At 55.5% G+C, this 138,934-nt stretch overlaps 4 protein-coding genes across 16 annotated transcripts; 1 reads left to right on the top strand and 3 right to left on the bottom strand.

The window, feature by feature from the left end:
* Window positions 1-136: 136 nt before the first annotated feature.
* Window positions 137-24,294, bottom strand: COL6A1 (collagen type VI alpha 1 chain). The gene is made up of 35 exons (XM_086615855.1): window positions 24,186-24,294; window positions 23,279-23,408; window positions 20,845-21,045; window positions 20,373-20,532; window positions 20,048-20,170; window positions 19,933-19,953; window positions 19,716-19,736; window positions 19,571-19,615; window positions 19,244-19,297; window positions 18,030-18,074; window positions 17,899-17,925; window positions 17,492-17,518; window positions 17,346-17,390; window positions 17,042-17,095; window positions 16,212-16,274; window positions 15,718-15,780; window positions 15,492-15,545; window positions 15,369-15,404; window positions 15,133-15,195; window positions 12,969-13,031; window positions 9,276-9,338; window positions 8,750-8,812; window positions 8,223-8,273; window positions 8,098-8,133; window positions 7,558-7,620; window positions 7,003-7,068; window positions 6,318-6,353; window positions 5,936-5,972; window positions 5,055-5,063; window positions 4,051-4,184; window positions 2,857-2,966; window positions 2,364-2,547; window positions 1,966-2,140; window positions 1,510-1,539; window positions 137-747 (listed from the first exon to the last, which is right to left on the bottom strand). The coding sequence occupies exons 1-35, from the start codon at window positions 24,292-24,294 to the stop codon at window positions 137-139; spliced, it is 3,072 nt and encodes a 1,023-aa protein (XP_086471981.1).
* Window positions 24,295-33,995: 9,701 nt separating this feature from the next.
* Window positions 33,996-87,495, bottom strand: PCBP3 (poly(rC) binding protein 3). 11 transcript variants are annotated; one of them, XM_086615308.1, is made up of 14 exons: window positions 87,427-87,495; window positions 68,126-68,197; window positions 67,815-67,838; window positions 66,835-66,867; window positions 66,058-66,174; window positions 65,510-65,641; window positions 65,067-65,195; window positions 62,248-62,322; window positions 55,119-55,160; window positions 50,824-50,899; window positions 50,012-50,071; window positions 47,044-47,096; window positions 43,928-44,097; window positions 33,996-34,041 (listed from the first exon to the last, which is right to left on the bottom strand). In XM_086615308.1, the coding sequence occupies exons 1-14, from the start codon at window positions 87,490-87,492 to the stop codon at window positions 33,996-33,998; spliced, it is 1,095 nt and encodes a 364-aa protein (XP_086471434.1). In that variant the 5' UTR covers window positions 87,493-87,495. The 11 variants fall into 11 exon arrangements, with proteins under 11 accessions (XP_086471434.1, XP_086471424.1, XP_086471425.1 ...); XM_086615298.1 differs by having other exon boundaries at window positions 50,824-50,902; window positions 62,179-62,322; window positions 65,046-65,195; window positions 87,427-87,492; XM_086615299.1 differs by having other exon boundaries at window positions 50,824-50,902; window positions 62,179-62,322; window positions 87,427-87,492.
* Window positions 87,496-105,686: 18,191 nt separating this feature from the next.
* SLC19A1 (solute carrier family 19 member 1) lies at window positions 105,687-108,261 on the top strand. Its single transcript, XM_086615769.1, has 5 exons — window positions 105,687-105,863; window positions 106,600-107,347; window positions 107,554-107,746; window positions 107,831-107,972; window positions 108,076-108,261. Exons 1-5 carry the CDS (start codon window positions 105,687-105,689, stop codon window positions 108,259-108,261), a joined length of 1,446 nt encoding a protein of 481 aa, XP_086471895.1.
* A 1,401-nt stretch (window positions 108,262-109,662) lies between these two features.
* Window positions 109,663-127,608, bottom strand: COL18A1 (collagen type XVIII alpha 1 chain). Of its 3 annotated transcripts, none has more exons than XM_086615499.1 (43): window positions 126,945-127,608; window positions 125,982-126,713; window positions 121,867-122,411; window positions 119,212-119,295; window positions 119,059-119,118; window positions 118,784-118,922; window positions 118,579-118,682; window positions 118,447-118,473; window positions 118,179-118,349; window positions 118,055-118,081; window positions 117,908-117,970; window positions 117,715-117,801; window positions 117,506-117,559; window positions 117,282-117,431; window positions 117,069-117,131; window positions 116,853-116,897; window positions 115,776-115,916; window positions 115,622-115,693; window positions 115,480-115,506; window positions 115,316-115,360; window positions 115,113-115,175; window positions 114,699-114,734; window positions 114,538-114,627; window positions 114,334-114,363; window positions 114,197-114,223; window positions 113,959-114,021; window positions 113,724-113,798; window positions 113,595-113,630; window positions 113,419-113,472; window positions 113,164-113,238; window positions 112,894-112,965; window positions 112,643-112,685; window positions 112,437-112,499; window positions 112,302-112,345; window positions 112,072-112,194; window positions 111,833-111,977; window positions 111,416-111,489; window positions 111,205-111,333; window positions 110,984-111,019; window positions 110,558-110,821; window positions 110,277-110,474; window positions 109,955-110,070; window positions 109,663-109,876 (listed from the first exon to the last, which is right to left on the bottom strand). In XM_086615499.1, exons 1-43 carry the CDS (start codon window positions 127,606-127,608, stop codon window positions 109,663-109,665), a joined length of 5,370 nt encoding a protein of 1,789 aa, XP_086471625.1. The 3 variants fall into 3 exon arrangements, with proteins under 3 accessions (XP_086471625.1, XP_086471624.1, XP_086471623.1); XM_086615498.1 differs by having other exon boundaries at window positions 125,982-126,977; window positions 127,176-127,608; XM_086615497.1 differs by having other exon boundaries at window positions 125,982-127,608.
* Window positions 127,609-138,934: the final 11,326 nt, after the last annotated feature.

Below are 138,934 nucleotides of genomic sequence, written 5' to 3'. Positions count from 1 at the left end.
ACTATGGCTATCTGCATAGACGCAAATCCCTCAAGTTGGTCAAGAATACTGTTAATTAAAAAAAATTGTTTTGTTGGTTTTCATTTTTAGATGAGACAGAAGCAGGCACAGCCTTAGCAGAAACCCACACAGATGCTCAGTCAACAGCTATCTTCCTAGAGACAGTTTGGTAGAAGACACCACGTAGCAGAGAGGTATAGTCAGGCACACGGAAGAGATGGCGCTCCCCATAGACCACATCGTAGTCTGCGCTCTTCCCCGTGACCAGGACACGGATGTTGGGCTCGTTGGCTTGGCTACCCACCGCCAGTACATAGATCTCAATGCCAGCTTGCTGAGCTTCCTGCACGACCCTCTCAATGGCCCTCGGGGTGATCCCTTGAGAGTTGCCATCGGAAAACACCAGCACCCTCTTCTTCGCCGCAGCACGGGAAGACCGCTGGTACAGCCCTGTGATGTACCGCAGAGCAGCATTGACATCCGTGGCATCGTTAATGAACTCCATGTTGTCAATGGCTTTGGCAATGACCGTGTAGTTGTACTGGAACTGAGCTTCCACTTTCTGCTGGTTCCTACCACTGTACTGGACCACTGAGACACGCACAAAATCATCGGCAGGCTTGCCAGCCTCCAGGAACCGCTCTGCCAGCCGCTTCACAAACTTCTTGGTGGTCTCAAAGTTCTTGCTCCCCACGCTGGTGGAGCTATCCACCAGCAGCGTGATGTCTGCCGGCTCGGTGAAGGTGACTGCAACAGGAAAGGCCCAGGGTTTGTTACATTGCATCTCTCCTCCCGACTCTTCCGTGTGAAGTCGGTGAAGTCACTGGCTGTCTCACAGGCTTCCTGCCTTGCCAAACTAGGGAAATCCCCAGTCTCTAGGTATTTTCTAGCTTGATTTCCCCTACCTCAGTGCTGTCCTACACTTGTCCTTTTACCCTGTCGTTCCTTCTTTTATTTGGTTTACGACAGGCTGAATTCCCAGATACTTATTTGATTTAGATAACCTAGTGAGACTTGTTGCTTAAATACAGAGCATGTTTTCCTTGACTTACATTGTCCTTGCATTTCATCTCTCGAGGCCGGCTTCTTTCCATGGTGAGTCTGAGGATTGTATACGCTTCTGACTTGGAGGTTTACTCACTTTTCAAGCACCTTTCTCAAATATCCCTGCCACAGTGCTGATTTTCAGTCGTGCTCTCACCACCACATAGCAGCTGATCTCATTACCTGCCTCAACTAAAGCCTGCGAGGGCTAAATCTGGAACAACCTTCTTTCTAGGTGTGCAGGGCCAAAAAAGCAACTTTCTAGGCTTTTCCCTCAGGTGCTTTGGGCTGGAGAGTGTGTGAGAGACCCCGCGAGTGTCTGGCAAGGTTTACTCCCTTTTCCAGCCCAGGAGCCTCCCTGTTCCAAGAGATCTCCAAGCTATGTATTTCCGCAAACACAGACTCCCACTTCCCCCACCGCAGCACCCACCATCCTTTCATGTGGCATGAGGAGTTAATACTCACTTGGGCAGGTGTAGTCTGGACATTTCTTCTCTGTTAAGAAAATTAAAGAGAGTAATGTCATTGCCTCACCCAGGCTAACGGCTTCTCCTACAGCACAGCTTCCCACCAAGCCAGAGCAAGGACAAACGCTCACCTTGGTCACAGCCACATTGTACAAGGCGCTGTGCAAAGGCTATAAATGTGCGTCAGAAAGTGCAGAGGTGCGTGCTTCAAAAATGCTGTGGACAGAGGTGTCCTGCAGCAGAGGAGGACTAGGACCTGGCCACCAAGTGTTCTGAAACACGAGATGTCTTTGTGCCTTATTTAACGAAGCCCTGAAAGCTGTGCTTTTCCCTCAATAGCTGCTTAAGAGCATGGCTAGGGCAAGGCAGGGAGGGCAGCCTGCATCCCTCACCGTTTGGCTGAGGCAATCTTCACCACATTCTTTATTGCCTCCAACCACAACCTTTCACCCACCTTGGCAGACATATGAGGTGATGTTCTGCAAGAAGGTGTCATCCAGGAGCTCGGCATAGTTGTCCCTTTGAATGGACAATCCTGGCCTGGTTGGTCTGCTTAAACAAGCAATGTCATTCAGGTGATCTGGATTCGGAGGGTTCCGGAAAATGTCACCTATCCCAAGGGAAACCACCTGCAGGGGAGTTAAGAGTCCATCACCTGATGTATTCATCATCTTATGCATTCATAAACTTGAGTACCTGTCACTTTGTGAGAGTGCTTCCAGTGACACGTGTCCTCACTGCCCTAGCACTGGGTAGCAAAGACATGGCTGTCCCAGAGACCCAGCACTACTCTGATGCATGGCTGCTGTGCGGTGGTTCCCCGCAGGCAGGGTGCTTCCCCCATGCCCTTACCGGGGTGACATCGCACAGAGAACTGAGCGGAGTAGGGTCCCGCAGCGTGTCGGAGCGTCCGTCCGTGATGACAATGGCAACGCGCTTGTCAGAGGTGAATCTCCTCAGCAGGTTGTCCTTGGTGAACTGCAGGGCTTCTCCAGTGTAGGTGCCCCCAGCTATCCATTTCAGGTTCTTGACTGCCCTGAAAGCACAGAGACCAGTGAGCCTGCAAGCCCTGTCCCATGCATACTGAAGGAGCTCCTGAGAACACATCTCTCTCTGACATGCATGCGAGGCAGGGTAACATCCCTGCACGGGTCTTTAGGTGGAAAACCAGCAAGCTCCTTGGCCTCAGCACCACCTACAATGCCATTAACCACTACTTTCCACTAAAGAACATTTAGCATCCTTGCAGTTGCAGGAGCTGCTGGCCTGGAGAGGAAGGATAGGAGGTGTGTAGGTGTCCCTGGCTCAGGTCTCTGCATGATGCTCCGAGATCCCATAGACTCACTGTTTGAGTGCCCCGATGTTGTCTATGTTGGCATCCCCCATGGCCACCAGCTCCTGAGTGTTGTCATGGCTGTACTGCACAACGCCCACACGGGACTCCCCAGCTTCAAACTGATGGGAAAAACAGAAGCCAGTTAGGGTCAGATAAGTCAGGGAGCTCTGGAGAGCTCAGAAATCCTGCTAGTGGTTTGTATTGAATGTTTTCACAGCAGGCTCTGCTGCCTCTCCTCTGCCTTATTCCAGGCAAAAGGAGCCACAACAGGAGTGGATGCACATAGGGACCAATTCATTGAGCCAGTCAAACAAGACTCAAACCCAGGTTACCCAGCTCAGTGGTCTCAACACAAGCCATTGGCCATGGTGGGTGGCTAGGAATAGATGTTTTTTCAAAACTTCTGTTTTTCTTCCAACACAGTAGCTTTGCTGCACAGCCCTAGCCTTTCTGCTTGTTACTGGCTCTTTGCCAGCCAAAGAGACCCATGCATGACCATGTAAGTGTCCAACGGCAGGTCATTGGGGCTTTACAGCTCATGTGCTACAGATGTGTCTGGTTATGCCTTAAGGAAAAACTGGATCCCAAACATCCCTTCCAAATCACAGAGGTAAACGAAACTTCCCGTGCACAGTGGGTTACCAGGGAAGGGTTAGGAGAGTAAGCATTTGTGTCCCTCTTCAGACTGAAAGACTCACTACTGGGATAATATTGCTGCAAAGGTCCTTTTTAGTAGTGTGCTTAACTGGTAACCTAAACCCAGTCTTGGGGGCAGACAAGGGTGCCTGGGGGCTGGCCATCAGGGAGCTAAGGGAAGTTGCAACACACCTCATGTTATCTACTCCAGCCACCTGAAACGCTCATCAGGACAAGGAAGAGACTGAGAGACTGACTGATCAGATGAATACTTTATGAGCCATCTGCTCTAGGACATGGAGGAAGAGTTCACAGCCACAGCAGGCAGAGTTTCTTTGCCCAGAAAGAGTGAAATATCTGTATTTTGGGATAACAAACTGCTGTTTCATCTCCATTACTTTATGAATCTGGGAGGAATCAAGACCGACCCCACTTACACACTTGAAGCTAAGCCTTGTGGAGGCTCTTTGGAGTGAAGGCATCTCTCTGTCTTTAAGCTTGCAGTGAAAAATAAATGAGTGCAATAATAATAAAGAAGTGTATCCTGGCACTAAGTGGAAATCTCACCTTCACACGCTCATCCTTGCTCAGGCGGTCGATGACCTTGATGATGAAGTCCTTGGCAATCTGGAAGTTCTGCAGGCCGATGCTCTCCGAGCTGTCCAACACGAAGAGGAGGTCGACAGGACCACAGGTGCACTCTGCAGCAAGGCACAGGAGTGGAGGGGCTTGTGTTTTCTACCTGAGCCATGTGCTCAGAGCAGGGCGTTTTGCAGGGAGGCATATCAAAGCGAGCAGCTGGTGTCTGCTGTCAGCCCTGGCCAGGTGGGTGCCTGTGCCATATCTACCCACAAAGCACAGTGTAAAATAAAGTGGCAAACGAGCTACGTAGGAAACCTAAGAGGCAGCTTACTAATTCTTCCGTTTGCGTTTTCCTCAGCACTGCTTATAAGACACGTAGCACTTCTGAGCTGTGAGTACCCTTAAAACACCCAGTAATTATCCCAAAACCCATTTCCTCATAAGCCTTCTCACTTCTTCCATTCACCCAGCCCAGGAGAACAGAGGTGACACTGGTGGGCTGGAGGAGGCTGACTCAGCCTGCTCCCCTCTTTCCCATGGCTGAAGGACATCATGTGCCCTTGGCTCTTCCTTCAGGACTGCAGACCCACGCCATCAGGACAGCATTAGAGAAAAAAAAAAAAACCAGCACATTTCTCTGCAGACCAGCACAGGATTTGGGAGGAGGAGGACAGAGCTGGATCTACAGCATGCCCTGAACTGATATCCCTTTCAACTGCAAATAGGGTGGAGAAAATCCTGCTGCAGCTTTGCTGGCACAGGGCAAGTTGACAACAGTTTTCCGGTTGTAGGACCCAGCCACAGCAGCCTCCAAATCCGTGCAGCACCCTCAGGGAGAGCTCGCTGCTCTCCCTTGCCTGCTCGGTCTTCCCTCCTGGGCTCTCACAATGTCTCCGTAGCAGAAGGCAAGGAGAAGGGAAAGGGATGGGTGCATGCAAGGAGAAGGGCTAGCTAAAGCTTGCAGAGCAACTTTGCCAAGTAACACTCACCGCAGCAAGCTAGAGAAGAAGGGAGAGAAAGAGAGAATGTTAAAAAGCCGGACAGGAATGTTTTTCACACACTAAAAAAGGCTGCAGATCTGTATTTCTGCAAATCCAAAGACACCTGGTCCATCCAGACAATTCAAGCTCATGGAGGTTTCCCTCCTGTTTGAAATATCCAGATCTATCTACTGCTTCAGGTTGTGATGCCCCAATCCAGAGCACTGCATGCAGCAGAGCTGTTTCTGCACACGCTGATGCATTCTTATTTAAATCAAAATAAAAGCTAATCCCGGACGGATTAAATAAATCACCAGAATATGGAGCTCAAACTCAGTTCCCTAAGTACCCTGTGTCCTTCCAGCACTTCGTTACTGGCTGTGGGCCAGAAGCCCTTTGCAGCACATGCACGCTGCTGCTGCCCATGGCAGGACACCCCAGAACAGACCTCCCTTTCCCAAGGGGGAACGTCATGTCCTGCTATTTAAGAAAAAAAAAAAACGGTCCGCACAAAGATTTTACACAGATTTGCTCATAATATCCTTGAAGAGTAACTGTGCACGCACAGAGCTGCAGACACAGCACATTGGTTGGCAGGACGCTCACGTGAAACATGACCTACTCTAGAGATTGAACTGGGAGTCCCTGGGACAGCAAGACACAGAAGATTTGCCTCGTTTTGGTTGCTGTCTCAGCTGCAGGAAGGACCTCCCACCCCTCTCCCATCTCACTGATATAATTGCAACTTGTGGAAGGGGAGTGATGCCCATGGCATCCCTCTGCATGCTGCCCGGGGACAGCCCTGCTCCCCAGGGACCAGCGAAAAAGCAGCCATGTCACACTCTGCAAGGAGCCGAGGAGGGCAGGAGGAATGGTACAGGGATACTCACAGCACATCTTCATGATGATGTCCAAGATCTCACATTCCTGAAGACAGAGGTAAAGAAAAGTTTGAAGAGCAGTGAAGGCAGCTGCCTGGCTCCCAGATGCTGCCCACCACCCCCGCAGCTCCTTTGCACCCTCAAAGCAGATACTGATCTGGAAATGAGTGACGTGCAACTGGGGCACGCTATGGAGGGCACTGGCTGGGATGGACTGGCATGAAGGAAATCTGGCCAGTGGGACTCACTAGGACAGTCATGGGGGCCAGCCACCACTCCACCCGGGACCACATGGCTCCCCCAGCAGCAACCCCCTCCCAGGAGCCATCCTGAGGGGCAGGGGAAGCACAAACCAAGCAAGCAAGCAGCACCCCAGTTCTGTCCCACTCACATCTGGCCCTGGAGGCCCCACGGGTCCTGGTGGTCCCTGTCAAACAGAAGCATGGAGAGAGCAGTTACAAGAGCAGACGAACCCCTACTCTGCCAATACCTTTCTAAGCAATGCAGAGTCTGGAAAAGTCTCTTGGCTTCCCAGTTTTTGCCTTTTTTACCTTCGAGAGGGTATATCTGCTTGCTTGCACAATGCCCTGGTGCCCCATGGGAGCGGGGGGCAGAAGACCCACTTCCACGCATGCCATGCCCACCAAGGTGTGAAGGTGAGCTCTCACTGCAGGCAGTGAGCACAAGCACTGCGTGTGACATGGCTTGTCATTGCCGTCACAGCATCCAGGTTATGGATAGATGGATGCAATTTGCCTGGGAGATGCCTCTCCTGTAGCCTCCACGCCAACGAAAGGCCGCGCAAGCAAGCGGCGATTCAACATGAACTGAAACGTTCTCAGGCTTGCTCCAAAGGGCTGCTTGCCCTTACCGACCTTGGCCATACAAGAATGCTTGTGAAAAAGCACAAGCACCTGCTTTTTCTGCCCTGATTTGGGATGGACGTGATGTCAGAGACGTGTGTCCCAGACTGCAGCCGTGGGTTTTCAAACTGCAGCAGCACACTGCTGTCGGGAGATCCATCAGCCCGGCACGCTGTGCTCATCGGTGCAAACCCTATCAGGATCCTCACTTACCGGGCGGCCTTCAGGTCCTCTGTGGCCCTTTGCTCCTTTGATGCCCTGAGGGCCAGGGGTCAGATTCTGGGATGAAAACAAAACAAAAAAATCCACGAATCTGTGTGTGTTGGGGTGCAGCAATTTCCCCCTTCCAGGTGTCTGCTGAGCCCTACTTAACTACAAAAACGTTGAGATTGCTGTACGCAACCAAACGAGTCAGTACTTGGAGAGGGGTCAGGATAGATACTAGGAAAATCTCCCTCCATGGGACAATGGTGCTGCAGAGGGGCAGACATTGGTGCTATCTGGAAGCATACAAAACCCTGCAGAAACGATACCTAACTTGATCTAATGGATCTGGAGGTTTGCCAGCCCTAAACTGTGGGACACAAAACAAACATCTGGAGAGAGCTCCCCTTGCCATCAGACACCGCTCAGCAGCAAAGGGCACCTGCAGACTCACAAAACCTGATGGGCTCTGACCCGCAGGTGAGGCAGTGTTAGAGACCCAGCCCACAGCTCCTACACCATGCTCAAAGAGAAATATGATTCAGCTTTGTACAGATTACTCACATCGTTGCCAGGGTCTCCAGCTTCTCCTTCATCACCTTTAGGACCGACATAGCCTTTTGTTCCCTGAAAAAGAGTACAGAAGAGACTCCTGCATGGTCAGCTGTGGTGAGATCAGTGCTGGCATGCAGTGACTTTGTGAGAGCTGGCTTGGGAGGGAGGCAAAGAGCAGTGTACAGGCTCCCCAGCACCAGATTGCAGTGCTATTGAGCAACACAGCTTCTTAGGTGGCTTCCACTGGTATAGCACCATCCAGCTCCCCCTGGGTGGTACTCCCAAACACAAAGTCTGGCTCCAGGGATGCATCCGAGAGCACTCAGCCCAGGCTGCCATCCTTGGGTGTTTCTATCAGTGCATCAAGGCAGGACACTTGCACCAGAAGCATCCAGTGCAGGGAGAGGTGCGCAGAACGAAAAGAGGGCTTTGGAAGAGGAGGCTGCTTCAGGGAGCCCGTTTCACCATGCAGCTGATGGAGAGGCTCTAGGAGCCAAATCACCGGCCAGGAAAATTTCTGTGGGGTGTATGAGGAGGCAGCGCGCTTACGTTAATGCCAGGGTCACCTCTGTCTCCTGGTTGCCCCTGGGGATGAAGGAAAAGCAGCATGTTAGGTTGGACACGCAGAAATAACGGCCTTACCGTTTCAAAGCAGCACACAAAAAAATAATTACCGGGGCACCTGTGAATCCAATTGTGCCATTCCCAGGAGGGCCATCCTCCCCCTGGAAAGGAAGGGAGAAATATGTGAGACAGTGAAAAGCAGATCCCTTAGGTAGCATGGCAACAGGATCCTGCCCTCCTTGGACAGTTTATCTCCACATATATGGGCAAAAAATATGCGACTGGTGGGTTGCACACTGCTGCAGGCTGGTAAAAAGGACATCTTGCTTGTGTGTGACCTGCACAGCCACCAAGAGAAGGGTGACACTGTCCCGATTGGGGATATGGCCACAGGCTGGGAACACACTAGGAGGTATCAGGTCTCTGTTGCTAGAAAGTGCATCCCAAGATACATCTCTCTGAGCCTGCAGATAGGATGTATATTCAAAAGTAGGCTGCTTGCAAAATTTCCCAGCATTTCTCAGCCGTATGAGAGTGTAATTCCTTTTCTCCCTGACGTGGGTTATGCTGCGTGGAACCAGCCTGTTGTACATCCTTTCCATATCGCACGCAATCCTCCCAAACAAATATCACTCACCCTTTCTCCCATCAGGCCAGGGTCTCCTGGCAGCCCGGGTGCTCCAGGCAATCCTTTTGGGCCCTGGAAGGAGCAGAAGGTCAAGCATTGTATACTGTTCTTCTTTCTGGGAAAATGATGCCTTCTGAGGCAACCAGATACCATCATGGGAGGTGCTTTGCTTATACAAGAGCAATGTAAAGCCCACAGCTAGGCCTGGGATTCAGATTGCTTGCTGCTCTGGGTGTCAGATCTGCTGGCAGATTCAGGTGGCTACCCTTGGAGAGCAGCTGCCCCAGCTTCTATGATGGGAAGTTTTACCCTCTCCATGGAATGGCCTCTGGGAGGTGGGGAAAAAGGCAGCCACAGCCTTACCCTAAGGACCCATGGAAAACACCTCAATGTGTCTGCCAGGAACACCTGAGTTTGTACCTACAACAGGTTTCCAAGATCCGAGGGAATCTGGGGACAGCCCTAAGGGGCAGCATCTCCTGATCTGCCCTTCATTCCCTCTGCCCAGAAGATGCAGTGATGGAGCAGAACTGACCTCGTTGCCGCGGGGGCCGTCATCTCCCCTGTAGCCCTTGGGTCCTGGGGGTCCAACCGGGCCCTAGGGAAACACAAAGAGCTCTCACAACAAGGATTTTCTCTCGATGCAGCTCCTGCCCTGGAGGGCTGGTCTCTTCATTTCATGATGGGGTGGGTGGGGTCACCCCATGGGTGAGTCACATTCGCCTTATCAAGCCTCACAAGAAAGGACTTATTGACGGTGGGGGATAACACAGGTGGTGAGATGCTTCAGGAGCTCCCCTGTGCCCCCCTGCCTGCACAGGCGGCAGCTCCCCATGCTTCCCTGTGCTCTGCTTTCTCTGCAAAGCCCCATCAGAGGTGGCCCTGGCCAGATCCCTGCTGCATGCAAGCCAAAACGAGAAGCTTTCCAGGCCAAGACATGACACTGCAGGCATGGGTTGAACACCATGTGCTCTCAGTGGCAGCCGGGCTGCGGAAGGGAGCAGCCTCCCAGCAGAGTTCCCAGGGCCCTGAAAGCCGTCCGTCTCCTTCACACCTCGGTCTGGTGACAGAGGACCTGGTGGGGAAAGGAACCAGGGAGGCAGGGATGATGCTTTCCAGCAGCAAAGCACTGCTGGGTTGCACAGTGGTATCTCATCGTCTGTGACAGAGGTGCCTCAGGGGCAGAGAAAGGTCTTCAGTGGAGCACATCACCCTGAAGGTGACACAGATCTCCCTCCACAGAGTCCCTCCCCACGACCTGAGACTCGGACACGTCTGGTGAAGGCCCTTTCACAGCTCCAGGGAGTATCTGTCCTCAGGAGGCTGCAGAGCCCTGGAAGTGTGTGCTGGAATGGACCAGAGCTGTCACTCTGCCACATCCCATCTGGGCAGCAGCCACTTGGTTCATCAGCTGCAGGGCTGGCTGGAGACAGCCAAGGACAAGAGGAGAGGTGGGAGGAGTTTTTTTTCTCCAAGAGCTCCAACAGCTGTCCAAGGGAACCCCTCCACCTTCTGCTGGGTGCCAATAGCCTTTCACAGGCTTTACTTGCTAGGAGGTTGGTAACAATGGTGGGTAACGATTGGGTAACGATGCTCTCGCCCACAGCTCCAAATGCCTGAACAAGGCATCATCTCATGTGGAGTCGGGTGTGCAGCTGGTCCTCAGGTGGTGGGGATGACAGAGGTGGGCAGAGGGAAGGCAGAGAGCAAGCTGTGGTGGGTGCAAGCAATGGCTCAGCAATCGGCCCCACCAGTGTCGCTGCTGTAGGCAGCGGTCACGCCAGTTCCAGACTCCCAACCTCCGAAACGTTTCCTGCGATGACTCACGCGACTGCAGTCTCCTGGCAGACAGAAGGCAGCACTTGCTCAACGATACCTGGGCTTCAGCACAGCAGCGGCACGTGCCCAAGAGTTTCCTCTGTATTTTTGGTGCACCATCAGCAACTCTGAGCTTTTCGGGAGCTGCCTCCGCGTGGCGGCTCAGCCCAGCCCGTTTTGCAGCTAAAAAGTGCAAATAAGTGGAGGAAGGAAGTTTTCTCCTCCTTTCCAGCTGTTGTCTCTGCTCCTCTTCGCACGACAGTGGCTGGGAGAAGTTGGTACCAAACATCCATGTGCTGTGCACACACCCTTCTTCCCAGGAAAGGTGTGCTGGTGGGTGCAGAGGACTTAAAATTACACAGTGCGGAGCAGAGCACTAAACTGCTCAAAGGCATGTGACCTTACTTCTGCATGAAAGCACGGAAGAGAGAAAGCTGGAAAGGAGGACAGAAACTCATGATTGTTCACGTCAGCCAAAGCTGGATCCACGGCACCCTTGGCTCGTGCGGGCCGGACACGGCCTCTCCGCAGCATGCAGCCCAAATCCCTCACGGCCCTGGAGAAGTTTATGAAGATGCAGGATTTGGGATTGGGAAATCTTTAGCAGCTCCCTGTCCATCACCTTTCTGTGTGTCACAAGAACCACAGCAGGGACCAGCATCTTGGCAAGGAAGAGAGAGGGACCACCAAACCTGCCCTTGAGAATCAGGGAAAGAGCATGCTGACCTTTAACTTCTCTCAGATAGAAAGAGGATGGAAGGGAGTCACAGGTTAGCAGGAGCCCTTTTCCCTGGCCAAGAGAAACACGCTCAAAGAGCCAGAGCTTGCAGATAACACGGCTTGAAAAACACTTCTGTTTGCCAAAGTCCTACTCTTGCCCAAGCCCAATTACGCATTTATTTTTAATTTGGCCAAGCAAAAGCGTTTTTCCTTAGCTTATGGAAAAAACTTCCTCGCTTTGCAACTGCTTTTGAAATCTCCCTGGAGTGGTGGAGATGCTGGAGCAGTCTCTGGTCTGGGGAGGCATCAGAGCTGCTTCTGTAATGCTTCCCTCTCTGACAGGGGTTTGACTCAGACTTAGTGACAGCAGGGAAAGCATTCTTTCTCCTCCTCCTCCCCACCAGTGAAGGCTGGCTGGAGGCAGGATTTATCCCAGCCTGCTTGCACAGCTTCGGCTCCCAGGCTTGCATCAAATCTCCACCTTAACTCTTGTCTTCTTCTGTCTTGAACCTGGAATGACCCTCTGCCACGCAGAGAGCAGCTCCAGTCCTTCCTCCTTTGCTGTTGTCAGCCTGCAGCACTGGTCCATTACATGCACACATCCAAAGAGCTGCCTTCCTACCAGGGCCAACTCCTGAAATGACAGCTCTTGCCGCAGAAGTGCCCAATAAGCTGTATGCTGCCAGAAACTCTTTGGCTGCACTCCAGATCTTTGGGGCTCTTCAACACTTGGTCAACCATAAAGGAGTTCAAAAGCTGTCTGCTCTTCTTCCACACGCTGGTCTCCATGTTTCGTCCATTGGAGAAGTCCTGGTCCACCAGTGTGGGAATGTTTATCTTGATGCTTCCTTGTATCTCAGGCTCTGTCAAAACTCTGATGGTATGGATAGGAGGGGAGTTATCCCATAGAGCTCTATCCACTGACAACGTCAAAGCATGCTTGCTCAGGTGAAAAGACCTGTCGGCCATTGCAATCAGTGCTATTGCCATGGAGGATTAACCCAGCAACACCTCCAGATCCAGAGTTATTGACTGGGAGCTGGGTATGTCTTTGGGAAGAAAGAGCCTTAATTGTGCAGAAGACAGAAGCCTTCCTCAGGCTGGAGGTAGCCAGCTTTGCTCTCCAGAAAGCCCTTGGCATCTGAGAATGTTCCTTGAGGCACAGGAGGACAAGCAGACCCCAGAGCAGGAGGGCCGGACCTCGCAGCAAGCAGACTTGAGGAAGGCTGGCTTTGGGACAGACTGTCTCTGCATATGCCAAGGGTGTCAGGGGCACTGCTGAGGCCCCATCAGGCCATCCTTGCTGACACAAGATGTCTCATCGACTCCCTTGACCGAGGCGTGCAGCGTCTGGCCCCAGGCCTGAATGTTTTGTGCATTGCTGCAGCTCGCACTTGCCAGTTTCCAAATCGGTCAGACGTGTCGACATCTGTTTCCATGGGATTGGGAAATGGTGTGGACGTTGCTCTGTCCCCAGCCCAGCAGCCAAGTCTCCATTTTTTTTAGCCCTGTTCATATTCTAGGTTATTCTAGAAATTCATGCCTCTCTTCACCAGCTTTGCTAACTGATCTGGAAGATGTTGAGAACTTGCCCCAAGATGCTGTGGCAACAGTTAAGCCCCCTACCCCACTCTCCCCTCTGCCCTAGCCACTTCCACATGAGATCCAGAAGGTTAAACCAAGCTGTTACCTGGTCGCCAGGTGGTCCGAGGGGTCCTTCCCGCCCTTGGTCACCGGGTGGTCCAGGCTCTCCCTGAAAACGCATACAGAGGGCATGAGAAACTCAAAGAGGGACAGGCACAGAGCGCAAAGAGCCCTGCATTCGACAGGGATCAGGGATGCAGCACCAATAGCACATGCTAGATAGAAACGCGGTCACCCAAACAGGAAGGCTTTCAAGGAGTTGGGTAAGAAACTATCAGAGATATGGGGAGAGAGAGATGGGCTAGCGTGGCCACCTTCAAGCCAACAGAAAGACCTTCTGAGCTAGCAGCTTCCTTCCTCTACCCTTCTTCCTCCATCTGGCTGTCCCTGTGCAGGTAAGGGGATTTACAAACAGAATGAGTAGATGGGGGAAGGACGTCCTCACTTCTCATTGCTGATCCTCTCCCCTCTCCTTTGCTAGCGCTCAGCACCCTGAGCCAGGTTAGGGCTGTTTGCAGAGAGCTGACAGCCCAGGAGAGACAGGAAAACTTGAGTCTAGGTGGTTTTGCACCCCAGCAGCCCCAACAGAAGTAAATGACGAAGGGTTGGACATAGCTTAGCTTCACTTTCACTTAACCATTGTAGACGGGGACAGCCTTCCACCAGTTCAGCAGAGCTGTGTCCCAACAGGGCAGCATGCCTGCCAGACCCAGGCTGGCTCTGGGACACCCTCCCTATCTATACCCATGGTCAGGAGCGAGCAAGCCAGGGAGGCACAAAGGAGAGTGAGGAGGCGCAGCTCCCCATTCCTGCAGTCCAAGGGCTTGCTGCAAGTTCCTGGCAATTCCGGAGAAAACTTCCCCCCACTGCAAAGCAGAGCGTTACCCCTTGCAGGGCTGGGTGACAGCTAAGCACAGAGCTTTGCACCTTGCAGCCAAGCCACCCCCGAGATCAGCCAGCGCCACGCACTGCAAGATGGGCACCTTTGCACAAGGTGCTGCTCTGCCTGCAGCCCTGGGATGTGGGGCCAGGCAGACTCCAGCCCACAGGGAAGGGAGGCATTCAGGAACTTCCCATGACAGTCACACTTGACTTCAAACTTTGAGGAAAGTGGCTGAAAGCTCATCAACCTAGAGCTGCTGTTTGCAGGCTTGAAGCTTGCGGATGCCTAAGCCAAACAGTAAATATAAAATGCAACTTCCAAAGTGCCCTGAGCGCCAGTGGTGACGTTTCTGGCGAGGTTACGCAGCCTCGTGCTTGGACTAAAACTTGGAAGGATGCATCCCATCGTCTGCTGAACAATTTAACTCCAGGACACTGGCGTGCCTTCACCTCCTGTGCACATCTGCCCCGCACACCACGTGCAGCAGCGCTGCTGCTCTCCGGCAGTAAACAGGAAAGGAGAGAGGCTGCCAGCATCCCCCCTCCAGAGCCACCCCCTCCCCAGGGCGGACCTCTGCCTCCCCTCCTCCGAGGTGGTGATGGGTACTGGGTGTCCTTACTGCAGGAACAGGGGAAAAGCGGTGCGGTGGCGGCCACTCAGCAGTGCTGAGACACGGCTGGCCACCAGTTGGGATGCTGCTGCTGGACGCCCTGGCTCCTGCCACCTCCTCCCTGCGCAGCAGCATCCCTCGTCCCTCCCCGGCATGCGTGGCACCTCTGCTGCTTGCCACATGTTTGTCCTGGCCTGCTGAGGGCTCTTGCCTGTCCCTTTCACCCTCACGCTCAGTGATTCACTCCCAGCAGGCAGGAAAAATACTTTCCTAGTGACTCCCACCCAAAAGGGGAGGGAAGGGTGTTCCCCGTCCCCTTCACACCCTCGCGTGCTGCCATGCCACTAATGGTACCTGTGCCCTGGTACCCCACACAGCCCCTGAGGACCCAGAGGAGGACACCTTGCCTCTTTGCTCTCCATCAACCGGTTTTGCAGACACAAGGCAGAGGCTGACCACCCTACGCCTGCTCTTGGCTTGCTGGGCACATTCTCCTCCAGGTTTTGGTTGTTTGGTGATTAGCTGACAGCATAAAGGGGCGATTGCTGGGGGACAACAGCAGGTTGCCTCCGGGCTGGCAGGTAAAGGCACTGAGCTTGCCTGCTGGCCCGCAGACTGGTGCAGTCAGCCACTTGGGCACCTATTTCCAGCCCCTGGCTGCCAAGCATGAACCCGATTGCAAGCAGCCACTGAAAGCTACCCCGTGGGCACAGTTACCGGCTCTCCTCTTGGCCCGCGGTCGCCTGGTGAGCCTGGGGGGCCTCTTTCTCCATTGCTGCCCTGCAAGGAGATGGTGAGAACACAAAATCAGGACCTGCTCCCAGCAGGAGCAAAACCCTCCCTGGTTGCCCACTTCCAAGAGGGCTCACCCCCAGCCCTTCTGCCCCTCTGCAGGGTAGCAGCCGCTGCTGTGCCCTGCTGAAGCGGAGCCTAGCAGTGGTTCCCTCACTTACCCGTTCTCCAGGAGGACCATCCGCACCAGGAGCACCCTGCAGAGAAACAACAGGGGTGGTCAGGCAGTGGGGATGGCTGGCAAGCACACACAGAGGCACTGCGGGCATGGGCAAAGGGCTCACCTCATCACCCGTCTCTCCTGTCGGTCCAGGCTCACCCCGGTTTCCAGGTGCGCCCTGAGTGAGTAAGACACAGGGGTGCAAATGAGACAAGTCAGGAGGTTTCAGAGCCAAGCCCTGCATGCTTACAGAGCCTTGGGCAAGCTCTGCTTCAAAGCCAAGGCTGACGCAGGGGACCTCTGCCTCTCACAGAGGGCAGGGGATGCTCACACACAGGCATTTCACCCACCTTCTCTCCAGGGCTGCCAGGAATCCCCTGTCGGCCAGGTTTTCCATCGTCCCCAGGCTCCCCCTTCACAAGGGCACAAGGCACTTTTCAAGACTGCGTCCATCGCCCAGCAGTGGATTTTGGCTCCCGTGGTGCAGAGGCCGTCAGGAGCCCTGGTGCACCCCAAGCCCCTTTCTGGGCTGTGATCCCTCCCCAAGATGCTCCCCATCCCTAGTAGATCCACCTCCCCCTTCACCTGCCCTGTGCAAGGCACCTTTTCACAGCAGCCCCCCAATATGCCAGGGATGCTTGTGCCAGGCTTGTGGGCACATGCTAGCCTTGGGCATGCTGAGAGTCACACCAGCCAGATCTTACTGTGGGTGACGGGCAGCGTCCTGGGCTTGCCCTCAAGCAGCACAAAGAGGCCAGCGATGGGCCAGTGGCCACCTCTCCCTCTTGCAGGAGAGGGGTCCCAGCACCCCTCCTTCCCTGTGGGGCTGGGCAGAGTGGCTCACCTTTCCTCCCTTGAGTCCGTAAGCACCAGGATCTCCCTTCGGTCCAGGCGGGCCTTGAGCTCCCTGTTGAAAATAAAGGAAGCATCACTGAAAACCAACCCGGTATCACTATCTGTGGGAAACAGGGCATGGACCGAGCATCCCATCAGCCTGGCCCACAGCTCCCCAGCAGGACGGACAGGAGGGACATGCGCTCAGGGATGGCATAGTACGCTTGCACCATGGAGCCGTGCAAGCAACGCTGCAGCCATATTGCTGAAACGCTGCAAAACTGAGTGTGCTTCTGCAGCTCAGGGGAAAATGGCAGAAAAGGTGGTTGTTGGGCTGCTGTGGCTGGTCTGCAGCGATACTGGTACCACCACAATGTGTCATCCTGGGAGCACAGAAACAAGCAGGGAAACCAGAGAAATGCAATGTCAGAATAATGTTTTCCTGAGTCCTCCAAAATCTCCAACATTTTATGGGTGATGGGTCACAGCAGTCTGAAATTGGTTAATCCTGGGTTTTCCTGTCTGGCACTGAGCTCTTCTTTGCCGAGTTCCCTGTGCTGAACAGCCTCCAGCCAAATGGTCCCCCAGCATGTGGCTTCCTGTGCAGCGCCATGCAATGGGGGACAGCTTCCAGGCAAGGACAAGGCAGATTGCCCCGGGGACACCCCTGAGGTGCCCTGCTGGGATGAGCATCACATGTCTAAAGGAGTATTTTCAAGTACAGCAACTCCCTGCTCCCACAGCTCCCCTTCTTGAGGGGCTCCCCGTTTCCACGCGCCATCATGGCAGACCGGCTGCGCTGGTTTGTTCGCGTGCGAGGGGCACCCACAAGGTACGTACGTCGAATCCGGGTGAGCCTTTGCAGCCAGGTAACCCAGGGTATCCAGCTTCACCCTGTCAAACAGACAAAGCAGGAGTCCCCATGAGCGATGCCTGTGGGAAGACCCCATCCATCATCACCCCAGCGCCCTGAAAGGGACATCCCAGCCTTGTCCCTGGCTGGCAGGTGGACAGGGATCTGCAGGGAGGAAGACCAACTGTCCCACATGGGACACTGAGTTTGTTCTGGGACCCCAAAATGATTTTGGAGGGGCAAAAGTCAGGATTGTCAGGCTAAGTAAGGTGTCCTGGAGCAGATACTTACCTTCATGCCGTCAATGCCATCAATTCCACGCCTGCCCTTCTCACCCTGAAACGGAGAAGAGGGACCATGAAGAAATAATTTCCAAAGACCCTTCTCCCCACAGGTATCAACCAGAAAGAATAAATGGTGCAAAAGCAGAGACTGACCTTGGCTCCTTTGGCTCCTCTTGAGCCCTGCAAAGGGAAGGAGAGAGATGCTAGGCCCCTGCACAGAGCAGCTCCATGCCCCCCACCACGCTGTGGTCCTCACACTAGCTCGGTCTGAGGGTGCAGGCATTCACCGTGCCCCTGCACACCACCAGTCTCTCCCGTTCTGCCTGGCTGTGCCCACTGCTCGGTGCTTGCCTGGTCCCCAAGGCTGCATCAGCTGGAAATGGGCATCTCCCGTCGGATCCCCGCTCCCAGCACTGGAGATGCCACCAGGAGGGATGGAGACAGCGGCATGGGCATGTACTAGACCCCAACACTGCGCAGGTGCAGGGGTAGCCCAGGCTAACTAAGCAGGGGGACACAGAGAAGCCTTCCCCCTCCTGTCATGTCCTTGCTATCCTCACCTTTTCTCCTCGACTTCCTTTGTCGCCCTAGATATGGAAGGAGAGAGAAAAATGGGAGAATGAAAACACTTGCAGCACAAAGCCTCTAGCCCATCTAGGAAGCATGCCTGTGACCCTGCAGCCCCACGTACCTTCATTCCTTGGTAGCCGACAGGTCCCATGTCCCCTGGCCTGCCCTAGAGGACAGGAAAATGGTGTTATGGAGGAAAATACTGGCACTAGCCACCAAGGGGGCAGTTTACCCCAGACTCTTTATGTGGGGCTCAGCCCCCAACCACCATACCCGCTAGCAGGAGCCTCTCCCCTAACCACACTCCTTGTTTGCCTGATCTGAGAGCACGGGATCATTGCTGGAGAGGAAATCACTGCTACAAGAAAGCTGGAAAGGGACTTTTTACAAAGGTATGTAGTGACAGGACAAGGGGCAATGGCTTTAAACTGAAAGAGGGGAGATTTCCATTAGATCTAAGGAAGAAATTTTTTACATTGAGGGTGGTGAGGCACTGGGACAGGTTGCCCAGAGAAGTTGTGGCTGCCCCATCCCTGGAAGTGTTCAAGGCCAGGTTGGATGAGGCTTTGAGCAACCTGGTGTAGCGGCGGGTGTCCCTGCCCATGGCAGGGGGGTTGGAACTAGATGATCTTTGAGATCCCTTCCAACCCAAACCATTCTATGATTCTATGATTCTATGATTGTGGAGGGCAGAGTGGACCTGCCTTCACCTCCACCATCTCCAGGCCTTCGTGGGGATGAGGGAAACTGGACACTTGAGGACAAGTCATCTGGGATGAAAGGGAGGGGCAGAAAACTCTTCAGAAGGAAAGATCCGCGTGTGCATGACACAGGGTTTCCAAATTGAGAACACACAAGCTGAGTAACTGCACACTCACGTGTGTGGGAGAAATGCACCTCCCCAAAATAAGCGTACCTAGCAAAAAAAAAGGGAGGAGGAGGGAAATAGTTTCCTCATGTTATTAGCTTATTATTTACCAAAGGTTTCCCTGTAACACTGCTGTGCTTGTCATGTCAGAGGATGCGGGAGAGAGTCCACCCCTGGGCTGGCATACATGAGTCAGAGACATGTCCTCCAGGAGGAGTGGCTATTTTGGGTGAGGAACAAGGAAGCCTTGTAGCAACAGAGGAGGGGGCCATCCTGCTGCCTGGCAGGAGCCACTGCTCGGCAGGGTGGCTGCGGAGGTGGACAGCTGGCCACAACCCCACTGACTACCCCACGGAAACGGGGTGATGCAGGGGCGAGGGCTGCTGAGGATGCGCCTGAGAGGTCTGGCCAGAAGTGGCCAAAAAACAGCTCCTGTGCAGAGTCGCCAGGGCTGGTCCTTTACTTACTGGAGCTCCAGCCTCTCCTTTCTGGCCGGGAAGACCTGGCTTGCCTCTTTCTCCCTGCAATACAGAACATAAATAAAGTTAGCTTGTCATCCCCAGAAACAGAACAACCTGTTGAAAGGAAAGGAGAGAGGATGGTAGCAGGAATGCTCCAGGGATTTGTGGAACAGATGATGTCTGCTGCATGGGAGCATGGTGTGGGTCCTCATCCACCCCTCCATGGGGCAGTGGCAGGGTGCTGAGGACCTGTGCCCCACCAATCTCTGAGCATCCCCGGTGAGCCCGTCCCACCACCCCAATCCCACAGCACGGCCGCAGCTGGCCCCTCACCTCATTGCCCGCGTCGCCAGGAGGTCCGGGAGGCCCTCGAGGAGGCTGTGGGAGAGAGGTGTGGGTCAGACCAGCCAGCGAGGCACAGCCTGGGGCCGTGGGGTTGCAAGGGGAGGGGATGGGGGGCCTCAAACGCCCAACTCACCTGGCACTCAAAGGAGCAGCACTGCTCAGAGAGAAGGAGAAAACAGCATTAGAGGCAGCGGGCAGCACCAGGGCCAGGCTGCACCCTGCTCGGGGGCAGCTCCCCAGGCTGGCAGGGGCAGGGCTGTGCCACCAAGCCCCTGCTTGGCCGATGGTGACCCACAGGGGACGGGCTCAGGCACAGGGTCGGGGGGAGCTGGGCTCTGGAGGACACTCACCGATTGCTCTGTGTTGGCTTTCTGCAAGACAAGAAAGCAAAGAGAGGGGGTTTGAGAGGGATAGGTGAGCCCGGAGGGGAGGGGGCAGGCTGAGCAGAGGTTGGGCGATGCTCACAATCATGTCGATGATGGTGTCGATGGTTTCCTCCACGTCGAGCTCCCGGGTCGGCTTCAGGCTGGTGGCGGTGAAGTTGCGGCGGTAGGCATGGTCTGTGGCAATGATGTTGAGCCGCTGGTCCTAGGGTTGGGAGAGTGAGGAGAGCAGAGTGTGACCTGTGGGCACCTGTGCAAGACCCATCTCCAGAGACCACCCTGGGGCCCTGCATCCTCCCTCCAAGGAGGGGCTCTAGGGGGCACTCAGAGCCTCCTTTGCCAGGCCGAGGATCCTGTGGTCCCACTTGGAAACCCTGCAGGAGGCATCCCTGCTGCCTGGTCCCTACCAGGTGGTTGGGGGAGATGGCGACAGAGAACACTTTGATCCCCAAATGTTTGGCTTCATTGGCAGCATCGTCCAGGCCTCCACAGGGCTCCTTGTAGCCTTCCAAAGGGTGTCCATCAGTCACCACGATTAGGTATTTATTCTCCTTGTGATGGGAGCCACTGCAAGGGTTTAAACACAGGATTTAACGTCGCAAGGATTTAAAAGATTTATCTGGCTTGGGCACCTCTGGACACTCACCCCAGGCAGTGCCCCAACCTATAGTCAGGGCATGCCTCATCCCTGCAAAGCCAGAGCACTACCAATCTGCCACCCCCATGACTATTTCGTGCCTAAGTGACCTCCTCTCCCACCCTGGGGACTGCTCTGCACAATGCACAAGGATGTCCTACCCCAGAAGCTCCCAGCATCCATCCACCATGGCCATGCCACCAGCATCGCCCCCTCTGCCCACCCCAGCCCCACTACCTTACCTGATGAGCAGCTCCTCGATGCCCCGCTTTATCGCACAGTCAGTGTAGGTGCCCTTCCCGATGTAGTTCACCGACGAGACACTGTTCTTCAGCTCGTTCCGGCCTCTGGGCATCGAGGTGAGGCTCTTGATGAGCACGACCTCATCGCTGTAGTGCAGTGCCCCGGCATTCCACACCAGGTTGCGGTCGCAGCGGTAATACCTGCAAGGACAAAGCGGAACATGCACTTTCAGCACCTTTGTCCACACCCCCCCACCACCTCCACTTTGCTCGCATCAGCCCACCACGCAAAATGCAGATCCCCTGCCAAAAGTTGCAGGGATTTCCTAGGGCTCCCAGCTCTCCTGCAAGGCTGGGACGTGCTTCACTTGCAAAGCCAGCCATGGGAGCAGAACAGTCTGTTCAGCAGGTGGAAGAGCAAAGATGTGCAGCTGGTGGGCGTCCACAAGGGTCAGACGGTTCGGCAGAGAGGCTTCTGTTGCAGTTGGCCAGTTTATCCCTCAGTCCTATGTCTAAGTTCAAATCATAAGGGGAGTTGTGGACCCTTTGTCCTGGTTATGTTACCCCTTAGCCTGTTGTATGAATATATATACATTCATTTTATTATTATCATTATCATTATTATCATAATCATTATTATCATTATCATTATTGCTTTTCATTTTATATTATTTTTATTATTAAATTGTCCTTATCTCAACCCATGAGACTCCTTCCCTTTTCCCTCTCAATTCTCTTCCTCGTTCTCAGGGGCGGGGGAAGGTGAGCGAGGGGCTGCGTGGCGTTTCATTGCCGGCTGGGTTAAACCATGACAGCTTCCCAAAGAGGTACCAGGCTGCAGTGGGTGGAGCTGAACCGGAGATGCTGAGCCAGACAGACAGGTGCACACATGCGGGGCAGGTTACTGCCGAAACACCTCACCCAGGACTGCAGTGCATTTTCCACTGTTGAACATGTTAAATTCAAAGAGGGATGCCTACTTCCAAAGGGTGCTCTGACTTGGAGACAGGTGAGTGTGTGTATTGAAGCCCTGTCCTGTGTGCTGACACAGCATGTGCCCACCACTCTCTGGGACAGAGGCATCGCGGCTCCTCATGCTATACCCAGTGCCTCAAAAAGGATCTTTTCAGGATGCTAAGGCCAATCCCAAAGGGATGGGGTTGCACAGATCCCTCACTGCTCCTGTCTTCTCTTTGTCCAGCAGGACCCTTTCCAAAGCCACCTGAGCATTGCCCACTGCTGTCCCCTCCATCCCACCGCTGCCAGCTGCCTCGCTATCACCCATGCTGACCACACACTGGGTGTCTGACAGCACGGGGTGCACAGTGGTGGCTTCCAGGGAGATGTCTCTGGAGCAGATGGAATTCCAAGGCAGCCAAAGGGGTGTTTGGGATGGGCTCAGGAGGTCCAGCCATCTGTCTACACATAGCAGGGGCTCTGAACAAGGTCCAGTGCCTTGCTTGGGACACAGTCATGTTGTGTTGATGGAGGTCTGGCAGGTTGTTCGCAAGCACAAGGCTCTTGGTCACTTGATGCTTTGTAGGGTAGCTCTCCTGCCTGGGCAATTGCAGGTGATCTGCTGGCCCCCTTCCACCTGTCTTGAGATGGGGACCTTGCCCCTGCAGCTCGTGCAGCACTGGGACATCCCCATGGTGCTCCTCTGGGCACCAGCACACATCTGCTGTCCCAAGGGGTTCTCCAGGACCCACGTGCCTCCAGGACTCATGGTGCACCTGTGCATGCTTGGATCTCCTGCCTGCAGTCAAGCCATGGCCGTTGCCTGCAGCCGTTCCCAGCATTGCACCCATTTGGGATCTGGGAGCTTTGGTGCCCCTGGGTGCCCTCACCCTGAGAAAGTCAGGGTCAGACCTGGGTTGGTGGCTGCAAGGGTGAGTGAAGAGGACGTAGATAAAGAGCTGAGCAGTAGGGTGGATAAGGGGCCCCCAAAGTTGGGTTCAATGTCACAAGGTGGCCTGGGAGGTGCCAGTTACAAGGGGGGTTTACTCTGCAGGACACCCTTGAGTGCTGGGTTTAATGTCAGAGGTGCCCTGGTGCCACCCAAGCAGCTGGGTTGTCCCAGGTCTGAGCAGCCGGTGGCATGGGAATCGGCATTGCTTTGGCCTTACAGAACAACCACCCGGCAAGACAAGCCAGCCGGAGGCGGTGGGGCTGAAGTGCCGTGTCTACCGCTCCAGGAAGCCCTTGCTTTCTGGGGGGCGGCCCTGCTAAAGGCACGCTGCTGCCCTCTGCATGGAGGGACCAGAAACGGGGTGGCTGCGGACCGGAAGAGGGAGGAGACACTCCCACCCCCCTCCCTGGCATCCTGACTTTCCTCAGTTCCCTCCGTGGCTGGGCACACAGGAAGGTCTCAGCATCCCGCCCGGCCCCAGGCTCCATCCCTAAAGCATCCTGGACGAACGCCCGGCAGATGTACCTGTTTGTCAGCTTATCAATGAACCGGTTGGTGAAATCTTTCACTTGGGCAACCAGGTCCCCAAAGGGCTTCACCCTCAGGGCGACGCTCTCTGAGGTGTCCAGGACAAAGAACAGGTCCACGGGGCAGTCTGGGAGGAAGCGGAGAGGCAGGAGTCAGCAGGTGGCCCCACTGCATCGCCCCAAAACCCCAGGCTCCCCCCACAACACAAGCGCCTGCAGCCTGGCTCCCCTCCCAGCAGGCTCCCAGGACCCGCGCTGGGGGAACCGCTTTCACGTCCTAGCCCCACGCGAGACACGCAGGCACACACGCACGGGTGAGGTCGCCCGTTTCTGTTTCGGCATGAAGGGTAAGCCTGACCAAACGCATATTCAGAAAGCAATGCTTTGTGGCATTTCACAGCCATGCATTTTTTTTTCCCATTTAGATTCGAAGGATGACTTTGCCAGACCAACATCAGTTGTTATACAATATAATGTGCAGCCACAGCAACCACGTGAAAAAGGAAAACCAAGACATGATAGAAATTAGTAACAGAATAAAAAACTAATGGTTTTCTGTCGCGCCCTGGCACAAATATCGTTCCAGAGGAGAGCAAAGGCACCTTAACAGCCAGTTTCAAAATAAAAATCTTTTAGAAAGCTAAACTGGTATCAGCTGTTATCCCCCACTCCTGCATCCCGGTGCTACTGATAACACCTGACAAGACAGAGCTGAGGAGAAAGAGCCAGAAAAACATCAAAAGTGGGTATATGTCTTGCAGATCCTCTCTAATCCCAAATCACTCTCCTCGGCAAACAAAACTCTCCTCCCAAACGTCCCAACAAAGCTGTGGCCGTGAGCAGCAGCTGGACTTCTCTGCTGATCCCAGGGAGGAAAAAGACCCTGGGAAGCAGCCCGTGCTTACCTTCTGCATTGGCGACCCTGGTGGTGATATCTTGACGCTGAGCCCACGCGCCCCTCCCCAGGAAGCTGGCCTGGAGCAGCACAGTGAGCAGAAAGTCTCGCAGCCTCATTGTACGTGGTTCAGATTACCATTGAGCTGGATCAGAGAAAAAGCAGGGAAGGAGAACCCGGCAGCTGAGAAAGGCCGCGGTTTGGAGGCAGGAGTCGCTGAAGAGATTTTTTTACGGCTTTTCCCTTGGTTCCAGTGGGAGGAAGCACAGGCAGGAGGGTAAGGGTGAGGAGGAGACTTCTCCAGCCTGAGGAGGAGGGAGGGAGGGATCAGGGGCTGTCAGCTGTGAGTCAGAAACGAATGAGGAATTTCTCCTTACTCTTCTTCTGGATGTCGTTGAACCTGCCATGGCACCCTGGCTACTGGTGCCTAGGATCTCCATGAGCCTCATGGCGCGAGCCCCGGCATGGTCAGTGCTCAATAGCAGCATTCCCCTTAGGGGGTCAGCCTGCTCCGTGGGGCAGGGGGGCTCAGGGCACCTGCCAGACCTGCCAGACTGCTCCCCCCCAGCTCCTGGGCCAAGAAAGCTGGGGCAGGGAGACAGGCATTCCCATGACATCTCCACCTGCATAAGAGCTGGCCTGCCTTGTCCTGTTAACCAGCGGAGTCCCCACCACACGGCAGAGCTGGTGCTGTCCCATGGCCACCCAGGGATGGAGGCATTGTAGAGGTACCACATTTTTAGAGAAGCACCTTCCTCTGACTTTCAGGGCTTTCTAATCAACCCAGTCAGGAACTTGAGGAGCAAGCTCAAAAAAAACCCAGAGGGACCCCACAGACTGGGAACAACACCCCCAGGCTGTGCTCAGGGCAGGGAGTGTGGATAGATCAAAGCTGTCAAGCCCAGAAGATAGAATTGGGACCCCAGCCCTTAGGGATGTCTGGAAATGAGCATCTTTGAGCAACCTTGTGTAGTGGAGGGTGTCCCTGCTCATGGCAGGGGGGTTGGAACTAGATGATCTTTGAGGTCGCTTCCAACCCAAACCCTTCTATGATTCTGTGATCTTCCCATCCTATAGGATGGCAGCAGAGCCTAAGGACCTGCAGCAGTGGGGAGCTGGACCCTCCCAGCAAGGTGCTCCCAAGGCCTTGCAGATCATCTGCTCTCCATGGCCAGCACTGGAGATGAGTCCCATGCTGCTTAAGTCAGACCCAGAAGCAGGTACTGCCAACCCCTCGTCACAGTGAGAGTGTTAATTGTCACCAGGGAGAACGGCGAAATACCCGAGAGCTGATCCTGCTTGAGCTGCAACCTGCTCCCACAAGCACACAAGGAGACCAAAGGTTGTCATTAAATAGCAAACTGATGGGCTGCCCAGGCCAAAGAGGCACCTTGCCTTTGAAAGATGAAATGAAACCCAGAGAGGGGCTTGATGTGGGCCAGGCAGAGCATCCTGCGGGAGCGCACAGGACCAGGACGGCTCCAAGGGGCAGAGCCGACAGCGTGAACTCGGCCAGCACAAGTGGTTCACGCACAAGTTGGTTGCACAAAGGCAGCAGGAGACCTGCCACGCTGCTTTGTGGGGACAGGCAGGGCTGGCTGCTGCCTCCATCACCCTGCCATTCACGCACAACCACTCTGGCAGCTTCTTTATGCGAATGATCAGGACAAAACATGGTAGGTTTGGCTGTAGGAAGTTGTCTCAAGTTGAGATTTTTTAGTTAGCACTAGGAAAAAAAAAAGCTGTAGCTCCACTGATTACAAATTACATCAGTGGACGAGCCTGACCACATCATCGAGGCAGATGCATCAAATGACGACTCTTTGGATAAACAACATCCAAAGTCAGTGGAAAACAAATGTAGACTGTGCTAAACTGAAGCCTCGTCAACCCAACAGCACAACGGTTGCTGCTTTTCATGCCAACATGAATTTAGGTGCATCTGCGGAAGCTGATGTTAAAACAAGGGAAAGAGGAGAAACTGGTGGTCTCAAGGAGAGTCAGGACTGCTGCTGGGCACCCCTGCAGCTTCTCTAGGTCTTTGAGGAGCCTTGGGCTGCCACATGCTTTGGTTGAAGGGCAGCCAGACCAGCAGGACTGCTACTTGGAGGAAGGCTGGGCAGGATGAGAAGGTGACACCAAAATGTGAGACAAAACTCTGTGTGTGTTGGGGAGGAGGAGAGAACAGGGAGGGACACCCCAACCTCAAAAGAGCCAGGCTTCTGTTGTGCTGAAGAAAGTATTTTTCGTCCAGCTGTAAAGCTTTAGCATCAGTGAGAATCTTACTGGTGTAAATAACCACCTGGGCACAGTGAGCTTTGCAGAGCTGTGCAGGTGGCACCAGGAGGTGAGGACACCGAAAGGCAGATTTTCAAGGTATCTCAAACCTACTGAAGACGGTCTCCTAGTGAGCAACCGTGACCAGGGACAAATCCTGCTGCATTTCACGGGGATCAGACCTGATTTGGCTCTCCAGCACACCTCCTGGGGGCTCCCACGAGGGAGCTCACCTAGCATTTTGAAAACCAGCTAGAGGGTCCCAGGAAGTGAGATAGATACTGCAAAAGGATCTATCTTCATGGATCAGCTCAGCTGAGACAGCCTGCGACCCCGTACACCAGGGAAATTTCCTCTTTGCTTTATCTCTTCCTCTCTCTCCTTCCCTCCTAGGGAATTATCGCGAACAGCAGAAGAGCCGATCCTCCACCTCCCTGCAGGAAGGGAAAAGCACATCCATCCTGGGAACAGCCCAGCTGCCCCGCAGCGCCTCGCCTCGGGAGCTGGAGGCCAGTCAGTTGCGCCAGCAAAGACTTAATGATAATGGTATGGCCTGTGCGAGGCGCCTGCTGACCGTATATGGCCCCACGCCGCTGCAGCCCGTCAGACCCCACGCACCCTGGCAGGGGGGCCAGGCAAGGCAGGGCTTCCCCCACCCTGCTGGGGTTCCCGCTCCCCGTCCGGCACCCAGCCGCCAGCCCCAGGGGCTGTTATCAGGCGCGACGTCCCAGGTGCATCCTCTCTGCCCTCTGACTGGACCATGGGCTTGGATATGTGTCCAGCTTCAAAAGCATTTTAAAGGTTTATCTTTTCCAGGTCGGCGGTGCTAAACCTGGGCCAGCAGCCAGCAGCGATCCCAAGGCGCACTGAACGGCTGTTTCTTTAGAAAAGCGCAGGCTGGTTTTGCAGAAATTCAGCTGATAGCTGGGTAGCAGTCTGCAGGCTGAGCCCAGGGGTGTCGCAATCATTGGGCCTAGCAGCATGCCATCGTGTCCCGAAATCTAGGGGAGCATGCCTGCGAAGGATGTCATCTTTCCCTTCTTCAGACGAGGTGAGGGAAGCTGAGCCCTACGGCTCTGCCACACCAGGTCCCCCAGGAGCAGGGAACACCCTCCACCTACCTTGGTGGGGCCAGCATCGCTCCGGTGTCACCCAGATGGGCAGGAGGAGCCCCTCCATGGTGCCTGCATGCCCCAGGGGGGACAAGCGCTCCCCGTCTCAAGTCCCAGCCCACAGCACTGTGTTGCACAGCAAGCAATAAACTTTTAGTCTAATTACAGACCAAACTGGGTGCAGAAAAAAGTGCACTTGAGATGGAATTTTTGCTTTTTCTACTCCCAGAGATTGAGAGAAGAATGAGTTTGCTCCATTTTTCTGCTATTAACTCTTTCACACAACCTTTCCTTCCCTTTAATCAAGTCCGCTTAGAAATGGAAAACACCCTTTCCATAAGAAATACAGAAATGAGCTGAAATGAAATCCCCTGGGAAAAGCCAGGATCGAACCCGCCAGCACACTCATAACCAAAGGGTGCTTTGGAAATCAGGGAAGGACTGAGTGCCAGGTTTCTGGCTCTGTCCTCTGCAGCTGGAGCTAGTTTGTCCCCTCACACGGTCCCAGGAGATGCCATGATTAATGAGTACTGAAATTTCCCTGGTTGCAACCACATGAAGCACACTGGTGTCCTGGCAGCGGGCTGCATCACCTTCCCCCCAATCCTGGGCACCGAAGCACCCATGACTTGCAAAGCGTTTGGGATGGCGAAGGCGTTTGCTAGGAGAGGTTTCCCTGTGCTCTGGTTACCACAGTCTGTGTCTCCCTGGGCTGGCTGTAGGACCATGGCCCACCAAGACAGATGGGTTCGGCCACATTCCCTCTGTCCGCCCTGTCTCTGCGCTCAGTCCTGCGTGACAGCAGCAGTGGCGGTCCGAGCCAAGCGCTGTGCCAACCACAAACCCTGCTGGAAAGAGCGCGGCTTGAAGCATTTCTGCACATGATAATTTAGCTTCTTGCAGTGGATCCCTGCAGGAGGCAGGGGCAGAGAAACCCCTCTGAGCCATGAAAGCATTACGTCTCCCAGCACAGCAGCAGCTGCTCTGCCTAGGCAGATGCCCCGCGAGCATCCTACCGCGGGCACAGAGTGGGCTCAGCGGCACTGGAGGAGGGTCTCGCGCTCATCCGCCGCACCCACCAAAAGGCCCTGCAGAAGAGCCCACCCGTGCCACGCACCATCTACCTTGACATCCCTACTCTAGCCTTGCTGCCTAACGCTTGCACAGACCCTGCAAGAGGCAGGACAGCCAGGACGCGGCGCTTCTCCTCCACTGGCATCGCTGACGCGTCTGACCCGGCGCGAACTTCTCCTCCGCACGGTTTGCCAGCTGCGTTTTGCTCCTACCAGATAGATTCCAGACACTCCGGGGGGACCCTTCCCTCCCTCTCTCCCTCCCTCCCAGCACCATTTGGGGACAGACCCTTCCCAAATGGGGAGCCTCCATCAAAGCCTTCCCAGGCCACCCCACAGGGCCACTACCAGTCTATCGGGGGGTTTCCAGCCACCCTGCCGATCTGGCACACAAGGGGTGCGAGAGCACCCCACCACCCCGCTCTGCAGACCCCTTGTGTGCCAGTCCAGCCGAGACACAGCACAGCTCTGCCAGCAAAGCCGTTATCCCCACGCCCAGACTGGTGTGGGGTGGGTTAATATTTTTCCCATTACCTCACGCTGGCCTCTGGTCCTATGGAAAAAACAAACCATCTGGTAATAATATTTCTCTAATAGCTGTCTGGGTCTGTGGGAATGCTTGGCTCGGCTTCTTAGGAGAGATGGGAGGGTTGAGCGAGAGGGGAGGTTGCAGATGCAGCGTGGGAGCTGGAAGAGAGGAGATAACGTTTTTTGGGCTCCTTTTTCTGGCCCCCTCAGCACTCCTGGGGATCCTCTCCTCACAGGGGTGCCGCGGGATGCCAGGACATCACACATCCAGGATATCAGGAAGGGCCTCCCTGCACTCTCCTGGTGACGGAGTCGTGCCCTCTTCCCCTGCCCCACCATGGAGGCTCGAAGGTGCTCAAAGCAAAACTCACTTTTAGGGCTCTTCTTTTGCCTTTTCTCCAGGGAAAACGTACACTTTACACTCAGAAAATGGAAACAGGCCAAAGTGTAGGCTGTTTGGTGTTGGGAGCATCGTGGATAAAACCAGCCCAAACCAGAGAGATCAGCAACACCTGCACTTTTCTTCTGTTCTCAGAAAAAACAAAACCAGGAGCAGGAGGGGGGTCTGGTTTTCTGGTAAAGCTAGAGAAGAAGCAATGGGAGGTGCTGATGCCCCACTGTCATTACTCACTAGCTGCCGGCCAAGCCCTTGGCAGGCAACCGTGCTTACCCCAGCCCGCCTGCACGGAATCAGCAGCACCCCGGGACACAGCACCCCCAGCCCTGGGGGCACTGCTGCTGGGACAGGGACAGAGCACCCGCCTCTGGTGGAGCACATCCAGCAGGCACCGCGTGCAAACCGGGTGGAAAAACACGCGCTAATCCCTCCAGCAGTTGGGCGGAGAATATTTTCCATTTCTTGGCAATAAAACACATTGCTTGGGCAATTCCCGGGGAGTGGAACGTGCTCGCCGGGCTGGGTAGGGCACATCTTTTTCCGGAAGGGAGGCAATGGGTGCTCGAGGAACAGCCAAGCAGCCGCCAGACACAGCCCTGACTCCAGCTGAGGGGACTGGAAGCGCTGGCTCCCACCCAGCCCCACGCACAGGGCTCCCCTGCCCCGTGGTTTGCAGATGCCAGGCCAGCCTGCGTCACCAAACTGTGAAGAGACGAGCTACCCTGGTAGAAAACCTGGTTTTCTCCTGCCACGGATTGCAGCACCACATCTAAGCCGCCCTCTCCGTGTCTATGCAGGTGCTTGCCAGGGTGGAAGGAGTGGCACGGGACTGGCAGAAATCCCTGTCCTCTCCTGAGCTCCCCATGCCCAAGGAGTATAGTGCTTCTCCTTCCACCCCTCGCCCATTTTCCACCAGCTCGTTGTGTCTTTGAAGACGCAGTGGTGCCATAGCACAGCTCATCACTCACAGAGCCAAAAGACCTCCCTTACTTGCTTTCATTTCATTTCTTCCTGCTCTCAAGTGCCCTCCACTCCTCTAAACATGCTTTCATTTTCCCCCAGCATTGGCCGCAAGCCCAAAGCCCAAGGAAGCACACAGGTCTATCCAACTTGTTGGATACCCTCCAGATAACGTACCTCGGCTGGCTGCACGGAACAGCGCAGAGCCAGCCCAGTGACCCCTTTCCTGCTTTTCCAGGGGGATGATCCAGCCCTACTCTGGAGTTTGCATGTCAAACTCCCCGAGGTCCCTGTCAGCCCACGCCCAGGCTGTTTCTGCTCCCAGTTTTTTCAGTATGCATTGTTTATACTGGTTATTTTTGTCACTCCGGCAGCCATCACAGCTTCTGGGGTGGCTGTGCCCTTGGAGAGCAGTCCTAGGACGCAGCAAGGCTTGCAGCTGAGCTCTCTGTGCAACCAGAGCCAGATCCAGCCTGCAGCCTTTTCCTGGAAGTATCAAACACGTCAGCTACCCCTTCTGGCAAGGACGCCTTCCCAGCCCGCTCTGAGCAGTGCCAAGCATCCTCCTCTGCACTTCTGCAGACAACGAAGAGCAAATGTAAACCTTCCAGCCATTTTGCTGTCCTCGAGCCTATTTGCCCTGCTCTGTGCTGAGCTGTGGCTGAGACAGCAGTGATGATGGTGAGCTGGAGGAGAAGCAGAGAGGACAGCTGTCTCCCAGGGGTACCACTGAGGAGCGGCAGTACTCTTTGGGGGACAGCCCTTGGTCCCGTGGACATGCACCCTGCTTGGGAGAGCTCCAGCACAGCCCCCTTGTAAAGGGACAGGAGCAGCCACCTTTCAAAAGATACTAGGCCACCGAACTGGCCAGAGGCACAGGGCACACAAGGAGAGGCTGAGCTGCTCCATCCTGGAGCAGAAGCAAGGGTTACAGAGGAGACAGCCGACCAGAGGTCCCCAGCTGCAGCACGGGGAAATCCCAGCAGGTCATAAAGATAAGCATCTCTCCTTCACGACTTTTTTTTTTTTTTTTAGAGGAACAGCCAAAGGTAAACAGCCTGTTTCAGATCTCCAAACACTCGCCCTCTCGGGAGGAGGCCACCGAGCACCACAGCCAGCTGCCCTGCAGCGGAGGGCTGGAGGCAACAGGGAGAGGCATGGGGCATCTGCATCCCTTAGTGCCTTCTCAGGGGCACAGGTGCTTTGTGTTTCAGCTGACACACCCTGCAGAGGAAAAGCCAGTGTATGAGTATATGCAGGTGAAGGACGTGGGCAGTGAACATCCCTTCGCATCCCACCTCTCCAGCCTGGGCAAGGATTAAAGCCCTGTGGGTGGGCAGCAGTATCTGGGGCTGAGCCCCAGGTGCCTGCACTCAGCTGCTCCTTCCCTGGGGCTGTTCCTACCGCAGGCTGCCTCTGTCTCTGGCTGTGTCTCCCAGCGCTGTGTAAGGGCACACAGCCACTCAAGGTGCTCGTGGATGGCCTAGGGCTTGTGGGGAGGTGGGAAAGGGGTCCTGAGCCAGGCTGGCCCATGTTTCCTGAAGCACTGGTCTGAGTTCACGACCCTCTGCTTTGGGAGGGTCCCCACGGTGCCACTGCTCCAATAAATGGGACAGGAGTGGGGACAGGAGTTTTTCTCTAAGCCAAAGCATATGACCCGCTGCTGGGGCACAAGAAACCCAGAAAACCTGGTTTTAGGGGAAAAGTGGGTGCCAGGCCTGGAGCTGCACTTTGCGGGTGGCTTTGTGGCTCTCCTGAGCCAAGCACCGAGCCGAGCTGGCTGCTGGCACCCGAGCATCAACACACTGCAGGAGCCAGCACGGCTAGCAGCATGCATCTTTGGTCCCCAGCAAGTGTTGCCTTTGCTGTGTCACCTCATCCAAAATAAAGAGATTTGTGAAGGAGAGCAGGAGTAAAACCCTTTTCTCTAGGCAAATTCCCATCTCAGGCAAGGTAATGCCATGATTTTAAGGATGACACCAGCTGACTTTTTGCCATGGAAGCTCCCCAGCTTTCTGCAAGCAGGCAAGAGTGGCTTTTCCTCCTGGGGTTACTCTGAGGTTGCTCTGCTGGGATGGGGTAGGGATGAGCAGCTGTACGTGAGCAGGGCTGAACAGGAGCGGGGATGATGTGCGCCATGGAAAATACAACTCCAAATGGAGGAAAAGGTTGAAATGGGCATTTTTGCCTTCATTTCTACAGGAGGAAGAGGTCTGGGCAGGCAATGCTGGCTTCTCCCGGCTGCCTGGCTGAAGTTCATCCCCGGGGCTGGACCGCCTGGGGATGGAGACCCCCCATCTGCATCGGAGTGCTAGGCAGAGGTGAAGGCTGAGCTGGCAGCTCCATTTTTGATCATCACAGAGCAATACTCCCTGCTCAGGGCTGGCTTTACCCAAGGACAGGGGCATGGGGGGGCAGTGGGGGGCACTGCGGGGGCTGGTGGCGTGGCAGGGAGGGGCAACCCTCTGGAATCGTTTCTGGAGAAAGAAACGAAGCATCCTGGAGAAAGAACATGCCCTGACGTGGCCCAAAATAGCACTGGGTCTGCTCCAAGGTTCAGGGCTGGTGCGTGGCGGCCCAGGGGTCTAGCTTCAGAGCTGCCATTGTGTGGGGCTGGATGGGCAGCCCATACCCCATCCGAATTGCTGGCGGCCCCTGCTGTGGGTTGCTCCCATCCGAGGGCCCAGCGGTGACTCACGCTTGCTATAAACATGTCTCCTGACGGATAGTGAATCCCGGCTGTTGCTGCCTTCGGGGAAAGCTCTGGATTTTCTTCAAAGTGCTCCCCCCGTCCTGTTTCCCCTCCTCTCCTGGCAGCCCCACTCCCGCGCGGGATCATTTCCTGATGCTGAGCGGAGCCAGGGCTCTGAGGCCCTTTTTCCAGCTGGTTGTGGTTTGCTTCTCAGGCTGGCTGCGTGGGCTGAGTTTCCCCATTAACCCTTCTGGGAGGACGGAGGCTTCGGCACTGCCGGGCCACCCCGCAGCATCCCACCACCCTCCCTGTGGATGCCCCGCTGCCCAAGGCGCTGCTGTGCCGCCTGAGTGGGTGCACCCGCTGGGGATCCCCTGTCTGGTCTTGCCCCAACCTCCTCCCGCTAACCACGGAGGGTGCCTCGAGCAACAAAAGCTTTATTGCATTTACACAAATAAGCCACGGAATACATTGCAAAGCAGCAAGGGAGTGGAGAGTGATGAAGAAGCGCAGAGAGGGGCAACGGGGAAACGCTTGCTTGCAGAAGCGTGTGCTGCTGCACTCGGGCTGCAAGCTGCCATCCTCCCTCGAGCCGCTGCTCGAGCCCCCCGGCCCTGCTGCTGAGGGACCAGGGTCTGTGCAGCCACGGGCAGGGGGCTTCGGGCAGCCGGCCTGAAGGGTGCCACGGAGGGGAGGGAGAAGCTCACGGGAAGACAGCGGCATCTTCTGGGGTGGGGCTCAAGCATCAGCCACTGGCCCCACGTCCACTGCGGCGCTCCGGTCAAGCGGTGAAGGTGTTCCTCCCGTGGGGATCAGGGTCTGGAGAGCTGGGGGGGTCAATGAAGAGAGATGGTCAGGTCTCAGCCGAGGCTCCATAACCGGTATCTCTCCCTCCCAGCCCCAGCCATTCCTCTGGCTGAAATCAGCACACCCCGAAGGCCAAGCCCGGGTGAGCTGTGCCCAGGCTGAGCTCCGCTGCACCAACACAAACCTCCCTTTGCTGCTGGAGCTCGCACCCAAACACATCCTACATCAGCACCCTGGGCTGCCGGGCGAGCCAAGTCGCCCGGCATGCTGTGGATTTGCCTTGTGGGCTCTCACCGGATGCTGAGAGCAGCTCTTTAGGAGTTCCAGAAGAGCCATCCAAAAGTGCTGGGGCCACAGGCTTTGTGCAGGGAAAACGCCTCAACCCCACGCTGTGCGCTGCGGGCTAAGCATTGCCCCTGCCTGCCTGCCTTTCTCTGCCCTGCAAACACAGCTACGAGGATGGTGAACGAGGATAGCTGGTGCTCCTGGCCCCCATCAGCCCCGGCAGCGAGGTCTGGGGGTGGTGGGCAGGAGCAAGCAGTCAGGAGAGGAGCACTGGGGAAGAGCACACAGCCTTGCCCAACTTCTGCTGGTGGACAGCAGAAAGCCTCTGAATAGGTATCGTGCTTGATGTCATGCTAAGGGGAAAAAAACACATCCTGTCCATGCTCTGGCCATCAAGGAGCCATGGTCATGCAGCCCCAGGCTGCCCCAGCAAAGAAGGGATCGGAATGGGAGGCTGAATCTTTCATCCCAGGTACACAAGCACAGGCACGTGAGCAAATGCTTTTTTCAGTCCCAACTCCAGCCCGAGCGCTGCTGCATTTAAAGATGTGCTGCGCTGTCCTGCACATCTTGAAATCACTGCATTTCAGCCTGAAGTGTCTGGAGAGGAAATCTACTTGAGACAAGAAAAGAAATATAGTATGCAACTGAAAATCCATTTTAAACACAGAGACGGCGGTTTCTCTGGGGTGTCAGCTTTGCATCTTTCGCTGGCTTTGTATAGGTGGTGAGAAGAAGCACACCGTTCCTGTGCAGCGCTTCCATAGGAGATTTGGGAGCACAACTATGTACTGAGTAGCACAGAACAACGTCCCTCGGGAAAACCACAGCACCGGCTGCAGCAGTACCCTCAGGATACAGCATTGCAATGTCTGGGTGGGAGCTCTTCTGTGAAGGACCCCATGAAAAAACCTCACACCACTAAATGAAAACTTTTGGGTGAGCACGTCATGAAGCTGCCTTGCTCTCCTTTGCACTGGGAAATCCAGTTGGATTTCCATTGCAGTTCGACCCTAAGCCATGCACGCAACCCCGAATTCAGGAGTAATGCTGCTCCATCCCTCCATCCTGCTCTTCCCAAGCTCTTCGTGCTCAGTCATGCTGCCAGTTGGCTGGTGGCCCACCACTGCTGCATCGCCATGCCCGCGCTTCCCCGGAGCATCCCGCGCCCCAGAGTCTCATCTGAGGCATCAAAACCCAGAGAGGCTCCAGAGCCAAGCGTCGCTCATCCCCTTTTTAGTCCAGACACAAATGCCCTTAGACACAGGCTTTCCTCCAGGAATAAATAATGCTGCTGAGATGTTGCCCACAGGGAACCAGAATACAGCACTCCAGGAGTGCTTCAAATACTCGAGTCCTCATGCACATCCCAGCTTTCCCTTTCGGGATCAAAGCAGTTCCTTCTAGAAGCAGCACGGGTGTTTTAAATCAGCAACAGGCCACAGTTCAGCATGGGGCTCGGCAACGCCGCCTCCTCCATTTTCCTCTCACTCATCTCCTAGCTGAGTTTTTTCCCCATGTGCGGAGCTGATGCGAGCGCTGTTTCTGGGAAGAGACATCCCTGTGGTTAAACTGCCTCTACGCGAGTGTGGGAATCCAGAGCCAGTCTGGTTTCGCAATTGGATAGGTTTAGTCTGCGGGATGCTTGCTGATGTCTCTTGTTCCTCTTTGCAGGACAACCCTGCTGAGGTGGAGGTGGCGGGGGGAGCTGCACATCTGGAGTCGAAAGAGTTACACATCTGGTACATTCAGTACTTCCTAAAAGTCACTGCCACGTTACCCTTTGGATGGAGGCCGGGGGCTCGATGCATAGCACAGCAGACTAAGATCCACAGCTGCATTTTTTTCAAAGGGAAAGCAAAAACAACCCTCTCGGCAGATCCCCAGCACCCCGTGATATTCAACATGGGAGCAGGGGAATTTCTCCAAGACCATGACCTTTCTGCAAGTCATTCCACCCTGAGCTCAACACTCACACCAGCTGCAGACACTCGTGCCGCGAACGGAGGCACAGCGCTCCCCGCCTGTGCCCACTGACCTTCCCAGGGACAGCAAGGGCTGGAGACCCTCAGGCCCTCTCCAGCGAAACCTTGTCCTTCTGTTGTGAATCCTGGGCTGGCGAGACCGAATGGGCTTGGGCCAACGTAAGCTGGGGGCTTGTGCCACCAACCTTGTTCCTTGGTGCAACCAAGAGAGCATGGGGACACCCATGGCCAAGGATGCTGCTAGCCACGCGTGCTTGCCCAGATTGTCTAGGATGTTCCCATGAAGGTCCCAGCTCTGACGGGACCTTTTCCGCAGTGGGACAGCGTCAACCTCCTGCTAGGTGGATGTCACTGCTGGTCACCGGTGCGGGGAACACCTGCTCCTTCCTCACCTCCAGCAGCATGGCATGCCCTCTGCAAGCGGATGGAGCAGAGGCTGGAGCACCCGACATCCAAACGCTGCCCACGCCCCGGCTGCAGCAGGATGTGCGCGAAAAGCTGGTCAAGGGGGACACCTAGTGACCAGCTTTGGGGGGCCCAAGACCGAGGGCCGGGGGACCACCCTGGGACTGGGGGCTACGGCCCCGCAGGGTTAGAGGAAACAGGCTGCTGGGCTCTCGTCTTCTGCAAACGGAGTCGGAAAGGGTTTGTGCCAAGCCCACGCCCTGCTCCCACCACTGTGGCCAAGGAGAAAATGAGATTAAGGATTCATCCCTCCCGTGGCACGGCGCAATCCCCCAGAAACCCTTACCTCTGCCGGCACTGGAGGGAGGAAATTACCCTTGCTAATGGACCATAAGCTTGAAATTAGCATAATTAAAAGTGACTAGCATGAATACATAAAAAAATCTGAATTACAACTAAAAGAGAGTATTAAATTTAAAGAGTCTCCCTGGTGAAAGTCACTTTCCCTTAGGGGAAACAAATCTATTTTTTTCAATCCTGTTATGTACTAGATTTGCAAATATAGTCTAGGAAAAAAAACCCGCACATAACAATACTCCAAACACTTAATTTTGGAGAATGACCTGGAAAGGATATGAGGGGGAGAGGAGACCTTCAGCTGAAGCCCAAGGGGCAGAGCACGGTCCTCAGCTGGCCTCTCTGATGGAGAGTCACCGCGCTCCGGGGGCAGACAGAGGCATCGGACCAATACTTTCCTGCCAAAGTAACAATTTCCCACGAAACAATGCATTCCCAAAGAGTTTGATTATTACTGATATGGTTACTTCCAGAAATGTTGAATTATTCTGTCTGGATAAAATACATTGCTTTGAGAGAGAAAAGCAATGCATTAAAGCTATTCTGTTGATTAACTGGGACATTCACCTTATATTGACTATTCACTCCAATATTAGAGATGAGCATATAATTTTTCCAGTGGCATGGCTGTGGATGCATCACTGGAGCATTTTAAGTTCCTGTAAAATGCAAACCCAATACATATCTCAAGTGCAAGCAAAACATTGAGGTTCATTCCAAAGAACACAGCGTTATCTCCTTTTGAGCCATACCAAAGAAACCAAAGCCAAGTTTGACACATTCCTTGTGATTTTGTTGTTATCCTTGTTGTCACCAACATGTTCTCAGGAGATGCTGCAATTGTTTAAACATCTCTTTCTCCAGGCCTCGCTCAAGCCCAGATAATGATGGATAAGATGCTAGATTCCCACATAACACTGGACTTCCGCTTCTTTTTTGCTTTCTTTGCAAAATAACCTGACCCCAAAGAGAAGTCGCAAAGTCAAAGGCTCGGGTAATGCCAGAAGGAGGGATGCATCAGCCATGCCGGCACAACCACATCTTTCACCGCGCCCTCTCCGCAGGATCCCACCCAAGGCTTTCCACAGGATCCCCACTCTCCAGCCCTACAGCGAAGGGCTCAGATCCTTCCTCCTCCCTCTGAAACATAAATGCACAGCAGGGAGAGGCAGCTGTATCCCTCCCTCTGCTGAGGATGAGAGTCCTGAGCAATGAGGAGGCAAATAAGCATTTGCTCTGTAGGGGTCCAGCATGGATTTATCATTTTCTGCACACCCCATTTGAGAAACTCCCAGTTTTGTTTGCAGGAGGGCTGGCATTTCCCAGCTAGAGTCGCTCAAGTGGCTTTTTCTATTATAAATGGTCTCCAGATAGCTAAACTGAAAAAGCACCCCGTATCAGAGCAAAAAGCAGAATTGTGAGCGGTTTGGCACATGGAGGCTCCTTTGCCTTGGAAACACCTCGAGATTTAACGATCAAGCGAGCAGACCTCATTTGGACAAAGCGAGCTGAAACGCCACCGGGAAAAGGCAAAACCCAGCCCCGTTCTCTGACCTCCCCAGTGGCACATTTCAGCAACAGACCTTAAAAACCACGGTCCGAGCAGCGTTACTTTTTACCTAGGTGCTGGAAGATTAGTGAGACTGTCCCACGGCTCCATGCAGAGCCAAGGCTGCCAGGAGCCCGTGCTCCTGGAAGGTGGCTGCTAAGGCTGGGACTGTCCCTTGTCCCCCCACGGCCCTGTGCACTGTTCCCCAGCGTGCTCCCAAGAACCCAGGTCCTGCTGTGGTGCGTGGCCTGACACGGCGGCTCAGATACCCGCCTGATGCCAGAGCCATGCTCATATCTCACCTCCCTCCCTCTACCATCCGTGTCTGCGGCGGCTTTACCAGCAGGCACGGTCTTGCCGGGTGACGGACATATCGTGGTGGGCTGGGATGGGGATGGTACCCAAAGGGGGATGTTATCCATAGGTTCACTGGCATGGAGATGGGTACAGAGGTATCACTGCAGTCTGATCCTCCTCCCCAGTAGCCTCTGAGCTCGGTTGCATCTGGCAGACCCAATCTGGCATTTGCTATTTTGGGCAGCGCTGTCTCAGTGGAGGTGGGGAACAGCACTGGGAGCCACGTACGCACAGAGCAAAGAAATTCAGGGCAGCCACGATCTGCAAAAAACACGGGTCCTCGTGCAAAGCCGTTTCTACCTTCACTGCAATTAGCATGCCATTACAGTCCCCTGCCTTCCTCCGGGCACAAGCGCCCGGCAGATGTACGAACCCCAGAAACGTGTCCACTCGTGATGGATTTCCCTGTCTTGGTTGACATGCTGCTGATGATTTCTGACTGCGCCCTGTGTGCCAGAGCTTTGAAGTGCTCCTATGTGCCAGGAACGCAGCACGAGAAGAGGCAGGCTGCTCCTGCCATGCACCTCGGTTGCTCTCTGTGTGCCTCCATCACCCACAGGGTCTGCTCATCCTCCTCTTTGTCCTACACCCCACAGGAGAGCCGAGCCACAGCAGGATGGGCTGGCTCCCTCCACGTGCTGTCCCTCTCCAAGGAGGTCATCACCCCAGGCCCCTGGCTGCCATCGCTCCACTTGCAGGGGGTGGCAGCGGGATGTGAAGCTTCTGCTGGCTGGCACGTTCCCCAGCTCACTGCTCAGGCCACTGTGGTAGCTCTGGCACACTGATGAGTGATTATTTTCATGCTGGGTCTCACACACAGGTTTTCTGTTCTTTCACTAGGAAAAATACTTGGGCTAGACCAGAGTGAGGAACAGGAGAGGATGAGAAGTGCCAGTTGCCCACAGCTGACCTACCACCTTGGCAGGTGGTTCTGGGCTTGCTCTGGCCAGTCTGCAACTTGAGAGAGGCAACATTTGGTGCTTGGGCTCCCTATTGCCTCCAGCATCAGCACAAATACAAGGGAGGCTGCTTCCCCTCCCACGGGGAGGTTACCGGCTCCACCTGGGCCCCTGCAGCACTGCCCAGAGCACCTGTGCTCACCCGGACAGGGAATAAGAGGATGCTCTTGAGGACGTTCGGATGTTGGACCACATGAAAGGCACAGCTGAATCCAAATTGCCGCAGAGCAGAGCAAGGGGTTGGGAATGGGAAGTAAAGAACCTTATGAAGGAGCTGGAAGCACCTTTAAATGCAGAGGTTTGAAATGCTCCAGAGAGCTGAGTAGACATGGATCTTACGGCACCTAGGATGAGCAAGTCATGGATGCTCAGCAGCTACCTCCACCTTTGTGGAGTTTCGCCAGCAGTGGGCTCCTGGGCTGGAGAAAAGGACCTCTAAGGAGTAGTGATGATGCTGCCCGATGCATGCAAGCCCGTAAGCCCCAGCCTGTCCCTGGCTCCACTGATGCGGTGGCACGTGCCAGTCAGCACAAGCAGCAGGAGGAGAAGTGGTCCAGCATCCTGGCAGGACAAGGGAGGGGAGCTGCCAGTGGTGCCTGCCAGCCCTATGGGAGGAGGAGAGTGAAAAGCCACGAGGTCTTGGGGCTCACCTGGAAAAACAATATATTTCCCATGTGGTACAGTGCAAAAATGTGTTATGTGGCTGCTTTAGTTGTCTGGGGATGTGATGTATCACGATCCCCTTGTTTGCAAAACAGGAAAAACATGTACTACACTTTTTATACAGTAGGAAACTGATGGAAAATATATTTGTTTTCCCACTTGAGTTAGGAGAGAGAAGTAAAGCCTGGAAACAGAAGGCAGGGCTGGGTCCAGAGGGTCCTGGGGAAGGATGTGGGGCACTGACATGGCAGATCTGTCCAGACAAGGGGGCAGTGACATGTTTGTTGTCATACAGTAATATGTAAATTCACCTTAGGGAAAGCCAAAGCATTGTGTAAGCCAAGCACCCTCTCCTTCAAAAAAAAAAGAACGCCTAGAATCACTCAGAAAGTGCACCGCTCATGGGGATGTTGTCTAAATCAAATAAAAGATGATGATGATGCTAATAATAATAATAACAATAATAATAATGATGATGATGAAGGTTTTGCAGACAACCCCCACCTTTCCTTCAAGCAGCTAAAAAGGTGCAGAAGGATGCAGAGGGAAGGATGGGGCTGGAGATGGCAGGGTGACCCAGGAGAAGAACAGTCGGAGCCCATCGGTAGCAGAGCTGCACAGACATTTATTGAACACAAACAACGACAAACACAGCTGGCTCACAGAGCTTCCTGAGCTATCGTCCAAAGGTTTTGCTCATGGGGATTGTCAAAAGAGTGCTTTCAAAGGCCGCTGGGGGTGTGAATCCCATACAGCTGAACTCTTCCCACTTCCAGTTGCTCATTAGTTAAAAAAGAGGACCATTTGTGTATGTGTGTGTGAGAGATTCCCTTTGTTTAGTATTAAAAATGGCTTGTCTGGACCCTGCCATGTTGCAACCAGAGAAGTCTGCGGGTGAACCCATGCGTGCACATCGGCTTGGCTCCCGCAAGTTCTGCTTCCCAAATAACACGGAGTGAAAACTATGGGTTACCCTGAGGGCAAGGATGCAAGGTCTCAAAGGTGAGCCAGGACAAGCAAAGCGAACGGAGAGGGAGCATCGAAGGAAGAAGGGTGAGAAAAGTAAGGACTCTGAAGCACACTCAGCTCTGGGTGGCATCACACGTCCATAGGCTACAGCAAGTACCGCCAATGTCAACTCAAACGTTTAAGTAGCTACACTAGACTGACACTAGAGACCCTGTCATCTTCTGATGGCTCGCCAGCGGAGAAAAAAACAACCCTCCCCGCCCCCCCAAAAAGTAGATGAAGTAATAACACCATACACCGAAAACAAGGACCATAACCAAAGAGTTTAGGAGCAGCCTCAGGAGCACAGTAAGGAGCTCGTAAAGAAACGTTCCAGTGTGTGCATATGTGTGTGTGTTTTTATATATATATATATATTCGTTAGTAAAGAAAAGAGTATCTGTGGAGGCAAAGGGAAGACAGTAAATGTACAGGCAGTACAGGCTGGGTGGAGTGCCAGTGGCTGGAGAGGGTCGGGTGGTGCGGAGTGGAGGATGGTGGGTGGAAATTAGAGTGCGCCCATTCCAGTGACCTCAGACGTCAGCCTAGAATAGACAGGGGCAGAGAGAGGGGTAGGGGGGAGACAAAAACAAGCGCTTAATATCTGGAGCAGAAAAGAAAACGAAGACCCTGTGGGGCAGCGCTCCTCCTCTCGCCTACGCCCTGCTGGGATGGGGGGCAGAGCATCACCGGGTGGCTTGAGCGCACAGGGCTTGGGGGTCCTGGTGGAGGGCACGGGGTGCTGGAGCACAGAGCCAGCTCAGTGGCCAGCTGCCTTCCCCTCTCCTTGCTGCTGCCAGGTAATGTCTGTCCCCGGCACTGTGCTGCTGTGCCAGCGGTGCCACAGGGATGCCGGCAGGAGACATCCCAGTACGCAGCTTCACTTCTACCAGCATTCCCTCCCCATGGAGGATGGGCAGCAGTACCAGCTCCCCTGGCTTCTTCGTTTTGCTCTGGTTTTCAAAACCATGGGAGAGGCTGAGCTCTGCCCCATCCTGCCCCCACACCAGGTCATCTCTGCCTCCACCACAGCACAGGCTGCAGCTCAGCCAGCCCTTCCCAGTAGTGAAGAGCCACTCGTTTTTCTTTTCTTTCCCTCTTGTCTCAAGAGGTGGGGGAGATTGGCAAGGAGCTGCAGGGAAAGACGCTTGGCCGTGCCCGCAGGTGCGGGGCCAGCCCCGTCCCTCTCCTGAGCAGCTGGAGAGGTGCCATGGGTGCGGGCAGCGGGACAGCAGGGCAGGACGGGATGGTGGAAGTCTGTTGCAGGTCGGGGCTAAGGTGGGTTGGGTGCAAGGAGGAGAAAGCACGTACAGACCTCACCGGTGCTCCCAGCCCACATCCCAAGGAACATCAGAGTCGCCACCAACAGCCCCTCGTCCTCGGGACTCTGCCAGCAGCCTCCCACAGATGAGCACATCCTGGGCTGGCAGCGGGTTGGCACAGCACCAACTTTGCCCGCAGCAGAGGGCACGGACGGGCGGACGGCCTTGGTTTGCGCAGCTACGCCAGGCGGGTGTGAAGCCTGCAAAAGGCTCTCGTCTCCCCTTAAGTTCCCCATCCACAAGTCTATAGACACAGGCAAGCAGGTCTGCATGAGCACCCCAGACATGGCTCTCCGCCAGCACGGAGCTGGTCCCCGACCCCTCTTCCAGCTATGCCTCCCCTGCACACTCCCCTCGCAGTCCCTTGCCGGACCCCCCGTCTTCCACAGCACAGGCAGCACCACCCCCCCAGCTGGAGGTGGCATCAGAAACCTTCAGCTTCTGCGAAGTCCTACTGTGCCAAGTTTTTTAGCATGAAAAGGAAGCAATCAGGCCATTCCCATGTCTTGCATTTATTGGACCGATTATTTTCACTGGATGGAGGAAAGCCTTTGGGAGGCCTGGAAGCACGTGGAAAAGGCTCTGATGAGGCAGTAAGCGATGCTGGGATCCCAGCGAGCAGGTCGCAAGTGATGCCTCCCCACCACCGGCTCAGCTCCGTCCCCGTCCCCATCCCCTGCCTCATCCGCAGGGAAAGACGGCGGCGATTTTGCCCACCCATGAGCAAAATCCTCGAGCGAGGGTGGCGGGTGGGCAGGTGACCGGCGCAACCCGCGGCTGCTCTGCCCGCAGCGAAGCGGCTCCTGGTCCCCAGCCAAAGCACCAGCAGGGTGAGAGGTCCCGCTGGTGACGTCTGGTCCCCGCTCAGAGGTCTCAGCAAGCCACCATCTGTCCCAGCCAGCCTCAGGAAGCCCCTCCTGGCCCGCGGTGCCAGGAGCGAGCGCTGCTCCCGCTACGTCAGCAGGACGGGTTCAGCCGTGGTGGGAGGTGGCGGAGGTCGGCGGGGGGGGTCTCACCTGGCGTTGATGAGGTACTGCGCAAGGCTGATGTTTGCAGGGGTTCCTGTGATGGTAATTTGGCGCTCCGATGACCCTTCCGTGGCGTTGGCGATTTTGATCTGCGCTCCCGACATCTGCCGAATTTCATTGATTTTGGTCCCTTGGCGTCCGATTATGCAGCCTATTAGCTAGAAAAAAAGCACGGAGGGAACGTCTGAGAAGCGGCAGCTCTGGCAGTCACCGGCGGGACACGAGCACAACCGCGTGGCGCTGGCCAGAAGCCTTCCTCCCCTGCCCTGAGGCACGAGTGACCTTAATGCTCATGAAAAACAGGAGAGGGACAGCCGAGGGGTGAATCCCACCTGTACGCGAGCACAGTCCTCCCAGGACATGTCCAGCAGCCTTCCCTGCTCCACTCCTCGGGTGGCAAATTTCAATTATCCGCACACACTGCCCGGCGTCTCAGGGGGCTTCAGGAAGAGCGAGCCGTTACACCAGGCTCATTTAAGTAATAATAATTCTCATGGTCTAATAATTGGTCCATGTTTTGCAAGGGTTTAAGGATGGGAATGAGTCATGTTTCAGTCTGTGCTCCACACCTGTCCCCTCACCAACCACAGCAAGCCTGAAGGTGCTCATACAGGACGTGTTACTAGAAGAAAACAAGCACACTACCTTCCCCAGGGACAGCCCAACCCCAAGTGCCCTCTTATCCGCCGGTGCAGCCACACACCACAGATAGCTTCACATTGCTGATCCCATCCCATCCTTCTTCTACCCTGCTGGGACACCCTCGCTGCCTTTTTTACCGCCTTCAGCTCTTTCGGTGCAAGGCAAGAGCTCACCAGCGTGCATGCCATTGACAAGAGAGCACCATGTGGCTGTAGTGCCAGCAGAAGAGGAGATTTCTGCTTAAAAATGTGTCTTTCAGCCTCTGGTGAAAAAATTAGAGCCAGTTGGAGCCTTGAATTTCCTCAACGGTCTTCATCTTTGCTCTTGCTCACTTGTGCATTAAACTATGGTTCCCCCAAGCACTTCCACAAGTTGGTGATGCTTATCGAGATGTCCAACTTCTCCAGCACAGGCATGAGAAGTTTCCGCATGCCCTGCTTGGCCATCAGCATTTGAGCTCTTTTCCAAGGTTGCACTTGGGAATTTTGTACATGGGACATTCATCTTGGCAGCTCCTGGACTTCTGTCACTGTCTGTAGAAGTGGAGACAACTATTACTCCACGAGTTCGCTGGTCCTGTTGACAGATCATGGGACTACCTTAGTGTCCCATATGGACCTGAATATGTGCCCCACTGCAGTGCTGGAAGGGTATCAACTATCTCAGGGGCTGTTCAGCCCAACAGCCACCCATCCTGGTCTTCAAAGTGCAGAAGGAACTAAGAGGTGCTTCAGCAAATGAAAATCCCTTACAGCTGGGAACCTGCTGGGGAGACCTGAGGATCCAAATCTATTTAGAGAAATGTTCAGCAATATTGAAGCTGAACAGCATTCAAGTTCCTCCTGAGAGTCAGAGGAGTGACAAGATGGATTTAATCATCAGATTTCCTTGACCTCTCCTCTCTCTGCAGTGCAACGACAAGCTGATCTACACCACCAGCACACGCCTGTAGACTTTTTGCTTTAAGAAATTCAAATTTGTCCTCTGATTCCCAGGAAAGTGGCAATGGGAATTCAAGAGCCTTCAAAACAGCAGGAGGCAGAGCTAAGGAGGCATTTTTCAGCAGGCAGAAAGACACAGGTGATGACATTTAACGCCGTGCAAGTTCGACAAGAGACAGGCTTTTAGTGAGCGAATGCTCTGAGTGTTCCTGGGTCCTGTGGCAGGTCCTTCAGCATGTTAAAGGAGAGGAAAGGCCCCTTTGCAAGGGGTCACTTGATATTCCTGAAGATGCCCTCTTTGCTCATCCCTCACGCTTGACAGACGTGGCAGTCAAAACCTTGGCGCTGCTTGCAGAACTCCCCACGGCCTCCCAGCGCGGGCTCCTCACTGGATGGACAGAAGCAGACCTGGGATCAGCCCTGCCACCATCTCCCACGGCCTCCTCTGCAGAGGCCTCCCGTGGCAGCTGGCCTTGGGGTGAAGCATCTCTGAGGGTTTCAGCCACGAGATGCTCAGAAGCTGTTTAACTGCCGCTTCTCTCGGGTGGAAGGAGGCCTGGACATGCATCCCAGAGGGTGGAGGTGCCTGGCAGCTGCAGCCAGGCTCACTGCCCTTCCCCTGTGCTGCCGTGCGTTGGTGAACAGCAGGAAGAAGTGGCAACGGCTGCCAGACCCGATCCAGAAACTCCTGATGAGGATGGGCTGAAGGTGTTCTTAGGTGATGGGAATGGGGACAGATTGGAAGTCATCCCCCAGCTTTCCCTGATCCTGATTTGAGTGCAGGCTGGTTATCAATCCATGGAAACCAGTGGGGCAGTCCAGAAGCACGTGAGACCCTTGAATACAGGTGCCAGCTGTGTTGAGCCTTCCATCTCACCTTGTCCCACCTGAGCATCCCCAAGCAATCTGCTGGCACTGCTCAGTGCCCAGTGTGACTCCAGCCTCCTCCCAGTGAATATCCCAGTCTAACATCCACTTTACCACAATGCCTCCATCTATAAGACTCAGAAGCTGCTTGCCACCAGTACGAAGATGAGACGCATCGTCCTTCAGAAGCTTGTGTGGCACCTTGTGGCGTCAGAAACATTAAGTAAGTAATACCTCCTCTTCAACCACCCCCAGTAACTACACTTGAGCTGAAACATCATCTCAGATCTGTCAGTGCTAATTTAAGCAATTATGGTTTAATCAGGGCTGGCTTGGGAGCTCAGTCCCCTTCCCAGTGCTGTCAACTGGGCATTGTTTCATGAGCGCTGAGTTCACTTGGAAAGGAAAAACGGGCATTAAGAGGGTTCGTACCCAGGAAGCTACCAATGGGGTAAAGTCTAACAGATGCTTTACGCTGCAGGCTGATCCCCAACAGACTGCACATGGCATGGGTGAACCTGGTGAAGGGGCATCTCTAAATATATTTTAAAAAATCTTATATCTGCAGCTTATATATATATATATACACACACACACATATATATATGTGTATACACAGACACACATGCCGATGAAGCACTTGGGTTTACTTACATCATTGGGAATGGTGAGTTCATGAGTACTGGCCGGGGGACTGGCATCCAAACCTGGGCATATGCAAGGGAAAATGGTTATAGCTCGCCGAGGCAGCACGGTGGAGCTCCGTTGGTTTCCTGCAACAGTCAATACTGCAAAGGCTGTGTCCTGCTCCGGGGCCGGGAAGGGAAGGGGATCACACACTCTGGTACAAGGAGGAGAAAGATGGTTGCTACCTGGCTCTCCTGGGGCTGGGTGCCACCTTCTCCTGCATCCCTCAAGCTGGCCTCGCAGTTGCTGCCTCATGAGCTGCCTCACTTCCCACCCTCCATCCTCCCCCTGGGAACGGCTTCAGAGGAGGGTGCATCACAGCACAAGGTCGCGGCATCGCTGAGGAGGGTCTGACTGAGGTGGGAAAAGCACCTTCCCAGCTCCACGTGGCAGCAGACAGCCTGCTGGCTGGGAAAACCAACCCCGGAGGCAGAGGGTCTGCCAGCCGGAGGGTTGTCCACGCACCCTCCAGCCCTCTCTGGCATAGCAGAACAGAGCTGCTTGGTAACAATAGCAGCTTGGTGCCCCAAAACCAGTTTCCCCAGGGGATCCAGCAGTGCCAGCACAGGGCCACCTGCAAAGTACTCTGCAAGTTGGAGCCCCACAGACTTGCACGCTGAATTTAGGCCAGGCTGCTAAGACATGCACGCCAGATGGACCTGGGACTGGTGGTCCCTTCTACTCCCCAAGGGAAAGCACAGCAAACAGTACGTAGCCACTAGGCTACCCTGCGTGTGCAGCTCCAGAGGCAAGAGGACAGCATGCCGCAACGCTCCTAGGCCAGGCTGAAGCTTGCCTCTCCCACAGGTTTCCATATTAAATCACCTCAATGCCAAAGCAAGGATGTCCTATTGCAAACCTGCAAGAGAGCAGCTGTCTAGTGGCTAACAGGAATTTGCAGTAACCTCGAAAAAAAAACGTATCCATATGATACAAACTACTGAGGAAGGTTTTAAGAGCAATGCGTGCAAGAGTCCAAGACACTTGTGCAGAGTAAGGGAGCGCAGAGAAAAGGACACTGGCAGTGCTGGGCTGCTACAACACAAGACAGCAGCAGCACCCAATTTCTGGTCACCCAATCCAGCATGGCGCTATCCTGCTGCCTTAACCACACCGAGCAACTCCCCCGAGCAATGGCCAAGTTTTGCCGGTCTGCATTTCCACCAAGGCCCTCTGCACTGTGGTCGAGGAGCTCCTGACCAGTTTTGCCAGCAGCAGCCACACAGGTTTTAAAACCCGGCAGGTCTGAAGTGATGTCTGCCTGGATACCAGCATTGTCAAAGCAAAATCTCTAAAATACTAAAATGAAGCCTTAGGTTGCAATCCCATTTGAGCATCACCCCTAGAAAGGAGAATATCAGGTATCCTCGACTCACCCTTGCATGATTCCCATGCTTTCCCACGGGCACCTCCCTTGCAGAGACACGATGCCTAGGTACATCGCCCAGGTGCCCGCTTGCAGGAGGTCTCTCTACCACGTTTTTGACTTGAGAGAAGACAGAAAGGCAGGGAATGGGGATGTAAATCCTCCACTCAGCAGCCCTACGTCCTCCTTCACCTCTGCTGGGTGCACTAATGCCAAAGCTTGCACAAAACAGCACCTGCCCAGGTTTTACACAGTGGGTGATGCTTAACACTGACTTTATAGCACACTGCACTAGAAAGAGACATTTCACCAGCCCTGCACTGCCTTTCAGGCCAAGCGTCCTCGCAGTCTGGGGCAAGATGGACTGCACCTAACACGAAGACATGTCCTCCAGGGTGCAGGTGTCCCCGTTTCTTAGCCATGCATTACAAGGATCAGCTTAGTAGCAGCCTGAGTATGGCAGAAAATGTCTTCTGAAGGGAGCACAGCACTGGGAGTGGGCTCAGAGCAGCCCTGAAGCACCCAGCGGTCTTTGGAAATGCAGGCTGGGCTCCTCAGACTCAGAGACTGAGCCCCCACCCCACACTCAGATGCCATGGGTGCTGCTGGAAGCCCTTGGAGCATGCAGTGCCATGGCACGACACCACTCCTGCATCGCAATGGCCATCGAGGGATGGCCACGTCCTCTCCATCACCTGGAGATTGCTTATTTCAGCATACCAGATGGCCCCTCTCTGATAGGCACATGCAGTCCCCGTGGCTGTTACGGGAGGGGGTCAGGGCAGGACTGATTGCCTCAGGTGGTTGCAAAGGGCAAAGCAGGGCACAGAGAAAACAAGGCTGTGCAGGTTGGTGTCATGAAATCTATTTTTACTGTAGTCTTGAGGGGTCTGTTTGCTTGGGCTACGTTTGTTTCGTGGTTCGGTGATGTCCCCAGGCTCTTTCGAGGCACACGTGTGACGCACCATGGCTGGCCGCAGAGCACGCACGTGCCCTGGGTGTGCCCAGGGGAGGTCTGGCTCACACCGTCTGCGACCCATCAGGTCGCCGGATAACTCCTCTAAGCAATGGGAGGTTATAAAAGTTAAGCACATTCACCACATATGGATGAATGTGCGGGACAAGCGACATCAAGATTTCTCCAAGATTATGGCCATGATTTGGCTCCTCAGGGTCCTGTCCCACTAAAAATGCAGCTCACCCTGAATGGCTAAAACTGTGTCTTGTTTCTGTTCCCACAGGCATTTTTCTACTGTTTCTGAGCAAAGTTTATGCAAAATTAAATGAAAGAATAAGGGATGACTCTGATGTCTTTCCGTTACATGGATGGCAGTTATACACAAACATCATAAAACTAGGCAATAAACTCCAGGCACTTTTCTTTTGACATGCTGTACAAAGGAGAATGGCAGGCCCAGCGCTGCCTGGTCTCTCCCTGCCCACCAAGAAAACCTGCCATCTTCTCCACAAATACCACCGTTTATCTGGGAGCACAACAATGGCACAGTCCTATTTTAGACATATATTTCAACAGAAGCCTGCTTATTTCCCTGTAGCTTTGTGTTTTACCTGATGATTGGCCCATCAGATTTTGAGCTTCTTCGGAGGAATGTAAGGGCAGCTTTTCTCCTGAAGAGCAAAGAAGAAACAGGTTTAAGGCTTTTGCCTTCGAGGAGATAAGCAATGTCACTTCATCTAGGAAGCTCAAAATATGATGAACATACTGTCAGAAAAAGCATTTCCAACTGGCACTTTGACCACGGAGTAAACAAAGGTACTTTAAGTATCTCCATTTCCTGCGCTCTATCTGCGTCCCAGGTCACCATGAACATGCCAGCCTTGAGGACGAGGCTGCTGTGCCACGCCACAACTGGCTGTCCTCCCGTCAACACAGCTCCCTATGGCCATGGCTCCTTCCCATCGCTCTCCCCGTTGTGGAGGTGCCACCTTGCGTGGGTCAGCACCGCTCCCCGCAGACACCAGGGCAGCATCCCCAGCCGGCACTGAACCATTCCCCTCAGGAAAGCGGGGATGTCCCACCGGGGTCCAGATCAGCACACGGTGGAGGATGCTACCTCCTCTGGGACTGGCACTCATTGCTTCTGCTGGGAAGGCCAGCAAAGCTGGGAGCAAGGTTAAGCGTAGCTTTGCAGGAGCAGTCCAGGTGTGCATGGTTAACGGCTGAGAGCTCGCCCATGAGGACCGTGACCCCCAGACATCCATCCTGTCTCCCTGTTAGCTCCCTGTCCCTTTTCCCATGGGCACTGTAACTTCAGTTTTACTTGCCCTGCTTGTTTCCATTAAATAACATGAGTTTAGAAAGAGAAAGAAACTACAGGTAAGAAGAGAAGGATATCTAGAAAGGGCGTGTGGGTACGTACCAGGGAAAGCGGGGGTGGTCTGTCCAAGGGGAGTAAAGGGGGTTTGCTGCATAGCCAACTGGTGGAGCTTGGTCAACTGCTGAGGGGTAGGAGGGACATTAGAGCTAAGAAGGTTATTGTCATAGAGTACAACAAGTCACACCGAAAATCAAGGACAAAATTATAATGGAAGAAAAAAAAAAAAAAGGAAAGAAAACAACAAAAAAAAACAAACCAGGAAGCCATGGTGAGACATGGCAAAAACATTAGCAGAAGGACTTGGCCTGGGTAAAATGCAATAAAGCCCAAATCTTTTCCAGAAGTGCTTGGCCAGGGTCTGAAGTACAATACCAGCAAGAAGCCCATTATTAGTTTCCACCCCTCCTCAAACGGTTCAGCTCCTCCGCCACGAGCGAGCGGCCACCTCGGCGCGCAGCCGGCTGCTGCGGCAGCAGCAAGGTTGGTGCCCATGGTGCTTCCAGTTGCTGCCTTTCCCTCCTGGGCTTCACAACCTGCAACCAGAGGCTGCTGCTCGCTTCAGGATAGCTTTAGAGCAGAGGACCCACCTTGAAGGCACTGCCAGGCTGGTGGCCATCACACGCCAGCAGCCAGAAGACCCTCTTTGTACTGCTGGAGCTGTGTTGTGACCGCTTGTCCTCACAGCAAATGCCCTCATGCTGCGCCTCCGATGGGAAATGCCTCTGGGAGACGGACAAACTGTGGATCTTAACATCAGCTCATTAGGAGTGCAGGCCCCTTAGCAGTACGGGGAAATATGGGCTTCAGCCATGACCAGTAGGTATTTCAGATCCTTGTATCCCTTGTTGTGCCAGGTAGGTTTTCCTGCCCCATTAGGAAGCAGTTGCATAGAGGAGTTTGTTTGGAATACATTTTGTGCTCTGTTTTACTGCTTCAAATAAAAAAAAAAAACAACAATAAACCAAAAAACAAACAAAACAATAAACCAAAAGAAAACAAATCAAACTGGGCTGAAGCCTAGCAGTGAGCAGGAGGGAGCGTCTTTATCACCTCCCATTTGGTGATTTCAGAGGTGCTCAGAGGGTTGCCAGGATCACGCCATCCTCCAAACCCAAACTCCTTGTGGCAGGAGTTACAATTTCCACGTTTTGGGGGAAACAATACTCAAAAACCTCCTTGCTCCTGCAGTGTGGCTGGGGAGGGAGTTCGGGGAGGTCTGGCCGGCAGCGGTGAGGGGGAAGCACTGGAGAGAGCAGACCCAGAGGGCTCAGCACACCAGGGGAGAGACTGGAGGGAGGCAGCGGGGAGGGGAAACGCCTGCAAGTCCCCAAAGGGTTACTCGAGGGAGCCCTGCCCAGCTGAGGTGTCAGGATTTCCAGCCTCCTCCGGCTCAAGGAAGAGGTCTCACCACCCTGTGAGAAAAGGCACGCGTCTCTGTCCATGGCAGGGGGGTTGGAACTAGATGATCTTTAAGGTCCCTTCCAACCCAAACCCTTCTATGATTCTACACATATCTCGCCCTGCACAGCACGGAAAATAAGCTCCAGATACAACCGAGCAGCCACCGCTCCTGCAGGTAGCAGGGACATCAGCATCTGCTGCTTTTTAATTTCAGAACTATCCTGTTTTCTGCCAAATCAAACTCAGGTATGCCCTGTTTGCAGAGCTCCTCGTTACAACCAGTGCCATCGGTGGGACTCCAGATGAAACCTCCTGCCTCTTTGCCAGCACTTGCCAAGGAGCACTGGGGAGGCAGAGCCGCTCAGGCTCCAACTGTGCCCTGGGGTAGGGGTCTCGCTTCGCCTGATGGAGGAAACATCAAAATCCTGTCTAATACTGATCTGGAATATTTTTAAGACATAGTTTGGATAGCAGTATTTAGCAAAGACACGTAGGAACAGCAACGAAAAACACCTGTAAGAGGAGAGCGTGGCTACGCTGAGGCGTTACAGCAAAAGCTGCTACGTGAACGCATGCGGTGCATGAAACACCTCCTCTCCCGTCTCCTGGAAAAAGCTGGAAGCAAAAACCTGAGAGCATTTCTTCAACCTCTGGTTTTACCCACAGAGGAGTTCTCCCCGGCACTGCTGGGAGGGACAGGACAGGAGCACTGAGACCAACATACAGCCATGCCGAGCATCGCTGGGCACCCACAGCAACATCTCATCGGCTGCCAGCCCAGCACGTACCCAGGAGCAATGCCATGGTTTGGGAGATTTCCTGCATTTGACATTTATTTCGGTCCCAAATGCCTGCGACTCTGGGCTGCCATGGCCATCCCTTACCGCAACGTTCGGGAAAGCAGGTAGCTACGCGTTACTTCCTGAATGGCTTATGAGTACCTGGGCAACACTGAAGCCAAAACTCTCACTGCCCTGGGGGTTTTTCCCAGCAGGTAAAATCAAGGCAGCAGCTCATATTTTAGCTTTGGCATTTGAAATTCTGCCCACTCTGCAGCCATGGGTCTGCAAAAGGCATCCACTAAGCACGAACACGTGCGAGAGCAAGGGCAATGACCTAAAATGATGTTGAAGACTAGTTTCTGCACCGAGCAGTGTTTAAAACAACTGATACTTGCGAGAGAGCTAAGGAGTAAGGATGGAGTGTGTGGCCTCTGCGCAAACAACGTTTTCCAGGTCTCAGCAAATCTCCTGGGAGTAGGGCAGAGTGCAGCCAGCAAATATATTAAACGTATTTTACTCCTGTCAATCAGAGGAGTATAATAACAAGGAAAACACTAAACTGTTGCCACCGCTTGCAAAGGAAAACTGCAAGTGGCAAAGAATATATTCATCTACCCTTTGCTAAATACACAGGAGTGTTTATTTACATTCCACTTAAGGAGTTAAAGTGAGGCACATATCATTAAGAATATTTCCGAGCAACCATCACAGCAGGCTATTCAAAGTACATGCATACTGGTGACGCATGGAAAACCAAAGCCTGGCCTCCACTAAACAGGGTGAAATCACTGCTTCCAAGATCAAAATCCAGCCCGCAACTCCTAACCGTTCCCTCAGGGAGTGTGCATTCCTGGGATGGAACCACCTTGCCTTGTTCTCAGTCACCCAAAAAGTAACCCCGTGATTTAATACCCAATGCGCCCATCAGAAAGAGGAAGACCAAGCTGCATCATACTCTTCCCATGCATGGGATGGCTGGAGAAGGCTTTCCACCCAGACCACACCACTTAATTTTAAGCTGCATCCCCAGCCCCAACTGCAGACCCCTGACTCACAGGCGTGCCAGCAAGGAGAGGCCGCTGCAGAGCAACTTGCCGGCTGTTTTATCCCCTCTGAAACACATTTAGAAAATCCTACCTTTTTCCAAGAGCTCCCCAACACACGTCATCCATGACAACCCCAGAAGCCGAGCAACTGTCTGCTGCCAGCAAGGAGCCGCTGGCATTGCAGTGCTTCGCTGTTGCTTTTCATAGAGAAATCCTTTAAAATAGGCTTGTTTTCTATTTCTGTTGGTATTTCTATGCACAGACATGCCAGCAGTTGTTCCCTACGCATCCCCCCACAAATGCGCTGTGGCCCCCTGATCCACTCCAGGCACAGAAGCCCGGCACGAGCAAGGGGATCCAACCATCAGCAAAACCCGTCTGCGCTGCGAGAGCAAGATGAAGCGGGGACCGCGCCCGCGATGCCCGTTCTGGGTGACAGATGGCCAAACCCAGAAAGACAGTGGTCAAACCCAGGGAGATCACGCGGGTCTGGGGTCCAGCTCTTGCAGGGAGGCACAGGGCTATCAGCAAGGTGAGACCCAGCAGCGTGGAGGGTGGCCGTCCTCTCCATTCCTCTGGGGGACAGGGGTGGCATTTTGCCCAGCCTCAGCCTCTGCTTCTGAGTCACCCGCAGGAGGACCCTCCAAAAAGGCACGCCCACCTGCCCAGGCTTCAAGCAAGAAACCACACACCGCTGGAGCTCTGTCTTCTCCCCCTCCCATCAAGGCACTCAGCACCTAAATAAGTCCTTGGCTTCCCAATATTTTAAAAATACAGGGGGAAATAGAGGGGAAAGTAATTTTTTTTTTCCCTTTCTTTGAGTGTTTCAATCATTTTGAGGCACAAAATGCATACAGTATGGTTTGTCCCAGAACAAAGGGATAGCACTAACAATGCAAACAATTTAGTATCAGGCCAAGTCCTCAGAATTAAGAAAGTTTAGCGCTAACAGGTTAAAAGGCTATTCGAGGCATTATAGACACTACACACGCCAGTTACTTTGAAAATATGCTATTAATATTATTGTCTAATATTAATATTATGTGAATTAATAGTAGCATGCAGGTGACATAAAAGGTTATATAAGAAAAATTAGAGTAAAACTCACATCCGGGTGTGGAATCGCGTATTGTCCCTGAATTGTATAGGCCTGCAAAAGGAAAAAAAACAGGAGTTATTAGCGCTGGTAGGAGGCAGTGGCAAAGCCCCGTGCCTCCGCAGGGACTGCTGTCCCCCGGCTTTGCTCCTGTCTGCCTGATGTGGGGTAAATGCTGTGAATGCAGGAGCTAGAGAGTAGCCCCCCTGCTCCGCCTGGGAGCCCGTGCCACCCCCAAATAACAGAGCTCGGGAAGCTGAGCCCCGTGACTCCCCTTGCTCTGCTGTTGGTGAAAGTGGAGTGCAGGATGTTGAATTTTTACTTAACTGGCTTAATTTTGAGGCTAGGGGGGACAAAGTAAGCACTTTCTGTGCAACAAGGAGTTTCCCTGCACACCCGCCTGGCCAGCCCAGGGGAAGAGCCCTCCTGTGCTGCATTAAATTTGCCAGGGCAGCGAGTCCTTGGGGTGGGAGGGAGACATACCCCTCCAATCAAAGCTGAAGCATGCTGAGCTACCTAACTTGAAGAGCTTGGTCTCGGTTTGACTTTTCCAAAAAGAAGGAAACAGCTCTTTAACGGGGTCAGAATTGCACAGAGCAGGAAGACTCGGCTTCACCAAACCAGAATTTTCTGTGTAGCGGATGCGTGGTAACATCACCGCTGCCCTTTGCACGTAAACGTCTTCCTAGAAAGCAAGCCAGTGCAGTAAGTCCCTCCATATTTTCAGGTGCACGGCTCCCAATACGCTTTACATCTACCCAATATATTCCAGTGCTCTGCTGGGAGGGAATAGCATTGCCGTGCAGAAAGCCTGCCGGTGCTGACGTCCCACCAAGCACAGGGGGGGCTCAGGGACAGGCTGCCTTTCACCAGCAAATGTTGGACAAATGTCTACTGGGCGAATTGTTTAGTGTTTTTCCCATTGTTTTTAGTAATCCTTTCTCTTTTGTAAAAAACCTGAAGATAAGCACCGCTGTGGATAAAGAACCAGACACTAGAGAGCCCAGTATTTCGGACTTCACTAGCTAGCAAAACGTATCTCACTGGTTGACACATTGTTCAGATGATTCTGAAAGAAATGGCAAAAGAGATGGATAACACTTTAAAAAGGGAGAGTAAAGATAGCCAAGAAAAAGAAAAAAAAAAAAAACCAAACCCAAAAACAAACGCTCTGAACCTCCTGCAAATTTGCCGCATCGTTTGCAAACAGCAAAGTGCTTTGTGTGAGGAAAACCCTCAAAATCCTGGAGGAGGAAGGAGGCGAAGTCCCGGCACAGAACCAGCAGTCCCAGTGCCTGCCAGCATCCCAGCATGATGGGGACTGGCGTGACCATGAGGACGTGGCAGAGGCTGCTCTAAAAAGTTCCCTCTCTCCTGGTGGATTAATTTGGTCATTGTTTGTTTTTTTTAGAAAAAGCTAATCAAAGGCAAGAAGGTGTCTTGGACAGACGCAACCCAACTCTGACAGCGCTTGCCTTTGTGACCCCCAGCTTTGTGCAGAGGCTGACATGGTTGAGCTCCTGCGGGTTCAACCCACCCCAAGCACCTTGCGGCGTCTCAGATGGTCACCTGCTGTCCTCTGCCCACTCGCCTCGTGCCAAGAGCCACGGGGCTTGCCAGTGCTCCCTTGGGTTGCTGCTTCTTCTGTGCAAGACACCGACCGTTCCCCAGCAGGAGAAACGCTACCTCCATCTTACTCTCCCTTTTGAGAAGATAAGTTCACCAAGCAGTTGGACTCAAAGCTCTTTTCCAGGACAGCTGCTCAGACCAAACAACACGCTCCTTCTGATGCTGGCAATGACTAAGAGATGCTAATTCAGCACGCTGCCTGAAATAGCCTGTGCTTTGGGCTTTGCTCCTAGCCTTAGTTTGCCCTTCTGCTATTTATTACGGTTGAGGAGAAAATAAATAACTTGTGTGCTGCTGCTCTGGATGGCATTAGCTGTAGCTTTGTGGTGCTGGCTCTACCCAGGTGCTGGAGCTCCTGGGAAAGGACCTCTCCTGCTAGATACCGGTGCACCACAACGTGATGGCATCTACAGGCAGATCCTCGGTCACCCGGTGAGGTGCATAGATGAGGTGGAAAAAGCAAAGGTTCAAATCCGCTCTTTAGAAACAGCTGCCTGCTCAACTGCTCTTGTTTCATAAACCACATGCTATGGGAGCTGATTTTTGGTTGCAGAATAACTGCCAGCTCCAGTGGCACGTGCGTGTCACAGTTATCCTGCAAAGACAAAATCCACCATCGCTTCCGAAGGGTTGCTGGAAATACCACGGCATGATTGCAAACCTGCAGATTGAGCACTGCGCAACGTCACTGAAGGCAACACAATGCAGGCTCTCCTGCGGGCAGAGCTGAGACCCAGCTTTGCAGAATTTTTGGGGGAAGCAGCATCCCAAACAAGCTGAACACTACTGACAAGGATGACCTTTTCATGGAGGCTGCCCTGAACAGAGGATCAGCACGGTCCTGGAGTGGCTGGGATGAGCCCTTTCTATCTCGGCTCAATTACAACTATGTAAAGTTATTTTTAATTGGACTAGAGATGCCATAAAATAAACACTTGCAGCCACTGTGAGAGTATGGTCATGGCCTCTTGTTCAACGAGGCTTTTCTCATTTTCGCCTTCACATTGGGAACTGTTGGCAAACACTGAATTTGGGCTTGGAACAGGTTGCCCAGAGAAGCTGTGGCTGCCCCATCCCTGGAGGTGTTCAAGGCCAGGCTGAATGAGGCTTTGAGCAACCTGGGGTAGTGGAGGGTGTCCCTGCCCTTGGCAGGGGGGTTGGAATGAGATGATTGCCAAAGGAGCTGCGCCGGAGCAGGACCGCCCCGCGGCAGAGCGGCACATCTCGACACACACACGGGCTTTTCTCGAAAAGTCGGGAGACGCCGACGGAGTGAAGGGACCGCCCCCCAGGAGCCGGCAGCTCTCGCGGGAGACGCTGACGTGTCCTGGGCGTTGCCAGGACAACGGCGGTCCCGCCCACCCCTATAAAAACCCGCCCAGGGAGCGCGAGCGGCAGCCAGGGCGTGGCGCGGCAGTTTGTGCGGCAGGGCTCGAGGGAAGGGCGCCGTCAGTCAGGCTGCGGCTCGAGAGGGCGGTTTAGTTGTCAGCTGTCACCTTCTCAGAAAAATTCAGCCATGGTGACCACCCGGTGGAAGGCGAAGACCTCCACACCTGGCAAGAGGGATGTGGGAGCACAGACAGAGCTCCCACGGAGGGATGTGGCTGTCCAGGTCTTGGGCTGTAGGGAGTGCCTGAGCCTCTCCATGGTAAGTGGTGAGAACAGCTGTGTGAGGTGTGACCAGGTGGAAGATCTGCTTATCATGGTTGCAGAGCTGCGGGAGGAAGTAGAAAGGTTGAGAAGTATCAAGGAGCCTGAGAAAAAGATGGGAGGTGTCGGGCACTGCCTGACCTGAAGCAAGAACATAAACAGGAAGACCCAGAAAAGGCAACCCAAAACAAAGGGCATTCTGAATCCGCATCCCACATGGCAGAAGACAGTAAGTCAAAGGTGAGCCACGAATGGAAAGAAGTCTGTGCTTGGGGCAACAGGTGACCCCCCTGCTCCTTGCCTACTTCAGCTCCCCAGGTGCCCCTGAACAACAGATATGAGGCTCTGGAGGTGGAAGGCCCGTCGATGGATGGTGAAGCTGAGGGACCATCTGCACTGGAGGTGTCACCAGGGTCAGAGAGGACTACCTGTTGTATCAAGACTGCCTCCACAGGGAAGAAAAGAAGGGTAGTAGTTATAGGTGACTCCCATCTGAAGGGGACAGAAGGTCCAATATGTCGGGCTGACCCTGCTCTGAGAGAAGTCTGCTGCCTCCCTGGAGCCCGGGTTAAAGACGTCGCTAGGAAACTTCCTAGCCTGGTACGGCCCACGGACTACTATCCTTTACTAGTCTTCCATGTGGGTGGAGACGAAACCGAAACACAGAGTCCATGGTTGATCAAGAGGGATTTCAGGACCCTGGGACAGCTGGTAAGAAGATCTGGGGCACAGGTGATCTTTTCATCCATCCTTCCAGTTGCAAGCAATGACACTGGAAGAAGCAAGTCCATTCAATCAATTAATAAGTGGCTCCGTGGCTGGTGCCATCGCCACAATTTTGGCTTCTTTGACAATGGCATGGGTCACATGGCACCAGGCCTACTGGCACCAGATAGAACTTGTCTTTCTCAGAGGGGAACGAGGGTCTTAGCGCAAAAGCTAGCAGGGCTCATTGACAGGGCTTTAAACTAGATTTGAAGGGGGAGGGGGGTAATATCAAGAATGATAAAGATATGCTGGAAGTACTTGTAGAACAGAAGAAAGGAATTCCAGCTGCTCCAGCCAGGAAGTCAGATTCATCTGGGGCTCAACTTAAATGCCTTTATGTCCATTTGCGCAGCATGGGGAATAAGCAAGAGGAGTTAGAAGTGTGTGCACGCCTGTTGAGATATGATCTTATTGGCATCACAGAGACGTGGTGGGATGAATCCTATGACTGGAGTGTCAGAATAGAAGGGTACAGGCTCTTTAGGAAGGATAGGCAGGGGAGAAGAGGAGGAGGAGTTGCCCTCTATGTCAAGGACCAGCTAGAGTGCATGGAGCTGCACCTGAGGACGAATGAGGTCCCGACTGAGAGCTTATGGGTTAGGATTAAAGGCAGAGCAGGAACAGAGGACGTAGTAGTAGGGGTCTGCTACAGACCACCTGACCAGGAGGACAGGGTGGATGAGGCCCTCTACAGACAGATAGGAGCTGCCTCACGTTCACGAGCCCTGGTCCTCATGGGGGACTTCAACCACACCGGTATCTGTTGGAAGGACAACACAGCAGGGCATAGGCAATCCAGGAGGTTCCTGGAATGCATGGATGATAACTTCCTTCTCCAAGTGGTAGAGGAACCAACAAGGAGAGGTGCTTTGCTGGACCTTGTTCTCACCAACAATGAAGGCCTGGTAGGGAACGTGACACTCAAGGACAGCCTTGGCTGCAGTGATCATGAAATGGTAGAATTCAAGATACTTAGAGAAGCAAGGAGGGTGCGTAGCAGGCTCACTACCCTGAAGGAAGCGGGGGACCTGGCTCCCCGGGATATGGAGAAGGCTGAGGTTCTCAATGACTTCTTTGCCTCAGTCTTCACTGGCAAGAGCTCCAGTGGCACAGCCCAAGTCACAGAAGGCAAAGGCAGGGACTGGGAGAATGAAGAACCGCCCACTGTAGAAGAAGATCAAGTCCGAGACCATCTTAAGAACCTGAAGGTGGACAAGTCCATGGGACCAGACGAGGTGCATCTGCGGGTCATGAGGGAACTGGCAGATGAAGTTGCTAAGCCACTATCCATCATATTTCAGAAGTCATGGAAATCTGGTGAAGTTCCCACTGACTGGAAAAGGGGAAACATAGCCCCCATCTTTAAAAAGGGGAAAAATGAAGACCCAGGGAACTACAGGCCAGTCAGTCTCACCTCTGTGCCTGGCAAGATCATGGAGCAGATCCTCCTGGCGACTATGCTAAGGCACATAGAAAATAAGGAGGTGATTGGTGACAGCCAACATGGCTTCACTAAGGGCAAATCCTGCCTGACTAATTTGGTGGCCTTCTATGATGAGGTTACAGCATTGATGGATAGGGGAAAAGCAACTGACATCATCTACCTGGACTTATCCAAAGCATTTCATACTGTCCCGCACGACATCCTTGTCTCTAAACAGCAAAGACATGGTTTTGATGGATGGACCACTCGGTGGATAAGGAATTGGCTGCATGGTCGCACTCAAAGAGTTGTGGTCAACGGTTCAATGTCCAAGTGGAGGCCAGCAACGAGTGGTGTTCCTCAGGGGTCAGTACTGGGGCCAGTGCTATTTAACATCTTTGTTGGAGACATGAACAGTGGGATTGAGCGCACACTCAGCAAGTTTGCAGATGACACCAAGTTGTGTGGTGTTGTGGACATGCTGGAGGAAAGGGATGCCATCCAGAGGGACCTTGACAGGCTGGAGAGGTGGGCCTGTGAGAACCTCATGAAGTTCAACAAGGCCAAGTGCAAGGTCCTGCACGTGAGTCGGGGCAATCCCATGCACAAGTACAGGCTGGGCGGAGAATGGATTGAGAGCAGCCCTGAGGAAAAAGACTTGGGAGTGCTGGTGGATGAGGAGCTCACCATGAGCCGGCAATGTGCACTGGCAGCCCAGAAAGCAAATCGTATCCTGGGCTGCATCAAAAGAAGCGAGGCCGGCAGGTCAAGGGAGGGGATTCTGCCCATCTACTCTGTTTTCGGGAGGCCCCACCTAGAATACTGTGTTCAGCTCTGGAGTCCCCAACATAAGAAGGACATGGAGCTACTGGAGTGAGTCCAGAGGAGGGCCACGAAGATGATCCGAGGGCTGGAGCACCTCTGCTATGAAGACAGGCTGAGAGAGTTGGGGCTGTTCAGCCTGGAGAAGAGAAGGCTCCAGGGTGATCTTATAGCAGCTTCCCAGTACCTAAAGGGGACCTACAGGAAAGCTGGAGAGGGACTTTTTACAAGGGCATGTAGTGATAAGACAAGGGGCAATGGATTTAAACTGAAAGAGGGCAGATTTCGATTAGATATAAGGAAGAAATTTTTTACACTGAGGGTGGTGAGGCACTGGAACAGGTTGCCCAGAGAAGTTGTGGCTGCCCCATCCCTGGAAGTGTTCAAGGCCAGGTTAGATGAGGCTTTGGGCAACCTGATGTAGTGGAGGATTTCTCTGCCCATGGCAGGGGGTTTGGAACAAGATGATCTTTAAGGTCCCTTCGAACCCTAACCATTCTATGATCTTTGAGGTCCCTTCCAACCCAAACCATTCTATGATTCTAATGAAGCAAACTCCAGCCTTTTCTTGGTGCGCGAGTGCCTGGCAGATCTAACACCCTGTTTCCCTGGGCTGGCCCTCTTCTTATCCTCCAGCAGCCATCACAGGAGCTAAGCCGTCTGCCTGAGCTTGCAAACTGCCATCGGTTCTGCAAAGAGCTTTCAGTCCACCTGCCGTGGCACACAACAAATGGGATGACACCATGCAAGTCAGAAGGCAAGAAACCTGAGTGCACTAACGGGCAGCGGCTGGTGCTGCAGTAAAAGGCTGAGGTTGGCAGTGGAGGCTGCAAGCGGGTCGGCTCTTACCTGACCACCTGCAAAAATGACAGGGGTGGAGGCGGGCTTTGGGCGGTAGGGAATGGTGGCACCTTTTGGTGGGGACTAGGAAAAGGGACAAGGAGAGGGAGAGAGAACATTAGAACAGCTTTCCTGAAACGGCGGCAAAAAGAGTGTTAGAAAGCACCCGACGGAGCACGGCCCCCGGGGCCGCTGCCAGCAACACCCGCACCAGGCAAACCGCGTTTCTGGACAGGAGGACACAGGGGAAAACCAGTGTTTAATGGACAACGAGGACAACCTGGGGTACAGGAGATCCCCTGCCAAGGCACGGGCCCCTAAATCGCTTCCCGTACCTCTGCTGCCTGCCTTGCCTTCCTTCTGCTCACTGCAAACTGCATTGCCTGATCTAGACTCAAGCCTGATGGTAGAACACAGTGCCCTCCTCAAAACACTCCCAAGGAGACCCTCAAGGTGCAGCAAGATGGGGAGGTACACCCACAGAACAGGCTTTTCATCCCTGGATGCCACAAGCCTCCTTGTGCAGTGGTTTTCCTTGCAGACTGAGAGCTCTTGCATGTCGGCAGCCCACCCTGGAGTCATCGCAGCCCGCCACACACCGGGAGCTGCGGCATGGCATTGTGAGCACAGGCACTGGAAGGAATGAGCAGCCCTTCTGAGCCACCCAGCATGATGCTTAAGCTCTTTGACCTCTCTCATCTTCCTCACTGCTGGAACAGGGTCATCTTCAGGACTTGGTCTAGGCTATCGCCATCCAAGCTGGGACATGAGTGGCCATGCAGCGGATGCTGCAAGGTCCTGTTGTTGCAGTCAAGACCTCCCATGCTCTGGTGGGACAAGTGGCAGTGATTGCTTTGGCCAGGGTGCTGAGCTCTGGAGGAGCCACAGGCTGCAAACCCCTCTCAGATGGCAACACCAGCATTTCCAGAGATCTTATCCTAGAGCTGGATAGTGGTAGCATGACGTGTGAGCAGCCAGACAGATGCCAGCAGCAGAGGCACTGATCTTTACGTGCTCCCAGCCCTCCTCCTGCAGCAGCATGACCCGGGACAGCCCCACTCCAGCTGGCCGGGACATCTCGCTCCTCCTTGCTGTGGCCTGGCTGGTACCTGGGTAGGTCCGAGCAGAAGCTGTAGTGGTGCACATCAAGCTGTATCAATGCATCCCACTGTGCAGTGCACGGGATCTTCTCACCCAAGTTATGTCTGTTGGTTTTCTCTCAAACATAACTAACAGGCCACAAAGGAAATTTTGCAGGTTTCTAGGGATTGGGAGAGATTTCAGATAAAAGCCTCCTGGTTCTACCCAAAGTTATATGACCCAGTTACTGCTATGTAAAGACAGGCAATATAAACTCCACTATCTCATGGAAAATTCCTAATTTTTTCTGTACGTTCTTCCAGACACCCACTTGTAGCCAAGTGGCATATCCAAATCCTCCTGCTAAGCATAGGCCTGCAGGAAAGCCGTAAGATCAAAGCACAGCCTCCATAATCACAAACCTGGTTTTTATTTTACTGCGCTACAGATCTTGAAGGGGATGAGCAAGGATTTCTGTGGTAAGATAACTTAAGACTGAAAGGTTATAAGGAGCATCTCTGTGAACTGTTAAAGTCAGGAGACTTCTCAGGTTTCAGAATGCAAGCAAACCCATGGGTTTTTCTCTTTCCCATTGCCCAGCCATCCAGAGGAGCAGCAGCCCTTGCTTTGGTTGGTTAGAACTGCAGCCACTGAAGACTTTGCAACACACCTGCAAGCATCACCTGGGGCCCACCTCTGCCACAGTCCAGAGCATAATCTGGAGTCGCTGAGCACCCCTCTGGCAGCAGTGTACTCCCCTGAGCATCACTACCAGCCAGCAATGGGTAATGTGGCATGTGGCAACTCCTCCTCAGCCATGCTGCTGCCAACCTGAAGTTGCTTAGTTGCTGAAGGTTCTGCTTCACCTCTGCTGAGCCTCAGCATCCTCATGTGAAGCTCTTGCAGCAGCAAACGTGCTCCTCCCCGTCGTGAAAGGGCAGCGGTGTGCGGGCCGTGCAGCAAGCCAGAGGGCCCAATCCACAGCTGGGAGGCACCAGGAGCGGAGGGTGTCACTGTCTCATTATCTCTCCTGGAGCTTCTTCCATCTGAGATGGCAGATGTGGACGTGGGGCATGTGGCTGTCGTCATCCCTGGCAGTAAGCCACTGGTACAGCAGCATCTATCTGTCCATGGCAGAGATGTTCAAGCTCTGCTCGTCAGCATTTGTCCCAGAAAACAGCACCCTAGGCATGTGTCCACGCACCCTATGGCCTCAGCTCTCCACCAGTCTTCCTCAATACCTTCCCCGCTGTGCCTTGCTGGAGCCCAAGTCTGTGCTCCCAGACCCAGCGCTTCCAGTGCAGGGGATGCGCTGGCCTCCCCCTCCCAGCCGTGGTTCTCAAGGGGCACCGTGAGCCCCATGCGGAGGCAGCCAGGCACTCAGCTGAGTGTCCCTGTCCCCTTCCCATGGCACCCTCGGCACTGCCGGGACACAAGGCTATGGCCGTCCCAGCCCACTTGGCCTCTTCCGGCACCCCTCTCTCCTGAAGCCACCCTGTGCCACGACACAAACCATCTCCTTTGGGGCACCCAACCAGGTGGGTTTCCAGTGTGGAACTCTAGAAACAACATATGAGTATGGCGGGGAAAACACACTGGGTGGGTTTCAAACGGAAGTACCAGGAAATGAGTGGTCCAACAACGCGTGGTGAAGGGTATGAGAGACACACTCCACAGCTCCCAGCGCCGCTGCGGTGCCAGCTGGGTTTTTTTCCTATGTACTTTACCCCCTTTGTTACAGACTGTACCTCCAGCATCACCACACAGATCTGTTTGACACACTGGATAATTGCGTCGGGTGTCCCCGAGATTGTCACCGCCCGCTCCGTGGAGTTGGGCAGCATGTCCCCCGCCACTTGAACCTGAGCACCTGTTGACTGAAGACAGAAAGAGAGAGGAGAAGAAATCCCACAGCTGAATGCCTTTCCTTGCAGCCAGCTCCAGCTCTGATGCCACGTGCCTCCCAAGAGCTGCACCGCCCCGCGCCTGCTCAGACACAGCGCCCTGCCTGCATCTGCAGGAGCATGCTGGCAAGGTCCCACGAGATGCTGCTCCTATGTCAACAGGACCGTCCTGGGAAGCAACATGATGCATGATGCTCGCAGCATAAGGATCCCCCTTTCCGAGGCAGCTCCCGCTCCCCTTGCCGGAGCTGCGACTATGTGCAATAACAAAACCAGGTCTGCCTTACCTCCCTGATTTCCTTGATCTTGGAGCCTCCTTTGCCAATCAGCGAGCCGCACTGACTAGCTGGCACGACCAGTCTCAGCGTCACCGGAGGTTTGCTGGTAGCAGTGCTGTTGCTCATTGAGTTGGTTATGTCCTTGGGAAGGAAGAATGCAACGCATCAGCCTTTCCAACCCAGCCAGATGCCTGTCATCCAGGCCAACCCAAATACCCTGGGCCAGAGAAGAGGGGTCACGTCCCTCAGACCCCAGCTGGTCTGCAGCTCCATCACTGTGCATCTCTGCAGTTAATTAACTGTGAGACCTCTGGGACGCTTCACTGAAGCTCAGTTCTTGCCTAGTTAGAGATGTCTGGAAGGTTTCGTGCTGAGGTTGTGTATCAGCCAAGCAAGGCCAACCAGGCACGCATGGGTTGGAGGTACCCAGGTCTATCTGCACTGCTGGCCCCAACAGTGAGCACACCAGAGCTCTACTTGGCTGGTGGGCCGCTCAAGGGTCTGGATGTAGACCATTTCACTCTGCCCTCCTGGGGCAAAGGGCTCACGTTGCTCACCTCCTCAAATTTGTAGGCAATCATGGCAAAAGCCTTGAAGATGGCATCAGTGGGGCCGGTGATGGTCACAATTCGCTCAGGGCAGTTCCCTTCTGAGATGTTGATCCTTGCCCCACTCTGGAAAGAGAAGTGCAGTCCTGGAATAACCATGGCCAAGCAACCAACAGGGATGTGCTGGAGGTGCAGCCCTTCCTCCTGGTTGGATCCTGTCCCAGCCTGGGAAGGTTTAGTATCCAACAGCAGAAGCTCAGATTGCCCCAGGAGACCGGCAAGTACATCGCTCACTTGGTCCCTGGTCATCACCTCTGCTGGACTCTTGACATCCCATCTAACCTTAAAAACCTCTCATCCTTTCCTCCTGCGGCACTTCCAGTGCTGCCTTACCCCGACCCTCAGAAAGGGTTTCCAAGCATCCACCTTGGGTCTTTTATTGCAGGGAAAACCCACGCAATCAGGCAAGACCAACTCATGGGGTCATTGCTTGTAAAAAGAAGAGTGTTTCTTATTGATCTGATAACTCCTTGGTAGCTGAAGGCACAAAGACCCTGGGCAAACTCAAGCATCTCAGAAGTGACTTCAATTCCCTGTTTCATTAAGAGCAAATTCTTGGCTCTGGAAAATTCCCATTTAATGTGATAGGAGTTTGTTTAAGTACGGAGTGAGAAAACTGGACCAAAGAGGTCTGAGCACAGATGGCTTGTGTGTCTTGACCCTGATGGCCCTTCCCAATCCTCTCCCCTCCACCTACAAATCATTTTAAAGAGCAGGGCTGCTCACCTCCTCACGCATCTTCTTCACAGTCTCTCCTTTCTGAAATAAGAATCAGAAACATAGGCTATTGTAAAAAAAAATCAAAACTTCTACCTTCTAAAAAACTCTTCCAAACACATCTCTCTAATATATGGCATAGGCAAACATTTGGGCAGCTCTGAGCTGTCTGGTCCTCCATCCCCATGTGCTCCCCACATCTATAAGACGCAACAAACAAACCAGCTATCCAACTGCAGCTTCCACCTCCATTTCTACACTTCCTATTAGGAGGAAAACCACATGGAAAAAGCTCAGAAACTGATGAGATGTTGAGAAAAGCTGGCACTTCAGAGTGCCCTTGAAGGGCAGTCATCTAGTACCTATAGAGAGATCTGATATCTTTATATCTAGATATAAAGCAGGCACAACTGTGGATCTTTCCAGAGCTGGACAGGCTGATGGAAAAATGAAGTGCAAGCATACAGGACAAGGTGTTTGTGCTGCAAATCTTTGCTGCCACAAACCTGCCTTTTAAAAACACCAAAAAAACAATCCCGTGTAGCCAGGACTTTCTAAACCACCGTGGCAAGCACCAGGCAGCAGAGCACCTCATAAAGCTTTTCTGCATAAGCTAAATGGCATCATGCATCCTCAGGGGGAAGCGCTGCAGAATTTAGGTGGGTTTGCAGGACATTTCCTAATCTCTCTTAAGGAATCTATTTAATTAACGTGTCAGGGCAACATGATCAAAAACATCTATTTGCTATCACAGTGAAGCAGCTGGAAATGACACTAGATAGGTTTGGTGGCTGTTTTTTTTCAGAGGAATGGTCTTTGATCTCTATGTGGGTCTGCCATCATTTCTATCTCACAAACCGAGCAACACACTCACGCACACTGAACATTTAAGGGACATTACAGGGAAGAGGTGACTGGCATCTACCACATGGCAGGCAGCGAATGGTGCAGGCAATAGCATTTAAAACACATTTAAAAGATGTCATTACCTTTCCAATGATGCTTCCAACTTCCTGCCAAAAAAAAGCCAAACACAAAGGAAAAGACATTAGAAGACATGAAGACAATTCAGCCCAACCCCATAATGAAGCAAAGACCTGGTGCACGCTGTCCCCAGCAGAAGGACAGCGCGAGGGGCAGGCATGAGAAGGGCCAGAAGCACCATGTCACCATCCCCATCAGTAGGAGGAAACCTGCTCCTTGCCACCCAGGGCTGCAGAGGCTGGCTGGACTCGGGCGCAGCCAGAGTGGAGGTGGGAGAGGGAGCCGTGAGGAAACCCCCTCGCCAGGAGCCCCTTACCTTGCCGTGCATCAGCAGCCGGATGGTGAGGGTGACGTTCAGGCCGCCTTCAGAGACCTTCGACTCCATTTCCTACCAGGGGACAGGAGACGTGCGTTAGCTGGGAGGGCAGCCCTGGCGCAGAAGGAGACAGCACCACGGCCGTATCACCTGGAGACAGAGAGGGGGAAAGGTTTTCTCTTAAAATGGGCAGGTTCCTCAACATGGGATGGACCCTGCAGAGCAGCAGGGCATAGGAAAGCCACGGCTGGAGGAGCTGCCATGGGCTACTGGAGGAGATGTCGTGGCCTGAGCCACCTTAGTAGGTGCAGATCAGGCCGGCTGCTCAAGGCAGGGACCACACCAGGCGCAAGCCCGGGAACAGCCCGCACCTCTGCTGCGGCTTTGCCACCGGTTTGATGCAAAAGCCATTGTAGGAGCAAAGACTCAAATGTCCAAGGTGGCACAGCCAGAGGGCTGGCCCACACCTGCACGAGCCAAAAAGCAGTTGCGCCCAGCTGAGCACGTGGATGCAGGAGCAGGGAGTTGGCAGAGCAGCCTGGCCAAGGACCGACAGCTGAACTGGGACTTTAAAAGGTCCAGGGCACCTATCTAGCAAACCAAAATTCACCGTTTCAAGTGTGAATGGGCACTCAGAAAATCAAAAGCCAGTTTTTCAGTAACCAGGAGATACTCATCTGACCCCAGGAGCACAGAGCAGGAAGGATGGAGCTGGTGTCCCAATTACTACACATCTGTGTTTTCACCTCGACCTGTGAGCAGCCCCAGCGGAGCGCTGCGTCTCAGGACCACACCATCTCCAGCCACTCATGCTTTGCATGTATCTAACAAAACCTCTGCGAGTTTTCCCGGTGCTGTCGTGTTCCTTTCCCTTCCCATTCTCTCTCTTTCCTCCTCTGCCCTCTGGAGGAAAAACGCCTCTGATGTTTTGGAGGCACAGGAAGAAAAATCACAGAAAGGCAACAAATTCTCCATTTTCTTTCCTGACGCCTCCTTAGTAGCATCTCTGTGCGAGGACCTGGCATATGAAATGTCTCTGCAGCCTATGGCACAGGGAGACCGACCTGGACTCAGAGGGAGGTGCCAGCATCCTTCTACATGCAATGCCATGAGATTTGCAGCAGTTCTCCCTCATGTTATTTAATCCCTCAGTATATATCAGATGGGAGATTTTTCATCCTAGTCATGAGCATCTGGCATTTTCCTTTGCTCAGACAGGGACTTATGTGACCAAAAAATGGGGGGTAAACCAGTTCTCGAGTATTACTTTAATGCAAAGAGGCAGTCGGGATGAAGAAACACACAGCAACGCACAAATCATGGGTGGGAGAGGAGCTTGATGTAAAACCTCCTCCAAGAGGTTATTATGAGACCCAAAATGGATAAAACCTGTGTGGTTAGGAGGGAAATGATGTTCCCACTGAGCTAACAGGAGACCAGCTCACTGGGAATGAGGTTGCTTATAACCTACTTGCAAACACTGATCTTGAGGCCGACGGATGTTACAATAGAAAAAAAAGTAAAATCCTCACAAGAAGGATAAGGAATGAAACGTTGAAGATGTCAAGCCAAAAGGCACTGTTCATGGTGGGGAGGAGGAGAGTATTTCAGAGGAAGTGTGTGATGATGTCGGAGACCAGAGTAATAGGAACGGGATGACACATGATAGCACAACATCCGAGATCAGGAACTTTCTTTTTCAAGACCGAGCCCACTGCAGGCAAACAATAAAGGAAAACAAATAACTGGTTGTCTTGGTTAACCCCGTGCTGATTTCTGCACGTGGGAAGCAACGCTGAAAAAGATGAACGTGCTGATTTGTGGAGACCAGTGCTGCTGCATGCTTCACATGGAAGAGAAACGATGTGCCAGGAGACAAAGCGCACGCACAGAAGATGTGCCTCCACTGCAGAGAGGGACAGCCATCCCCAGGGATGTCCTGCCCCAGGAGCAACCTAGCCCTGCCGCAGGGAAAGAAACAAAGCCGTGACACCACCACAGCCACCCACGAGGCTGGTGCATGCCAACGCAGAGGTGCAACTCCCCTTCCCAGCCCTGGCAGCAGAGCCAGAGGAAGGTAGGGGCTGTTCAGAGCTGATGGTAAAGGCGTATCCTCAGGAAGCAGCTTTCGTAACTCGCAGAGGCAGTACCCACAAAGCCATCCTGCCTCGCACACCACCCAGAGGGCTTTTCTTTGCAGGTTGCCCAATCACAGTGGCCCAGGGCAGCCGCAGCCCAGAGTGGCAGCCCCACAGGCGAGGGTGGGACCCTGGAGCAGTCTGGGCTTTGCCGCTGGGCTGGTGGACCCCAAAGCCCAGCCGGGTGGCCAAGGTGCTCTAAACCCAGACACGTCTTTGTGGCAGCAGGAGAGCTGGCAGTCCCAATGAGGCAGGTCACGACTCACCCACTAAGGATCGGCCAAATTCACCGGTCTGCTTTCATCGAACATCCTATGGCAGCAGCACTTACTGCGGGAGTGCCTGCCATCCCCGGCTCCGCATCCCTCACCGGAGGAACCCTGCGTCAGGCCGTTATGTAAATGTTTCCAATTGATTGAAAAAGTGGGTCATGTGTTAGCCAAATGCTCCTGGCTTTAAGATTTATCAGCGTTATTAAATTAAGCACGCTTCATGCTCCAGTGAGCGGGAAAGCTACATTGGCCTTTTCTTAATCATACTGGTGAAAGGTAAGTCTTTCATAGGGGGGTTCATAAGCTCAATGGAAATGATGGGAACAATAGAGCCGAGGCATTTACCTTGGGCATGTGCCTCCCCCCACAACCCTCATTCTTCATGGACAAAGGGCTGGGAAAAATTATCCCCAGAACGCCATTTTGAGCATTTCGGAGTATTCCGTGCCTGGAGAGAGACTCATCTCGGACCGTTTCTCCTCACCGTCATACTCTGCCTGGTTCATAGCAGCTTTGAAATGGCTGCTTTGTCCATCTACTTGAAAGCCCTGAGGACATCATTACATCCAGTCCAACGGATAGAGTAGATCCAGAGCCCAACTCCAAGCCAGTGCAAAGCAGGTGCAGCCCTGCAGAGGTCAAAGATGCAGCATTAGGAGACAGAAGTGACGAGTTTGGCCCTGAAATGGAAGATGTACAGCGAGCCAAGCAAGGCTCTGCCGAGCATCGTGCCTGGGCAACCGCGGGCGGAGGACCGGAGCAGCATCCTCTCATGCACGGCCATCACGAGGAGCAGCCAGATGTCTTTGCACCACAGTGAGAGGAGCTCTGCAAGGTGAGGAGGACAGTGCCCGGCACCAGTCTGCCCCAAAACAGCTGGGTAACATCTTTTCAAAGGATAATCCCGTTGCAGAGCAAATAGACCTTTTAAACGCAGCTGCCTTTTGGGAAAGTGCTCAGAGAAGACATCATCAGTACTCAGAGCAATTCAGTTCTTCACTCTCCCTTGGTTTTGAGATCAAATATATTAAATTCTGGGAAATTTCCTTAATCTATCAGCAATTCCCTGTGTTTGAAAATGCAGCTCAGGCATCAGTGACCAAGGAGAAGAAGGAGAAAAGGAATGAAAATGAAAACCCAGAGTAGCAGAATGTCCCCTGTGCCCCGTGTGCAAACATACACACTGATTTTTCTTCTTTCCAGTTTTTTGGATATATGAGGAACTGCCTAAGCTGGCACTCTTGTCTTTATGCTTGTTGGTACCTCACAAATACTGACACTCTCCTAAAATTCGAGCAAAACCTCCTAATGAGGGGAATGGTGAACACCATGTATTAAATTAATTTAATAACATGATCATCTCCCAGACAGGAGATGGCATGTGAACCTGAACGGGGGGAGGGAGACCAAGCTCCGGGCTGGACTTTGTCTTCCAGCCTGGTTTCCAAACAGGGGCTGGAAAAGCAGATGCTGGAAGCCCTGCAGCCCCTTCCCGATGGGTGATAGCAGGGGGCTTGGCTGAACTCAAGCAGGGCCAGTGTCCCTGCAGGGGCCAGGAGACATTGCTGGCTCTGTGCTTGCTGATGCCAGCCCTCCTTCTCCTCCTCCTCCTCCTCCTCCTTTTCCTCCTCCCATGCACCCACTTGGGCTCCCCGGGCACTCTGGCCACGCACGAGCAAGTGCTGTGGCGCAGCTCCAGCAAATGCTGCCTACACCTCCTCTGCAAACGCCCAGCGGAGAGCCAAGGCGTCTGCTGCTGATACTGGGGGGCAGCTCCCTCAAGACAGCCCCGCCACCCCGGGGCATGGCATCAGCAGCCTGCATTTTGGAGAAGGTGGTTGAGGCTCTCATAAACGAGCTCCATCAGAAAACTGTTCTTCTTGTCTTGGCACTAGCATTGCAGACCCCAACTCCAAAGAGAGGATCTCTCTGATCTGCTCTAAACTCACCCTAGTGCCTCTGGGACAGATGGTCCTTTCAGAAGACAGATAAAAAAGGTAGAGTTAATTTGGTAGAGCTTGTCATGGAATATTCTCATCAGTGTTATGGAGGTCAAATTTCATTGCTTTATCTAGGTATTTGTTTGGGGGGCAGCAATGCTTTGTTCAAGCTGTCCAAAAACAAACAGAAAGGACAACTTAGTGCAAAAACATCCCACAGGCATAACCCACCCCCTCCCTGAAAGGTTTGGATAGAAATTTCACAGGCACTGCCAAGCAAACTCAATAAAGAAGGTCCCCATCACCTCCCTCGACCATCACATAGCCTCCAGAAAATCACATGTTCTTGACACATTTGGTCAGCGCAGGCTGATAAACTCCAAGACCTTGGAGCCCTGTTGACCAAGAGCCCTTGCCAACCCACGCAGGTAAAGCGTAGGGTGGTGGAGGCACCAGTCTGTACAGGGATGCTGTGCCACCTGCCCAGAAGACCACTCCTGAGACCCTACCCTGGAGCATCTGGGCAGTTGCTCAATGGCAGTGCCACCCTGAAAGACATCCAACGTGCTTCCTGAGCTCTTTGGTGCTTCAGGAGCCCCACCAGCAGAAAGCCAAGTGTTAAAGACGACCACAAAGCTTCAGTGTCCTTCAGCACATCACAATAGGCTACAGCATGGCCCAGATTTCTAATGTGGTTGGCAGACTTTCATGTCGGGGATTAATATCTTGGCCAGAAAGTCCATCACTCAAGACAACGTTTTCCACTGCGACAGAGGAAATGTTTAAACAGCTCTGACCCCCCCGTACAAAACTCAGGCCAGCATTTTCTGACCCTTGGAAAAGGAAAGATGTGCTAAACGTAGAGAAAAGGAGGGGAAGCCAGGAAAAAAGCTGCTTTTCCGACATGTGCTTTCCAGCTTGCTTTCCAGAGGAGCGCTGCCTGTCCACCTGCGTAAGCAGGAGCTTTCTCCCCACTCATCTCCCGGCGGCTTGATCCTGCCATTAAGACCTAATCCGGTGATTTTCAGCATTGCGTTTTAGCGGCTGGGAAGCACCACGAAGCTGCCAGCTCAGGATTATGACGACAACACAGTCTGGCCAGGTCAGGACAGGGGTGGAAGGAGGAAAAACGCTACAGCAGGGAACCAAAGTCAAGCATTCCCTTAAACCCAGGCTCCAAATGGAAACGCATCAGCCGCCAGCAGGCTTTGGCTGTCAGAAGATGAAGTCGTGGGAGGACAGTAGCACCATCTATGTGAGTGACACCAAATGCTATTCTGCAATAAAGCTGCATTTCCAGCTGCTGCCATTTTTCACTGACGGTAGTCATTTTGGTTGACGTTTCCTCCGCTTACTCTTCAGCTTCAGTGGAAATATTTTAGATATCTTTAACCAAAAACTATAAAAAGACATCCCATGCTACCTTGGCACATCAGGCAGCAGTCTATCCCTGCTTCTCACCTGCCCTTGATCTTTCCAAGCATCACAGGAGATAAATGTCCCGGCCCGTGCCCTCACAGCAAGCATCTCTGGAGGCTTCACTCTTGGTCATCTGCTCCCCTTTCCTCATTCTCTGGATGCGATGTCTCTGCTTATGGCCCAGGATGTCACTCATTGGCTGCTGACGAGCAATTATAACCTGCCTTCCTCTCCTCACTCATGTGCACCACGGGGCATTTTCAGTATCACCCACCTCTACACCAATTACCCCAATTACCATTGCAGGGATGCAAATACACCTTCGTCTGGAACCTCTGCTCCCTTCATTCCCTCTCTGCTCTGCCAGCTCCTCTGCCAACAAATTCAGTCACAAGGCCATCAAAACAACCTCTCCAGCTGTCTCGTTTGCTACCTCCATGATCTTCTAACTCCTTCTTCTCCCACCAACCTCCTTGCTGGCTGCAACTCTTGGGAGCTCTCCTCTATTTCTAAACAATCATTTCCTACCACCCTTCGCATCAGCATGGCTTTCTCCCCAGATCCTTTGCCCTCTAGAGAGCAGGGATGATATTTTGCACTGAGTGGCCCTCCAGGGAGACATATTGGCTCTAGATATTGGTATTAGCTAGAGTTCAGGAGCAACTGGTATGATGACCCATAACTCCAGCCCTGTCACACCACAATGGGCTCGGCCACATCCCAACCAAACACACACCTCTGCTCTCAGACCAGCCCAAAGCCGGGCTAAGCCTGCTCTCCCCTCCAGGAAATTCCCTGCTGCTTTCCTGGGTTTCTACTTAATCTGGCACACCCACAAGCCAATATCAGACTCTGCATCCTGCTTTGGATGTCGACTGCACCAGCCTCATTTGCCTCTTCTGAACCCACCTTCCCTTTGTAGGTTTTCAGTGGGGTTTCACACATTTCAGAGCAATTTCTGACCTGATGGATAAACCAAGAGGAACAGAAATGCAGCATCACATACCTCCAGCACAGACCTGTCTCAGAGAACAACGAAGAGCAGAACAAACCCCTGACTCCAGTCTGTGGACACTGGAGGCCTAGGGAAGGATGTCCATAAGAGTCCCTGCTCATCCACTGAGCACCGCGTGGTTCATCGCAGCCTACGGTACCCCAACAGTTAACCAAGACCAGCAGCAGCAGCCCACAGAAGTGCAACCCTGGCACGGCTGGTGCACGGATGCGCAATCACGCATGAAATCAGAATCGGGCCCTGCATGTCAGATGGTGTTAGTCTCCATCGCCTCTACAGCAAGCCCGATCCGAGGAGAACGACTGGTTTTGTCGCAGTGGCGGTGCTGTTATTGCAGTCTTTTGTGTGAAGGTTGCCGAACGGAGCTGCAGCTTTTCCCTACCAACCACCCCAGGATAGAGGTCTTGCACGCAATAACTTTATCGCACGCCACGGGCCAGCAGTGCGATGGCCCTGATACATCTGCAGAAGACATAAAACCTGGAGGCTTATGTTAGTTACCAGGTTTAGGGAAAATTTAGGTAGTGGTACCCAAGATGTATATCTGCAGAGATCTATAGGATGCAGAATTTCCATTCATTCAGGTGAGCTGCTGCTGTGTTGCAAGCAGAGGCTGGACATCCAATAATGAGGGAAATTAATTTTAGCAGGAGCAGGCTATTAGATGCCCTTGTGCAACCAAGAAAACCCTATCTGGGCTGGCTTCAGGGCTCCCTGATTGTGGGGCCCTGAGCAAAATCAGTGACTTGAACCTATTAAACCATCATCTTGACAAGCTGAGAATTGCTTGAAATAAAAATGGGTCTCCAGTTGGATTTGTTTAATTTTCTAACAAATTAAAACTGCTTTCAGAAGGCCAGGGCAAGTAGGTAGGTGGTAACAACACACTTTAATTCAGCCACTTCCAATTCACCCTGTTAGTTACTTTTGGAACAATTTGTCAGTAAAAATAGTATTTTCAGTGAACGTCAAACTGCTTAAGTACATCCGAGATTTCAACTTGTTAGGTGATGAGAGCCAACGCTCTCTGCACTACTCAGATGAGTCCATTACAACTCAGTGACCAAGAGCATCCTCAGATGCCTGTGAGCCTTTAGCAAGTGCAAGGTGGACTCAAGACCCTGTGCACTGAGAAAATAACATTTCCTGGGAAAAGGAAGATCACTCTGTCTCCTCCATCACAGCTGTTTGGTCTTCCAGCAGATTAAAGAACAGATAAAAAAGATCCATTACAGGTTTTTCCTGAAACACTGGCTGTTCAGCCATGCCCAAGCCAACTTTTTGGAGAGGCTGGGAGTGAGGGCCCCAGAGGAGCAGCTGATGCACCAGTGAGGACCAGGGCAGGTGCCCTGGTTGTCTCTGGGAGGCAGAGCCAGCAGCACTGCATTGCACCCCCAGCCCGGACCCTGCCGCAGGGCTCAGCACTGCGGAGCAGGGTGAATTCTGCAGCAGCAACCAAGAGACAGAAAAAAAACCCAGAGCCTTCCTGAATTAGCTGGAACAGCACTGCCTTGCACTGTGGAGGCCAGGAAGATGACTACTTCAGTGCCACGCTCCACATTTGCACCCCTGAACATGCGGTGGGACACGGGGAAACACCATGAGCAGTGCCGCAGAGGGCAGCTGGACTGAGCTACTGGAGAACGGAGAAACTCGTGTGATGTGAAGGGAGCCAGGGCAGCTCATCCAGCATTTCTGCAAGCACCTGCAACAAACACCCCCTGAGATGAGTCTTCATAGAGGGGTGATATATGCCCTACCTGGTAGTACAAGGCTGCTCGTACTGTCCTACGTGGCATTGTCCTGAAAGAGCCAGGGAAGCCTGTGACAGAGAAAACCATTTGAAGATGGCTGGGAAATGCTCTAAACACCCCCAAAACATTTATCAGTGGCACTCCTGTTAAACAGCCAGGTGACTATCCAAGTGGGGAAGCCAATATATTGGAGGGCAGAGCAAGAAGCCACAGTGAGTTTGGCAAAGGGGAGAAAATAAGTCACAGTTCAGCAAGGCAAAGCGCTGAGCTTGGCTGTGTGCAAGTAAGTGCGCAGAAACAAAGGAAGAGCTCCCCATCCACCTGACAAAGGCTGGGAGCAACAACTCAACTTGCAAGCTGAGGATCGGCAGAAGGAAACCAAGAATGGTAAGGTGGGTCTTCACAGGAGATCCAGCCAGCAGAGAGCAACCCCAGACCCCTGGGGCCAGCAAACATGGCCCATTGGGAAGGGCTGGAGGAACCAAGGCTCTGCAGGAAGGGGAGGGTCAGGGGAAGACAGGGCAACAGTCTTGACTGAGGGGCTTAAACTGCAGCGAAGAAGGTCCAGATCAGGTACTGGAAAAAGGCTTCCCCACAGCCATGTGCTGTTGGTGACAATGTCATTCTGCCAGTCATCATTGTTTAAATCTTACAAACAATTGTATGTTTGCAACTAAAGCTCATCTCTGTTGGTCAACTGCCCTTAAAACCTTGACACTAAGCCGTGCCCAGGGTCAGTCATGCTTCAGAGATGCACCCAATTTAGCCTTTTTTGCCCTAGTCGGAGGCTAAGGAACAGGAGCCAGGAGACACCACCTCACACTGGGAGATGCCTCCACAGACGCCCCAGGGATGCTCTGCCGAGACCATGAGCCAGCTCTGAAGGACTCACATCTTGCCCAAAGGATGCCAGCACAGCCAATGTTGGAAATGCACACCTCCAGAGGTCCAGGGGTGAGACAACCAGGTAGAAGGTCCCCTATGTGCCAGTTTTTACGTGCCATTTTTCAGGGGAAGGCCAAAGGACACACACGAAAAAGGATGTTCATGGCCATAGGTCCATGTCTGCTGCTCATAAAGGAGGAGAGACCATGGGGAACTGTGTGGACCTCAGGGGACAAGTGGCTTGTCCTCCAGCAGCCTGGAAATGAGAGGGCACAGCTCTGCAAAGAGCTCCAGGCACACTCCTGGCACTCCTTTAACTGGGGGTGCAGCTGAGAGGAAAGCTGGGGTCCTGGGAAAGCAGAAAGCAATGGGCATGTTTATCCCATTGCTGTGCCAGAGACTGCACAGCCTTAACCATAACCTCAAGGAGGTAACTCAATCCTCACCTAAAAGGGCTGAATGGACTTAACCAGCACAAGACTTTTGCCTGTCCTGTTTCTACACTGCTGCTGCATGGATGCGTGCGTGGCCGCACCGCCTGCAGAGCAAGCACCAAAGCCCCACCACCACTGTGTTTCTTGATCCACCCACCAGGGACGTGGCCTCCTGTCTCCATATCCCTCTCTCCACCTTGGTCCATCACACTGCATGCCCTTGCAGGCATCCTGGAGAGCTGGGGTCGAGGGGCATCTGCTTCCAGTGCGTCCTCCAGAACAGCTGATGAAGCAACCAGGAGCATCTTCCCACAGCTCGGAGCAGTAGGCGTCCCACGGCCCCCCCATCCATGACCCTCTCATTCCCCTCCTCCAGAGCCTGCTGGCTGCCTCGGCTTTAATCCTACAGGCAGCATCATCCCAATAATTTCCCTCCGTTTTCAATCTACTGATCTGGGGGGCTGTCCACAAATCCCTTCATCCCGAGAGCGAAGCAATCTACTGCCTCATCTCATCCCATCTCTATTTTTCTCTCTCTAATCCCTGGAAACAGGGACAATGTGCGCAGTGCATGGGCTGCCCTGGAGGGGTCTGTTGGCACCAGTGGGCAGACAGACAGACTGACCTGGAGCATATGAGGGCAAGCACAAGCTGCCAGGCCAAGACGGGCAAGAACCATGTTATTTTGACCACGTTCAATCTCTACAAAAAAAACCCAACTGATTTAGTTGCTGATTTATTTTAAAAAAAGAAAAAAAAAAAGTAGATGGCAGCCCAATGTCAGGCTGTGCAGGATGAAAGATAAGGGGTTGGGGGCTACTCTGGTGATTGCCACCGAATTTCTCAAAGCAGCTGGGGTAGGTCCTAGCCTCTTCTGGTCCAGAGATGGGGGAACAGGCAGGTCTTCGCAGGTCTTCCCTTTCCCTGCCTCTAGACTGGGGACATCAGGAACAGACTGGGTACACCATCATTCTGCTGGTCCCCTCTACACTTAGGAAAATGTGTGGGGATCAAGTGAGACTGACAGTGGAGCCGCAACCAGCCTGGCCACATAAATCCCAGCTCCTCCAGGCTCAGGGACAGATCCAGTGCTCTGCCTGTGCCATTTATCCACAAGCCTAAAACTGTGACTTTCACCACAGCCAGATATGCTCTTTGGGAATGGGAGACATGGGAAGGGAGACCCTCAAGGTCTCTCCCTGTCCTGGAGAAGCAACCCAGCATCGCTCAGTCAGAACCAAGCGGATTGGTCAGGATGCAGCAAGAACCCCGTCCTTCCTTTTTCAAGCATCCATTTTCACAGAGCTGGAGAAGGCAGGGGATGAGTCCACGCTCCATGGGCACCGCGAGGCCATGTCCTGCCTGACGCTGCCCCCAGCTGAAAGCACCGCGAGGAAGGAGGATGCAGGGGTGGCATGTGACAAAGCTGGCCGGCAGCCGTGCCGCTGGTGGAGCCAGGCTGCACGGCCCCCGTCCCGCGCTTGTTGGTGGTGGCTCTCCCCGGGTTCGGCCAGTGAGGAGGAGGACGGGGGCCCTCGGCGGCTGGGGGTGGATTGCTGCCGCGCTGCACTCCGACCCTGACAGCAGGCTCCAAAACTGTCACTCCCGATCTGTTTTCACTTCAGCTAAACCTCAACCCCGATTAAAATCAAGGAGAGCTGCATTCTCCTCTCTCCTTCTCCCCATGGTAGGTCCTCTGTAACCTCAGGTCTAAACACTAAGCAAAACGCACCAGCAAGGGAATCCATGAATTTGCTTGGCTGGGAATTGGGGCTTCTGGGGAAGGAGCCATGACCACCCCTGTCCCCAAACCTGTCCCTGGCTGCAAGGGTATGGCTGCTGCAGCAGTCCCCATCCCGGCGCGGCTGCGGGTCTCTGCCGAAATCCAGGGTGAGATGTGCCACCAACACCCTGACCTGCCTCTGTCACAGGTGGTACCGCAGCAGCTCCAGCCGATGGTGCATCTGTGGGGTGGAGGAGGTCTGGAGTCGGTGGGGTGCCCTGTGCTGGCACCCACTGCCCTCTACATTTATCAAAGCCTGAATAAAATACAGAAACTAAACCAGATGTGTGTGTCTGTGTCTACACTATTCGCAGCACCAGGACCAGTGAGAAGCTGAAAGAAACTCGCCGTATGGATGCGACAGCCATCGGGGTAGCGTTTAAATTCACTCTCCGTTTCAGCTGGCCAAAAAGCAGCTGCAGAGGCCTGGCAAACTCAAGGCATGCGGGCTGCCCCCCATCCTTGCGCAGCAGGAACGGGGGGTCCATGCCAGACGTGCCACCCCACACAGCATGTCCTGGGGCCGGGAAAGCATCCTCCGCTTTGCCAAAAACAGACCCATCGCTTCGCTACAGATCGGAGCCAGGGCTCCAGGTGCTCTGTAGCCAGCCGGATCGGGCTCATCCTGGTGCACTGGGCATGAGCCCCCCTGCCACAGGGAGCCACGCTGACCCGCAGCCTGCCACCAGCAAGGTGCCCGCTCCCCTTGCCACACAGCAAACACTCGTTCCCCAAGTGACCATGCCACTTGCAACGCCCGAGAAAAGCAGTCCTGGGACCACCGAACCACAGAGGGGAAAAGCATCGTCGGCAGCTATCCCAAAGAGCATCCCACAAGGCGGCCAGCGTCTCCCCGTGCAGGCACCCAGGACCCCTCCACTTCCACCTCAAATCAGCGCTGGCCACCACGGAGGTGGTTTGCTGGGTCCGCTCTGCACAACCCGTGCCACCGACCCTGACAGCACTCGTATTTTCTGATCCCAGGCACTAAAACCCCACAGCTTCTCTAATGCATTTTGAAGGCAGAATTTGCACCTCTTGCAAAATGAACATTAAAATAGCGTTGAAACCACTTAAAGAGATTTACTTTTTCCCCTCATCAGTAGTCTTTTTTGCCCCACTCCAAAATGATTGGTTTTCTTCAGAAAGAATTGTCCTCTTAATTCAGCAAGATTAAAAGAACATTTTTTACAGTTATTTCTCAGGAAGAAGGGATTTCAATTTTGCTTTTATATCTGAGAATACCAAATATGTTTATACAAATTAATCCATAAAAGAGGAGGAAAGTCTGAGATTAAGAGCTTCAGAAATATTACTGAATTATTCTGGAATTCTGTATTAAAAGCAAAACCACAGATATTAGGAAAAACTGCCGTTTTTCAGGGTTTGTTTTCTGTATCAAAATGCAGGCTAGCATCTGTCTTTGCATCTGTCAAAACAAAGGTCAATCATTTTATGGAAACTTAAACACAATGCCCTTGATCCACTGTTTCTGGTTTATTTTTAAGCCAGACGTGACTTCCGACTAATAAAATAAGATTTTCTAATATGGTTCACATTAAAATTACATTATCCCATAAAACTCAGATTACAAGAAAAATACATCCGGGAACATTTTCCCTTCATAATAAGGAGATAATATTTTGTGATTGATTTCAACAGCATTTAAGTCCTCTACAACCTTTTCGACTAATATTTCACTTTTCTGCTTATAAAGCAATGGTGTAACCAAAGAAAATGCAACAGAAACACGACAGTATCAGAAAGAATTTACCCTGATTAAAATGGTTATCTGAAGGAAAACCGAAAAGAAAACAAAGCGAGCCTCATAAGAAAAGGTATTCCTCTTTCCAAATCAAATTTCCTCGGCATAAGGAAAAGAATTAATGGAAAAGAACCAAAAGGTAAAAATTAAATCAAATAGGGTTGGGGGTTTTACTGTGTTGCCAGACTAAGACATGATTAACATCTATGTTATCTTAGTATCAATTTCTTTAAGACAATTTGATTTGTGCTATTCCCACTCTGAGCGCATACATAAACAACAAAACGTCCAAAGCCTGCGCTGACCACACAAATCAGGAATGGCTGAATATTCTGGTTAACGCAGAGACGGATGCCCCCCTACCCATGGATACGGTCTTTGGCACTAGCCGCAAAAGACACGTAAACCTGAATTTTATCAAAATAAACCAAACACCATGACAGAGACCAACAATTTTGCAAAAGATTTCTGCAAAAATATTTTGCAAAACAATCTGCAAAAATATTTTTGCAAATATTTTATAGGAGAGCCTTGAGGAGCAGCTGTTAACTGAAGCTAACTCCCTTGCTCGCGCACCTATTTCTCTCATAATCCCACCTCCCTCCAACACAGACTTAAATTTCCTCCACAAGAGATTCACTTAAAACAGCTCTTAAGTGTTCAAAGCTCTTTTAACCCATCCTGGAGCCCCAGACCTGACTCATTTCGTGATTCTTCCCTGATTTTCATCCATAGGAGAAGTTGCGCGCAGCAGGTGGTCTTCCACCAACACAACCTTTTAAATCTTCTTACCTTCCCCAAAGAGCCGCTTTAGTGCCGATTTGGTGTGAGGGGGGTCCGGACAGATGGTCAGTCTTTTCACGTTTGGAAAGGATGAAAAATGCTACGGGGGAAAAAAATCCCAGTGATTTTTTTCGCTGTACGGCGCAGAAGGCTCCAAACCTCATTGGCCGTGGGAGAGCCACCACGTGGCACGGGATGAAGAGCATGTGACCCATTTTCTCCCAAATCCCTCGGTTTGCTGCAAAGGGGGATGCACCCACTGCTGATGTTCTTGTCATTTCAGTGGGCTTTGATTTTTTTTATTTTTTTATTTTTTTAAAGGCCACTGAGCAAATCGGGTTGCCTTGAGGCGATGAGGGTGAACCAGCCGACGCTTTCAACAATGAAGGAGAAAGGAGCTCGGATACGAGACGAGCACCAGGGTGCTGCCCGTGTGCATGGGGAAATTTGGAGATGCTTTACCAGGATACTGGCAGAGCGGTGCTTGCCCACCCACCCTGGGGACCGAGCTTCTGAGAGGGAGAGGAGGGCATACAGCAACACAAATTTGGCTGCTGGTGATGGGCTGTGCTAAACCCTTCCATCTCAGAGGCAGGCAGCTCTGGAGGGAAGGACCAGGCTGAAGCCCAGGCTGCAGACCTCAGAGCTCAGCTGGCTCCCTGAGCCTCGGAGGAAGGGAACGTGTTACAACTGCTCCATCGCTAAAAAAAGATTATCTCATGCTTCCGCACTGCTCCTGACCCACCCCGGGCTGATCCCATCCTCCACTGCCCTCCTGGCTAATGCACAGTGGTTGCACCAACGCACTGCTCCAAGAGATGACAAGTCTGAGGAGGATAGAGGAGGCAGAGGATCTGCTGAAACAGCTTTCTTGGAAGAAGGACCAAGCACAGCAGAGGGAGCGTGGCAGACTCTGGGTGGGCATCTCCTGCTCCCACCACTGCACGGCCACACCAGGCTCAAAGGGCATTTCAAAGTGTCTCCCTACAGACACTTGCCAAACCTACAAGGCAGCACAACTCTGGGGATGCTCTGCCCCAGAAGGGTCTCCAAGGATCCACAGCTCCCAGCATCTGACTTTTCTGACTTTGACTGATGCTGGGGGTCCCCCCTTGCCCCAGGCCTGTATTGCCCAGGGGATGGCAGCTCTGAGCCACCACATCACAGCCAGCCATGGTCCACAGGCCAAGCAGTTCCTGGCCTTCCCTCGATAAACACAGGTACCAGCCCATTGGAGTCAGGACACTCAGTCTGGGGAGGTGAAAAGGCATTTTTGGAGCCCAAGACAACCTCTTGTTTTTTGCATCAAAACTCAAGCCCATAGGTCACAGCAGTCAGAAACTGCATTTTTTCTGGCAGTCTGAGTCTCCACCTGGCAAATCCCTCGCCTGTGCCATCTTCTTGTGCCAGCGATATGCCTGTTCATCACACCTGCCAATGGAAAGCCCCAAGGGAATCTACCTCTGGCATCTGCCCTTGAATTTCAGTAATGTTACTTCTGCAAAGCAGCTGTCCCCAGTCATCCCATCATCCAAAGGCTTGAGCCCTTCTTATCTAAGGGTTCCTCAAAGAACCCGCTGAGCTCAGGCTTTGGTGAGAAAGTGCAGCTCTGGTGACCTCCATGCCTTCTTGGCACCACCACACATCCTGACTCGGCACTCAATTCAGATGCCGGTTCTCCATCATGGCTGTTCCCAGGCACACGGCTCCGCATGGGAACAGAAGGTGTCAGGAGTACAGCCCCTGTTTCCAGGTCCTTCCCAAGGCCAGACTGCCTCACCACGCTGCTGTTACAGACAGAAGTAGAGCCATAAAATGCTCCAAACGCTGTGGAGAAGTGCAGGGTTTCACCTGAGATCCTCTCTGGATGGGAGGGTCACACTTCCCCAGCCACCAGCCAGACGATGGGGCGTTTTATTCCAACAAATACAAGCCAAGGGAGAAACTTGCCACACTCAGGTGCGAACTACAGACACAGCCAAAAGTGCTCAGCTCACTGCTTTCCTTTTCTGCATTTTGCTATGGCCAATGTGCACAGGGAAAGAAGAAACCCCTCCGCCTTCCAGCCCTGCAGCTCCCCATTCACTGCCCCTCATCCTTCCCCAGTGATGCCCAGCTAAATCTGGCTCCCGAGTAATCTTCCGAATAATTATATAATAGAGAGGCAGGCGGAGAAATAATTTTAGGCCACTCTATCGATAGAAAGCAAGCTGGATTAAAAGATCAGAACAAAAAATACTTAGATTAAAATGGTTTGTTATTTTCGGCTGCGGAAAATCTGTGGCTAAAGCACAGAAGATGTGGAGGGAAAGCGCATCATCTTTCTTTCCCCAAAAAAGAGCTTTCTACATACTAGTCAAGGCAAGTTCTAGGTATGCAACCTACCCTCAGGTTTCCCAACGGCTCAGAGAAATACAATTTACCAGTTCGTATGGCATTTTATCTAAAGACTTAAGAGCAGTGCGGAGATGTTTCAAGTTACATTCTGCTCTGCGAGCCGAGTTCGAATGAAACGACATCAACGCAGCGCTGCTTGTTAAGACCTCAGACCCCTTGGGTCAGGAAAATCAGCATGTGGCTCAGCAGACAACTTCATTACCGATGAGAAATGTGCCTCCTGGCACGCAGCATGGGTTTTTTATCGGTACCAACACCTTTGCCTATAGCATGTGCCTCCCCACACCCCTGAGCTGATGGCAAGCAGACGCCAGGCTTAACCAGTGGCGGAGAGGTGGCCACGGCTGGGAGAAGCCTATCAGACAGCGGGACAGTTCTCTGCAGGCACCTATATGCCATCCCCCTGCCCCCCAGCAAGGTCGGTGGCATGGGGTGCCACGCCGGGCCCCGCACTGACTGATGGCTTTGGAAAGGCGTGAAGGGGAGGCAGGAAAAAAAACAGTGAGAAAGGGACCGGACACTGGGGGCCGAGCTCTCCGCAGGGCACGGTGCTCATCAGCCGCATCCCGGATCGATGTCATTAGCTTTGCTCATTCACCTTCAAGTTCAGATTAAGCAGAAGGGTCAAACTGGGAAATCGTTTGCCGCTGGCAGGCATGTCCCCACCACCACCCTGTAGCTTCATGTCACACTGTGGCCAGCTTTTCCCCTTGCCAGCATGGACACTTCCCACTCGAGCACCTTGCTCACCCCACAGCATCTCCAGCCCCCAGCATCAGCAGTGACCGCTCGTCGCATTGCCTGGATGTGAGACGGAGCAGCAGCAGTTTCCCAGTGTCAAGTGGTCTCCAAAAACGGAGTCCTCTTCCAGGTATCCATTGCACCTGTAGTTTTTCTATAAAATAGTCATGGTACTACACGCACAGGATCCACCCTGAGTTCAAAGGATGAAATCCCATGGGGCAGAAGGTCCAAGACACAGCCTTGAAGAGGGCTTAGCATTTAAAACAAAAACCACACCTTGCTTTGCATTTTGAGACAGAAGCTGCTGGCTTGCACAGAGCCGGGCACCAGCCTCCTCTCCTGCCTGCTGATGTGGGAGAGGAGCCAAGGCACAGGGCTGGGAGAACGGATGGCATGTTGGACAGGGAGCATGGGAATGCAGAAAAATGAGGTTGGAAACCTTCCTGGAGGGAGGTGGGAGCTGTGGGATGTCATGAGGTTCATCTAAATGATGCTTTAATAAGAACTTATTGCAGAAAAGTGTCTTCACTAAAGCCAGAGAATAGAACACACTTGCTGAACAGACTGGGGTTATGAGCACTTGAGAGATGAGAGTTTGGGGACTTGGTCCCAGGCTGGACACTCAGTTCCTCCAGCAAGGGCATGTCCCAGTTTTCCCAGGGTCAGCTATGGGGAGCCCTTCCCCATTACCGGCTGTGCTCAGGGGGATGCCAGCAGGTGAGGAAGAGGCAGAACCCTCCCAGGATGCACTCTCAAGTGCATCCTTTCTTCAGCTCCTGCCCTCCAAGTCACCAGCAGGAAAGCCAAAGCCACCCTCTGCCCTTCCAAAAACCCTCTACAGATGGACGTGTTCGTAAGAGGCCAACCATAGCACACAGGAGCCGGAGACGGTGATGGCAGAGACCTCAGACGAGGCACGCTCAAGGCCAGGCAAAACTGGTAACCACCATGACACCAGTGATCTTGGACAAGCAGGTTTTTGGGCAAGTTCTACCCTTGCTGCCCCTTATTGGGTCACCGGTAGCTCCTCTGAGAAACTCTCCATCCCCTTATCCAAAACGCACCATCTTGTTGCAGGTACAGGGTGTGGCTCTAGCTGGTCTCTCCCGTGGTTTTGAGTGAAGAGAAGAGGGTTTAAAAGGAAAGGGAGAGAAGAGAGGTGGGTTTATCGGACACTTAGAATCATAGAATCATAGAATGGTTAGAGCTGGAAGGGACATCAAAGATCACCTAGTTCCAACCCCCCTGCCATGGGCAGGGACATCTTCCACTACACCAGGTTGCCCAAAGCCTCATCCAACCTGGCCTTGAACACTTCCATGGATAGGGCATCTACAACTTCTCTGGGCAACCTGTTCCAGTGCCTCACCACCCTCTGAGTGAAAAATCACTTCAACATTTCTGGTTTATGGAGCTGTCTTCTCACTCGGAGACGTATGTCCTCCTCTTTGCTAATGGAAAATGTTGCCCCACCATCCATTTGCAATAGTCAATGGCTGGGACAGCACGATGGCCCCAGGCCAAAGCAGATCTATTTTAGTAACAAAAGCAGAGTGGCTGATGAAAATGACTCTGTCAATGCACTTCCCAGCTTAGCTCTTTAGCTGGTTTTAATGGACCCCTGTGACCAACGTGGTGGAAAGCGGGCAGCTGAGCGCAACGGGAGCAGAGGCAGCAGGATGGGAGACCCGCATGGATGCTGGACCGACCAGTCCCTTCACAGAGAGAGGTCCCAGCAGCAAAACACACCTCCCATAGAAGCCCTGTTAGCAGAACTGCACCGAGCAGGGAGCAAAACTCCCTTCCATTTTTCATCCACGCTGAGCCAGGTCCCTGCGGTGCAGCAGTACCTCCCTGTGCAGAGCCCAACCACGTCCTCCCTGGAGGCATTTTACAGCCTAAGGGAGACCACAGCACAGCTGCAAAGACCCCCCCCCGGATTTGGAAAGGGACTGAGCTCGCCTTACCTTACCCTGCAGGCTGGCCTCGAGCTCCAGAGCGATTCCTCAGAGGGTCCGGCTGCACCAGAAAAGGGCATGCTGAGCACAGGGTGGAAACCAGGGGTCTGCGACACGAACCTGTAGGCGAGGACACAGCAGAGGTTAGGCATAGCGTGGAAGAAGGACACCTGATGGCTGCTTACCACCCGGGAAAAGCGAATTTCAGAGAGAAATAGAACATGGTTTGGGTTGGGGGACACAAATCAATGAGGAGCGTCACCTTTGGGTTGTTTACAGGGCAGGCAGCAAAGCCCTGTCTATACTTTTCTCTATATTCAGAGTAGGTTTGGGCAGATCCTGCCCCAGCATCCATCAACCAAAGGAAGTCATCCCAAGAACCAGGCTGTGGAGGTGGAGGTCCCCGGGACACAATCCCAGCAAGACCCCTCAGATGACCACCACCCATCAGTCCAGCTGTGGGAACGGCCCCCAACTGGGGGAGCACGAGCCTGGGGTCTCCTTCATCCAGATTTCAAATCGCAATGGAAATAATGCAGCACGTTTCAGTGACATGGGCGCCGGGTTATTTTTATTGCTTTATTTTTGCTGCTGCTCCCAATAAGTTAACTGGGGCATGCATTACCCGTCAATAAAATCAATCGAGCAGCCTGAGCACTTAATAAGCAGAGTGCCAGAGGGCAGAAAAACCTCTCCACTGCCCAAAATATTCTTGGGGCAGCGAGATGGACGAGCTGCAGGTCTCACTGGTCACTTGGACTCGGTGCTGCTCTTGATGTGTCAGGGCAGCTTGTGTGTCATAAGGGGAAACCTTCCTCTTCCTGGTGACTCAGCAGCCACCACGCTGATCCCTGGCGACCCAGGCGTGAGAGGCTGATGCTGCTGCCATGGGAAGGAGCTTGTCAGTGGGAAGAGAGCCCATGGGACCCCCGAGGTCAATCTTTGGTCCCGCCTGCTGCTCACAGCAGCATCAGCACTAAGATCAGACCAGGTTGTCCAGGGCTTTATCCCTTTAGGGCTTGAAAACCTCCCAGGATGGAAACCATACAGCTTCTCGCAGTGACCAACTGTCCTCAGAATCAGTATTTTTTCCCTACCATGCATTGAATGTCTCTCTGAACAGCAGCCATATCCTCCAAGCTAGCGACTGCATCCCCAGCTGGCATCACCGGCAAACAGGACAGGTCCCAAACAAATTTCCAAAAATAATTGGAAAGGATGGAAAATCCAAACTGTGACTCACTGTTGGAGGAGCAGCAGGGGCAGGTCAGGGATCCCGTGGGGCAGAGGGCTGGGGGTCAGCAGCAGAGGCAGCAGGGAAGGACCTGGAAGACAGCATGACATCTCAGCACCCTGGGGTGCCCAGCCAGCCCGGCCCCTCCGGAACCCACAAAAGCATCCTCCTAGCACTGTCACCGTGGCCATGGGCAACCAGGGGACAGGGAAGCACATGGGTAAAACAGCCCTGAGCAGAGGAATCCTTGGTACTTTTTTGTGCTGATTAGCACAAACCTCTGGTCACAGATTCCAGTATTGAGAAAAAGAAGGAAAAATCCCAACCACGGTACCAGCTTCATCCAAATACGTGCAAACAAGGAGGCTCAGACAAAGGCTAGGGATGCTGGAAGGACAAGGGGTTGCAAGGAAACCCTCGTCCTGCTCCCTAGCACCAGTGCAGACGCAATCCTCTCCATCCCAGCCCCATGGGCACATCCTGCATCCCTGCTGCCCACGCAGGCTCAGAGCAGTGACCCACAGCAACAGCCTGCAAAGTCACGAGGAAAGAAACTTTTATTTAGTCTTTCAGGTCAGAGGTTTGATTTTATCCCAAGATAAGGCTTAGCATTCAGGAAATGCGTCATTAAAGAATTTGTCAGCAGTTTTCTTAATCAAACATCGGTCCGTCTCCCAGCAGCTCTGCTTCTTGTTATGTTAAAGCCTTTCTGCCCTTACACTAACATGCTGCAAGGTTAAGTTCTCAACCACAGCCCCATGGTCTTGCACTGTGCACCATGTGCACACCCACGCACAGAAACTCTGGCTTCCAGTACAGCTTTTTCCTCTAAAGGTTTGGTGCAAATAAAATGGTAAGCTAGGCTCAAAATCTGCTATTTCTATGTCTTGCAGCCCCCCGAGATACACAGGAGCAGGTCAGTCGAACTGCACACATGTCTAGCCATCGAACTCGTGTTCTCTGAGATTGAGGTGCAGGTCACCTCCAGGTATGGACATACCTGTGCATCCCAGAGGACTGGTGCCATGCTGGGGGCAAACCTCCGTTCTAACACAAGTAGGAGTGCACCTCAAGTAATCCAAAAGCTGCCTCCAAGCAGAAATCTCAGCACTGCAAAGCACGTCTTGACCACGGCTGCTTCAAGCACCCCTCAACACCTCCTGCAGGGCTGCTTCCAGAGGACCTCTGCCAGGTGCAGCCGTCCAGAGGCATCACCATGGCCCAAGAGGCACTGGCTGTGGCAGCTGCCTGTGCCCCCACATCACACAACAGCAGTATCTTGCTCAGCAGTGACAAACGCAAGGCCGTCAGGAGTTGTTTTAAAAGGCAAGCATCACAAGCTGATGGATAAGCAATGTTTCGGTGTGCTGGTAGACTACTGTCCTTGCCATCATCTCCCAAATCCTCTCTCCAGCACAGCTAAAGCCCCTGCACTTTGTGTCTGCTCTGGCAGTACAAGCAGAGGAGTCAATTAATTTTTTCCCTGGTTGTTTCTCTCCAGTAAAACATGCATTGGTGCCATAAGAAAGACACCAGCAAGCTTATCACGCCAAAAGCTTTCTGTCTCCTGACCCATGGCAGTGGAGAGCACAGCTCCATCACTGCATGGCCAGCTCACTCGTGAGCTCTCATGGACTAGGTCCCACTAGCAAATTTGGTCAGCAGTGTTCATGAGGGGTCACCCAGGATGCCCAAGGAGTCACTTGTGAACAGCAGAGCGGTAGAGGTGCCCAGATCCCAGCAAAATCATACCTATTGCTCCCAGATAAAAGCACCCAAGGATGCAATTAATTCCAATGCACTGATGTGGCCAGTCCCCCAAAAACTCAGCCTTTGTAGACTATGATGTTTCAACACCCTTGACTCATCCCAGAGAGGCATCAAGCCCACCGAGAAGCAGGGACTTCATGCAGGGCAGCACTCTCCAGGGGCTCGACAGCACTCTCAGCTTGACACCATCCATTCATGCTGGGGCACTCGGCCACCTTAATCCAGCAGGCTTGAAATTTCATGGGGTTTTTTTGAGTGGGGAAGAAGGAGTCACAGGGATGTGGCGAAACGTTCTCTGAAGAAGGTTTGACCATGTGGCATCAATGGGATGCAAAGGTGAATGAACTGTATGCGGCTCCCCACGCTTGTCCAGCCTCGGAGGTGAGCTGATGGGTACCGCCACATGTGAGCTGGTCCTGTGCCCCATCCCGTGAGGCTGTGACAACTTCCCTGCTTTTGCTCAAGCTGAGCAAGCTGGTGAGTACTGCTTCTGAGGACATCTGCAGGCACCCAAAGTGACACCTAGGCATGGGAGCTGCCCCTGGCACTGCCTTGGTGATTGTCCAGAGCACCCCAGCTCACACACTGCCCTGCTGCCCAGCCCGACCCAGCAGATCACACCAGGAACCATTTTTAAGGGGATTTCAAAGCAAAATGTGCTCAGAAAAGAAGCAGATTTTCAGCAGCCTGCCCAGAGTCTCTCCAACTCTGCACCTACTCTGGGCTAGAGATGCAGAAGCAACTCCCTCAGGACTCTGGCACACTGCCCTATCCCACCATCTCAACTACTACTAGGTCCCCCGTATCTCCTACTAAATGTCACACCCCTTCAAAGGAAAACAAAGCCTACTCCACCACTCAGCCTGCCTCTCCTGCAGACCCAGCCAGCCAAGCTGGACCTCAGCTTCCCGTCACCTGCAAGTAGGTAGCTGTTTGTGCCCACAGGGCATCTCGCTTGGCCCTGTTTGGGACCATGGGGCATCTGCATGGGGCCAGCGGTCTGCAGAAATCATGGAGAGCTTGCAGATGTCCTCTTGTTTTGCTGCAACCCCCCCAGGGAAAACTCAAGCTCTTTGGGAAAACACTAAATCCCTGAGCTATAGCACGCCTTATGGATGGAATGTCAGTAAGCCAGCTCTGTCCGTGTTGTCACCCCCGAGGCTGCCGTGTTGGAGGGGACCCCGCTTCCACGCAGACGGGGTGCAGCAGCCCCCCGCGCCGCTGCGATCCGCTTTGTTCTGCCGCTCGGGGTTTTCAGCGCCGCCGCTCACCGCGCATGGGGAGAGAACGATCCTCCTCTGACCTGTGTTCCCATCATCCGCCTTGCTGGGTGTTTTACGCAGACAGAGGCAATGATTTTAATGTCCCAGTGAACAAGCTGTCGGGACGCATCATCCTCAAAGCACAGGCTTCGGCGATGGCTTCTCCTCCCAGGCACTGCCCGGGCAAGGAAAACCAATTCCAGCTCTGCGCACACACACACACACACACGCTATGTGTGTGCCACCGGTGCCCGTTATTTTCCAGCCTTTTAACAAAACATCCTTCAAAACCCCAGTCCTCAAGAGGGGGAGGTGGGGAGTCCAAGGTGGGGGGGTCCATAGGTGCCACCGTCACCGGGATGGCACGGCCAGCGGGCAGGCAGAGCAGGCAGCCCTGCGAGCAGGAACCAACGTGACGTGATGGGACCTGAGCGCTCCGAAGCCGTCAAGAGTCTGGGCAAAGATGAGCTGGGAAAAGCCATGAGCAGAGCTGACATCTACCCCCTGGGCGGGTACCTAATGAGCGGAGACATTGTCCATTTGGGGAGATGAGGTAAAGTTAAAAGATTTCCGAGCTGACACCTGGCAGCCTCCATCGGTATTCCTGCCGAAACTGCAAGGGAAGGAGAACGGAGACAGGGGGACGAAACCAGTCCCCCCCACCCAGGCCCTGCAGCTGTGAGCGGGATGGGGATGGTGTCGGCATCCCAGCGTCTCATCTCCACTGCCCGGAGCTCCCCTCTTTGTGATTTTCCGCCACCTTAGAAGAGAAAACGGTGCTTTCTGAGAGCTGCCTCACTGGGAGCATCCCGGGGGATGGTGTTCAGTGGGATCCGACATGGCCCCATGCCTGCCAAAAAGGCAGCAGCATGGGGGAAGCATGTTCCTGGGTCCAGCAGCATGCCAGACCCGCTCTCGGCCAGGATCCGGGTGTGGGCAGGCTCCCATGTCCCACGGTACCCACAGCCTGGGAGCAGGATGGCACTTGGTGAAGCCCCGGCCCCCGGCATCACCCAGCAGCCCCCCCCGCCGCTTCCACAAACCTAGTTCAGTCAGACTCTATAAATCCAGCCTCTGTAAGCCCGTTTGTCATCAGCTCTTCCCTAACTTACCTCCAGCCTCTTTGCTACCCACCACCTTGAAACAGCACCTGGCGATGACAGGAGCGATGGAGCAGGAGAGGGGAGAGTCCCGGATTGCCCCTATCACCTCCCCCTCCGGAAAACCTGGCTCTGAAAATTCTCAAGAGCCAGCAAACCTCCCCCAGTTTATCCTCAAAGCCCCGGCAGGAACATCGTGGGTCCACCTGGGAAGGCCTGCACCAAGATGCGTTCCTCCCACCCACCCTCTTGCTTTCCCAAAGGCCAAGGGCATTTTACAGGGCAATCATCTCCTTGGGACCGTCTGGGTGGAAGGGGAGGTCCTTGAGCATCCTCAAGGCTTTCTACCAGCCATGAACAGCTTCAAAAAAATGGCCGTTGCTCTGCACGGTTTTCACCAGCTCCATCGACAAACACCCTCAGGTCTAAACCACATCACAAGCAGGATTTTTACCCGCACAGCTGCGGGTTTTTTGCTCCTTTCCGACAGATACAGCCAGAAATGTCCAACCCGGAGCGCAAACCCAGGGATTGCTTCGCCCAGGACGCCCAGGAGCAGGGACAGCAGCTGGGCTCCGGCCGCTCCTCCCAGGCACCCGCTGACCTGCCGGGCTCGAGCAGATGGAACGGCCACAAATCCCCCCGTAAGCCAGTGAAGGGAACTAATCTCCTAAAGGACAAATTGGTTGGGGGGGGGGGGAAGCTCAACATTTTGCCTTTTCTTCTCTCTTCCGATAAGCGCCAGTAGCATCCAGCATGGCCGGAGGGAACCCGGCATCCCCGAGGACAGAGGAGGCAGCACCGGGGGCTTGGGTAGCCAGTAGAGAGCTGGTTTTGGGACAAGCAGACATTTCATTTAGGTCACAGCAAGCTAAGCCATACGTGCCCCACGCAGGGAGACACAGCAGCTGGTGTCTCCTTGGGGAAAACCACATCCGATGAGTTTTTAAAACTTCCAGAGTACTCCTCAGCCATGAAGGGCTGAGGTTTTGCTGCACACTAGAAGTCTTTAGTGGATTTAGGGAGCACTAGGAGCAGCCACTGGGATGAGATGGACCGTCTGCAGTGGAATCCCTGGTCCTTTCTTGCTTTCAGGGAAGGATGGAGATTAGGTCCATTGTAATGGGATAGTCTGGGTTCTCAGGATGGGATTTGCAGGGCCTGCACATGGGTCGGGGCAATCCCAAGCACAAGTGCAGGCTGGGTGGAGAACGGATCAAGAGCAGCCCTGAGGAGAACGACTTGGGGGTGCTGGTGAATGAGAAGCTCAACATGAGCCGGCAATGTGTGCTGGCAGCCCAGAAAGCCAACCGTATTCTGGGCTGCATCCAAAGCAGCGTGGGCAGCAGGTTGAGGGAGGGGATTCTGCGCCTCTACTCTGCTCTTGTGAGACCCCACCTGGAATACTGTGTTCAGCTCTGGAGTCCCCAACACAAGAAGGACATGGAACTGCTGGAGCGGGTCCAGAGGAGGCCACGAAGATGATCCGAGGGCTGGAGAACTTCTGCTACGAAGACAGGCTGAGAGAGTTGGGGTTGTTCAGCCTGGAGAAGAGAAGGCTCTGGGGTGATCTTATTGCAGCCTTCCAGTACCTGAAGGGCCTACAAGAAAGCTGGAGAGGGGCTTTTTACAAGGGTGCGTAGTGACAGGACAAGGGGCAATGGCTTTAAACTGAAAGAGGGGCGATTTAGATTAGATCTAAAGAAGAAATTTTTCACTCAGAGGGTGGTGAGGCACTGGGACAGGTTGCCCAGAGAAGCTGTGGCTGCTCCATCCCTGGAAGAGTTGAAGGCCAGGTTGGATGAGGCTTTGAGCAACTTGGTGTAGTGGAGGGTGTCCCTGACCATGGCAGGGGGGTTGGAACTGGATGATTGTCAAGGTCCCTTCCAACCCAAACGATTCTACGATTCTGTGATTTGAAGAGCCAAACATGGTGATGCTCCAAAACCAAGCTGGAGCCAAGCCCCAGCAGCAGATGCCACCATCAGCTCCCCAGGACATCACCCATGGCCAGATCCACCCCACCATTTCAGGAGCGTGTTTCTGCCGAAAAGACTCAGAGTAGAGGTCAGCCCAAAGAGACCCCAGGGTCTGAACAGCCCAGTCCTGCTCCTGGGACTGTTTGCAAGCTGCCAACACCCCCTTCAGGTTCATTTTCCTTCTGCTCCAGAGGCAACTGAGGGCAAGGAGGTCAGCAAATTCGGTGCCACCCTCCGCTGTTTTGGGGCTTTTTTTCCTTCCATTCTTTCTTTATCATTGCCTCTCCTCCCTCGCTTAAGGGCTGGCAAAACTACTCCTGAGTGCTTGCAGGGGAGAAATGTCTCACCAGATATTGTCAGCTCCTCCTGCAAAACTCTGGGGTTTTCTAGCCACGGCAGGGAGAGCTGTCGACAACAGGAACATTAGCTCTCATAAACCCTTGAAAGGAGGAGGCTGCAACCCACGGCAAGGACAGAGACCGTACAGGCTGGGATGCGTGGTATCTGGGCACGGTTTGCACCTTGGTCATCTGATGGAGGAGCATGGATGGCCAGCAGAGCCCGGTGAAGCCCTGGCTGAGGTGTTACGCCCATCAGCAGCATTGCTTCTGCCAGTCACCTGGGGAGCCAGACCCCCGGTGCAGAGCCCACATGCAAGGACACGTCCCGAGAGAGAGGGTGAGCTATCGGTGTGCCCTTGGGGACCACGGCCACCCGAGCTGTGCAGTAAAAACAGGCAACTGCAGGTCCCTCACTCATCTATCCCCTGCCACGCACTGGTGTCCAAAATCCCCTGGAGGGGTGACACGTTTTCCAGGTGGGGAAAATGAGCCACAGATGTGTCCAGACCGGCGAGGTGCCTGAAGAGGTCCCCATCGGTGGGTTTTTCAGCAGACACTAAAACTCCAACGATGCTACAGGGCTGCTTCCCTGCACCTCGTCATGCACTCACCATATCCTTCCCATCACAGCCTCGGGTGTCCTGCAAGATGCCTCACCCTGCACAAGCTCCAGGAGCCCACTCTGGGCATCCGCAAGGCATCCATCTCCCCTGACGCAAAGCATCCAACATGGCCAGATAGGGAAAATCTCCCCCAAAGCTATAAGATGTCAGAGATTTTGCCCGCTGGCTTTGGGATTTGCAGGTTCCCAAGCTTCCTGAGGTGCATTTCATGGAGTGGCCATGCACAACCACAGTGGAGAGGCTCACCTGCCCCGTGGAGCCGCACCATCACAGGGAACATTCCACAGACACCCTGTGGTCTCCTCTCTACAGCTCCCCAAAACATTGCCTTCACGTTACCAGGCAAATAAAAGCCTTTAAATAGTGAATCATTTCCATGTTTGAAGGAAGGCCCAGAGCGAATTGGGCTGTGAGCATCTCTGGAGGTCTCTGGTGCAGCTCCCGCCCTGAGCAGGGTCACTGCAGAGCCAGATCAGGCTGCCTGGCATGGAACAATTTCACCCTGAAACCTCAAAACTTTTACCAAGCCCTCTGTTTTTTGCCTGCACACAGGGAAGGGCTCTCCTGTGGGCTTTCTCAAAACACACAAAAGGGAGGAGAGGTTCGCTCCACATGCCCTCATCCGCTGCCATCACCAAAACTCCTCATTTTTTCTCATTTCAGGAGCACAATGGGCTGAGCAGGCTCTGCACTGTCTTCGGGCTGGCTGGGCTTGAAACCCAGTGGTGGCCTGCATCCCCCAGTAAGAGGAGACACAGCAGCCTCACCACCAGCTCTGGGATGGGACATGCCACTGTCACACCCGGAGTCCCGTGGGCAGCCCTGGACTTGCAGCGGGGCCGTTCCTGCCTCCTTACCCCTGGGGCCAGTCCTCTGCGCGGCGCGACTCGCAGGCACATCTGGTGGCGCTGGGAAGGTGACGGTGCAGCCGGCCAGGCGGCTCTCGCTCTGGGGACAAAAGGGACGAGAGTCAGGCTGTGCCAAGGCGAAAGCATCCTCCAAACAACAAGCCCCAAAGCAACGCAAGGCACTCTGCTACCCAGCAGCAACTCCCTCAAAATCCTCGCGAGGGCGACGGAGCGAAGATGTCACAACCAGAGGCGTGCAACCATGTCATGGGGGGATTTGAGGGCAGAGCCCACGTCGCGGTGTGTTTGCACAAGCGGGAAAGTTTCAAGGTTTCAAGGTAGAGACCCTGGCAGCACCCCCCAGCCTCACGCTGGCTGTGGTTCGGTGTTTCCACGAGTCCCGCTTTCACACAACGTTCACTAGGAACATGTTGGGGGAAGCTCCAAACCACGGAGCAAAGCCTAAGCTGCACGTTGTGGATGAGAAACCCCTCCACGAGCAGCAGCTCAGCCGCTAACGCAGGGAATAAGCAGAGCATTTGCTGCCTCCGCGCGCAGCAGCGCATCGCTGACGTTTCCAAGTGCATCGCTTAAGTGATTAGCGTTCGGTGGCTTTTAAGCAAAGACCCTGCTCCCTTCCCACCCCAGCCCCAGCACGGGCAGGCTGTGCTGGCGCTAGTCGCTCACCCTACACCCACCGCAACAGGTCCCCATCACACGGAAACCCACACAGGTGCTTCTGCATCACCCAGCACCCATGGCGGAGATGCCACCACCCCAATTCCCTAAGAACAAGCAGGTCCTGGCACTGCTGGGAAGCAGCATCTCCCAAATCCTGGGCCAGCAGACCAGGACCCTCCAGGGCACTCGGATTTTCAGGAAACCATCACCTTGTGCTGGGAAAGTCTGGACAAGAGGGTTTACTCCTTGGTGGCAGGGATGTATGAGTCATCCTCCAGTCACTGCCCTTGAATTCGAGCCAAAAAAGCTTTTACCTAAAGCAGCCAGCAATAAGATACCAGATCTGGAGCTCCAGGATTAACCCCTTTCTGGGAGATACTGGCTGGTTGCCCTTGCATGCAGACCCTCTTTCTCCTCCTCTGCTCGATGCTGGGTTTCCCCATCATGTGCGCCCACCAGGCTGGTGGACACGATGCCAATGCTCCCCTGGCAAGGCTAGGGGGGCACACGCCATGAGACCCTGGTTATGGGCTGCTGCTGGACCAAAGAGGGCTGGAAACACATTCCCCTCAGTTGAGGAATGGCATTTCTCTTCTGTGTGTCTCATCACAAAGCCTGCCCAGCAAATAGGCCAGCGTTTGGGGTTCAGCAAAGGGAAGAAGCAACTGAAAAAATAAGGTGGAAAAATCAAAGTGCTTCATTTTGCCATTTTTGGAGGAAAGCGTTTGGTTTTTTGCACTCCTGAGTGCTTGCTTCGTTTAGGAAGTCACCCACCGTCTGTAGCTCCTGTAAAGGGCTCCCCATCAATCAGAGTCCCGAGTCTCGATGGGCTTTCCCCAAAACTGGGGGCACCTGCCTGCTGGAAAATCCCATATTCCCTCCTCAACAGAAAACAGCCCCCTGGAGACACTCAAAGGAGTAACTTTCTGTGTTAAAAAGAGATTTCCTTCTTTCTGCTTTCCCTGCAGAGAATCAGAGAGGTGCCAGCACCACTTTGCCTGCCAAACTGATGAAAAGAGGACTTATTCCTGCAGCGTGGAAAGGTGAGAGCCTCAACTTGCAGCCGGCCGTGCACTGGGATGGGGTGCGAAGATAAAGGATACCCCTGTGCCTGCCCCATGCGTCACCGCCCCAAAGCTGGGAGTGAAGGGTCCACCCTGGGTACACAAACACTGTCCTCCAGCCTGGCACATCTCCGGTGTACCCGCAGCCTCTGTGCAGAGGACAGCTGACGGGTGCCATGAGGGACGCCAGGCGCATCTCAGTGCCATTAATTCACCTCCCCAGTTAGCAGGACGAAGAAGCGGAGCTCCTGGCAGAGTGCCCAGGCCGAGTGGAAACGCTGCCACTAGCGCTGCTGGCAGCTGCCCGAAACGTGCCCCATTGCTGTGGGGCTGGAGACCGGCACTGCGGCAGCCAGGGAGGGTCTGGGGACATTTGTTCCCCCTGCCCAGGCTCTGCCCTGTGGGAGGGACCCCAAGCACACAGAGGTGGCTGCAGCACCCCAGCCTCGCTGCGCAGGCATGTCCATCGGCTGGGTAGGAGCCAGCTCCAGTCCCGAAACAAGCCCCCGCTCTCCTGGGGGGTATTGCAAAGAGAAGGGAAAGGAGCCAGGGGTTATGTTTGTAGGCACTAAGCTGGGCTGGAGCCTCCCGCTGCAGCCCCATGGACCCAGGGCTCAGGCAGCAAAGGGGCTGAGCATCGCTCGACCCACCCCAGCAGCGTCTGGCAGCTGTTTCGGCACCTGCACGGGCTTGCCCTGAACTTCAGGCCAGAGCTACACCTTGTTGGCCATCATTTAAAGCAAGCTCAGACAGGAGTTTCCCTCTCACAACCTCCCAGAGGCTGCCATGGAAATGCTCCTAGAAAGCACGGAACAGGTCACGGAGATTTTGAGTGTCTTTTTTACCTCCCACAGGGCTCTCCATCCGTCCCCAGGCTGCTTGCTTACAGACAAAGTCAGTCTGTACTAGGTGCTGCTATCCATCCCCTCCACCTTTGGGGACCCCTGTCCACCTCCTAGTCTCCCCAAGACCCTGGCACAGAGTAGTGTCTGGTGCATCTCCCACAAGGACTACCCGCTCCCTTGCTATTGCATCCCTCAGGATACCCAGACACTCTCTCCTATCGCACGGATGGGGAGCGTGCCCCATCCATGGCTGCAGGCCGGGAAAGCCTGGGACACCTGCACCATACTGTGTGGCCACAGCGCCTGGCTTCACCCCACACCCCCAGTGCCATGGGAGCCCGATGGCCCCGAGCAGCCCCATCTGCCCCGGGCTCGCCATGCTGCGAGCTGGAGGAGGACACAGGGCTCTGCGCCATTCCCGGGGGGCCATGCAGCATCCGCACCAGGGTGGGGATGCTCTGCAGCACGGCGGCCACCGGAAGAGGCTGCAAAGGGCTGGGCTGCTGCAAAGAGGGTGGCATGTGTCTCCCCCTTCCTTGGACGGGTCAGCAAGGCCTCACCCAGGTCCCAGCAGGGGGACTCACTGTGGGGAGCTGTGCAATAAATGCTGCCCACTGCCCTGGGCGCAATATGCAACTAAACCTATCCTCTCAACCCAGCCCCATTAGATGGGGGGTGATGCCTCCATTGGGGAGGGGAAACAACCCCAGTGCAGGGCACCCTGTGCTTCCTTGGGACACGTGCTGACAAACCAGTCCAATTTTGGAGGAAGGACAGAAAGGTCCTGGCTGGGGAAACAGGCTCCCAGGAGACGATTTGCCCAACTGTGGGGGAAGCTTAGAGGCACGCTCCAGAAACAAGGCCTGGACCCCTTGCTCCCCACCGGGCACTGATGCTGGGGCTGCATCTGCCCTCACTGAGTGCCCTGCTGAGCTGCTTAGGGGTGCTTGGTGGCTGGCACACCCGGAGCCGGGGCTCACTAACGACCACCAGACAGCCAGCAGCAGGACCCCATGGGATGCTCGCACCCGAAAGTCACCACTTGAAAGCCAGCGGGCAGGGGGCTTGGCAAATCGCCTCCCTTGGGGACCCCCACTTGCGGCCCAGGGCCACCGGGACAGCGCTTCGGGGCTTGTTTCGGCAGAAATCAGCCCTCGTCGAGTCAAGCAGCGTCCCGGGCCAGGAGTCAGGGACAGAAAACTCTCAACAGCCTCGCAAAGACACACACCCAGGGAAGTGGAAGGGCATGGGGGGAGCTCCTGGGGATGGGGACACGGAGAACCTACCACTCTGCGGAGCCACCCCGGGTTCCCGGAGTGATGCCGCACTGGGAGCCGCCTTCTCGTCCCCCCGCCACCACCCACCCACCCCTCCGGGTCCCCGTGTGTGCGATCCGCACCCCCCCCCCACCCCCTCCGCCCGAGGGACGGACCCGGCCGGAGCGCGGCGAGGGCAGCGGCAGCCTCTCCGTCCCCGGTGCCCCGTCCCGAGCCCGCCCCCGCCCAGCAAACAACGCCCCGGGGAAGGCGAACCCCTACCTGCCCCGGACGGAGCGGCGGAGGGACGGGCTGTGCGGAGCGGGGAGGGATCGGGCAGGGGCAGGCAGGGCTGGGCAGGACGAGAGGAGCGCCGGAGTTGAGGGCCGGGAGGGCGCGGCGGGGCTCGCTCCGAGGGAGGCGGCAGCCGGAGCCGAGCGGGTGCGCCCTGCCCGGCCCTCAGCCCTGCCCGCCCCCCCGGCTCTGCCCGGCTCTGCCCGGCCCACCCGCCGCCCCGCCCCGCCCCGCCCCGCAGCCCCGTGCCAGCCCTACCCGCTCCCTGCTCCGGTTCCTGTCCCTGCCCAAGCTCCTGCCCCTACCCCAGCCCCTTTTACCTTACTCTATCCCAGACCCTGCCCCAGCCGCTGCTCTCTGCCCCCTCCTAGCTCGTGTTCCTGCCTTGCACCTGCCCCTGCCCCAGCCCCTAAACCCTACCCCGGCTCCTCACCCTGCCCCTGCACCTGGCACTGCCCCTACCTAAACCCTTGCCCCTGTCCCTTTCCCAGCCCCCGACCTGCCCCTCTCCCTGCCCTGCCCGGGTCCTGCCCCTGCCCCACCTTCTGCCCCTACCCTGCCCTTGCCCCTGCCCCTGCTCAAGCCTGTACCCGTGTCCCAGACCCTGCTCAAGCCCCTGCCCTTCCCCCAGCCCCAGCCCTTGACACTGGCCCTGCCCCAGCCCCTGACCCTGATCCTCACCCTAAACCTGCTCTGCCCCTGCCCCAGCCCCATCCTTCATGCTGAAGGCGAGTCCCGGCCCCAGCCTCAAGCCCCAGCAGCCTGGCACCTGGGGATGCCAGCCCTCAGGCCTGGAGGGGTTGCACCACTGCATGAGCTGTGCCCTGGGAGGCTGGGATGCCCTGTGCTGCCAGCACCCTGCCTTCTGCACAAATGCATCTGCCAGCCCGGCCTGTGCACCCCGGGTGTCATCCCAGGATTGGGGGAGTACAGTCAGTGACTGGGGCTGGTAGTGGCAGCACGACTTTGCTAAGATACGTGCACTGGAGTGAGTGGGTGGGAGTCCTGGGTGACATTGCTCAAGGTCATTAAGGCCCACCAGTGCCCCGAGGGTGCTGGCATTGCCCAGGTAAACAACATCACCCTGGACCTATGCTCTGGGTGCTCCTGTGCCCAGGTCCTGCTGCACAAGAGGAAGGGACCCAATCCTGCCACCACCCTGGCAATAGGTGGATGGTGAGACAGGTCCCATGAAGGGCTGTGCCCCTGCCTAGGGGAGATACATGGTGGGCACAGGGAGCCTGTGGACATGCCTGCTGTGCTCTTGCCATCCTCCCGAGGACGAGCGCTTGCTGGGAGGGGACATGAGCCAGCTCCTCATGCAGTACCAAAGCCATCCTGGTGTCCTGGTTTCCTCACCAGGGAGGAAACTACTTTGGGGAGCAAACATGCAATCGTTTGAGAAAGAACTTGGAATGTCCTCCACCTAAATAACGCACTCTGGCTCTACTCGTTTGGCTGAGAAAAGGAGGAGAAAAACTCAAGCGAAATAAACTCTAGTCCAGCCCCTGCCACGGTGGGTTGGCGCTGAGCATCTTCACATGGGTGTTGGGGGACCCGAAGGGACAGGAGGCCCCTGGGTGGGAAGACCTCAGGCTGGGCTGTGGCTGCCTGGACCCCTCACAGCCCTGGGCAGGGGGGTGTGACGATCCCCACCCAGGACATCTGGGATCCTGCTGCCGCACTTCCAGGCGGGAACATATAAATATTTCAGTGGAGTAGCCGAGCCCTGTCAGGTTGCATTTTCTTCTGGCAGGGTGAGTGCTGGCAGAGGGGGAGGAAAGGCAGGGAGAGAAGTTGTTCTCAGAAGGTGCATCATCCCCTGGGAAATGGGGGCACCAGCCCCGGGGCCCGATCCTTCAAGGGTCTCCACCTCTGCTTGGTTTCTCTCTATGGATGCTCTCGGCTCCGGGAGCCGTGCAGGGCCGCGGTGCAGCCCCCGTTGTCCTGCCGGCCAGGTCTCACCCGTAAGCGCATCCTGGGGGGGCTGCTGCCGGGCTGTGCCGGGGAAGAGGGGTCCGGGGAAGAGGGGTCCGGCAGTTTTGTTCTGACTGTAACAAATCTCAAGCACTTCTTCACGCTTCCCCCGCCCCCCCCCCTATAAAAAACGGGGGTCAGAAATAAATCCAAGCAGCTGCGGGCAGCGGGAAGGGGCAAGGCAGGCATTAAATCACTGGGGTTGGGGGTGCGGAGCCAAGGCGGTGGGCAGCGCCTTCCCGGAGCCAGCCCCGCAGCCCAGAGACCACGGTAGATGGGCGGCGAGCTGACCCCGGTGGGGAGAAGCCAGACAAGGGGTGTCTGTGTCCCGCCCCCCCCCCCCAGGACGAGGACACGCTTTAGGACAGGGGGATTCCGCTCCCCCCGTCTCCAACACACAACCCGAGACTCCGGGCGGCACTCGAGCTCCTCCTCCTTTTCCTCTGCTTCCTCCTCCCCTTCCTCTTGTCCGCTGCACTGTGGGGCTTGTAGTCCCTCCGCCGCCCCGCACATGGGGCACGACTACATTTCCCGAGGGCCCCCCACGTTCTCCTCCTCCTCCTCCTCCTCCTGGGCCTGGTGCGAACCGGGCGCCGGCGGCTGCGGGGAGCCCCGAGATCCCCCCCATTCCCCACCGCGCCCGGGCGGGTACGGCCTGCTGCCCACATGCCCGCCGACCCCCAGGTATGGCCCGGGCTGCGGGGTGCTGGTGTGCCAGGGGTACGTGGGGTACCGGGAATGTGGGGTGCCCCGAGGTGCCGGGGGTACCTGGGCTGCCGCGGATGTGGGTGTCCCCCGAGTGCCCGGGATGCTGAGGATGTGGGGTGCCCCCAGGGTACGCAGGAGAGCATCCTCCTCCGACCCCCCCCGGGGCTGTCCCGTCCCCCCGCACCGCGGGGGCCGTGGCTCCCCGCGGGGCCGTGCCCGGGTCCAGCCGCCCGCACAGCCCCCGGCCGCGGGTTGGCGACCACGGAGCAGAGCGAGGATTCCTCGTCTCAAGGTCACGCCGCGATGATTCGGTGATAACCGGGTTCACACGGTGTTAACCCACCCGTGCTCTGCTCCCTCTCCTCTGCCTGGTTTGCACCGGGGCAGGGGGATGACAGCCCCGAGGAGCATCCCTTGGGATTCGTGCCTGCTTACGTAGTCTGGAGAGGTGGAGCTGGGTCTGGCCGGATGGTTCGGGGCTGGAGTCCCTGCAAGTGTGGGGACACACATGCCAGGAGTTAGGATCGGGGACAGTGGCGCTGGGACAGGAGCACAAAGCTGCATCCAAGATTCAATGTGGATGGTTTCGTTTGGGCCAGGGACGAGCACGTGTATCCGTCCTGGGTGGATATGAAAGGAAACGGAGAGCATGTGCTTGCTGTACAAGTTTGGAACAAAGGGTGAAAAATGCCTGTCGGGCTCTCGGCCACGGGGGGCTGCCCCACGGAGAGCAGCTGCTGGAGGTGCCGATTGCTGCCAGCCGCAGCCTGGCTTGGAGATAAGCGGGTGATGGGGCATAGTCCAGGCGGCTCCGGCTGGCAGGGGCCCCATGCGGGCATGGCATGGCGTGGTGCTGGGGAGGGTGTTCGGGGGGGGTTTAGCTCCTGCTCCTTGCCCTTCCGAGCGCGGCGGCGGGGCTGCAGTGCTCCATCCAGCACCCTGGCCAGTGGGAAGCGAGTGGTGAAGCCCTGTCCCGCTCTCCAGGGACCTATTTAAGAGGTGGGGGGTTGTTTGCCCAGCTGTGAGCTCCAGGACGCATGTGTTTTGGCGATGCTCAGGCTCTGGTGCTGAAATCCCACAGGAATGCCGCTGGACTGGTGAGTCCTCGCTGGGGCAAACGGGCACCCCACTTCCTGCTGCCATTTTTGGTTCCGATCGCGACTGGCTTTTCCCCTGCCGTCACTGGATCATTTCCCTGTTAGCCGCATGCGTTATGAAGGGGGGGTGCTGCTCAGAGGTGAGCCACGTGGGATTGCAGCAGGGGGCCGCGGGCTGAGACCGTGGACTTACTTTTTAACAAGCATGATTAGTTGTTCTGCAATTAGCAGGATAATCGGGTTTCTAGACCTTGCTCCTTCATTGTAGATTCTCACACGTGGATTTTTATGGCTCAAAAAGTGCCGGTGGTGACTTGTGGGAGTGGGGAGCACTGGGAGGATGCCGAGGCCAGGCTTTTTCCCTTCCCTGCCTCCATCCTGTGACTGCTAATCGCGCTTCCCCAGCGCTGCCAGCTTTCCAGCGGCTAAACCTCAGGATCTGAGCATTTAATCCCCCTCCAGACCATGAACCTCAGGGCGTTTTGCGTTCACCCCAGGCCAGGCAAGGCTGCCCAAGCGTCGCATCCCGCTGGGGTGGAGGAGAGCCGAGGGGCAGCCGCCAGCCTGCAGCTCGGCTAAAGTCCCGCTGAGTGCCCAGCTAATGTATAACACGGGCAGCCCAGTGCCCGGTGTGCACATTAACTCGCTTTCACAACCAGCGTGGTCCCCGGCACCGTCTCCTGCTGGAACACGCACAGGATGTCTGCGTCCCTTTGCCTCTGGGTCTGCAGCAGAGCAACTTGGCTCAGAGGGAAGCATCGCTTTGGGAGGGGTGTAAAACCCCACTGACTCTTAAGAGGGAGAAGAAAGATGTGATGAGAGCCGAGGATGCCCTGCTGCAGAGCCGGGTGTTCTGTGCATCTAAACTCTTTTCTACGGGATTTACAAATGCTGTCTGAAATGCGCAGGGCTCCCCCGCCCCTCCCCGGCTTTTTGCACAGCAAGACTTGCGGCTGCTTTTCTTCTTGCAGGAACATCTCCTGTGGAGAAGGTAGCGGTATTTATTTGCCTTGCGATTATGGAGGAATTTGAGCCCGTGCCAAATGCTGCTTTCTCCTCAGAAACTGCAGCGACGTGGCTTTCCATGTGTCGGAGTGCACTTGTGGCCAGAGAGGGGCTGCCTGGCCTGGCAAAGCCTATCTAGCTGACGGTTCCTGGGATAACGCCGCCGTCCCGCTGCAGAGCCAGCGGAGCCATGCCCAAGAAGGATGACGACACCAAAAAGCCGGCATCGGAGACGGTGCCAGACCAGCACTGGAAACTACAGGTCTTCTACCTCTGCTTCTACGGCTTCATGACGCAGATCCGGCCCGGGGAGAGCTTCATCACCCCGTATCTCCTGGGGGCCGACAAGAACTTCACCCAGGCAGAGGTGAGCCGTGGGCAGCACGTCTCGTGTCCCCCTTTCCGTCACGCCGGGTACCCTGGGGCTGGCTGGAGCATCCTCCCGTGGTGCTGGGGTGCAGGTGTGCTGCATCCCGGGCAAAGTGGCAATTAGTGATGTGTGGTGGTGCTTTTTGAGGGGAGGAGAAGGTGGTGTTGCATGGGTCTGTCCAGCAGCATGTTTCTCTCTTGCTGAGCTACCAGGTCACCCTGGCCCCTAAGTCCCAGACTTAACTTAGCCCGGTGTAAGACCTTGTGCCTAGGCTGGCAACTGATTCGGGCCGGCAATGCCTGACCCCTGCCTGCCTGGGCAGCTGGTGGGAAGGCAGAGGTGTGCCGGGCTGGGAGAAGCCCTGTCCCATCCCACCAGGGAGACTTTCCTATGCCAGTATGGCACATGGTTTGGGGCACAGGGCTGGGCACCGCCAGATTGCTGGCAACGATGGGGTTAGACGAGGAGGGGTTGCGTGTCGTTGTCTCGCAACCAAGGGATGCTGGCCCCAGTCCCAACAGGCTGCCGAGTCCGTGGGAACGCTGCGTTCTCGGCACGGGAGGGGGTTGAGACTCAGCCAAGCCCCCAGCTGAGCGTGCTGCAGGTCACATTCTGCCTCGAGGAGGTGCCACAATGGGAATCAGCAGCCAGTGCCCACCCAAACCGCACTCCTCTGGGCTCGGGGCATCCCCCAGGGATGTGTCCCGTGCTCAGCCTCTTGCACGCATGGCAGGTGACCAACGTGATCACGCCGGTGCTGACCTACTCCTACATGGCCGTGCTGGTTCCCATCTTCCTGCTGACGGACTACCTGCGCTACAAGCCGGTGCTGGTGCTGCAGAGCTTGAGCCACATCTCCATCTGGCTGCTGCTGGTGTTTGGCACCTCTGTCCTTGCCATGCAGCTGATGGAGTTCTTCTACGGCGTCACCATGGCCGCCCGCATTGCCTACTCCTCCTACATCTTCTCCCTCGTTGCCCCGTCCCGCTACCAGCGTATGGCCAGCTACTCCCGCTCCGCCGTCCTCCTGGGTGTCTTCACCAGCTCAGTGCTGGGCCAGCTCTGTGTGACCTTGGGTGGCGTCTCCTTCCTCACCCTCAACTATGTCTCCTTGGGCTTCGTCAGCTTTGGCTTCATCCTCACCCTCTTCCTCGAGCGGCCCCAGCGCAGCCTTTTCTTCAACAGGCCCGAGGGGGCTGGTGACGAGACTGCACCCACCGAGCTGGACAAGATGGCCGGGGGGGACAGCGGTGGGGGGAAAGGGGGCTGGCGTGAGGTGGTGCTGTGCCGGATGCTGCGGGAGGTGGGAGCGTTGGCTGGGCAACCCCAGCTCCGGCTCTGGTCCTTGTGGTGGGTATTCAACTCGGCCGGTTACTACCTGATACTGTACTACGTGCAGATCCTCTGGAACGAGATCTACCCCACCATGGACAAGCGGCGGGTGTACAACGGAGGGGTGGACGCCGCCTCCACACTGCTGGGTATGGTCACCTGGGCTGGGGACACCAGGGATGCAGGGGGACATCCCCATCCCCCTGCGTCCCTGAGAATGGCAGTCCTTAATGGCATTTTTGGGGATGCGGGGAGTGGTTTGGCAGTGGTGGTGAGATGAGCATCACTAGGCTGGGGAAGGCAAGGTGGTCCCGTGCTGGTGAGGAGTTCACAGCGTGCTTCATCCCCTCCCCAGGGGCTGGGGCCTCCTTCGCTGCTGGCTACATGAAGATTCGCTGGACGCTGTGGTCAGAGCTGGTGATCGGAGTGGTGACGGCTTTCCAGGCGGGGCTGCTCCTGCTTATGAACACCACCAGCAACATCTGGCTGTGCTACGCTGCCTACGTCCTCTTCCGTGGCTCTTACCAGTTCCTGGTGCCCATCGCCATGTGCGTGGTACCCCTGGGGACCTGCTCCCACCCCGGCAGCTGGGCTAGTACCAGGGGTTCACTGGTGCCCCCCTTCTTTCCCAGTTTCCAGATCGCTACCTCCCTCTCCAAAGAGCTCTGCGCACTGGTCTTTGGGGTCAACACCTTCTTTGCCACCGTGCTGAAGACCATCATCACCATCATCGTGGCTGAAAAGAGAGGCTTGGGCTTGTCCGTGCATCCTCAGGTAGGGATGGGTGGGGGGGCACCTAGGATGGAGGGTGATCCCTGAATGGCATGGGATGAAGTGGGGGGCTGCAAGCATCGCTCTCTCCTCACCTCTCTTGCAGTTTTACGTGTATTTCAGCTACTTCACGCTGCTGGCGGTGATCTACCTGCTGGCAGCCGTTGGCGTGGGCATCCGGCACAGCCGCCGCAAGCAGCCTGCGGAGCTGGCCTTGGCCAAGGAGCCATGCCCACTCCCTGCTGAGGTACCGGCACAGAAGAGCCCGGAGGCAGGTGCCGTGCAAGCCTGAGTGCTGGCACCACGACCGCCGTGGCTGGGTCTCGGCTCGATAAGTGAGCGTCACTGTCACCGCGTGCTCCGTCTCCCATCCCTCCGCGGTCCTCGGCGCCGGCCTGTTGAGGACATACCCTATAGGACCTGTTTCCTGCTCCGTGGGGGTAGGGGCTGTGCCCCCCCGCCACAAACACAACCAGGGGCAGGATGCCCACGGCTGCCCGCAGCTGGGTGCCACGGGTGGGTTCGGGGGTCTCCCAGCCACCGGCTCCCCGTCACTGTGCGGAGCCAGGCTACAAGAGGATAACGTTTCTTTATTCAGTGCCTTTAGAAAATGGTTTATAGGACACAACGGACAAAAAAATAAAAATAAAGATCCACAGGCTTTAAATTGCATTAATTACACAAAATACAGTAGACTGTAAGAAACAGAGACTGTGTGACTCGCACAGCTTTTATGGTAATAATTTCCATACAATAATAAAAAGCTAGTTACAGATTTATCTTTTTTTCTGTCTTTTTTTTTTTCTTTGTAGCACCTTGGATTTGCCCACACCAATTCAAACCAGCTTTGCTGCGCCTTGGCCCTTACAGCGCAGCAAAGGTGGCACAGGGAGGGGGGGGACACACGATGGCAGTGCCTGCCCTCAGTACCACGCATTTTCAACACGCACGCACACATAAACACATGCCAAGGGCGCGCCTGGCCCTGCATCGGGGCCACCCCATCGCCTGGGTCCCTGCGGCTGTACCCGGGGTGGGGGGCACCCCCATGGGACTTGTGAGCTGCTGGCTGGGGGCGGGGTGGAGGTGAGGATGATGATGGGGGGAGCTGGGGGGATAGTCCTTACCTGGTGAAGATGGAGACCATCTGCGGGGACCCTCGGCACCGCCACAGACGGTCTGTTGCTTGGGAGGGTGCCAGTGTTTGGGCTGGAGAAGACCCTGTGGCCCCAGCAGCAGGGATTTGGGTCTGGCTCCAAGCGCCTGGCGAAGGGCAGTGTGAGGTTGTGCGAGGGTCAGAGAATCCCCCTTCCTCCCACTCCAAGGCTTTCCCAGGAGGGCACACCACATGGCAGCCCTGAAATCGCCTTGCTGAGCACCCTCCCGCCCAGCCACCCAGAACAGAGCACCCGAGCGGGTGTGGGTGCGAGCTGAAGTGGTTAAATATTAGTGCTTCGAAGTGGAGCAAGAGGAGGAGGAAGGCAGCCAGCCCACAGCGCCCTGCCCCGGGTGGGCCGCGAGCCCCTGCCGAGCCAGGGCAGGGGCAATGGTGAATCTCTTTGGCTTTGGATCTGCGGAAGAAGAAAACCCTGCGGGGCGAAGGCAGGAGACGGAGGGGCCGAGGAGCACGAGGGTGCCGGGTGCGGGCTGGCCCGACCCTCCCTGGTGAGCTGCGGGGCACCCGGGGGGACGGTCACTTTTTGGCGGCAGTCATAAAGCTGTTCTCGATGCAGAGGACGACGAAGGCGTGCTGGCAGCTGCTGGCCACCTGCTCCAGCAGCTTGCCGGAGCCCAGTGAGGAAGCCTGGCCGGTGGCACCCCGCTCCTCCGTCCGCCATGTCTCGCAGTAGCTCTCGGGCAGGCGTCTCCCTTTGGCATCTGAGCCGTGCCAGACGCTCTTCTGCGGCCTGGAAAGGAGAAAAGTGGGGGGGCTGCCACTGCCTTCACCACACTCCAGCACCTCCCCTCCTTCCCCATGTGCTCACCATCCCGCATCCCGCAGGACATCCCGGCCGTCGAAGGAGAGGATGCGGGCACCGGCTCGGAGCGGGGCCCCGCTGCCCGTGAAAAGGGCTTCCCAGTTATTGAAGAGCACTTCATCCTGGTGTGGGGGGTTGGAAAAAGAGGGGAGTCAGCCCTGCCTGCACCCTGAGAGCATCACAGGAGCTCCGTGCCCCAGCAGCCCAGGGGGAGGGGATGCGCTGCGGTCACTGCCGTGTGGATGGGATGTTTGAGGGGCTTTGGGATGCTCCGCATCCCTCGTTGCTCACAGGGTGTTGGGAAGGGGATGGGGCCATACGCACGTACCTGGAGGTTGACGATGGGCACGGAAGCACGGTCAGCCCTGCGCACGATGCTGTAGAGGTCCTGCAGGCGGGAGGACAGGAAGGCGCGGAAGGTACCGGCCAGCCCGACCTGCCGGGCCTGCTGGAAGCATTGGAAATCGGCACCCCGGATGCCACGCATGCCACCGCTCAGCGGGGTGTTCAGGGCCACCAGGTGAAGCTGCCAAGAGGAGACAACAGAGCTTGAGGGACATGGCTTTGGCCACCACCATCACCTCCCCTGGGCCAGAATATGGCACTCACGGCAGGCTGGAAGTCCTGGTGCGTGTGGGCAGCCACGGGGGCTGGCTCCGGCCGGCGGTGGATGTAGTAGCTGTTGAGGAGCTCGTGTTGGTGGTGGTGGAGCAGGGGTTGGTCTGGCAGGCGGTGCTGGTTGGCCACCACCTCATCCCCGCGCCAGGGCCGGGCAGTGGGTGGGGGACTGTGGTTGCGAAGAGGGTGCAGGGGTCCGTGGGGCTGGGGGCCGGCGTACTGCACGTTGGGAGGCTTGTCATACACCTCGTTGTCCTGGGGAGGGAGGGAGAGACAGGCTAAGGGTTGGTGCTGCCCTGCACAGAGACGGGGATGGGGATGGACGGAGATGGGAATGGGTAAGGATGGATGGAGATGGGGATGGATGGAGATGGGGATGGATGGAGATGAGGACAGGACAGGGGACAGGGGACTCACCAGAGCTGAGCTGGGAATCAGAGTGTGCTCCTCCAGCTGCAAGTATATGGCATATCAAATCCCAGCCACCTCCCTCTCCTCTTCCTCGTGCAAGGGTAGGGGGGGGGATGCCTGAGCATCTCCAAAAGATGCCACTGAAAGCCCAGGGTGATGCTGCCTGCATCCCCTCTGAGCTGGGCAGGGCAATCCAAGACCGGGTGCCCCCTCTGCTCCCCACTCACCAGCACCCGGCGGAAGCCCCCACGCAGGCGGACGTAGAGCTCTTGCCGGGCAGTAAGGAAGACAAGGCCACCCTCGGGCAGCTCATGCGCGGCGCTCAGCATCGCCTGGTACGTTGGCAGGGTGCGCAGCTGTGGGCACAGCCCAGAGAGTGGCTCAGGGCTTGGCTGGCAAGCTCGTGGGCAACCCCCGCTCCCAGAGCTCCAAACTCACCCCCAAGGATATCCCACTGGTGCCTGGTGGTCCGGGGGGTCCCGGTGGTCCAGGGGGACCAGGGATGCTGATAGCTGGAAGAAGGGTGAGATGAAGAGAGCTGTAGCACAGGGGATAGGGAGGGATGCAGGGGTTGGCAGGGAGGGATTCCGGGGCGGCAGGGAGGGATGTAGGGTTGTGGGATGGATGCAGGGGGTGCGGGGAGGAATGCAGGGGTGGCAGGGAGGGATTCCGGGGATGCAGGGAGGGATGCAGGGTGGCAAGGAGGGATTCCAGGGTGGCAGGGAGGGATTCCAGGGATGCAAGGGGGGTGGCAGGGAGGGATTCCAGGGATGCGGGGGTGGCAGGGAGGGATGCAAGGGCAGCAGGGAGGAATGCGAGGGCAGCAGGGAGGGATGCAGGGGCCCAGATGCTCACCTTGTCTGTGGGGGCCTGGGAAGGAGGGTGGACCGGGGGGCCCAGGAGGGCCAGGGGGGCCTTGCCGCCCCTCGTATCCAACACCAGGGGGGCCCTGAGGTCCAGGAGGCCCCGGTGGCCCAACGATACTATCCCCCTTGGGACCCTAGGCAGTGCGAGAGAGCATCCCTGGAGCAAAGCACCCAGGGATGCCATGCCCTGCCATACCTCCTTCGCCCCCCATGCCGCAGGGTACTCACTGGCAGCCCAGGGTAGCCCTGGGGTCCCGGAGGCCCTGGCAGCCCGGAGACACTGGAACTGTAGAGCGGGGTGCTGCCTGGCTCGCCCTTCTCACCCTTGGGACCTGCCTCCCCCTTATCACCCTGTGGGATGGCACGGTTTTTGGGTGAGTGGCCAAGGCGCACGCTGGTACCTCAAACCGTGCTGGGTGCCAGTCCCGCGAGCCAGCGCTGGTGGGCACAGGGCTTACCCGCAGGTTGGCAGCAAAGTGACTCGGATCATAGGGGAAGTGGCCTGCAGAGAGAGAGAGAGGAGGGGAGATGAAAGCTGGGCTGGGCACAAGCCGTGCTCTGCCTGCCCCTGCCCGCGGGGAGGGATCACCCACCTGGGGGTCCCGGCGCTCCGGTATCGCCTTTCTCTCCCTTTTGTCCTGGAAACTGGTGGAAGCCTGTGGGGAGTAGGGGAGAGATGCCATCCCAGCACTGCAGCATCCTGGCCTCAGCTCTAACAGAGAGGGGCTTCCCCCCACACCCCACCTTGCCGGGGGCCCCAAACCCCCTCGAGGAGGCTGGGAGAGGGACACCCCCTTACCGGGGAAGGCTGGCAGTGCGGGATGGCCAGAGTCGCTGAAGGCCTGCGGGGATGCAAAGGAAGCAGCTGCAGAGACAGCAGCAACTCCAGGGACCCCCCCTCAATGTGATAGTGATGACGGCCCCAAGTGCCAGCCCTGGCCAGGATGCCAGCAGAGCATCCCCCATCCCCTCCAGCCAGGCAGAGGGCACCAGGGGGACCTGGTCACCAGCCCTCGGCACCGCCAGCACGGCGACCGTGTCATTACTCACATTGCTGCTGTCGTAGACTATGCTGCCAGGCGGCCCAGGGGGTCCTGGGGGACCTGGGGGTCCTGGGGGACCCTGTGGGGGGAAAGAAGATGCAACAGGGTCCTGCGAAGTGGACAGTCCCCATGGTGGGGACACCAGGGCCATGCCCTGCCCCACCCCAGGGAGACAAGTGCCCTTTGGCAAAGGGATTCGGGTCCCCGGGGAGCCCTTTGGTGTGGATCCCCCCATCTGCTGGCCCAACAGCCTGGGGGGGGCCACAGCAGCGCTCACCCGCAAGCCCAGCACGCTACTGATGTCCGCAGGGTCACCCTTCTCGCCCTTCATCCCGTTCATGCCAGGACGTCCCTGTGGATGAGCAGCATGGATGAGCCACCCCCCCACACCTGCGCCAGGGTGACACCCCAGCATCACCTCTGGCACCCTGGCATCACCCCACCCCTCGGCACCAAAGGGACACGATGGGGTTTAGGGTTCCGCAGAGGAGGTGATGGCTGAGGGGACAAACAAACCGGGAGCGGGTCTTACGGGTCTGCCTGGAAAGCCAATCTCTCCCTTCATCCCTGCTCGTCCCTGGGGACCCTGGAGGGGAGAGAAGATGACGATGGGGGTGCTTAGACCAGGGGCACTTCCCGTCCCACTCCGTCCTGGCTCAGCCCTGTCCCTCCCTGTGTGATATGAGGAGGACGGTGACAGTGACTTACCGAGGGTCCTACAGGTCCCCGCAGCCCCGGCTCCCCCTGTGGACAGTGGAGAGGGAAAGAGCATCACCATCGGGACCAGCCAGCACCCGGCGCACAGGGACGTGTCCCCTGTTCCTGCAGCGCACCCACCTTTTCTCCTTTCACCCTGGCAGTGACCACAGTCCCATCAGGGCTGATGATGACACCGGGCTCCCCCTTCTCCCCCTGCGAGACAGGAGGAGGCATGAGAAAAGACGGAGGCACCAGGCTTGCTCCCTCCCTCCCACAGTGGGGCTGGCAGCGATGCCGGGACCCGGTGATCGGGCAGGGTGGGGGACCAGGAGCGCGACCACCCCACGGGGCAGAGGTGGCCTGGAGCAGTTACCTTCAACCCCGGAGAGCCCTGGGGACCAGATGACCCCCGGTCTCCTTTCGGTCCCACCGGGCCCTGCAGGGAGAAGCACGGAGCCCACATCAGCCCCGACTCAGACCCCAAACCCCCTCCTCCACCACCACTCCTCCTGGCACCGCTGCAGCAAAGCGCGGTGGGACTGGCACCCAGAGTGTGCCTGGAGCTTTCACCAGGGTCACCCCTGTGGTCCCCAGCCCTGCCACCAACTCACCGGGAAGCCGGCATGACCTGGTCTGCCCTGTGGAGAGAAGCAAAGATGCTTGTAAAAGCAAACCCCCTCTTTCTAAGAATCCGGGTGCCCTCCCAGCACTGCCAAGGGGTAGGTGTGGATAGCAGAGGGGCACCTACCTCCGGACCAGGCAAAGCTGCCAAAAGCTTCTGGAAAAAAGAAACAAAACAGGATTTTCACCGTGATCTTTGCTCTGGAGAGGTCAGAGCTCCTGGAGACGTCTCCCTTGGTCCTGCTGCACGATGGGTGCTGGGCAGGCTCTTTCCCTCCCCCTCCAACTTTAGCTTCCCCCAGCTGTGGTGAAATCAGGAGCCACCACTTACATCTTCGCTTGAGACGGCGATGACCTGCCCAGGGGGACCAGGTGGACCCGGGGGGCCGGGCAGCCCCACACCATCTTGGCCTCGCTCGCCCTGGAAGACACAAACCATCAGCCCCAGGGCCACCGCTGGCCGCTCCCTGCCCCCAGCCTGGTGGCACTCACCTTCTCGCCGGGACTGCCTCTGTCACCTTTGGGTCCCTGGAATGAGGAGCGGGCAGGGGTGAGCTTCCTGCATGGCACCGCGCATGGCCGGACCCCAGCTCACCAGCGGAGAGTCAGCAAAACCTTTCAGGCCACCCCCCCCTCCGCCTGCAAGGTCCCGGGGTGGGACACTTTTGGGTGGAGGTGGTGGTGAGCAGGGTGCCAAGCTGATGGGGGCAGGGTCTCATGCAGCGTGGGCACCCCAGCACGCAGCAAGCCCGGTGCCAGCGCAGGGGAACAGTTGAGAGCACTGGAGCAGGGTGGATTTTGACTGCTAGGGCCAAATTATGGGTGTAAAGCAGAGATGCAGCGTGCAAAGGTGCCCTGCCTGGAGTCAGGGGGAGCTTTTTGGAAAAGCGAACCTAATACTCCTACCTGTGGTCCAGGGAAGCCCTCGAGGCCAGGGCGGCCGTCCACACCGGGCATGCCGGCATCTCCCTGCAAGGAGGCGTGGGGAAGGACGAGATGCAGGATGGAGGATGCTCTGGACAGCCCCAGGTTGGGGAGCATAGTGGTCCCGCCCAGCGTCCTGCAAACCCCAGAGGTTCGCCCACAGCCCGTCCCAATCTCACTCCTACCTTTGGTCCTGGCAAGCCGGGCTGTCCAGGGCTGCCAACCTCCCCCTGCAAGGAAAGAGGTGTCAGAGCAGGAGCATCCCTGTGGGCATCCAGCAAGGATGGAGCCCGGCTCCTGCAGCCAGCTACTAGTGAAGGGTGGGGAAAGCATTTGAAGGGTTCCTCACCTTCACCCCTGGCAGTCCTGGCACCCCCTGCAAGCACCAAGAAAGGGGCCATAAGTGTGGGGTGATGGCAGGAGACACAATGGCAGGGGATGCCCCGGGGAGCCCAGGATGGGGGGGAGGGAAGGAGCAAGAGCGGAGCTACCTGTGGTCCTTCGGGACCGGGTGGTCCAGAGGGGCTGGCAGCAAATGGCAGTCCTGAGCCCTCCATATCGCCCTGGGCAGGGGAGAAGGAGCTGAGCCACGTCTACCCCTGCTTCAGCTCATCCCACCTCCACATCACAGGGATGATCACTTACAAATCCAGCCTCATAGCCTGGTCCTGGGGGTCCCGGGGGACCAGGGGGTCCTGGCTGCCCTCGGGGTCCGATGGGCCCAGGAAGGCCAGCTAATCCCATTTCTCCTGGGGCTCCTGCTGGTCCTGTCTCTCCCTTGCTGCCCTGCAAAGGGGACAAGAGAGGGAAAAAAAAGGGGACAGATGGGATGAAGTGGCAACAGTCCCTGTCTGGAATCTGCAAGGGACAGGGCACAAATGCTGCCCTGGCTCTGGGGCAGAGGGGCTTGCGGGAAGGGGCATCGCCCAGCTAGGGCACCCTTTGTCCCAGCGGTTCTGGGCGGGCCCTGGCTCCCCGTGCAATGTGCACAGTGGCCACCAGAGGCTCGCCTAAAATCATAAATGTGATTTTTGTTTGCGAGCCTTCCCGGCGCCCCTGTGGTGGCAGAGCTCGGTGCCAAGGAGGGATGCTGGCAGACACCCCCGCGCTTGACTATGGGTCTCCAACCGGCAGGATGAGTCCCTATGCTCACTGCCGCCCCGTCTACCCTCTTGATGTCAGCAATGTTAAGAAACCTCAACTCTTGAGGATCCTGCCACAGCTCAGGCTGTGGTGGATGGGCCATGCCAAGGAGCATCCTGGTCCCCAAGGGAGGGGAGGGTTATCATGCGCATCCCAGGAAGCCTTTACCTCCGGCCTCGGGGGTGCGGGGTGGGAATAAGCTCGGGCAAGAAGGTGGGAGAGTGATGCACAGAAGATGGGGTGTTTCCCAGTGGGGTGTGGGCACCCAAACCCCCCTCCAGCAAACCCCCTCCTGTGCCTCAAAGCACCCCACTCGGCTCACCTGCCCACTTTGCATGGTAGCGGCGCCTGGATCAAAGCCAAGCGGGGGTGGCAGGAGCCCCGCCAGTGTCCTGGGGGTGGGTGGCAGCTCTATGCCCCCTCGAGCAGCAGCACTGCTCTGCTCCGCTCCGGGAGGAACCCAAACACCAGCATCCCGCTCCCCACTCTGGCCCACAGTGGCCCCCCAAGTAGCATCCTTGCTTCCAGTCTACAATGCGTTGGGATCTCCCACCAAGAAACCCACCCCAGGCACAGTACCTTGGGTCCCGGTGCACCAGGGAGGCCGAGATCACCCACATCACCCTGGAGAGGAGGAGGAAGAAGGAGAAGAGGGTGTGAAGAAGCTGCCCTGCTCCAGGAACAGGTTGGTGCTCCTCAGTCCAGGGACAGAGGGAGCTGAGACCTCCTGGACATGTCCTAGGGGTGCTGGCTGCCCTGTCGGGGAGCTGTGATGTGGTCCTGGGGGACACTCACCTGCTCTCCTTTGGGCCCTGGCTGCCCAGCTGCCCCATCTCTTCCAGGAGGACCCTGAGGACCCTGAAAGACACCCAGGAGTTGGCTCCAGTGCTGGGAAACCCTGTGTGGCTGGTAGGCATCGAGCCTCCCACCAACACAGGTGGCGAGTTACAGCCCCACCACTGTGGGGTGGCCCTGGCATGGGTCCCCATGGCCACCCCATACACCTACCACCGGCCCCGGGGGCCCAGGGATCCCATCCCTGCCCGGCAGCCCCGGCGGTCCTGGCAGGTCGGTGCGGTTCATCCCAAACCGTCCTGGCTCCCCTGGCAAACCGGGCACGCCAGGTGGCCCCGGGGGACCGGGTGGCCCCCGAGGACCCTAGAAGAAAAGGAGGGGTCAATGGCTGAGCATGTCTCCCTGCTCCCTGCCTGCAGGAGGGGACCCACACTCACCCGCAGGCTCTCCAGGTCGCCACCGAAGCCGGAGCCCTCCATGTCAATGAAGGTCTGGGGGAGAAGCAGGAGGGCGATGTCAGACACTGACACCGGGGTTGGGATGCCCGGTGACACAGGGATGTTGCCTGAGGGCTAGTGGAAGCATACTGCTCCTCCATAGCCCCATACCCCCCACCCAATATTCCTGGATCCTAGCGGGCACCCACCAGCTTGTCATGCTTGGAAGAGGGTCCTGGTGGTCCCGGGGGCCCAGGTGGTCCAGGGGGTCCCCTCGGCCCCATGCCTGGCTCACCCTGGCACAAAGGAGAGAGCACAGTTTGCGAGTGCAGCCCAGCTACCTGCAAGAGGAAGGGGGAGCAGCAGTGTGTGCTGTTCCCCGGCACCAGCACCGGCACTCACCTTCTCCCCCTTTAGACCGGGCTCCCCCGGCATCCCGGGAAAACCCTGAGGCCCCATATCGCCCTGCGAAGGGGAGAGGTGGGGGGTCAGCAGGTGACAAGGCACCTCCTGGCCCCTGCCACCTGCCCCATCCCTGACCCCACTTACGGGTTTGCCGTCCTCGCCGGGATCGCCCTAGGGATGGCGGGGAGAGGAGAGGTCAGTGTGCCAGCAGGTGGGTGGGCAGGGGTGGGGGGAGAGGGGATACCCAGGGGTGGGGGGCTCAACTCACAGGCTCACCGTCCCTGCCGGGGGCTCCGTCCTTCCCCGGTGGCCCTGGGGGGCCAGTGACCTGCTCGCCCACCACACCATCGGCATGCCGTGAGAGGCTGCCGGGGGGACCGGGGTCACCTGGCTCGCCTTTTTGGCCCTTGGAGCCGGGGTAGCCAAACCCAGCGCTGCCCTGGGGAGGAGAGCAGAGCGGGGATGGGTGGCATGTCCACAGGGGTGGCAGCCCAGGCATGGCTTTGCCCAGGCTCCCCCAGTGACGCGATGCTCACCTTAACGCCCAGTTCTCCTTTCTCCCCCTGCGGGACAGAAAGAAAGAGGAGCAGGAATCAACCGCGGACAGGTCGCTGGCATCCCTGAACCCCCAGCATCCCTGAACTCCCAGCATCCCCTCTCTCACCCACCTTTTCGCCTTTGACACTGCCTGTCCCCACAACGCCTCCAGTCCCCGAGTCCCCTTTCAGGCCACGGTCACCCTTCTCCCCCTTTTCTCCTTTGGGGCCAGTGGCTGCAGGAAGAGAAAAGGGACCCAGTTGTGCTCGGGGACTGCCACCCCCCCAAGTCCCTGCTGGGGGCTGGCATGGTGGGGGAAGCTGCTGTCAGCGTTACCTCCCGCCGAGACCCGCGGCGTCTCCTCTGCTCTGGTCCTCTCAACTTGCTGCGGGGAACCCCCACCGCTCCTCGGCCCACCACCCACTGCCACCGGTGGAGAGGTGACAGGGACAGCATCCAGCAGCCCCGGGACACCCTGCGCCAACACAAGACATCATGGCACCGTTCACCTCCTCATGCCCTCCCAAAAGGGACAAGTGCTAGGACTCCATAGCCCTCCTCGTCCCTAAAATCTTAAGCTCCAAGTGCAGCACCCATGGGCACCAACTCACCCCAACTTTCCCTGAGGGTTGGTGTCCACCTTCTGCCCCACTGCCAAAATCACCAGAGACCTGCATTTTCCCAGGAAAAAAGGGATGAGGGGTCAGCTGGGAGCATGGCGTGGCAGCCCCCCAGCCTGTCCCAGCCGGGCTGCCGCCGCTCACCTCCTCGGTGTCATCCTCCTCTTCCTCACACTGGCGCTCGGCTGCCCGCGGGTCCCCTTGCAGCTTCAAATCGGCGATCACCCCCTGGAAGGAAACCAGGCTGAGGGCTGCCACAGTTGGCCGGGTGCCACAAAGGGATGTGTGCCATGGATGGCTGCGTGCCGCAAGCCACCCCGAGGCACGGCATGACCTGCCATGCTGCTAAGCCACCGCGTCCTCGAGTATCCCAAGTGCATCAGGCTCCTTTGCCCGGTGCAGAGAGCGCTCTCCACCTGAGCATTCATCCATAACCCAGCCTCGGTGCCCGGCACCACTGGCACGGCTCGACAAGCCATGGGCAAAAGCCATGTGCCAGCTCTGGCACCAGGCGGGCTGAGTGGAGGTGGTGGCCAGGATCTGGCCAGCAATGCTTTCACAGGGACCTTTTAGGCTGTGCTCCTTGTTTCCCCTCTCTGGAAGGCTCCTCAGCCCCAGATGGCCTCTCTGCCCCCAACCCAAGTGCTCGCTGCCGGGACGGGACACAGGGATGGTGCTGGGACAGGACATTGCCGGGATGGGATGCTGCCCATCCCTCTGATCCCGGCAGGGAGGTGCTGGGGACCACACTGGGAAGTGAGCTCGGAGAGGGCAGATACCTCCCGCTCAGCGGCTCTTCTCTGGGCAAGACACCTAAAATAATATTTGGGCTCGTTTGGAAGCAAAGCGCATCACATCGGGGCAAGAGAGCTGCACTCAGGAAACACGACGGGTTTAAGAAAACATGAATCAGGACAGCTGCAGTTCAGCCAGGCTGGCTATGACGTTACAGTATTAATATATTAAAAATATATTATATTATAGATATATAATAAATATCCTATATTATAAATATATAATGTGGGCTTTATATATAATAAAATATATATATAAATCCCTCTCACAAGCAAACGCCCCCCAGTTGGGTTGGGACCTCCTCCAGCTGCTTGCCCTGGTTCCAGCCTGCTCTAATCCACCCCCTTCCTCCCCACCGAGCACCAGCACCGAGCCCAAGCTTTAATCAACGCAACACTCCAGCCTGGCCTTCCCAGTCCTGGGGCTTACCAGAGGCATTGGAAGTAAGCCGGTTCCAGCCCCGAACTGAGGCATCCCCATGAGAGATGGTTACAAGGTTTGCAGCCTGTTTGCCCCAGTAAAGGGGGCAGCAGGACCATAGGTCTCACCATGCATCCAGCTGCAAACCAACCCTCCTGCCAGACCCCAGCTGAGACCCCATTTACAGTGACCACCTTGGTATTTGCTGTCCCAGGGGCTCCTGCGTTGCCCGCAGGCTTTGTCTCTCCAGGTTTCTTGCCATGGACATGAAGGCAAGTCAGGAAGAAGCACAGTTGTCAGCTGAGACCTCCCCAGCAGCCCTCCAGCAGCTCATCTTGTGGCTTGACCCAGGGCCAGGTTTTAATCAGCCTGACGCCCCGTTAGTTCCAGATAACACGAGTCGAGGCTGCTCGGCGATGGAAATACCACGAGGCAGTCAGATGCCAAGGAGACATCCAAGCCCGTGCTCCCCGCTCCCGTCTCAGATGGCCTCCGTCCCTCGATGGCCAGCTATTCCCTGCGGGAAAACCGGGGGCGGGCAGCGGGAGCGGGTGTTTGGCAAGCTCGGGAACATCATCTGCTCAGAAAGCAGGAACACTTCGCTCCGCTTCAGGCTGTTGCTTTGCTTTCCAACAGGTGCCAAACCCTCTCCAGCTGGGGGAGAGGAGCTCCTCCATGGCCATCACCGGGTCCTCCCAGCAGGTTCAAGAGCAAAAGTGGCTCTTCAAGAGGAAAAAGTTGCTCTTGAGACCTCAAGGGACCAATCCTGACAAAAACTGGGGCTCAGTCCACCCATCATGAACCCTTCTCAGAGGAGCTCTCCCTGCCCGAAGCAGCTTAATGGGGCTGCAGCAGTGCCGCTCATTGGCCAGCGTCATGTTGAAGCTCCAAAACTTTGCAAAGCTCCCCGGGAAAAGCATCGCTCAACTCGGCAGAGCCTCTGTCGCTGGACAAACCGTGCTCAACCCAGGAGAAATCCACCACTGCCACCCTGAATTTTCCTCTTCTTAAGCACCGCAGGGGATTTCCGCCTCAGCCGGGCATTTTCCCCACACTTTCCATACACTTTATCTACAACGTGTCACACTCAAATCACCGGCTGAGCTATCACTTTCTCTCCTTGCTCTCCAAAGTCTTCCGGCAGATACCACCTAACATCAGCCAACAAAGATAGCTCCAGCCCAAGCATTTTTTCCAGCTAAGAGACATTTTACCAGCCAAATCAGCTCCTCCGCCAAAGTAGATGGGTATTTTTAGCAAAGGGGAGACTTGAAGAGGCTCAGCATTTGCTGGAAAAGGTACGGGCAACAGTGGCTGCTGTAGCACAACCCCATCTCCTCTTGTCAGCTCACCTTGAAAGCTCTGTCTTGGTGAGATCCAAGACAATAAAGTTGGTGGCACCTCAAGCCACCTTTTTCCCCCATCTCAAGCATCTCCTTCCCCAGGGATGCATGCGGAACGTGGCCGCTGGTTTGTCTACTGGGCAAACAGGTTGGTTCAACAGGCACAGGCTGGTGTCACATCCCTCCAGCCTCACCCAGGCTTCTCCTTGGAGATGCTCCTTGGAGTGACCCAAGGCCTTACCTGGTATTTATCTGGGTCAGCTCCTCCAGCCTGAGCAACAAAGAGCCCGGAGCCATCTTCCAGCTCCATCTCATCCGGGGAACGCTCAAAGTGGACCCGCTCATGCTCCTCACAGTCCAGGAAGAGAACGACTTCATCCTCCTCCACGCTGATGGCGAAGCGTGTCCACTGGTTGAGCAAGGTGGGCACGGTGAAGGTGGCTGCTGCATATGAGCTTGGCGAGCCTGGCTCTGTGTAGTAGAAGATGATCTGCTGCTTGCCCGCCTGCAGTTCTGAGAGCTTGACACCCACATAGATGATGCTCTGCGAGGAGTCCGTGATGGCAAAGAGCACGCCAGCCCGGGGGGTGGTGGGCTGGATGTGGAAGAGGAGAGAAAAGTCCCGGTAGAAAGGGCTTGGCAGGTGGTACCGGGCCACCTGGCCCGTGTTGGCATTTGGGCCGAAGACATAGCCAGGGTTGTTGTCGGGGCCATAAATTTTCAGGATCTCCTCTGGTGGGGGGTCTCCGATCAGCTCCAGGAGGCTGACCTCGGTGCTCAGATTCTCTGCAAGAGGAAGGGAAAGGGGATGGTCACAACCAGCCCAGTGAGGACGGTCACCCTCAGCGATGTGCCTTACGGGGACACCACTGGCCATGCCTCCCCCAAACGCCACTCTTCAACAACTCCCTCTGCTTGCCCTCCCCAGGGCCTGGGATTTTCCTTCAGGCTGCAGGTTGGCCAAAGCAGCAACACTCCTTGAGCTGCTCCCACCACACAGCTGGGATGCAGCTCCCAAAATGCCATCCATTCCTGGCTGCTGGCCCTCCGACCTCAGCCAGGACATCCCTGAGATGGGATAAAACCAAAGGGATCTTGCACACGGTAGCAACACACCCATGCAGGCAGCAGGGGATGCTGCCGGAGCACTGGGATGCTGAGCAACCACGGAGGAAGCGTGTTGCATCCGTACCCGCTCTGGGGTCACGGTGACCCCTCACGTCATCCTGGGACAAGCTCCCGGGGTCACCCTGGCTGGGAATAAATCCGAGCCATCCCCTTGCAACACTCTGGGAATGGGGCTTGATCTGGCATGCCCTAGCAGCTTCCCAGCTGATCTCAATTGGGAGCTTGCCTCCTTTCCCAACTCCTTTTCCTCAAGGCACTTGGGGAAGTTCTGCTCAGGACAGTCTCTCCTACTTGACACAGCTGAACATCTGGCCAGTGTGAGCCGGCCCTCTGTACGCCAGCTCCTGTTGTTTTGGCAGCAGGCACATCCTTATCGCCCACACACCGGGCGCTGGATTCCTCCTCTCCTATGTCAACCACTCGGGTGGGTGCCAACTCGATGGGATGGAGCATGCCGGGTGCTTTAACTCCACGTTTCCCAGGAGTGAGGAAACCCAACCACCTTGGCTCCAAAACTGGGAACAGATGCTCGGTGCCCATTTCAGCCCCATCTCGAGCCAGAAGCAGGAGCTGAGACAATTCAACATCTGCAACTCCATCCCTGGTGTTTCACATGAGCAATGGGGGCATTATCAGAGGTGTGTTGAGCCTGGAAGGACCACCCAGGAACCTCCACCCTGCTCTGGAGCCAGGCACTGTCCTTCAGAGCTCGCTCTCAAAAAAAAAAAAAAAAAAAAAGTTTAAAAAAGAGAGGTTTAAAAAAAAAAAGAAAGAAGCCCAGCCTTGCCCAGCCTGGAAGGAAAACACGTCTCTCAAGATGGTGGGAGGAGATGAAAATTTCGGTGCCTCTTCCAAAGCCTGGGGGTACCTGCAGAGCATCCCCAGCCTCCTCCCTGCCACTGAGCGCCAATGCCAGCGCCAGCCCCAGGGGCTCAGGCAGCAGGGACATTAGAAATGCCACCAATTCGAGGTGGGAGCAAGTCTTCTCTCTGCCAGACCCACTGATCCCCTCCTGAGCCTGATGCTCGGAAACTACTCTGTGCCCACCCTGCTCCCCAAAGTGCCCAGTCCCTCCCAAGCTGGGCACCCCAAAACTGAGCACCCAGCTGGGAGGAAACCTCCCTCTCGGTCTTGCACCAGCCCCCATGGGGCATCCCCAGCCCACTCGGAAGGGAAGGGCTCAGGTCCCGGCCATGGGGATCTCTGGATCCCGGAGCCCGGCACACTTTTGCGCCCAGATGTGTGCAGGCCTACGCCAAAAATGATGGGGTGAGCAAGTGGGGCTCCCCTAGATCCTCAGTGAGCCCCAGCCTGGCACCCACCCTTGAGACACCCCTTGCTCAGGCACTCCACAAGCTTGCTCCCACCAAGAGTTGGCCAAGCCAACTACAAACACCGGGATGCAGGGATGGAACTTATCTCGGGCTAGAGGAAGCCAAATTTCCAGCAGCTTTAAGGGAAGAGGAAACCAGAGCTTCCTCCCGGGGGTCCGCACGGGTGTAAGAGCCGGTGTTGCAATTTCTGCAGCCAGACAAGCCATCGACTGCCCCCGGGGCTCGGCATGACAGGAGACAGGCTCGGGATGACGGGGAGACAGGCTGAAAGAGGCTTTTGTTAGTGATGCAATTTTCAACCACGCACCCCACAGCATGGGGTTTCAGCTGGTGCTGGGATCCTCCCTCCTCTCCAAACACCCTCCAAGCTGGGGGTGGGAGCTGGGTGTCAGCAATTCCCAAAGCAAATGGGGACACGTCTTTACCCTGCGCAACACGCAAAGCAGGCAGAGGCCAGGGCTGCAAGGCTGAAGGAAGGGGAGACTCCATCAACCAACTGTTCCTCTGCAAAAGCCAAGTGCCCCTTCTCAACCTCAACACTCCCGGCCATGCCTGCCTTCTCCAAAGAGCACCCAAGAGCCCAAATATCACACTCCCTCCTCCCTGCAGCAAACCAGCAGCACCTACCACAGAGCACGGAGAGCCAGAAACCACAGCGGTTTCAGGACGGGTGCTGGCGCGGGATGGCTGTGGGGATGCCTCTGGCCGCGGTGACCCAACCGTTTGCTCTTGATGCCATTGGAAGGGGATGCTTTGAGCTGGGGCTGCCAGCATGGCCCCACGCATCCCATCCTGGCTGGGATTCAGGGGAGCCCCGGCACACAGGAGGCATCTCAAGTCACTCCACGGGGTGCATCGCGGTCCTCACATCCCCCACTCATTCCCGACTCTGCCCATCCGGGAGCGCACGCATCCCCACGATCCCGCCGCAACCCCCAGGGTCAGCCGAAGAACAGAGCCGCTTTGACGCCGAGGGGACCACGTGCGTGACCCTCGCCCGCTGGCGCCCAGCTAAATCACCCTTCTGACGGCAGTGGGTGTCTCGCCGCTCCCGATCGGCCGCCCCAGGCCATCACCCGAGGGTGCGGGCAGCCGGCACGGGAACACAGCCTCATTCAGAGGGCTCAGCAGGGGGAACAGCGAACTGCTGCTCCTGCTTTCACCCCAAATTGTTCTTGCCCTTGCACCCCGACATGCGTTTCTCCGAGCGTCGGTCTCCCCCGCTCCTTTCCTTTCCCCGCCTTGCAAAGAGGCACGTCTTGGTCCCCAGTTGACTTATGCAAGGGTCACAACCACCTGATGCTGAAGCTGGAGGGCAAAGCAACCTCTCCTGCCTGCCAAGCAGGGGGGGATCAAACATTAGCCATTGGGTAAATCATTAACCCCCAAAGCTGCTCGGGGAGAGGGGAGTGTGTGGGCACGGCCAAGGGTCACCTTGAAGAGTCCTCACCGCCACAGTCCCTGATGCTACGGCAGTTGGGTGGGAGCAGGGTCCTGGTCCTTCCTCTGTCCCCACGGAGAGCTGCCAGCTCTGCAAGCACCCCGCTGTTGGGAAGGACAGCCTAAAGCCCTGCAAACTGGCCCTGGATGCCAGCACCATGCGCTCAGGGAGTATCCCTTGTCCTGGCCATCGGGATGTCGCCTTTTAACCCAGCCACCGCTTTTCAGTGGGGGAGAAACAGCCCGAGGAGGGGCTAATGATGCTCAGCCTTGCAAAAGGGAGCTAAAACCTGCCAGCGGTCCCGGCGTGAAGCAGCTGGGGCTGGCTGGAAAGTGATTTTGGACTCAGCAGCATCCCATGGGGACATGCCTGAAGCATCTCTCAGCGCCTAAAAACCTGGGAAAGTTTCAGGAGGGGAGACGCACGCACTCACGCATCCCCCAGCCACATTACCTGCAGAAGCATTAATAAAGACACAAGAATACCCTTTGTCCTCCTCAGGGAGAGCATCGCAAGGCAGAGGCAGGTGCCCACCGGCCAAGTGCGTCCAACAGCGATCTCTGACAGCCTGGCAGAAGCCCTGGCACGGCGGAGGGGTTATGGGGACCGAAGCGCTACAGCCAGGGAGCAGGAGCAAGCAGAGAAACCACTCCACGTAGTGATGGCACCGCGATTCAAGCAGCCCCTCCCACTCATGCAAAGCCGCCCAAATTTCTGCCTCGCTGCCGTGGTGGAGGTAATTCGGCAATCTGAAATGGTGGGTGCCCAGCACGCTGCAGAAGGGCAGGCGGGTCGGGATGGGCACGCAATGGCCAGCCGGCAGCATCAGTCTGGGAAAGGAGGCAAGCCCTGCGCCGCTACTACCGTAGAGTCGCGCAGTGGCAGTTAGTAAATCAAACGCCCGAGGACCGGAGTTATTGGCAAGAAGAGGATCCACACCGTTAGCTACCCTCCTGTTAGGCAAAGGAGGGCTCCGTCGCCCGTTCATGCCGACCAGCCCCAGACCCCGGTGCCCGGTGCCGTGCCACAGGTTCGGTGGGGTGGGCGATGCTCCATGGTGGCTGTGGGGCGTTTGCTCATGGGTACCATCACCTGGTGAGAAAGGGAAAGGAGCACTACCTGGCCGGGGACCTGCTGATCTCTGCAAGGATACTCGTGTCCCCATCACTGCAGGTGGCCCCGTTCTCAGGAGCTGTGGTTCCTCAGTGGTCCTTGTCGCCAGGAGCTGCAGTTCCTCAGTGGTCCCTGTCCTCAGGAGCTGTGGTTCCTCAGTGGTCCCTGTCCCCAGGAGCTGCAGTTCCTCAGTGGTCCCTGTCCTCAGGAGCTGTGGTTCCTCAGCGGTCCCTGTCCCCAGGAGCTGCAGTTCCTCAGTGGTCCCTGTCCTCAGGAGCTGTGGTTCCTCAGTGGTCCCTGTCCCCAGGAGCTGCAGTTCCTCAGTGGTCCCTGTCCTCAGGAGCTGTGGTTCCTCAGTGGTCCCTGTCCCCAGGAGCTGCAGTTCCTCAGTGGTCCCTGTCCTCAGGAGCTGTGGTTCCTCAGTGGTCCCTGTCCTCAGGAGCTGTGGTTCCTTAGTGGTCCCTGTCCTCAGGAGCTGCGGTTCCTTAGTGGTCTCTGTCCTCAGGAGATGCAGTTCCTCAGTGGTCCCTGTCCCCAGGAGCTGCAGGTCCTTGGTGGAGCTGCTGGCTGAATCCCAGCCAGGGTCAGGCGATGTGCTGTGAGAAGGAGCGATGCTTTCCCGTGCCATGCTCTCCACCAGCCCCGTGGCATTCCTGTCCCACTGTCGGGTGGTTTTGACCACGGTCTCCTCGCCCGCAGGGGCTGCTGTGCCTGGATCCAGCTCCCGGCGCTGCGGGGTGGTGCCATCCCCCACCACCTGGCCACCCCACGTGCCCGGGGACACGCTGCGGGTGAGAGCTGTCACAGAGGTGAGTGGCTCCGATGCTGTGCTTCCCTTGCCGGGTGCTGCTGGGCTTCCTGTGGTCTTTGTGCTGCTCCAAATCCAGTCCAGGAGCTGCGTTTCAGAGTAGGAGAAGCAGCAAGCCAGGAAGAGCAGAAACCCCAAACACGGTGGTGCCGGGGCCATGAGGAAGGGAAATTGAGCCCCGTCGCTCTGGAGGATGAAATGGAGAGGCCAGAGGAGGGAAAGAAGGGCAGAGGCAGGAGTTTTGCCCCAGCCAGGAGCCCGGAGCGCTCACATGGCTCCCTCCTCCCCAGCTCCAGCTCACTCCAGCTCCCGACCCTTCAAACCGGAGCCGAGCGGGAGGAGTGGCCACGCTGCCGGCTCTGCCAAACCCTCCTCCGCCGAGCGCCAGCCTCCCGGCACGGCCCCCTGGGAACTCCGCCTGAGCCCCCCAAAACCTCGGGGAGCCGAGCCAGCCCTCAGTCGCACCCTGCTCCCCATCCCAGCTGCTGCTGTCAGCTTTTTAACTCCTCCCTGCCCAGAAAAATCCGAAATCCTCTCTCCCTGGTCGGCAGCTCTGGTTAAATTACCGGCATGGAGAGCCGTACATGGGGTGGGTCATGCATGGACATGGTCCCTACGGATGTCCAGCTGCGGTGGGACACACCGATCTCCCCGCCTCCAGGTCTCAGGGAAAGGTTATAACCTCAGCACACCACTGAATGAGGAAGGAAAAAAAAAAAATCCCAGAAAACATTTCCAAGATTTCCACTGGCCGGAAACACAAGTCCCAAAAGTCAATGGGCTTTTGAGCCGCATTCCCGGCTCAATTCCACAGCCAAGACCCCCAGGTGCTGCTGCAGGACAAGGAGGGGAGCACTTGCAATCTCCCCCTGGCACAAGCATGATATGCCAGCAAGGTCTTGAAACCAGGAGATCTGAGCAACCACAGCCTCGAACATCCAAGTTTTCATGAAGCCCGGGATTAAAGTCATGGAATCATGGAATGGTTTGGGTTGGAAGGGACCTCAAAGATCATCTAGTTCTGACCCCCTGCCATGGGCAGGGACACCTTCCACTACACCAGGTTGCTCATATCCTCATCCAACCTGGCCCAAGTCCCTTCGGGTAACACTAGTGCTCTCTCACTCCCCAAAAAATTCAGTTGCTTTTTGCCTCAGCTTAAAAAAAATCCCCCCAAAATCCACTTCTCCAGCCTGTGCCCCACCTTGATGCTGCCCTGCTCTGGAGACGACAACCCCGGTTCTCGGGGACCACTGAGTCCTCAGTGCCCTGCCACGGGCTGCACCACCACGCTACTCTTGCCACGACGTGGGGCGAGTCACTTTGGTGGCTCAAAAAGTGTCCCTGAGAAGGGCTGTTGACAGGGAGGTGACAATTTTGGCTTCCCCTAGCCAGGAAAGCCGTCGTCTGCAGTAACGAGGTCCTGCAACGCAGAGCGGAAAGGGATGCAACTCTCTGGATGCTCCAGTTTGAAAATATTCATGAATAAATACTCAAATGTCTACTTTGTTTTATGCAACATTTCCCATGCTACTTTTAAACAAAATGGGTGAATTTTCTCCTTAAAACGGCAGCTGGCACGGCGAGGGCGCTGCCACTAACGGGCTTGCCCCATGCCCGATGCCGTTAGGGGTACATGTTGCAGAACAGCCCACGACTAATCGAACGCGGGACGCATTTTTGTCCGTATGTCAAGAGTTTCCACACAGCCCCCCCGCCCCGAAGCTCATGTGCTTCCATCAACCCGAGGAAAGGAGCCAGCCTGCCAACCCGCTCCGGCGTGTTCCGACGGGACTCTGCTGCGCCCAGCTCTGCTCCCCTGGGGCGAGGGTGCAGCGTCCTGGCAGGGTGTAGGACCCTCCCGGCACCCTTGGCGCATCCAAGAGGGATGCCAAGACAGACAGATGGAAAAGCTTGGTGTTCCCATGGTCTCTCCCCCAAACTGGAGGGACATAAGCAGGGGTGGGTGCCAGCCTGCAGCAGTGATGCCATCCAGGCCCCCCAGAGCCACGCAGCATCCCCACAGCAGCTCCCAGAGCCAGCAGGCAGCATCATGAACCCCCATGAGCCACCTCATCTCTGCTGGCGGGGTTTCGGCAGCGGCACCATGCTGGGGTGCCCCGAGCGTGTGCGGACACAGTGCCCAGCTAGGAAAAAAAAGCAATAATCCCATTTCTCCCCTCTGCTGGGATTAGGCAGCTCATGATTGAGGAGCGGAGTGAAGCAGGGCTGCCACTGCCAGCCCTCATTAAGTCAATGATCTTCATCTCATCGCACACCTCTGCACCAGCCGCTGGCTCCCGGGGCTGGGGCAGCCCAAAAGAAGGGAGCCGGGTTTTCCGATAGGAGCACTCGGAGGGTGGCATGGGTGGCACTGGAGCATCCTAACGCGGAGTGCCCAGTGCTGCCACGGACTGAGTGGCGAGGAGGGGCAGTGAATGCACCAGCTGGTGGAATATTTTTGAGAATTCTTTCCCAAGGAGAAGCCGCAGCAGCTGGTTCGCTGGCAGAGATGTGGAAAGTCCTCGGTTCAGCCTCCTCCAGGCTAAAGGCTCCCAAAAAGCACTTTGGAAGCTCTGGGGGATGCTGCCGGAAGCCTGTTGTGAACTCGCAATTCTTTAAAAGCAAAACTGGATTGTCAATCCGGTCCCGATTCCCTCTTGAACAGGCTGGCTCCGTCTTCCCCCCACTGCCCAGAATCCGGCGGTGCCACTGGAAAAGGGGGCTGAGGCTGCGCTGCTCGCTGGGGGCTCAGTCCTGGCCCAGGGGAAAAGAAGTAGGAGGGGGAAGAGGAGGGGGGATGGGGGGAGAAAGGGGGGGAAGGGGGGGGAGAAAGGGGGGGGAAAGGGGGGGAAGGGGGGGGAGAAAGGGGGGGGAAAGGGGGGGAAGGGAGGGAAGAGGGGGGGAAAAAGGCGGAGGAAGCAGAGGGAAGAGGGGAGAAGGGGGAGAAGAGAGGGGGGAAGAGGAGGGGAAGGGGGGAAGGGGGGGGAAGAGGGGAGAGAGAGGGGGGGAAGAGGAGGGGAAAGGGGGGAAAGGGCGGTGGAAAGGGAGGGGGAAAGGGAGGGGGAAAGGGAGGAAGAGGATGCACCCCAGGCTTTGTACTGTGCACCGCGTTCCCATCCCTGCATCTCGTGCCCTTGCCGGGGCAGCTCGGGGGTGCTGTCCCCATGGCATTTTGGGGAGGGGACGGGGACTCCCCTCCCAATTTTCCCTCGGCAGTCCAAGACCAGACCCACCAGCAAGAGCCAGGCAGGCAGGGACAGACAGCTGGCTGGCAGAGCGAGCCACAGGCGGAGCAGAGCATGGCGGCATCCTTGGGAGCCAAATTCTGCTGCACCCCAGCAGAGGTGACACCCCACCCCGCTTACAGCGGAGACTCCCCCGATCCCGGCCACCAAGGTCCGGACAGGGACTGGCAGCGGTTTTTGGAGGGAGAAGGGAGATGCCATCTCTCATCACCTGCGGCTTCCTTCCTCCTTCCTTCCTCCCCCTAATTGCATCTCCATGGAAGGGCTCCACACACCAGTGGTGGACCCTGGCTCCGAGATGTCCTGAGTGAGAAGCCTTGAGCCCAAAAAGATTCAGCGCAGCTGCAGAAAGGGCTTTAACGCCGACAGTGGATCCCACTGCCGAGACACTGAGCCACAGGGGGAAAGACACCCCCCAGGGCACCTCCCACTCAGCCACGTGCCCTTGGACCACGGATGGATCGAGCTCACAGCATCCCCATGGCACAGCTTCCAGGGAGCCTCCCTTAGCAATGGGAGGCTTTAATTAATAACTTCATCTATTACCACTAATTTTATCCGTCTTCTGTTTGTAATGTCCAGCCCCAACTCCCCCCAGCCAGGACAGCTCCAAATCACCTCTTGCTTTTGGCCACCACCAAAACGTCCCCAGTCCTTTCCGAGCAGCTGTGCTGACCCCCACACAGCATTGCTCCATGAAATGGCCCCCTGGGACCAGCAGGAAGGATGTCTGGGGTCAGCCCTGGGATGCAAACACATCGCAGGCCCACGACCTTTCCAGAGCCCATCGGCACTTCAGCAGCTTGACGCAAGCTTGTGGGGTTACCACCAGCAATGTCAATGCTGCTGTAGAGTGCTCGAGAAACCTGGGGCTTGAGCAACCTGGTGTCGTGGAGGGTGTCCCTGCCCATGGCAGGGGGGTTGGAACTAGATGATCTTTGAGGTCCCTTACAAAGCAAACCATTCTATGATTCTATGAAGACATCCACCTCCAAAGAGAACAAAACCATAGCAGAGCAAGCACTTGGGACTGCTGCTCATGCCCCATCCATCCATCTCCCGCCCCATGGATGCCACTGGGGAAGGAAGGAAGGAAACCTTGATACCGGCACAGCGAAAATACTGCAGGTGGGAGCACTCATGCACTGAGCAAAAAAATTCAACAACTGCCAGCGGCAGATGGTATCTATAAATCCTATCGACGTTTGGGATTTCAATCCGTTCTTCATCTAAAAGTCCAAACAACAGTTAAAAGGCACTCATCAAGCCACACGCTGAAGACATTGCCATGTTCCGAGCTACTGAACTCCCATGCAGAGACAGCCCCCGGGGATGGCGGCGGGACCCGGCCCCCAGCCAGGGAGACGGGAAGGCAGGGGCTGGGGAGGCGGATGCACGAGGTCGGCACCGGCGTGAGCACCAGCACCCATCACAGCCCTCAGCACCACGCTGGTGATGCCCGTGACACTTTGCCCCACCTGCCTGTGGGACAGTGTTTCCCCTGCCTCCAGCTGCACAACCCCACCAAGGCCCTGGGACCACAGCGTTCCTAAACGTTTACTCATGGAGAACCAGAAACATCCTCCCAGCAAATTCCTCGGTAAGATAAACCATGAAAATGTCACGACTGCCTCGAGGAGTCACCAAAATCACTGCAGGGTGAAGAAGGGCGGCGGTGTGCCCAGACCCCTGCTGTTACCTGCATCCTCCTCCCGCTCCCGGGCTGAGCGGAGCCAGAGGCACCCGCTGCACCAGGGCATCCATCCTACCCACCTAACGAGCATTTTCGTCAGCCCTCGTGGGACGTTCCGCGGGCAACGGCAGCGGGCAGGGTGAGCAAAGCGCAAAGCAAAACAGACATCTTTCCAAGCGTGGCTAAAAATACCCCTGGGAGTCAAGTCCCTGGGGAACAGTGCACCAAGGGGCAGGTCTCACCGAAGGCATCTGGACTCTGCCTTATAACCCACTGCACCCTCCAGTGAAGACTGGGAGCCCCCAGTTGGAGAAGGCACAGCCAAGAGGTGCAGGTGTCTTCCTTTTTCCCATCCACATGGGCAGGAGGACAAGGTGGTGCCTGGTTTAGCTGGCAGCCAGGGCAGGGAATTGGGGCTGGGGTGACTTTGGCCACCCCGCGAGCTGCCCTGGCCACCCCAGGGGATGGATGGTAGAGAGGGGCCATCAACCTCTGGGCACAGTCGAGCACAAGGAAGGTCTTTAAAAGAGCAAGGAGGTCTTTCAAATGCAAGGTGAGCTTGGTGTGACCCGTAGCTCCCAGCCCCATCACCAGCCCTGCCTCCGCAGGGGCTACCAGCTCTGCTTCCCATCACTCGCCTCCCTCTGAGGCCAACATACAGCCTGGAGATAAGGCGAGGGGAGGTGAGGGAAGGAATGTGACCCCCTTGCTCACCCTCCACCATGTTAATAAATCACCTTGCAGACTAATTGCTCCTTGAAGGGGAAATCTCCCTCCCCTCCTCACCCCTCACCGAAGTCCCAGCTCAGCCTGTGAGCCACAGCTCCCGGGAAGTCCCAAATTTCAATCGCGTTCCTGGCATTCCTGTCCCAGCAGGCAGCTGAGGGGGCTCCAGCAGCGCCTGTGACCACTCTCCTGCTCTCCGGGAAGGCACGGGGGGCTATCCTGGTTATCAGAGGGGGTGGTCAGGTCACATCTCTGCAAGGGACTGACTGGGTCCGCGGCTGGAGAGCACATACATAGAAATACAAGGAGACCAACGCACTCAGCATCTCGGTTCCCAGATGGATGCTGTGCCGCAGGACGAGGGGAGGTCAGGGCTGGGATGGAGGGTTTAGGAACCAACTCGATGTCATCACAACCTGCTCATTCGCACAAAGCAAAGTGGAGAAGAGGGGGACAAGCTACCCAGGCAGGATATGCTTCCCCAGAGCTCCAACGAAGTCTTCCAGCATCACGCAGCAGGGAAGCCAATGAAGCCCAAAATGTCGGGATATGAGTCCCATGAGCATATTCCCAGTCACGGAGAGGGCTGGGCACCAAAAGGGAATGGGAAAGGGCCCACAAGACACCACACCCACCCCTTGACCATGCTTGCGTGCTGCACCATGCCAAGATGTTAAGCTGCTGGTTTCAAGGAGCGCTGCTGGAGGGTGACCCTGCACCAGCTTTGAAGGCTGTACAACAAATGCTGGAAGTCACCCATTCCCAGCTGTTTTTCAGGACTTTAGTGCAGAGAAAAAATACCAGCACAGCTAAAACAAAGCAACCTTCACCATATAAACCACAGAAGAGCTGCCAAACGAAGTAGTACCTGAAGCTACAAGGGAGCAAGCAGTACAGCATCCATCCCACGGTACAGCATCCTTCCTGCATTCGCCACGAGTCGGGGATGCTGGGTGCCAGCTGGTCTGTTCCACTGCAAGAAGCACCTGCCACAGTCTGTGGATGCTTTACAGAGCCTCTCCGCAGCTTTACGGTGAGCAGAACCCACGCTGCAGTTCATTAACCTCATCCTGAGTGCAGCTAAAATCCAACCTCACCAGGTCGCTGCTGAGCCAAGTGGTGAGAAACACTATTTTGCTCGGGAATGGAAAGGAAAAGAGGGATCCAGGAGGTAGTTTTTTTTTCTTTGGACTTCAGCTACAATCTTTCTCCTGTCCAACCAGCCTCGATCTTGTCAGCACTGCCTTCCTGCAGTGCAAGGGACTTTGTTTAGCTTGGAGCCTCTCGAAGCCCCCGGCTGTGCTCGTAACAAGACTCCTTGTCTGCTCCATGGTCCTTCCACCTCTCTGCACTCCTCAGACAATAGTTTGCCTGTGCTGCTGTCTTTCCTGCTCTTTGCAAAGTTTCCTCCGCACCAGGCAGCCGAGCTCGGCTATCTGGATTTGGCATTGCATCCTACTGCATCCCATCCCAGGGTTGTCTACTTGGCACTGCCCTTCACGCCAGACCTCGTCATGGCTTTCAGTCCCTCGAGGTGGGGGGACACAAGGGGTGAGATGCCCAGAAGGTCCTTTGGGGGTGGATGCTGGGGTCTAAGCTATTTAATGCCTTCTTTAGCAGCCTGGATGAGGGGCCACTTAAACAGGGAAAGTGTTGTCTGGTCCTTGAACCTACCCACTGCACACATCCCAATGCTAAATAAAGAATAAATCAGTTGAACGCCTTGAAATTAAGTTGAGTGATGACAACGTGACGTCAGCCAAGGCTGAATCCCCTGTTCCCTACCAGGATGACAAGTCTGTGTCTCCACTGGTGTGGAAAGTATTTAAGCAGCAAAAGGTAGATCTTTGAGAAAGTCCAAGCACCACCAGAGATGGACATTAAAGGGGTCAAACAAATTGATGTTGTTGGTGGCTACTTTGCTGCTCCATGTAAGTGGAGAGAAGCTTCCTCAGCTTCCTTCAGCACTGGGGAAACCCAACAAGACCTGGATGAGGCCAGAAAAACACATCTTCCCTCCCCAATCAACAACTGAACACACTGAGCGAGAGATCTTCTAGTCTCAGCACAAGCAGGAGATGGGGATCAAAAGCCATTGTTTGACCAGTGATTCCCTTCTCCAACAAATGACTTGGTTTTATAGGCAAAATATGATATCGATAAATAGCTTTAATGCACGGGAGTCGACCATCTACAAAATGACAGATGTCAAGAACAGGATGGGTGTAAACTGAGCTCCTGCTTGCATGTGGATGGGGATTCAGGAGCAGGTTTGACCCCTCCTGAGCAGGGGGATGATGCCACAGCTGGGCGCTGTCCCCAGCATTGGCATTCCAAAGTGCTGGCGGCCAGCCCACGGGCATGTCACCCCTGGCTGTCCTCAGCAAGTTGTTTTCTGGGATGATAAGGGTTAAAAAAAAAAAAAAAAGAAGCAACCCAAACCACACAAAAAAAGCAGCAGGCATGCCTGAAGAGGAGGATTAGAGAGAATAGGGCCATTTCTCAGCAAAGACTATGGCAACGTAAATAGAAAAGTAACATTACGCGCTCAAGACGGGGCCCTTTCGCTTTGCTCCTGCCCTACAATGCCACTATTGTTTCGCTGACAACTGGTAATTATCCCAAGCTGCACACACTGGTATTCCCACCCTTTAACCGGGAGGGATTTTGCTGCTGCCGACCCTCTGACACCAGCAAAAATTCACATACCAGCGGGTTCAAAGGGGAGGCGGGTAGGGAGAGCTGCACTGGGGCCAACCTTCGGGAACCTCCATCTACTCATCCCGAGAAAATTAAGCTGGTTGGGATGGTTTTGCTCCAGATAACCACGTTCAGGGTTCAAGGTGCTTCTTTCCCCATCCCAAGTGAGCAGTACCCATCATCATCCCAGACGAAAAAAACAGTCACCTCCCAAATACTCCTGAGTCTTTGTGGCATGGCCGTTCCCAGCCTGGCAGCAAAGAGGAAATTGCAAAAACAAAAAATAAATAATCCCACGAAGGCACAGTTTTTCTTCCCTCCTAAAAAGCTCAGGCATCCCTGGAGACTCTGGATTGGGCCCACCAGGAGTCCAGTCTGATGCCAGCAGGAGCTCAGATAAGGTGATAAAAATTACTGGAAACTGCCTCAAGGTGGATTAAAACTCTCCCATGTTCAAAATGTGGATTTTTTGTTTGTTTGTTTGTTTTTGCTTTTGCAAGCTGGTCCATGAGCCAGAAAGACTAGAAAAAGGGAAAAAAAAAATGCTTTTCTCTTTTTGCCATGGATTGCAGGCAGCACAGCCAAGGACAGAGCAAGGCAGGGGACACATGCGGTCGTCAAAGGACCCGGCTACAAGCACCGCAACCAGCTGCTCTGGGATTTATTGTGTTTTTCTTTTCTTTTCTGCATTTTAATTACACGATCGCAGAAGTTTCTTCCTAACGGGAAAGCTGGAAACTAGTTTTTCTCGCAGCGAGGCCAATTCCACAAATGCTAGCAGTGACCTGCAAAGATAAAAAAAAGCCCCATAAATCAGCAGAGCAACATCTCTCCCTCCTTGCAGTGTCACTGGCCCGTCTCGCTGGGGTGCGGGTTTTATTTGTTGTTGGTTTAAGCACCCAAGAGAAAAGAAATGGCTCCTAAAACCCCACTTAACCTGTCCCAACTGCAGAAAAAAATAAAAATAAAGCCCCACATAGGCAGGAGGAGCTACGCTATGGGACTTCAGGCAAGCTCCAGCCTGTCTCCGCAGCATCTGGTTGGCTTTGCAGGGAATGAACCTCCCTTCTCCCAACCCTGGAGCCCCGCCAGTCCCTCGCCTAATTAAAGCGTGTGGCCGCTTGCAGGGTGGAAAATCGGCAGCGGGAGCACGGAGGTTCCAGCACCTTCGGGAGTGAGCCCCACACCTGACCAGCACCCTGCTTTTAAGGATGCCGAAAACTGGAGGAGCTCCCAGGGTCATGGTGGTACCCCTCCGGCTCCATCACTTGCTTGGCTGGAGCGGTGATACAGCTGCGTAGCAAAGATTAAACCCAGATTTTGCTCTTTAATCTGCTTTTGGGCAGAGGAGGTTGGTTTGCACCCACTTTTTCAGGGATATCGGAGCACAACAGGATGGGGGAAGTATCAGGGGAGGGATGAAGGCTCGCACGGCTTGGGGGTGAAATGCTCGCTGGCCTCTCTGCAAGGAAGGGAGGGCAGGAGAAAGGCCGGAAGGGGCCGCAGGGAAAGCAGAGGAAGGGCTTAAAAGATTAAAACGGGACAATGTTATCAGCGGGCGGCTGCCCCGTGCCTCCATACCGTGCGTGCAGGGGGCTGTGACCGCCGGCTCCGGCTGCACGGCACCCACCGATGCTTGGCAGCACCCACTGGGGTACCAACCATTGGGTGTGTGGGTGCCAAACGCTGGCACCGGCCACACACCTGATCCCAGGCACAGGCGGGGAAACGTCGCCAGCAGCACTTGGAAGCAGGCTGGGGTCATCGAGAGAGGAACAGCAACAGCGCCATAAAGAGATTAAATGGCCAAATGAAAGAACTGGGAAACATTTTTACTCCCTACCCAAGCAAACTGTTTTTTTACTGGTGTTCGCACAACTGCGGTTCATCAGTCCCAACCACATCAGCAACATGCCGAGGCCAGAGAGATGCCAGCAACCCTTGTGAAGTTCGTGCAGCTGGAGCATTGAGGATGTACTGGGAGACCAGAGCATTGGAATGCAGGGGATGGACTGGGAGACCCGTTCCCACTGTGAGAGTCAGATTTCCAGTGACACAGGCTGTCGCGAGGTCCTGGCGCAGTGCGACCAGGCGGGCTGTACCCGGCCACGGAGCATCCCCCTAGCACGCTCCCCGAATCAGGCTTGAGGGCAGAGATGCTTCATCACTGATCCGCTCATCCCTGCGTAGATGCTGGCCAACCAAAACATCCCCGAGCCTGTTTTATCACCCATCCCCCCCAATTTCGCTGCCACTGGATGGAAGGTGACCACTGGGAGCTGCTGCGGAGCCCGGGGCAGGCAGAGGGAGCAGAGCCAGGGCTGCCCCGCAGACAGCTCGCCTCTCCCCTGCCTGGCCATGCGGAGTAGCACGCATCCGGACCACCGGCCCGGCATGGAGCAGGACCCAGCCAATGTCCGTCTTACACCGGCTGCATTAATCCTGTTGCTAAGGCACCCGTGGGCGAAGAAATACAACACTTGATGGATTAGCGTCTAGACTGGTTGACCTTTTCCGCTGCTTGCGAGGTGGAACCGGGGTGAAAATCAGGCGCGGTTGGCTAAAAGGAGGGTTTTTTTTGTAGTTTTGGGTTGTTTTTTGTTTTGTTTTGTTTTTCATATGAGAGCCAGGGAGGGAGGGACATCACTGTCTCTGAAAGAGCCATTTCACTACCTGCCGCTGGAAAGGGATGTGCAGGAGACTGACCCGGGTCTTGCAACCTGCTGCCAAGCCCGGGCTTTGCCCAGCAACCCGGCCGACAAAGAGCCTTTCATGAGAGGGGACGATTGTCAACTCCGCAATTAGCAGGGGAAAAGAAAAAAAGAGCCGAAAGAAGATTATTACCTCCAGCAGTTGCTTCTGGGGGCCCCTCTCAACCAGTCTCGTTAACTCTTTCGGCTGAGCCCAAGGAGGAGAAGGTGGGAAAGGAGCCACCAGCAGCAGCAGCCGGTGGCCAACTGGACTCACGGTGACATCCCAGCCTTGCAGGATGCCACCAGGAGACCTGTCCCCTTGGGCGCTGTTGGGGCACACTGGCAGCGAGTGATGCCTCTGCCCTCGAGCTCCCACGCTGGATCAGACCCGGTGGGAAGCAGGACCACCACCCTCCCGCATCCCA

The sequence above is a fragment of the Tauraco erythrolophus genome, chromosome 8, assembly GCF_009769465.1.
Source record: "Tauraco erythrolophus isolate bTauEry1 chromosome 8, bTauEry1.pri, whole genome shotgun sequence".
NCBI classification, from domain to species: domain Eukaryota; kingdom Metazoa; phylum Chordata; class Aves; order Musophagiformes; family Musophagidae; genus Tauraco; species Tauraco erythrolophus.
Note: the sequence above shows the minus strand (reverse complement) of the source record. Positions and strands in the feature narration are given on the sequence as shown.

Coding starts and splice junctions, on each gene's coding strand:
- COL6A1 (XM_086615855.1), bottom strand. CDS start 24,294: ATGAGGCTGCGAGACTTTCTGCTCACTGTGCTGCTCCAGGCCAGCTTC. Junction 21,046..23,278: donor ATTGATAAGCTGACAAACAG/GTACATCTGCCG, acceptor TTGTCCTTGCAG/GTATTACCGCTGCGACCGCA. Junction 17,391..17,491: donor GAGGAGCCAAAGGAGCCAAG/GTCAGTCTCTGC, acceptor TCTCCGTTTCAG/GGTGAGAAGGGCAGGCGTGG.
- PCBP3 (XM_086615298.1), bottom strand. CDS start 87,492: ATGCCCTTTTCTGGTGCAGCCGGACCCTCTGAGGAATCGCTCTGGAGC. Junction 44,098..47,043: donor AACTCACCATTCCCAATGAT/GTAAGTAAACCC, acceptor CTTTTTTTCTAG/CTAATAGGCTGCATAATCGG. Junction 34,042..43,927: donor CAGTACCTCATCAACGCCAG/GTGAGACCCCCC, acceptor TGACCCCCCCAG/CTCTCCAGACCCTGATCCCC.
- SLC19A1 (XM_086615769.1), top strand. CDS start 105,687: ATGCCCAAGAAGGATGACGACACCAAAAAGCCGGCATCGGAGACGGTG. Junction 107,747..107,830: donor TTCCTGGTGCCCATCGCCAT/GTGCGTGGTACC, acceptor CTTCTTTCCCAG/TTTCCAGATCGCTACCTCCC. Junction 107,973..108,075: donor GCTTGTCCGTGCATCCTCAG/GTAGGGATGGGT, acceptor CCTCTCTTGCAG/TTTTACGTGTATTTCAGCTA.
- COL18A1 (XM_086615497.1), bottom strand. CDS start 127,608: ATGGCCCCGGCACCACCGTGTTTGGGGTTTCTGCTCTTCCTGGCTTGC. Junction 119,296..121,866: donor CTGACCCAGATAAATACCAG/GTAAGGCCTTGG, acceptor GTTTCCTTCCAG/GGGGTGATCGCCGATTTGAA. Junction 118,350..118,446: donor AAGGAGAACTGGGCGTTAAG/GTGAGCATCGCG, acceptor TCTCCTCCCCAG/GGCAGCGCTGGGTTTGGCTA.